This window comes from Schistocerca piceifrons, chromosome 3 (assembly GCF_021461385.2).
Source record: "Schistocerca piceifrons isolate TAMUIC-IGC-003096 chromosome 3, iqSchPice1.1, whole genome shotgun sequence".
NCBI classification, from domain to species: Eukaryota; Metazoa; Arthropoda; class Insecta; order Orthoptera; family Acrididae; genus Schistocerca; species Schistocerca piceifrons.
This window is the reverse complement of record NC_060140.1, coordinates 86,891,067-87,035,245: the sequence shown is the minus strand read 5'-3', so window position 1 is coordinate 87,035,245 and position 144,179 is coordinate 86,891,067. Positions and strand designations below refer to the sequence as shown.

The 144,179-nt window shown below is 40.6% G+C and overlaps 1 protein-coding gene across 1 annotated transcript; it reads left to right on the top strand.

Annotated features, from left to right (window-relative positions):
• Nucleotides 1-43,346: 43,346 nt before the first annotated feature.
• LOC124789421 (UDP-glucosyltransferase 2-like) lies at nucleotides 43,347-107,757 on the top strand. Its single transcript, XM_047256766.1, has 7 exons — nucleotides 43,347-43,444; nucleotides 83,983-84,168; nucleotides 88,096-88,286; nucleotides 96,151-96,610; nucleotides 98,933-99,152; nucleotides 101,870-102,089; nucleotides 107,363-107,757. The coding sequence occupies exons 2-7, from the start codon at nucleotides 83,992-83,994 to the stop codon at nucleotides 107,637-107,639; spliced, it is 1,545 nt and encodes a 514-aa protein (XP_047112722.1). The 5' UTR covers nucleotides 43,347-43,444; nucleotides 83,983-83,991; the 3' UTR covers nucleotides 107,640-107,757.
• The last annotated feature ends 36,422 nt before the right edge of the window (nucleotides 107,758-144,179 follow it).

Here is a 144,179-nt window from a genome sequence, read left to right as displayed (position 1 = left end):
GGAATATTTGTAACCGTAGCGTTGTTGCTGAGATTTTAGGATAGACAACTTCTGGGCTGGTAGTATGGGCCAAAACGAGGAAAAAATGTCCAGATAATATGAGCCTGAAGACCCTTACCTTAAAAATTATGACGACTTGTTCACATTCTCTTCTGTGAAACACATCTCCTCTCTTGAACAAGTGTTCATAGTACTTAAGGTATCCATTTTAGAGCCCATGTTTGCTACACTCTTTTCATTGTCTTGGTGCAGACTACCACCTCTGAAAGTTGCCTGTACTAAAATCTTAGCAGCAACAGTACCGGTATATGTATTCCACTGTCAGAGGTATCAAAACGATTTTCATTTATAATTTTAGACTCGTTCGTTTCTGGAACAGTGTTGATTAACTCAAACTGATACCTTTACCCTTCTCCATCATACCTGAAAGTCTCTAACATCATCACGGAATCACTTTGTATACACGTACGCATTCAGTTGCCAATGCCTGTAACTTCGACGCTTTGTAGCATCGTTGGGTGACGTTTACGAACACGGGTTCCTATCCTCATTCAGTTCCTCAAGACTCCTCCTACATCCCTTCGAAGTTTGTCGATATAATTTTGAAAAACCCTGTGTGTGTGTGTGTGTGTGTGTGTGTGTGTGTGTGTGTGTGTGTGTGTGTGTGTGTACGGTTATTCAACACTGACGTGCAAAGATTAACTGAAGGAGTAATTTAATATTACAAGTGATTGGTGGACTTAACGGATCAATCCCGCAAGCTCAAATAACTCTAAGCACTATGGGACTTAAACATCTCGGGTCATCAGTCCCCTAGACTTAGAACTACTTAAACCTAACTAACCTAAGGACGTTACACACATCCATGCCCGAGACAGGATTTGAACCTGCGACTGTAGCAGCCGCGTGGTTCCGGACTGAAGCGCCCAGAACCGCTCGGTCACAGCGGCCAGCTAATCCCGCAAGCATCCTGCACGGGCCTGTGGGAAAGAGTAAGAAAGCCCGGGTGGAGTCTTTGACTATCTACCATGCCGGCAACGTTTGTAATCTACAGATGCTTTGCTCAGGAAACGACAGTACTAGTCTATGACCATTCTTCCGGCTGGCAACTCGAGTGCCCTGCATGTGATTGTTTCGTTTAACTAAAAATAAGTTGATGTTTTTCCCTCGTGAAATTTTTATATGCAGTCTCGTACTACCATCAGAGTTTTGAATGCATATGAATCGCGAGTGCTAATTCACGCTTAAGAAATTAACCTGAAGTTTTATACTGTCTAGTCAACTATTAAAACTGACGAAAAACGGAAACAGATACTGTGTATTGCTTTGTAAATATCATGGTGCTCGAAAGGCTATAATCTTATTCCGCGAGCGTTATTTCAGTGAATGATTTCAGACTGATTTTCGGGTAGGGTTGACTGTGAAAACTCATTTTCCACATTTTGGTTTGAATTAGTAAATGAGGTAGCATCTCATGTTTCGAGACTTTATTGTAGAATCGTATCAGAATTCCCAAAAGCCACTCCAAAATTCACCGTCTATTAATGGTATGTCAGGAGCAGCGTACTATGGAGAAAATATCTAGTGGATACATCGAGACAGCTGTAGAAGAATTAAGGAATCCACTCTACCTTCTGATCATCTGGGAAGAGTCAGAACCTTACATCGCAGTTAGTTCAATGCAGCCCTCCACATGCAACCTTTCACAGACTACAACTTGCGTGGTTAATATGTGTAGCACAGTAATGTGTCACGGCAGGAAAGTTTCTTTTATTTTCAGTTTCCCAGTCTATCAGTTAGAAGGCGTTCCGCTACAGCTTCTACCTTTTCCGTAATGTAACATTTAAGAAGGGTGCATTCAGTCGATGTTTGATGTTCATTGATATTGCGTTGTCGTTGGTTGGCTGATTCGTGGGAAGGGACCAAAGAGTGATGCCATTGGTCCCACTGGATTAGGGAAGGGTGGGGAAGGGAGTCGTCCGAGCCCTACCAAAGGACCCATCCTGGAATTTGCCTGAAGCGATTTAAGGAAATCAAGAAAAACTTAAATCATGAGGTCTGGAAGCGGGTTTGAACAGCCGTCCTCTCGAATGCAACTCCACTGTTCTAACCAATGCGCCACCTTGCTCGATGCGTCAATGCCACCTGAGTAGCTGTACATTTTTGTGTTCCAATTTAAGGCATACAGTTTGGTTGAAGTTGATGTTTTGCCCATGGCCACATTTAATTTTTATATCTGTAACATTAAACAATTCTCAAAAAATTTAATAATTGCTATACCTTAAACTTTAGAAGTTAGACCAATGGAAACAAATTGCGAAGTGACACAGTATCTTTAACATCTGGTGTATTCCCTGCTTCGTAATTAGGATCTGCATGACTACCATCAATAAATGGGTCACTGTTGCTATTAAATTCTCGTGAAACATCCATCTCTTTACTCCATCGCAATAATGAGACGTCATTGCTATGTTGACACCATCGTATGGCACTGTTTTCTTGGGAATATGAGAACGTTAATATGATAAGGCAAAACAATATTCACAGCCGGTAAATTCTTTCTTCCTTGGCAGCATGAAGTGCAGTTAAAACCACGACAAAAAGCGAAACCAAACTAATTTTCATTAAATTGATGGCTTGCACTTTCTTCCACCCACCTCTCCATTTCTGCTTCAGTATTTTCCGCATCGTTTTCCAAACGATATAATATCTACTATATTGGCTATAAACTGTGCTTTATCATTGCCTCATAGATGGTGCTCGGTGCATCTTTGTGAAATCTCGTACTCTAACGTTCTGTTGCTGTTGTAACAAACTCGTGTGGTGAAATTCGAGGACGACACAAACCGTCCAAGACATTCAGCTAGATAACCTTTCATAAAGAATGCATATAGAATCATATTGTTGTAACGGGGTGATGAGGACTTGTAGAATGTGATGGCATGCAAGCGAATGCGAAACAATCTGTCGTGGTACATATCGTGAAACCGGCTGTGCTTTAAGGCGTAGTTGCAAATAGTACGATAATTTGTCTTATAGGCACAGGAAAAACAAACATCCAGTGCACTGACTTGCTCAGTGGTTCCCGGTGGTATGAATTTCAATGTTACACAATTCTCAGGCAGGGGTAGTTTGCTTTAACTGAGTACGATTTTAACATGCAGACCAGGAATCAAACAAAGGCAAGTTATTTTGCTTACTATTGACCAAAAGCAGTGCTCATACCACAGTTGTAGTTCTCATAAGCCTTTTTCCCACTCTTGCTTGCTGTAACGTAAATATTCCCTACTGCCCTTGCAAGAGCATACACGAGAAAGAATCGTAGGGGCAGAGTACCTCCAACTTCTCGCAGCACAATAAATAATTATCCAGCCAATTTACCATCCAGATTAACAGTCGGCATAATTGTGTACAAATCCGTTAGGGCATTGATCTAGATAGAAATCTCTTGCTGCCTATAATTTCAAGGTTTCTTTTCATAAGCATTTCCTTTTCAAATCCCTATTGGTCAGAGTTGAAAACAAATTCCTTAGTGAATGAGGCGATTAGTTTGTTTATGTCTACAAATTTTCGGGCCGATACCGCAGTCTGCCGTGCATCGTCAAGTTGACGTTTTGTTTCATATTTCGTTATTTTATGTCTTCCAATTCTGTAGCACTGCTTGAAGTTATGCATCATCCAATCTTCCTTTGAGATCACTATAATATATGCCACACGCAGTTTGATGGGCATAACGTAGTAGGTCCCTATTATACACATCCTGTGAACTGAATGAAGCATACTTGAAATGGGCGAGCACTAGTTTTTGTAACAGGTGTGCCTTGTCCTTCCTGGAATATCGGTAGGTTTTCTTATGTACTACATGGTCATTCCCTCCCCCGTCTTTTCCCTCCCATGAACTATGGACCTTGCCCTTGCTGGAGAGGCTTGCATGCTTCACCAATTCAGATAGCTGTACCACAGGTGCAGCAGCAATGGAAGGGTATCTGTTCAGAGGGCAAACAAACATGTGGTTCCTGAAGAGGGGCAGCAGCCTTTTCAGTTGAGTCAGGGGAAACAGTCTGGATGATTGACTTATCTGGCCTTGTAATGTGAACCGAAACTGCCTTGTTTTTTGGTACTGCAAATGGCTGAAAGCAAGGGGAAAGTATACCTATAATTTCTCCCAAGGGCCAGCAGCTCTACTGTATGGTTAAATGATGGTGCTATCCTCTTGGGTAAAATGTTCTGGAGGTAAAATAGTCCCTCATTCTGTTCTCTGGGTGGCAACAACAAAAAAGACATAATCTAGCAATGGAAAAGAAAGGCACTGGAATTTAAAAAATGTAAAAAATTATGGCTTTCTATACCCACTCATTAAGAAATTTTGATATAGGAAATTAGTTAAACAATTAAAAACCATATATTTTCATGGCGCTTTTATGACAGAATATTTGTTTTTGATTCATTTGGAACTAATATACCAATGAAACTAGTTAGCTGTTTTAGGTACAAACAGTCTATACTACAATGCTGAAAGAAAAATAATTTTAATGAGGTACTTTGTCGCCATTTATGTCTATTTGTTTTAAAACTGTTAACAGACAATTATGAGTTTAATGAAATTTTTACTTTAATAAATGGACAATTTGTAAATAAGCTCAATCACGATTTTTAATCATTAGAACCAAAAACTAGCAATGAATTAATTTCAAAAATCAAAAATATTTAATCATCAGTAGACTCAATAATTAATCTAATTAAACAATTTCAGAAAGAATTAAATACCATTTTTAAAGTAAGTAGAGGTTGATTTGATTTGAAAGGCAGAAGAATTGCGAATATAAGTTATCCAATAGATTTAAAAGGTGTAGTGAACAAACAATATTTACAGAATGGTTTATCAAATCTTGTTATAAAACCTGAATACACAGGTATTCTACCACAACCCATTAATTATGTCAATAAAGAAGAATTTAAAAATCTTCTTGTAAAATCTGTATACAGCAAGATTTAAAGCAAAGAAATTGTATGTATGAAGGTATCATGAAACATCGTAATAAAGAAATAAATAACATGGAAGCAACTCTTCATCATGCATTAGATGAAACAGATTTACTGTCTGGTAAACTTAAGTTATTAGATTTGAAAATTGGTAAAGGTCTAGAAGTACTGAAGTCTTTAAAATAAAGTTAAAAATTTAATAAATTTTTACTCTATACAACTGGATAAACATAATCACATCTATTGTTTGAAGTGTAATAAATTACTGAAACACATAACCCTCAAAGAGGTACCACTAAAGGTGGAAGACAGATGACTGAAGGCCTTTGTACAGTAAGTAAAAGAAAAAAGAGTACATTTGTTAAAAGAATTCTGTAGGTAATGGTCTGAATATTCTTGAAGAAAGTGTTAATGAATTACATAAACCAATGAGAAAAATTTTTAAAAGAAGAAATGTAATTTTTCTCAGTGTAGATGAATTATTGCAAGCAGACTTAGTCAAAATGGACTCAGGAAAATTAAAAAGAATTTCTAAAATAAATCAAGGATATAGATACTCATTAACTGTTGTAGACATTTTTGTCAAAATATTTTTAAACTATTCCAGTTAAAGGTAAAACAGGTAAGAATGTAGTTGACACTTTTGAAAAACTATTTAGAAAACGTTGCAATCCAAAATATTTACAAACAGATAATGGTAAAGAATTTTATAATAAAGGTTTTTAAGCACTGAAAAAGCATTAATTATTATTCAACTTTCACAGAATTAAATGCAACTGTTGTTGAACAATTTTATAGAACATTGAATGGAAATGTGGAAAAATATTCCCTTCAAGGAAATGGATTGAACTAGTTTCTAATTTAGTTGACCAATATAATAATACAAAACATTCAACTATGAAAATGAAACTGATAGAAGTTAATGAAAAGAATTATAAACCAACCGTTGTCTTAGCTAAAGATAAAAATAAATTTAAAAAAGGGACAAACTTAGAATCAGTGAACATAAAGGTCTTTTTGAAAAACGATATACAGCCAATTAGTCCACAGAAATTTTTGTAATTGAAAATGTTATTCGTTATAATACTATCACATACAAATTGAAAAACGTTAAAGGAAAGTTTTACTAAGAAGCATTACAGCACACAAAATACAGTGATGTATATCTTGTTGAAAAATTTTGAAAAAGAAGGAGATAAAGTAGATGTTTCATGGTTAGGATTTGATCATTAACAACAGTTGGGTATATAAAAGTAATGTAATTTTTTTAAATATTAATAAAAACTTTTCCTTATAAATAACTGCATTAAGAATGAAAAACTTACACTTTTATTTTTTCTAGCTCATGTTATCCAAATGACAATGAAGAAGACATAGCCCTTAATTCATAAATCAATTAAGTAATGAAAATATTAATTATTTACAGATTCTTAATCAAGAAGAAGTTTGTATTGTTTATGAATGCTTTAAAAAATGGATTATAAATACTTGAATTTTTCTGATCGATGGCTTTCCTTATAGTTACAAAAGTTGAATTTTGGTAAAGGTAGCGAATAGCTACACTTATATTTTTTATTAAGAAATTAAATTTTTAAAAGGGATACGAATAGGCACGGTTTATAACTGATGAAGAAAAGTCATTAAATCATTAATCGGTTGTTCTTGTGAATAATTATCTGAAATATTAGAATAATTTCGATGATAAATAATTGTTAAGGTTTCTTTGATTTGGTGATAAATTTACTGAATTTGGTACATAATTAATTCTTAAAAATTCTTCACATCTATTTCTGATAATATCTATTTGATTTTGTGCATTTCTAAATTGTATCAAATTACATAATATTCATAATTAAAATCATATAATCTTAAAATAACGAAAGTTGATCTTCAGTTTTCTTCACTTAATTGAGGAACAATTTATCGTAACAAACTATTTATTTCTTCATTGCTTTCACCTAAAATTTCTATTGGTCTATTAAATTATTCACTTGATTTTTGTATGAATGTCTTATTTCACCCGCATAAACTCGTTTTACATTAATATTTGTTTTATATTCTCCATGTCTTCAAATACATGCTAAAGCTTTTTCCAGAATCCCATCTTGAAGAATTTCTGTTAAAGTCATTTTTGTCTTCATAATTAAAGAATATAATCCATGTTCATTAATAAAATTTGTTTCAGAATGCAAGAAGAATGTATCAGTTCAACTTAAATTTTTATATTTAATATGATGCTTTTATCTAACTTGATCTCTAGTTGCCTTTTAAGTTTGTAAATCCTAAAAGTTTAGCAACATCTTTTACTTTAAACCATCGATTATTATTTTCATCAATAGTTACATACACTTGCTTACCATTGTATGCAAGCTTGCCAATAACAAGACCAATGACTGACTCCATTTATATAGAATAAAAATATATTAGATAAATTAAAATTCTATAGTGGACACATTCAAAATTTCGTCATAAATATGTTTCCTCTTCTCATTTATTTCATTAACAGTATCATTGAATAGGTAACATAATTTGCCAATGCAATATGATAAGACTGTTGAAATGAATATTGTAAATTTCTTTACTTCCATCTACTGTGTGTACACCAAAATAAATATTAAGCATATGTTCTACTAATTTATAATATATATATTCATTTCTTGAGGCGTAAAATATTTTATCTTGTTCATGTCTACCCACTATTATAACTGGATTATCTTCCTGAAAGATGATTTTTGGACAGTACAACACCAACTTTAAAATAATTTTTCTTGGAATATTCCCTAGATCTGGCAACGTCAATGATTAGCTCTTTCTTCATCTCTACTACATCAGAAATTATATTTCTTAGTTGTAGACTATCTTGACCTTTTGCTTATGTTTCGGTCACTTATCATTCAATAATTTTTTGAGATTTATCTTTTGAAACAGATGCTGTATAGTTTAGATAATTAACTAATATATCCTCAATTGTTGTGCAATGATCTTTAATTTCAATAGCAGCCTTACTTATTAAACTCATTATAAATTTTTTGAAATTTCTAATAGATACTAAAAGCCAAGTTCTTTAACTAAATTGTTGGGTGTTACTTGTTTAATTTCATTATGAATATATTCATATTCTAAAGTACGAGGAAATCGTCTTTGACTTCTATACATTCTTAATTATAGTTTTTTAAAGAATCTAATAAATGTCATTTTATTTTATTGAGTTATACAGGTACTGACGTCAGGGAACCTGTAATTCCTTGCTTAGTAAAATATAAATATAATTTGTAATTATAATATTTTTTGACTAAATAAAGGAACCTGAACATCTTTAAACCAACTTCCCAAATTTAACTGATAATTCTTTTTCTGTTAAATTCAAAAATATTCGTCATAGGTGTTTCTGAACTACGGAATTAGATGTACTAAAGACTGATTCAGTCATCATTGGAATTGACTACATTTACACAGAGTGATTATATATTAGGTAAAAATATTTAGCCAGATTTCAGTGATTTCCTTAAGAGTGTGTCACAACTTCTTTGTATGGTATTTCATTGTCTTTCAGAAACTGAACATAATTTTTCTTATTTTGTTTCATATTTGTTGAGGACAAATATTTATCCTCAGGAATTCAATACATAAAAGACAAAATATTATTAGTAATTAACATATTCTTCTCTTCAAATAAAGGAACCCAAATATCTTTTGATGTACCTAAATATAATTGATAATTATTCTTCCATGTAAATTCATTGAATTGTAAACAGCACTAGATATCACTGGAATCGACTACATTTATATAGAATAATAATATATTACCCAGGTTGCAGTAATTTTCTTAAGTGTGTATCACTATAGATCTCAATTTCTTTTTCATGAAATGTGTATTGTACTGAAAATCATAAATGAAATGTTAAATACACAGTAGAAATGCTAGTGACAGTAAACAAAATTGAGATTTTAAATATTTTGTCTGTACAGCTATCTAAGCCACAGCAATATGAAAATGGATTCATTTAGTAAGGAATAATTTTTATTTCGAATAGAAAAAGATTCCAATAGGTTGACCATAAAAATTAAATTCTTTTTCTAAACATCTAATTTTTCTTGAATGGTAAACATTTTTCATCCAGTTATAAAACAATGAAGATTATTGAAGTGTTCTTTTGCCCAATATTGAATATGTTCTTTGTATCACTTGATGTTATCTTCATGATTAATAAATATGTATCCATGTCACATACATTCATCTTAATTTTTTCAAATTTTTCCTTAGAACATCTCAAATTTTTGTTTCTTCAGTAATATAGTGATGCTTTCTTAATTTATATCTTCTTGGATTTTTTGTTAGCAATTATAGCAACTTTAGAGTTTCCATTGTATTTATTAAATAAAATTATTATTTAAAGAAATGAAAATTTTTCTAAATAAATTGAGGTATTCAAGAAGCGTAAAATTTGTGAAGTGCAGATGTCGATCGATAACTTTTGCTCACACAATTATGCAAATTATAAACATTCTTTGTGTATGTGAAAAATCTATTTCATCTAACTATTAAAGAAGCCATTAAAAATAGTTTTCACAAATGAATATGCTAAACTATTGTTATCTATGAAAAGTGATATATGTGATAATTCTGCCAAGAAATACATAAACTGTCAACAATTTAAAAATTTGATTGTTTCTGCTTAAATCCCACATGGTTTGTATTTGGAAATATGTGAAACAACGAAATAATATTAACAGACTTTCAAGTGGTGATGATGAAGCTGATGAACACAAACAGACTGTTAAAACTGCATAGGCTGTAAATAAATTAGAGATTTTAGTTATTTTTCTTTAAGCATTCAACTAGGAACAAGCTCTCAAATAAATGTAAGATCTGTCAACTAGAAGTTAGCTAAAAAGAAAAATTGTGGAAAAGAAATAATGAGTGACCTCAAAAGACATTTATGGTCAGCCAAACATATAAAAGTAATTGCAGATAATATTTAATTAATTAATTTAGGCCTCTCATTTTTTCACTTCCCTTTTTTTGTAAATCTAATGGATTTTTTCTCTATTAAATAAGGACTAAAAATGAAAGATTCGCTGAGAAAGTTTACAGTCGCTCATCTTTCTTGAATGTTGAAGAAGGAATAATTTAAGAGTATATATCAGATGTAGAAAAGATGATTTAAGTATTTTAATCGTTTCAAATAAGTTACGTTTACCCATTTTCAAAAGTCGAATCAAACAATTTTCCTAATAAAAGAGAACAAAATTGAAACAGGTAAGAGTGTTTACAGTTGCTCGATTTCTTGATTATTGCAGAATTAATAATTTAAGCATGTATATACGATTTAGAAAATATTTTTTAATTAATTTAATTATTTTGCATATTTTACCTACATCTACAAGGACTCTCACTAATTTGAAAGCAAAGAAACTCAAAGCTAGTGCTAAAAATCTTGGCATTAGAGGATACAGTAAATTAAAGAAATCAGAGATAATTAATACTGTTGGGTTACAGGAAATTAATTTCATCCAGAATTATTCGGAAAGACTAGATAAATACCAAATACTCAATATTATTGTGTTACATTATGAATCCGAAAGACAGAGAAGTATTTCTGAAATGGCATGGCTCCAGAGTTAAAGAAAATTATATGTCCAATACGAAAAAAGATATTAATGAGTACTGTACTTCTGATGTAGATATATTGAGAAGAGGTTGTTTGGAATCATGAAAACAATTTCTAGAGATAGCTAATATTGATCCATTCTGTGATTTAACAAATGCAGGTATTTTTATGGCTATTTGCTGATCTAAAAATTTAGCTGAAAATACAATTGCAGTATTGGATAAAGAACAATTTCAGGTGTTTGTATGGCTATTTGTGGATCTAAAAATTTAGCTGAAACTACAATCGCTATATTGGATAAAGAACAAAACGAAAATGATAGTAAAGAATCCATAGGTAGGTTGACCAGTTTAAACAATCACAATATCTTGCATGTTCGTAATGGAAGAAAGGTAAAAATAGCCATTGCTGAAGCAATACTGTTTATCAGTACCATTGTTGGTTTTGACATGGTTGTAAAAAATGTTTTAAAAGTGAGACGATTAACAAGTAAAAATAAAGAAATAATGGATGACCTTCAACAAAAGACTTTAACAAGAAGTGCAGAAATATGAAATGCGGTATATAATTTAGTGGAAATGTGAGAATGTGATTGGCGCAACTCAGCAGATTATAAGAAGCTTAAGAAAATAAAACAGATACCTGAAATTGTTGAACCAATTAATCCTAGGGATGCTTTGTATGGTGGTCAAACAAATGTGACAAAATTGAGAGCTAAAGCAGATAGTGTTAGTACGAAAAAAATAATTAATGATGTGTGCACTGTTTATTCTAATGTAAAATATTATGATTATTAATCTGTTTGACATGAAACAAAAATATATAGACCAAAATATTTGTCTAAAAATGGTACAGATATGTGAAATGCAAAGTAGTAGCACCTAGAACTTTGTATCATCCTGTTTTACCTGTAAGAATAAATGAAAAACTGTTGTTTCCTTTGTCTTTCAAATGTGCAGGCAAAAAGGTAAGTAAGTGCAACCACAATTATGAAGAAAGACGTTTTATTGGAACTTGGGTAACTGGTGAGGTAAAGTTGGCTGTAGAAACAGGATGTAACACTTCAGATGTCTATGAAATATTTGATTTTAGAAGCAAAAGCCACATCTTGTTTAAAAATTATGTGAAAGATTTTATGAAAATAAAATTAGAAACCCATCCACTTTATGCTTTATGATGACGAGTATATCAAAGTAGTTAAAGAGAAATTAGATATTGATTGTATCCTGATAGAATAATACAAAATCCAGGGAAACAAGCTGTTGCTAAGAATGCCTTAATTCATTATGGGTGAAATTTGGGCAAAGGCAAATTATGAATCAAAATTTACAGCGATTTTGTGAGACACTATTGGATGATTGATTAGATAATATAGATATCAAGTTTATTACTGATAATATAGTTCATATGAAGTACAATTTCAAGGAGTGTTATGTGGAATATAACAAATATTTTTATAGCTCCATTCACTACATGGAATGTTAGGTTTAAATTGTGTGATAGACGAGATAAACTAAGAAAGAATGTTATATATTTTGATACTGATTCTGTAGTGTAGATTGATAATGTCCAAGTTAATTTGTATGTTGGGTGACTGAATTGACGAATTACGAGATAATAAATGGGTATCAACTGGACCGAAAAGTTATTATTATGAGAAATATGATAAAAGCAAAGGGATGCAGTTTAATCCACAAAAATATTAAAAAACTGAATAGCGAATCTATGATAAGATTAATTGAGAGTGAAGTGAAGGAATAGATACAATCAGAATGCTGTAAAATCAATAGATATGTTGATATTAAAAATCTTATCAACAATCAGGCTAAGGAAGAATACTCATTTCAGTATGATAAAAGATTAGTTCTAGAAAATTATGATACAGAGCCTAATGGATATTATACATTAGTTAATATTTAATAAATTTTAATAATGTTAAAATAATTTTTCTATATCTTCTAGTGTAAGAATAAAATTCATACCCCTTTTGTTGTACCAGTGATAAAAATTTATTAGTTTAGTTTTATAGTATTCTCTATCTTCTAAATTTCTAATTATTCAGTGAGAAACTATTAAAGTTAATGAATAGTCTTTAATATAATTTTCTATTATTTTTGGTAAAATTTGGATTGGTAAATTATAAGTCGCTACCTTTTTTATAGTCCTAAAAAAGAGAGAATCTGTGTGTTATGTTTCCTCCCATAATTCTATACCTGTTTCTCATGACTATTAAATTTCATTTGATATTCTTCTCTATAAATTTGCTCTAATAAATCAATATTCTCAGTATGGTACTGATTTCTCAAATGTTCTATTGTTAAAAATGGTTTAAAATATTCTTTGCAAATGTTACATTCACCTTGCTCCTCTCTTGGTTCCTTATTTCTGTCAACAAAAATGTCAAATTTAAGTCATACCACATGTTAGTCATATTTATAGATTAAAGATTTAATGTGGTTTTAAAAATAGCAATTTAAATTTGCTACCTTCTAATATACATAACTTTTTATTTTTATGTTTATTGATTTAATTTTTATATTTTATTTTTTCTTGTGGGAGGGTTTCATCATTAAATAAGCCTTTAGTCGCTGAACATACCCGTTTACAACTCAAGTCGCATCCTAGCCAACAGAAACATGGGAAATGTTTCGTACAATATTTTTTATGAATGTAGTGCTCATTATCTTACCTGAACAAGGTGCCTCAAGGCGTTAAAGAAGACTGACGAGTCACATCTAATCTAGTCCAGCGCCATCTACCGAGTGTACTGTATACCTGAAGAACCAGCCAACCAGGAAGCTGCCACCATCACAGACAAGCTAATCTGCGGCTTCCTGTTGCCTGACTTTCTTGTAATCGCTCCCACCATTCCCTGCCATGCACTGTGACTCAAGCACCAGTGGCTAGGATATATAGAGTAGTTCTAATCAATTTCATCCTGACATAGACTGCTCAGTTTAAAAAATCCGAGCCAAAGATGTTGCTGACCATACACCTCGAATTCCTGACGTGAAATGTAGATTTCTCTCTTTTATATGAGTCATTTTCTAAGACAGAAGAAATGGGACCATGCACACATCTTCACATCACTTAAGTATCGCTGCTGGTTGTGAAAATCCGGTACAACACTATGGCATAGGCTATATTTATTCTAAGTATTCTCTCATCACGTAGAAAAATGTCTTTTCTTATCTGCCACGTGCTGCACTATAGGACTAGAATGTTAAACTCATTTCTGGTCCATGATGGAGCGCTAAGAGCATGTTATATTTCTGCTACAGAATGCCTCCTCGCTTTCGAGCTCTCTCTTGAAGTAAACAAAAGTCTCTCATGGTAACAACACAGGGAAATTGTAAATATCAGGTTCATACTACTTATCACGTTATAAATTTGGTAATATAGCTGATTTTATTACAATGATCATCTCTCCTGATCGCCACTACAGCTCTCGAATCATGATTGTGATACTCTCGTCCACATTTCCACCCTCCCAGCGGCACATCATTGATATCAAATTGATGGGCTGATTAATTAATTAGACCATGAGAGTCCCTCTGCATGGTGAGTAATTTTTTGCTGCAGTCGGATTACACTCGACAGGTAGCTGTTACAGGATCTTCCATGAGATCTCTGGAGGCTTCCTGCAAGCTAGGTACTCACTTCTTCTGATGCCAAAATGCGTGGTAACCATAGTCAAATAACTGAAGACATTCACTGCTAGTTGCGTTTTGTCTCTCGGTTGTCTTGTCATACTTATGGAAGCAAGTCACTTAGAATTCAGATATATTTCTTCCCAAACTAATCATGCTCAGACCTGCCAATCCGTGGGGGCAGTAGGATGCTTCACTCTCTTCTTCACCACCAGGACGTCTCTGCCGCCGCATCGTATGTGAACAGCCGTCACCAGATCACGAACATCCAGCCGTGCATGAGTGTTGTACTGCTCCCAGCCAATAACCCACTGCTTGCCGTGCCGGACACCTGTTACCGATTCCAGACTCGCGAAAGTTGTCCTAACCTTCTCAGAAGGAGTGAGCGCTTAAATGTTGGAATACTAGGATGTTGAACAATATGATTCCCCACGTCCCTCCTGGAAAACGAAACATTCTGAGATGTATTTTCGAAATATCCCGGAAAGGCTGCCACATCCCAAACGTGTACGAGTCTGGAGACCTAGGTGGTCAAGCTGTCTCTTGGCCACAATTTGGTAATGGTGGTTCATGCAAACAGACAGCTTGTTGGTTGTGAAACCTTTGTAGAAAACAGCACAGTGGCTGCAGCTTAGTTCGTAGATAACATAACTTCTTTCATAGGTAGGCCTGGCTTCGATGGGATAGGTCATGCCTCTGACTGACTCGAGTAAGGGGTGGTGAGATGATGTATGGGACAGATCTTGCGTCTAGGTCTATTGCAGGGGTGGAGTGGGAAAAGACAATGATATCGCATAGGTTTGATGTGTGGCAGAATACCACTGTGGGAGAGATGGGAAGGATAGTGAGCAGGATATTCCTTATTTGAGGTCAGGCCAACAGGTTGTTGAAATTCTGGCAGAGAAAGTGATTCAGTTGTTGCAGTCCTGGATCATATTGAGTCACGATGGGGTGCTCCTTTATGGCCAGATGAAAGGAATGTCTACCTTAGATTTGTTTGCAGGTGATGTCTTCAAAGGTGAAGTAATTGTGGGTGAGGATGTAGTTGGTCATGATGACCAGAGAGTGGGTTATAGGTTTGGAATCAGTCAGGTACTAGGAAAGGTAGTGGTGAATAGTGGCAAGGGCATTAGTGATGCTAGTGTAGAGGGAGGTGGCATCAACAATGACGAACTGAGTGCTGTGTGGTAAAGTAACAGGAACTGTGGAGAGCTGATGCGATGAAATGGTTGGTGTCCTTTATATATGAGGATAGGTTATGGGTAATAGGATGAAAGTGTTGGTCCATGTGAGCAGTGATTCTCTCACTGGGGGCACAGTAACGCCTGCCCACTGACTCTAAGTAATATCCTTGTCCATCCCTACTCCAACCCTGCTCCCAACACCTTGCCTCATGGCTCATACCCCTGCAATAGACCTAGATGCAATCTCTACCCCATACATCCTCCCACCACCACTTACTCCAGTCTGGTCACAGGCATCACCTAGCCAATTAAGGCAGGGTTATCTGTGAAAGCAGTTGTGATCTACAAACTGTATTCATATAACGGAATTTGGGCTCAGTAAAGGTTGGCTTCTCAAACTTGTAGTGAAATCAATGCATGTGGAGAGATCCAGAATACACATACTGACACAGAAAGGCTTTGTTAAGTATGCCCACAATTTTGCCAACTCCAGTCCTTGTCTCAAGATTGAGGACTGCTTAAAATTTGGTTTCTTGATATAATCTCTTGTGTCACAATGCCTCTCCCAACGAAAATATAAATGAATTTTGTGATAGTTAGAAACTTCATATGGGTGACCTAATCAATAGGTAATTAATGTCAGGATAATTACCATAATTTATGGGCATGATGACCATCTTTGTTTCGCCTTGTACCTAGTTGTTCAATGCCTTTATCATAAAGTGATAACTGTCATTTTTAATTATAGTAATTTATGATCCAAAAAAATTATGTCTTCCTGCCCTCACTATGCTTTTATTGGTTGCACCTCTACCACCAGCACCCCCCCCCCCCCCCCCTTCACTGCTCCATAGCTTCATACGAAGATTGGCATTTTTACAGTGGACCTTAATGGATTAGCAGCAACAGCATCAGTAAATACAGATAATATTGCAAATCTACATCTACATCTATACTCCGCGAGCCACCTTACGGTGTGTGGCGGAGGGTACTTATTGTACCACTATCTGATCCCCCCTTCCCTGTTCCATTCACGAATTGTGCGTGGGAAGAACGACTGCTTGTAAGTCTCCGTATTTGCTCTAATTTCTCGGATCTTTTCGTTGTGATCATTACGCGAGATATATGTGGGCGGTAGTAATATGTTGCCCATCTCTTCCCGGAATGTGCTCTCTCGTAATTTCGATAATAAACCTCTCCGTATTGCGTAACGCCTTTCTTGAAGTGTCCGCCACTGGAGCTTGTTCAGCATCTCCGTAACGCTCTCGCGCTGACTAAATGTCCCCATGACGAATCGCGCTGCTTTTCGCTGGATCATGTCTATCTCTTCTATTAATCCAACCTGGTAAGGGTCCCATACTGATGAGCAATACTCAAGAATCGGACGAACAAGCGTTTTGTAAGCTACTTCTTTCGTCGATGAGTCACATTTTCTTAGAATTCTTCCTATGAATCTCAACCTGGCGCCTGCTTTTCCCACTATTTGTTTTATGTGATCATTCCACTTCAGATCGCTCCGGATAGTAACTCCTAAGTATTTTACGGTCTTTACCGCTTCCAATGATTTACCACCTATGGCATAATCGTACTGGAATGGATTTCTGCCCCTACGTAGGAAAGCAGTCACTGGTATTGGCTTAGTTTTCATGACTGTTTGGGTCCCAACGCTGTTTTCTGGAACGTATGGCACTATTTGTGGCTTTGTGACCAATATTTATCACTTTATTTTATGAAGAAACACACATCATTGTCATTTTTACTGATTTCCCCACACTTTTTAAGAAAATGTATATAAATGTACGTGATGCTGCTATTTTCTCCAAGTTTTGAAGAACATACATGAAAATAGGGGTTTCATTACTAATTTGGCTAATTTTTAAGACAACACACAAAAGTATGGGCCTTTAACTACAGTTTTATAGATTTTCTCCACAAATAGCTCCTTTTTCTGGAAGACTGATGTAAAAATATTGGTCAACCAATGACCACATCTCGATAATCTAACAAATTACACAGTCAAACAATGGAAACTCCAGGTAGGAATTTCAACAATGTAGGAAAAGACAGAATTCTAAATACTGTAAGGAAGACATGTCAAGTTGCGGACAGGCACAATTGAGACACTCACACAAAGCTTTCAGCCACAGTGTTCATCAGTAAAGAACACACACACACACACACACACACACACACACACACACACACACACACACACACAAAGGCAAGCACACATCATGTAAACATGATCGCCATCTCCAGCACTCTGGCAAGAGATACTTGAGTTGACAGTCGTGTGTTTGTGTGCGTGCGTGTGTGTGTGTATGTGTGTGTGTGTGTGTGTGTGTGTGCGTGTGTGTGTGTGTGTGTGTGTGTGTGTCATTTGCTGATGAAGCCTTATGTGAGTGTCTTTTAATTGTGCCTGTCTGCAACTTGACAAGTCTTCTTCACTGTAAGCAGCAATCTGTCTTTTCCTACATTGTTAATAAATTACACAGATATTCAGCGTTTAACAATTTTTATTTAATGACAAAATATGCACTAAACCCACATTTCAGTTAAAACAAACTTACCATCTACACTTCTGTGATGTACCTATCAGCTCTCCTGACACTATATGATTACAGTGGACTTATAAAGAAAATAATGCCTGGAAAATATATACTTCATTAATATGCTCCGCACATGCACCACTACCACCAGGGTAAGAAAAGGAGAGCTATAAACTGTACAAATAAACAATAAATTTCTGTATTTCTCACAGTGTTTCCTATCTCCCCACAGACCAGGCCCCAGAGTGCTTTTCTTGATACCACCAAGGCTATGGAAAGAGAGCTACCATCACTTCTTTATTTAAAACTGGAAGAAACAATGTAACAGTCCTGTCCTGGTCCAATCTGTCTGTATGCTACCATTATGTAACCGTAAACTGGAGCGCTGCCACTGCAGCGAGTCTTGAAGGCAGCTTGCCTCCACAACATGGACAAACAAAATCTTATGAATACAGAGCTTGACTTGTCTTGACCAGTGGCTGTGCTGTCCGCCCCACCCCTCCCACATCCTGCTCACCTGCCTAGCACCAAGGGGGAGATTAGTGAACGCAATTGTATGGCGTGTCTGTGCTGCACTACAGCCAGCCTCTACGAACAACACCCATCCATACATATTTCAATTAAAGAAAACTGAGTAACCATGTTAGCCCTGTGTACTGGAACAGACTGCATTCCTTCTAGTCGTTTGTAGTGTTGAAAAAGAAAAACATTGGACACATCCCCTGTGCAACTCCTGGCCCAATGCACGTGCACATCCTGAGTCATTGCGTGCCCCACCTACCTCTGCTCGCATAGTTCACTGCTGCACTGCAGTATGACATGACCAGTCGGCCAACCACAGTCACACTGCTTAGATACATGCACATACTCTAAGATTATTTTAATATAATGTCTGCCCTAGCTCCATAAGTGAATAACTGATTATGCTGACAAATTTGTTCTCTGTAGCGAGACACGTACAGTATGCTTCATGTCATATGTTTCCACAATGCCTTTGTGTTAGTGCACAGCATGCACCTGAACAGCATGTTGGTATGCCATTGACGCTGAATACAATATCGGTTCTACATAACACATTGTAGACGTTTCCAGAGTTATGACTCCACGTGTTTTACGAAATTCCTGTTCAGTAGCGGTTTCCAGTATTTATTTTCCCTCATTCTAACAGAACATGGTCAAATTATGCTCCAGTTACAGCAGGTGCCTCTCTCCTTGTTTCATGTTTCACTATCGTACCCATAAGATATCTTTGTCACTCCTAGGCACTATCAAGCATAATTGTTTTTCATCTGCAGTTAATATTATTTGTGCATTGCGCATGGAAAGAATGTCCGACTGTTGGTCAGAGTTCTTAAGCTGGATTTATTGGATTTCATCTACAAGTCAAAAAAATAAATTTAGTCTCCCTGATAAGATGTCAGTCTGTCCATTTGTAGACAGACAGAACTCACAGAAGAATGTACCAAGAAAACAAAAGATGGAACTTCTACTGCTGATTGTCTCTAGACAAAAACCTTTATATTAGCTACTAATTTTATCAATGTAGTCACTTCATGAAACACATGGAACATACATAGCAGAAAGTAGTATGCTTGCTCACAACACTTAGAAGATGTGATATAGAGCTCACCTGTCAGGTCCCTTTTTCTCTGAGCATCACTCATCATTCATGAATCTTCCAGTCTTCACTATATAGCATTTGAATCGACCTGATTTTGATGATTGAGGCTGGTTTGAAATGCCCCCAGCCAATTCACAGACCCTTGTTAATTCTCTAAATCCCATCACATTGCAAAAGCAATGTTCCATTAGTTAGAAGGCTGTCGATCCCGCTAACCATTTCTGGGTAAGTAGAGAGCTATTGGAATGAGAAAAATAGCACACTAACGCGCAGGAAGAAATTCACAACCATACAGATGCTTACGTTCAACGATTTTGTGATTGGTACTTCTTCTAGTGACTGTGGTCAAAAGCATACTGGAACAGTACCAGTTATCTTCGGCTGATTAAGAGTCAATAGCTACATTTATTTACACGCAGCTTCAACTTCCACCAACTGTCAATCCTTTCAGCTTCCACCAACTGTCAATTCTCTGCAGAGTACTATATCTTGCCAGCGTTGGAGCCCTCCAATAGATAAGAGTCTACGTTCAAATATGTATTCTCCAAACCACTGCAAGGTGCAGACTATGTCGCAGCTGTATTAATGATATTTTCATTCCTCTTCCATTCACATATGTAATAACTGGGTAACACTGATTGTTTGTATCTCTCTGTACACACTCTAATCTCCTCTGCGATTGCTATGCAAGATATAGATTTTTAATGGCCAAGGAAGTCTTACCACTGCAAGGTGCAGACTATGTCGTAGCTGTATTAACGATATTTTCATTCCTCTTCCATTCACATATGTAATAATTGAGTAACACTGATTGTTTGTATGCCTCTGTACACATTCTAATCTCCTCTGCGATTTCCATGCAAGATATAGGTTTTTAATGGCCAACGAAGTCTTACTGCTGCACATTTAGTATATGAGGAATCCACAAATAAATTCAGAGGCATAAGACCTGCAATTCATCAGTATTCAATTATCATCTATATATGTGTTTCTCTCCTGATCTCCTTTATCATATTGCTATGATCGTTATGCTAGATATATGATGGCATAATAGTATCATATTCTTCATTGAAGGTATATCTTCTTGCAAGAAATATATTGCCTTTTTTTGTCAAATGGGAGTATACCAACGTAACGCGATTCTGACAGTGTTGCAGAACTTCCAACACACACTATCTGGAGAATATTTCACATTGGTGCAGCTGCTTCACACTACCAAGAACAGTTTAAAGCTACTGTAAGAGTAGGAAAAACACTTAGAGTTTAGTTACAGCATTGTTCGTTTTCCCTTCATGCGCTATTTGAGAGTAAGCTGACCATGATATTATATTCCAATTAGAGCAGTGGGCAGTGTGCATACCTGTAATGGTAATTAATTTTTTTTGTTTTTTGTAGAAACAAACTCACCAGTACTTGCATGTAGGTCTCAGTTGTAATGTTAGGTGACATGCAAACTAGATTTCTGGCTGCTCGCACACCATACATAATTCAAAGTGTCAGTTCTTCCCCTAAGATTCTAGCAAATCAATCTGAGCCAAACGTATCCATTCTGCTTCAGTTTGTTCCAGGTGCTTACTGCTATGCATCTTAATCCAGTTAATGCTTCTGATGACAGTGTATAGAATTCCTAGTCCTATTAATGTGCAAAAGATTTAGTTACATTCATATCAACTACCAGTCCCCATCACAGGTCTTCCCACCTACTTGTAAACAACTCCATCACCAGCAAAATCCTATGTCTAAAACAAATGTGCCGCCTGAATAGTGCATAGTGGAGGGTACATCACAACAATTCTGTAGATTACTCTTCCGTCCCAGACTCACACAATGACTGAGTAAAAAATGATTGCCTATATACCTCCATTATAGTAGACAACATTGCGTTAGAACTATTGATAGCCTTGAGAGAGTCAGCCATGAAAAACTCTTCCATCTGGTGAGCAAAATGTATCAGAGAGGCAAAATACCCTCAGACTTCAAGAAGAATATAATAATTCCAGTTCCAAAGAAGTTACAAGGAAATGTATGATGATGGATGTGTGGTTGGTAATATTTGGGCAGTGGAATTTGAAACACGTATGTAACATAGCAGCGATGGTGAGGCACGTTAAAAATCTTTGACCAGAGAGCCTATTATCGTGGTTAGTATGCGCTTGACCACGCGAGTGTTGCGAGCAGTCTGTTAGTAGTAGTCATGCAGTACGGTTGCGAGCGGTACGCTGGTAGTCGTCATGCAGAGCGGTCGGTCAGTAGTAGCAGCTCAGTGCGGTTGTGTGATGTAGTCTGTCGGCAACACTGGTCAAGATGCTGAATGAGGTATACTGTTACTTAAGATAATCATCGGATAATGTAAAGTTTATTTATTGTAATTAATTTTCAACAAGTGCCCCCAATAATAATTTTGATTTCAAAAGCAATTTTACATAAAAATTTTATTTAATTGAAGTAACTATTTCGTTCCACTTCCCTTAAAGAAAGGTTTCAGTTTTCAGTTAAATAATTAAAAAAAAAGGGGGAAATTATTATTTGCAATGCAGTTCCTCCAAGCCGTGCGCAAGAATAAGAGCAGAAATTTGACTAGCAGTTACAATGAGGTAAGAATTTAATTCTGATTTTTGCACAGGGCCAAAGACCGATATTTCGGTTTAGTTGAATTATCATTATTACTGAGATTGTTTTATCACTGAATTGACTTTCATTTTTTTTGTGTGAAGAATTTATATTTGAGTCAGATCGCGATTCTCACTTTTATTGTCATTAAATTTAATTGCTAGGGAGGTTACACTTGGCTCCCATTCATTTATTATTTCTGTCATTTAAATTTTGCTAGGGAGGTTATACTTAGAGCAATGTCCATTACCATTCTTAAATAATATTCTGTCTTTTTAAAATTTTTGTGGGGAGGTTACACTTGGCGACACCCAGTCCAGGATCGTATTTCGTTGAGAATCTTTTGAACAACAGTTAGATATCTGCTCTTATTTGCTTAGATATAATTAGGATTTGGCGCTACGCTTTTATTAACTTGTGACTTTCTTTCTACAGGTCAACGGCAATTCGTTGCTCTGTTGTATTTGTGTGTTGCTTTTGTATTGTGCTTATTTATTTTCTGAAAAATTGTGACTATTGTAAAAATGCCGCGAAAGACTGTGAATAGTGTATCGCGAGGTATTACGAACGAAATTACCGGCTCAAACGACTTTACCGATAGGACATATGACACGCAGTGTAATGATGACAATCCTGCATTCACTAACAATCAGTGCATTCCAACCACTAGTGATGACTTTTACCCTGATAATGAACAAACGAACTCAATTGCCTCGTCTGTTAATTTGACGACAATTGATGACGCAGAACGCTCTATTGTAATGAGCGCTGCCGAGCTTAACACACCCGATTTGGAAAATTCAAGTAACGTACAGACAAATTTGTCTAGTGAAAATGAACAGTGTACTGAAAGTAGGACGGATTTATTTAATTCCGAAATAATGTCTGACAGTGTACATCCGACTGACAAACCTTTTTCTAAATCTCAGAATAACCAAATGGTTACAGTAAGCGAGAAAGTTCCAGATCCACCACGAAACAGCACAGAGAGTATAAACGCCAACTTTGGCTTTGAACAAATTATGGCAAGATTGCTACAACAACAATTTAGTGAACAGAACGAAAATTTTAGACAACTTAATGAACAGGTCAAACAACAGAGTGTAGATAACAAACAAGATAATGAAAATCTCAAACAGCACTTAAATGAAAAACTTGACAATAATGACGAAAATCTCAAACAACTTAGTGAACAGGTCAAACAAGATAACGAAAAACTCAAACAACACTTAAATGAAAAATTAGAAGACAATTCCAGACAGCTTAGTGAACAAATTAGAGCCGTTGCCGCGCAGTGTCATGACACTAAGGAACAGTTGCGCGTGGAAATTGAGGCTTGTTCACAAAAAAATAGCGAAGAAATTAAGTCTGTTGCGCAAGATTTAAAGGAAATGCAAACAGCCGCAACAGAAACACTCAGAGACGAAATTAGCGGAGTCGCTAAACAATGCTCTGAAAAGGCTACACAATTACGCGACGAGTTTAAAGCAATGACAGCAGAACTTTCGCGCACAATGGATGAAAAGATAGACGCGAAATTCGAACAGCAGAACACTGAGATTAACGAGCGCTTTAATCAGCACATACAAAACAGTGATACGCGTTTACGCAAATTTATTCAGGATCAAAACAAAGTAAAACGACAAGTCATGGAAACAATCACTGCACAAAGACAAGAAGACAAACGTAAAATGTTCGCGAAAGCGAAGACGTATGTAGACAATAATATTACTACAGTGTCCGACAAAATTAATACCATAGAACAGTTGAACGCGGAATTACGGGATGAAATTTCTGATCTTAAATCAAAAACAGATACACACACAGTAAATATTCAAACAGTGACAGACAGATTCGAACAATTAGATCTAACACAGGATTGCGATGTCATCAAAGCTGATGTTAAAAAACTGAGCGAAACTACGCGTAAGTTGCAAAAACAGATTAATGCGTCTGATTCTAAAACCGATGATCAGGTAAAAATACTGACTGAAAAATGTGATGAATTGACCAGTCGTATTGATGTTATTGAAAGTAATAATGATAATAAATCAGACGATACTGCACCGATTTCATTTAACCAAACACCTGAATTTCAAAATTTACAGCAGACAATTAATGAGATCGATTCGTCTAATAACACGTTGCATAGAAAACTGTCGAGTTTACAACAAGAAGTAACAGAGATGAAAAACATTTCAGTTAAGAATAACATACAACAGACGCCACTTTATGAACATTTGTCAGACTCACGCAGCGCGTATAATTTGGGTAATCTACAGAGAGTACGGGACTTAGATTCCGATCAACCACAGTTCAATAGATTCTCTTACGATCCTGAACATGTTCCATCACACAGAGATGATAATTTCGACTACAAACACTTTCTGTCAGTGAGAAAGTTTAAGGTTTTCAAAAACGATAGAACGCAGATTCACCCACTGGATTGGATTCAACAATTTAGCTTTGCTCTTCCACCGACTTGGCCTGTAACACACAAACTTGAATTTATTTGCAGTTTTTTGGAAGGCGAACCGGCAACTCGTATGAGACCGATCGCGAGACAGTGTTACTCGGTAGAGGAATTTCAGAATGCTTTTCTGTCAGCGTATTGGTCGAAGACGACACAGCGCGGGATTAAAGACCAGTTAATTAGCTTACCAAATTATGAGAACACAAATTTTCACAGTGTCACGCAATTTTTTGAGCACATGGTGCAACAAAACCAGTACCTAAGTGAACCGTACAGTGAATCCGCACTTATACAATTATGCATCTCTAAATTACCACGGTCATTACGAGTGTCACTTCTAACGGGGCAGCAAAAGGAAAACATTTCAGCATTCAGAGATCTTTTACAGCTCTTGGAAGTACAACAATCTGATTATTCTTTTGTAAACAAAAATTTTTCTTACAATAACCAAGGTCAACAAAAGTACAGCAATTATGATCAGACACGTAATTTCAATAGGAAAGATAACAGACGCTTTAGGAACGACAACTACCAAAACTCTAATAACAGCCAAAATTCTAATTATCAATATCGTCAAAATTTTCAGCAACAGGAACCACACTTTAGTAACAATAGAGGTGTTTCACAACAACAACATCAAAACCAGCCGGTTAGCATACCTAACCAACAATGGAATGCACAAGGTCAACCAGGCTTTAATGTTCCGCCGCGTGCACGTATAGTCCCAGATGCAAGAAATAGTAACGTACGGCAGCAAGGAAACAACTACGTACAAAGAAGGCAGTATTTCAATTCCTATCGTAATGCACCGTATAGGAATGACTATTACGACAGACGTAAAAATAATGAGGACAATTTTCAGCGTACATCTAACAACAGTCGGTCATACCAACAGCAAAATTATGCACGAGAACCTATTCTCATGAATGAACCCGACAGTAGGTACCATCCAGAGCGTAACACGTCTGGAAGAAGTAATAGGACAGTTCAAATAGTAGAAATGCCACAGAATCCTCCTAATAATAATAACACGTCAGATAGAATCTGACTAAATACTGCACAGGGCGCATCTTCCAATAACACAAGCACTACCTTTGACAAGCAAAATGTTGTTCACGAAAATGTAATTACTTTTGACGATATCAGAGACACTCTCTTGCAGGAAAGACCAGTTATTCAGAAAACCATTTCTCATCCTGTTATCGAAATTAAAATTAGTTCATCGAAATTCTCAGCAGTAATCGATTCCGGCTCACCTATATCAGTAATAAATGAGGAGACTTTCAACGAGTGCAACAAAGAGAATACTTATCCGACATTACCTTTAGGCAAAACAAAAGTGAAAGGAGCAGTACCGAGTAAAGGAGTAGACGTTAAATTACAGACGCATTTATCATTTTGTATTGGAGGTCATACTTTCCACTCTAATTTTTGGATTGTTCCTTTATTGACAACAGACATAATTTTAGGTACGAATTTTCTGGTACAACACGACGCAGTCATTGATTTTCAGAATTCTTATTTAATGTTAAAGGATGAAAATATACAATTTGCTATAGAATTTCAGCACTCACTATCTGCGGAAGAGCAAACAATTAACCGCACAGAGGTCATTTCCGCAACACGTAACATAGCCTGTAATCCCACATTGTTCATAGATACGTACGTACACAACTATAATACTCCAGACGAAGTTGACTACGACGTAATGCAAATGATTTCTGATAAGGTTAAAGAGAGCAGTGCAACTACAGACGACGAACAAACGCAATTATACAAAATTCTTTTACAACAAGCTCCAGTCTTTGACAATGTTCCTGGTACTATGTCCGGATTTATGTATGAATTTCAAGTCAAGCAGCACGACACATTTAAAGCAAAGCATTATCCCATTCCATATATTCACAGAGAACAAGTTAAAAAGAATTGCAGGATATGCTTGATCAAGGAATTATAGAACCAGCAGTTAGTCCATACATAAACCCGCTACATATTGTTAAGAAAAAAGATGGCTCACTTCGCCTTGTACTTGATTCACGTCACATTAATGACATTATTATTAATGAAACAGATCGACCACAGACATTAGAGGAACTTCTACAGAAATTTCATGGTACAGCTATTTATTCCACATTAGATTTGAAATCGGGATTTTGGCAAATTCAACTTCATCCAAATTGTAGAAAATATACAGCTTTTCTCTGTTTTGGCGACTGTTATCAATTTCGCAAATTACCGTTCGGCTTAACTATTTCTTCTGCAGCTTTTATCCGCGGTTTGAACACTATACTTCCGACAGAGCTTAAAGACAGAATTACGACGTACGTAGACGATATTCTTATTGCAGAAGCTAACTGGTCGGAACACAATATGATTCTTGAACAACTGTTACAAACTTTTCATGCACAAGGACTTACAGTTAATCTTAGTAAATCGCACTTTGGCAAAACTTCTATAAAATTTCTTGGACACGTAATTTCAGCAGAAGGCATTGCGCCTGATCCAGAAAAACTTCAAGCTCTACGTGACATTACTGTTCCTACGACAAAGAAGCAATTACGCAGTTTTTTGGGTTTAATTAACTTTTTTCGTAAATTTATTCATCATTCCGCTTTAGACACGCCTAGACTATGCCAATTAACACGTAAAAACAGTATTTGGTCTTGGGATAAGCAAGCACATTCTGAGTTCATGAACCTGAAGCATGCTTTGTTGAATGCTCCACTGTTATCGCACCCAGACCTTACTAGAAATTTTTCCATTGCCACCGACAGTTCTAACACCGCTTTAGGCGTACATATTTTCCAGGAAATTGAAGAAGATGGTTCAATAGTAATTAAAAACATCGCATTTGCAAGCCGCATTCTGTCACCTGCTGAGCGAAATTATTCCGTCACAGAACTTGAAACATTATGCGTTGTATGGGCTTTTACGAGATTTCGGCACTTTCTTTATGGCAGACATACCACCGTTTACACAGATCACAGAGCGATACAATTTTTACTTTCGGCTAAATTTACTCACGACAGGTTAAGTAGATGGAAACTTTATTTACAAGAATTTAATTTTACAATAGTTCACATTCCCGGCACACAAAATGTTATAGCAGACGCACTATCGCGTTCTCTGAGCAACAATCAGCAAGACGTAGCAACCAACTTCTGCAAAACAAATTTCAGTGTCATGTACATTCAGCAAGTTGCATTTGAAAACTTTATTTCATCGTCATTACAGGACATAGCAAAGGAGCAAAATAAAGACAATGTGTGGAAAGAAATTAAACACCTTTGGCAAGATAGGAAAAATGTTACGATTAGGAACCACTACACTGTACGCAATGACATTCTGTTTCGCCGCTCTCATCCTGACAGCAACAATTGGTTATTATGCATTCCTGACGAACTGGTTAACAAATTAATCTGGTACACTCATTTAAGTTACGCACATTACGGAGCACGAAAATGTTTTCTTATACTGAGACAGAACTGTTATTTTGCCAGCATGGAGAAACGTATACGACGAGTATTAGCGTCTTGTAAAATTTGCCAGAAAGCTAAATCAGACACCACTTCACACATTCCTCCATTATATCCCATTATACCTGTTAAATTAAGACATATGGCCGCAGTAGATATTTTTGGTCCGATTCCGAGAACTAACAGAGGTTTTTGCTACATCTTTGTCGCTGTTGAGCTCACTTCAAAATTTGTTACTTTCACTCCATTACGCAAAGCTACTGCTAAAACTGTTTCGAAAGCATTTGTAAAACATTTTCTATTTCATGTAGGGCATGTGATGAAAGTAATTTCTGACAATGGATCTCAATTTCGTGTTAGCGTATGGACACGCATGTTACGAGCCAGAAACATTTCTCCGATTTATATATCCAAGTACCATGCTTCTTCGAACCCGTGTGAAAGATTAATGAAAGAAATTGGTAAGCTGTGCCGAATATACTGCCACAAAAGACATATTGATTGGGATACACACATACTCTCATTCCAAGATGTAATTAATTCCATTCCAAATGAATCCACTATGCTATCTCCGTCTGTTATACTGAAAAACGTTGAACCACCGAACAAAATTAAAGAATTAGTAAACTTCCCTAAATGTCGTCGACTAAGACACCACGAAATAATTGACATTGCGCTGAACAACATCAAACGTGCCGCAGAGCGCCGGAGAAGACAGCAAAAACAGGTTTGTAGACGCCGAGACTTTCACATTGGACAAGAAGATATTAGTACGTACACACTATTTATCCAGCAAATTAAAAGGTAAGTGCAGTAAATTTGAACTTCTATACGCAGGTCCATATCGGATTCGCAGCATCCCTCACCCCAATGTTGTACACGTCGAAACTTTGAGAACCAGAAAATCAAAAGGCAACCACCATATCTCAAACATTAAACCGTTTATTGAATGAAGACACTTTATGATTCAACACACTATGATGTCATTTACTAATGCAATTATTTCACCTGACTAATTACTGATGATTATCGCATTTTTTCTTGGCAAGTGCCCGGCAAGGTAAGGTTAGCAGGTCGCTTTTCTTGTCGTTACACATCAGACCGTGCACATTTTCCATTTTTTTGTGTATATGATTGTACTCCAGTTTTGTTTGTATGTACTGTGAAATAGTTAAGATATAACACACACCAGTCGACTTTGACATTTTTTTTGCATTATGACATCTCAACATCGTGACTGTTTTACATTTCTGCTGCTGCATTGTATTATTCTGTGTACATTTTTGCATCTGAACACTGTCAATGTTTTTGACATATTACGTTTTCTGTCATGTTATGCTGTATGGTTAATTGTGTCACGATAAACTAGTCATTATTTAGTGGGTATATGATTTAAATGCAGGACATTAATCTTTGTTCATCAATTTCAGAAGGAAATGATGCGTGTAAGAAATAAATTCAACAGAAATGGGAATTTCACCTATGGAATAAACGAAAGAAGATGCAATAACTTTATGAGGAAGAGTAAATGGATCAGGATTAACAAGCATTAACAAGAATATACTATACTCACCGTAGAATAGCAGTCTTAACTAATTTTTTCTTTCAGAATACAAGGTGATTGATGCAGGCTGTCAGACAGAACTACACATCTTAGTTTTAGTGATGAAATATGCTAGAGATAAGGAATAGTTGTATAATGAGTAATGAAGTGATTTTTTTTTGCAGATGATAATGAATGCTGATGAATAATGATGAAGAATATGCTGTTATGAATAATGAAGTTTTTCTCTACAGGTGATGATAATAATGAAGTTTTGATGATATGGATAATGAAGTTTTCTTTATAGATGAGGATAATGTTGAAGTTATTTATTTATGCTATGTAGTTATTTAAGTATTTGTTGCAGTTTGCTTTGACAGCAGGTGTTATATTGCATAGTAGGATGACGGAAAGTTTTGGAAAGGACAGCTATGGAACACATTTTTATACACATTTCACTACCTGTTAATTCGAAGTTCACTACTTTTCAGCATAGTGTGCGTTTCTTCTTTCAGGTCAATAATCCATTTTGTATTTTTTCCAGGAGAAGCTTTTCATGATACTTACTAAACCTGTTACTTATTATACCTGTTCTAGTACTTGCATTTATATTTTTTTACCCATTTTTGTTTATCATTTATAAATGTGATCACATATACTGCCTTGTTACATAACCTTGCTACAGCTGACTCATGACGAATGACGTTACCTATCCTCATTTGCAGCAATAGGTCAAAAGCAAATAGTGTTATGCCTCACCAATTAATTATCGATCCCAACGCAATGCATTGCTAAAAGAGGTATTACCAGTCCCACATAATGTCACTAGTTTATGATAATTCTGAATAATACTGATCAACTCTGAATAGTATGTCACTTCAGTAATGACTTCTTAATGATACAAAAAAATATATATATATAAAATAATGCTTTGTAACTGGCTAATAACTGCCACTGTTTATTGTAATGAGACTACTTAAAATGCCCATGATTATTAATGCTATGACTCTAATTAACTATTTTTAATAATGGCTTCGTAATGATCTGAATAATACTGAATGAGGAACAATGTTTTATACTATTCGATACTTGATGGCCACTGAGTGTCAATAATTAATGTCACTCAATGAATTGTTATTAATTATGCCATTAATTAGCTCTTGTTTTCAATGTTGATACTTTGTAACTGGAAAAGAATGTGATTGTTTAATAATGCTTTGTAATTAGGAAAAGCTAATGATTCTTACTATATTGAAATGACAAATGATTAATTAACTATGCCATACTTTGTAACTGGAAATGAATGCGATTGTTTAATAATGCTTTGTAACTAGAAGAAGGCTAATGATTCTTAATTATGCTTTGTAACTGGAAAAGAATGTGACTGTTTAATTATGCTTTGTAATTAGGAGAAGGCTAATGATTCTTACTATATTGAAATGACAAATGATTAATTAACTATGCCAGACTTTGTAACTGGAAAGGAATGCGACTGTTTAATAATGCTTTGTAATTAGGAGAAGAAGGCTACTGATTCTATGTAAAACAATTAATGAACATTTTTCTGTAATACTACATACATGGTACAGAAATGTTCAATAACTGGGCTATGAATGCCGCAAACTACTACTATAATTGTCAATATTATGTGACTTAATGTCCTTCACCTTATGAGCTAACTACCCTGAATTACTGCAATGTCCATTTGTCCTGTCTATCCTAGTGATCATGGAGCACTATCTTTGGTTTTGCACTAATTCTACGTTGGTGTGCCTTGTAAGAGCGTGGTGTTGACACAACATGCTGTCCACCACCGTGAGCGATGAAGACGTTATTATGGTCCCACTGTTTGGTGTACCTAATGTACTGCCAAAATGAAAACATGGAACATTACTACGACAGTTCAGTGTCTTGGCTACACTGATAAATTCTGATTGGAAAAGAACTTCAAGTTGTGTCACTTGGTGTTGTACTTCTGTGGAAAGATATGGACTTTCAGAGCAGCTGTGTGCAATCTAAAGTTGTACAACCATGATGCAATCCTTCCCTTTCCTATCCTAATTCTTGTCACATAGTGAAAATCATTTTTTGCTAACATTATTTATGTTTGATGGGTTATACATTTTTTTGTCGATTCGCTGAACTCCAGTGCGAGTACACCTTTCTCATTTTTCAATATGATGATTTTTTTGCCATTATGTTTATTTATTGCGAAAATGCTAAAGACATTTTTTCGATTTGTTCTGAAGTACAGTATATGTACACTCTTGTCTTTTATATTGTATATACATTTTTTATTTTGATGATATGTTCTGAACTACAGTGCATGTGCACTTATGTTAGGTGTTAATATGTTTTCTACTGAACTTCAGTGCCTGTGCATTTTTCTCATTTTTCAATATGATTTGTACTCATTCTGTATATTCAATACTTCAGTGTATGATTTTTTTGCCATTCTGTTTATGCTAAAGAATTTTTTTAGTGCCTGTGCACTTCGTTTTGTGTCAAATAATTTGTATATACAGTTTTCTGATTTACTACTATGTTTTGTACTCACATTTTGTCTTTGTCTGATATATTTTGTACTCGGTGCGTGTGCACAACATTTAATTTATGTACGAAATTTGAATATTCTGTAAAGTGTAAAAATTTCTTGCGATGGCAAGTCCAAATGACTCACCATCGCTGCCAAATTTTTGCCCCCCCAGTGGAGGGTTATGAAACACGTATGTAACATAGCAGCGATGGTGAGGCACGTTAAAAATCTTTGACCAGAGAGCCTATTATCGTGGTTAGTATGCGCTTGACCGCGCGAGTGTTGCGAGCAGTCTGTTAGTAGTAGTCGTGCAGTACGGTTGCGAGCGGTACGCTGGTAGTCGTCATGCAGAGCGGTCGGTCAGTAGTAGCAGCTCAGTGCGGTTGTGTGATGTAGTCTGTCGGCAACACTGGTCAAGATGCTGAATGAGGTATACTGTTACTTAAGATAATCATAGGATAATGTAAAGTTTATTTATTGTAATTAATTTTCAACAAGTGCCCCCAATAATAATTTTGATTTCAAAAGCAATTTTACATAAAAATTTTATTTAATTGAAGTAACTATTTCGTTCCACTTCCCTTAAAGAAAGGTTTCAGTTTTCAGTTAAATAATTAAAAAAAAAGGGAATATTATTATTTGCAATGCAGTTCTTCCAAGCCGTGCGCAAGAATAAGAGCAGAAATTTGACTAGCGGTTACAATGAGGTAAGAATTTAATTCTGATTTTTGCACAGGGCCAAAGACCGATATTTCGGTTTAGTTGAATTATCATTATTACTGAGATTGTTTTATCACTGAATTGACTTTCATTTTTTTTGTGTGAAGAATTTATATTTGAGTCAGATCGCGATTCTCACTTTTATTGTCATTAAATTTAATTGCTAGGGAGGTTACACTTGGCTCCCATTCGTTTATTATTTCTGTCATTTAAATTTTGCTAGGGAGGTTATACTTAGAGCAATGTCCATTACCATTCTTAAATAATATTCTGTCTTTTTAAAATTTTTGTGGGGAGGTTACAAATTATTGACAACTATATAATTTTTGTAACTGGATATCACATGAATCAGATAAAATTTTCTAAATACAGTGTTTGTTCTACAACCAAATCTTTCTTTTGGTGAACAATGCCTCCTAGTAGTCAGACTCTTTTTATTTAGCTGGCCGTTGTTGATACTTGCTGTAGTTCGTGTTATGAAGATTTCAGGATTGGTGATTGAAATGAGTTTAGGCAGTAAACAGAGTTGAAGATGGTTTCATATTTCTTTAATTTCATCCTTTTCGGGTTGGTATTGTTGTTAGGATTTCTTTCAATTCAGGGCCATTCTTTTTTGTTAATTACTGGAAGTCATGTTGTCAATGTATAGCAGTCAGTTTGTGTTGGGCTTATATATTGTGGGTAATAAATTAAAATGTTAAGTTTGAGTCGTCTTAGTCAGCCAAAATTCTGTTGGTCAGTGCTTAATAAAAAAAGTAATTAAAGAGTTAATTTCACATGCCACTACAATGTGTTAATGAAAAACAGAGGTCTGTTAATATATTCATATCTTCCGTCTGGGATTGTAAACATCTGATGTGCTAAAGTAATATCAAAAGGCAAAATGTCAGGTACGCTGAAGGCATTTGCGATTTCAAAATATGTATTTCTTCTTGTCTCCGTTGACGCACTTAAGCTGGTCATCGGTGTTGCTGGAGTGGAATATGGGTGCAAGTGGATTTGTTGATGAGGCAGTAGTAACCTCCTATGTGCGGCAGTAGTAACCTCCTATGTGCAGAACAAAGTTCTATAATTAGTGATACGAAATTTTTGGAATATTATTTGGGTCGATAACTTTAAAAAGAAATTTGGCCAAAGTATACCGAATACAGCTTCCAATCCCTCACTGTTTTGTTTTATTGTTATCTGGTATACAATTTCCAATGCCTCACTGTTTTGTTGTATTGTTATTTGGTGTCTCTTTCTTGCTACTTTCTTTCTCGTATATGGCGATGCCAAAAATGCATTGGTATTGCTATCACCTGCAAGAGAAAATTGTTTATGAAGTGGAGTTAGATGAGACAGTTTTCCTGCACATCTGTTTAACGAGAAAGTTACCAGCGGAAAATATTTAAGTAGAGAATTAAACTGGGTTCCGTAAACAGGCTGCGTCTGACTTGATTTTCCTATCACTTCAAAGAGCGCCATAAATTCCCAATTTCTCCCTGTGGCGAAAGTCTTTGCACAATAATTTCTTGCGTTTGTGGAACGTGATGTAAATTCGTTTGAGATTTTCCATATGTATATGAAGATGGTATCTGTTCTTTCGGACATGTTGCCAGGTCGGACATGTCCGAAAGAACAGATACCATGCAGCTCGTCAGAATGAAATTCTTCTGTGCGGATGCACAAACAGTGCCCGAACTCTTACGGGAATCGGCAGTTAAGCAGCGAGTAATGTGTATAATGGGCAGGGGCACTATGAATATAATGCTGGCCGCCCGCGGTGGCCGAACGCTTCTAGCCGCTTCAGTCCGGAACCGTGCGACTGCTAACGTCGCAGGTTCGAATCCTGCCTCCGGCATAGATGTGTGTGATGTCCTTATGTTAGTTAGGTTTAAGTAGTTTTAAGTTCTAGGGGACTGAAGACCTCAGATGTTAAGTCCCATAGTGCTCAGAGCCATTTGAACCATTTTTGAATATATTGCTGGACAATAAGTTGCCGATGTGGGTCTCACGGGAGGCGTGCCATAGATTAAGTCCCTGCAGTCGCATTATCCTCTGTGTCCTCGATGGCTCAGATGAATAGAGCGTCTGCCATGTAAGCAGGAGATCCCAGGGTCGAGTCCTGTTTGGAGTACACATTTTCCACTGCCCCATTGTCTTATATCAAGGTCTGTATGCAGCTAGGGGTGTTAATTGCACTTTAATTTCACCCCTTAACTAGTTGTGAAGTTGTGTGCATCATTATCTTTCAAGATAACAACCGGAAACTTTATGATCGACTGTGTTAACGTTTACATTGGTACACAGTTGTTCAATTAGTCTATGGTAAATAACGAAATTGTGGATCACATCTATTTTTCCGATTGTCCATCACCCCTCGCCTCCCACCGATTGTGATAATGTACGTAATATGTATCATGTAAAACCTCCTCATGCACACTTACAGCTGAGTAGAATATAAAAACTCCACATGGGAGTCCACTGCTTATAAGTGCTCATTTTTTTGATTTCTAGTAGTGTGTAGTGTACTGATAGTTGATTAAAAACGCTATTTGCATGAGTAATCCATTGGGAAACGTTGTTGTTGTTGTGGTCTTCAGTCCAGAGACTGGTTTGATGCAGCTCTCCATGCTACTCTATCCTGTGCAAGCTTCTTCATCTCCCAGTACCTATTGCAACCTACATCCTTCTGAATCTGTTTAGTGTATTCCTCTCTTGTTCTCCCTCTACGATTTTTACCATCCACGCTGCCCTCCAGTACTAAACTGGTTATCCCTTGATGCCTCAAAATATGCTCTACCAACCGATCCTTCCTTCTAGTCAAGTTGTGCAACAAACTTCTCTTCTCCCCACTTCTATTCAATACCTCCTCATTAGTTATGCGATCTACCCATCTAATCTTCAGTATTCTTCTGTAGCACCATATTTCGAAAGCTTCTATTCTCTTCTTGTCTAAACTATTTATCGTCCACATTTCACTTCCATACAGGGCTACACTCCACACAAATAATTTCAGAAAAGATTTCCTGACACTTAAATCTTTACTCGATGTTAACAAATTTCTCTTCTTCAGAAACGCTTTCCTTGCCATTGCCAGTCTACATTTTATATCCTGGGAAATGTTAGTACGCTTTATATACACTGAGGCACAAAAGAATCTAGTACAGGCATGCATATTCAAATACAGAGATATGTAAACAGGCAGAATATGGCGCTGCCGTCGCCAATGCCTGGGTAAGACAACAAGTGTCTGGTGCAGTTGTCAGATCGGTTACTGCTGCTACAATGGCAGGTTATCAAGATTTAAGTGAGTCTGAACGTGGTGTTATAGTCGGTACACGAGCGTTGGGACACAGCATCTCCGGGGTAGCGACAAAGTGGGGATTTTCCCGTAGGACCATTTCATGAGTGTACCGTGAAAATCGGGAATCTGGAAAAAAATTAAATCTCCGACATCGCTGCTGTCGGAAAAAGACCCTCCAAGACTGTGACCAACGACTACTGAAGAGAACTGCTCACCGTGACAGAAGTGCAACCCTTCCGCGAATTGCTGCAGATTTCAGTACAGGGCCATTAACAAGTATCAGCGTGCGAACCATTCAACGAAACAACATCGATATGGGATTTCGGAGCCGAACCCTACTCGTGTAATCGTGTACCCTTGATGAATGCACGACACAAAGCTTTACGCCTCGCCTGGGCCCGTCGACACCGAGATTGGACTGTTCATGACTGGAAACATGTTGCCAGGTCGGACGAATCTCGTTTCAAATTGTAACGAGCGGATGGACGTGTACGGGTACGGAGACAACCTCATGAGTCGATGGATCCTGCATGTGAGGAGGAGGTTGTTCAAGCTGGCAGGAGCTCTGTAATGGTGTGGGGCGTGTGCAGTTGGAGTGATGTGGGACTGCCGATACTTCTAGATTCGACTCTGACAGGTGACACGTACGTAAGTATCCTGTCTGATCACCTGCATCCATTCATGTCAGTTGTGCAGTCCGACGGACATGAGCAACTCCAGCAGGACAAGGCGACACCCCATACGTCCACAATTGCAACAGAGTGGCCCCAGGAACACTCTTCTGAGTTTAAACACTTCCGCTGGCCACCAAACTCGCCAGACATGAACATTATTGAGTATCCTGGGATCCCTGCAACATACTGTTCAGAAGAGATCCCACCCCCCCGTACTCTTAGGGATTTGTAGACAGCTGTGCAGGATTCATGGTGTCGCTTCCCTCGAGCACTATTAGAGACATTAGTCGAGTCCATGCCACGTCATGTTGTGGCACTTTGGCGTGCTCGCGGGGACCCTACACGATATTAGGCAGGTGTACCAGTTACTTTGGCTCTTCAGTGTACTAATTTTGTTCAACAGGCACACATATCATCGTGTTGAGAACTGCTGGACGGATTTTCAGGTTTTATACTTAGTAACACCAATGGCTAAATATTTGTTTCATGGGTACATCTGGGCATCGTAGACTGTACAGCAGTCAGTCTCCAGCTACAAATGTCTCACCTTTGTGAAGTGCTGACTGTCATGGTGTGAAACACGTACTTCGACCAGTACCAGTGCGTTTCCGATTTCAGAAAACGACCTGATACCGCTCATTACGACACTAACGTGACAAGCCTCTTTCAATATGATTGTTCCATGCCGGCTTCATCATTATAAAAGCGATCAAAAAGTTTTCCTTAGAGGGTCTTGCTGCGAGATACTCATCGAGGGCGACTCTGATGCGGGTGTATAAGCACCGACATGTAAGTAAGCAATTAGTGTGCCATTTGTGTCTTTCCGACGTGCGAGCAGTGAATGCGATAATGTGAACTATGGGGACGTTGAAGTTAAAATCTTCTGGATTATTAGGCCGCGTCATATTTCCTCTAAAATAATCGACGTTTCGACCCCTCTGCTGGGATCTTCCGGTGCCCACTACTGCTAGAACACTGTCAGAGACCAGTGTCACGTTCTCTTATAAAGGGGAGTTTTCCCGTGTTCTTGCTGGAGAAGTGGTAGTATTGTTTAAATTCTTATGGCTTCCATTGGTGAGCCATCGTCATAGGGTAGTATTCCCGCACTGATGGAGAGGAAGGGACGTTATTGGCTAAACTCTTGTGGATACTATTGAACGCTCATCGTCATTGGATAGAAGAAGGGTTGTTGGTTGAAATTCCTCCTACTGCTGTTGGTTGGCCGTCATCATTGGCTAGATGCGAAAGGAACAGAACAAGAGGTTGGGGGGTGGGGGGATGTTTACCCAAATTATTATTGTCCTCCGAGGTGACTTGCAGCGCGTTGTCTTTGTTACTCGCACACCGCTGCCGCATATTCACTTCCTTCATGGCGGAAACCCCTAGCCGTCCTCTCTATTGAAATCAAATGCATTCTTGGAACTTTCGACCGCTTCTCAGACCTTTCTTCTATAAATGTTTGTTTCCTTAGCAAGCATACGTACGTTATTGAAATCGCTGTGAAACCCACAGTTCTCATGATGTTCCAGTACTGCTGATTTTAACACTTGTTTTCGCCGTGTGTGCCGTTCATGTTCCTTATTGTGTTCTGTAACAGTTCTTCCTGTTTCTCCCATATAGACTCTGCCGCAGCCACGTGTCACTTGATGGACGCCTGCATTGCTTTTTTTTATGTCTTTGCTAGGTATGGATATGACTGACAAGGTCAACAGTTTTCGGTTGTCGACTATGATGGGGGACAGTGCGTTGTCTCTAATAAAATTTCTTCAACTATTCGGATTTTTGGATTAAGTCGTGAAGTGTTCAGTATGTCGTGAAGAAATGAGGCTTACTTAAAGTTCCGTTGTCTCAGAGTAGGGACGGCTGGATATGGAGATGTCGTAAGGATAACAGGTCAAGGGAAGTGTTCGATCCCAGTGTGTGACTGTGAATGTTGGTATCGGGAGATGTTTTTGAGCTATATAGGTCAAGGGAAGTGTTAGGTCCTAATTTATGGGATTGGGAGCTGCTGTTGAGCTATATAGGTCAAGGGAAGTGTCCGATTCCAGATGATATTGTGCTTAGTGGTATTTGGGGAGTTTTGTGATGTCGGTTTTTTCGTCGTTTTGCGTGGTTTTGTATGAGGGTGGGTGTCTAAATTTGTTTATATTTAGTTTGTCCCCACCCAAAAACCCCCTATTTCCCGCGCTTGTCCCGTTAGTGTCATTAGGCTTTTTGTGGAACGTGTGTGTGTGTGTGTGTGTGTGTGTGTGTGTGTGTGTGTGTGTGTGTGTGTGTGTGTGTTTTTCGATGCATTTTCGTCCTCATAATGTGTACGTAACGACTTTATATGCGCCATATTGCAATCGTGGTTTATGGTCGATTCCGCCATATTTGTGACGTTTGGGTCAAAGCAGACGGGCGGGATCGGACGCTTCCGTATTTCCGGGGACTGAGTACCAGGTCACCAGCATTGTGAAGCCTAGTGCAGGGTTAACTCAGGTGACTGACAGCATAGGGGAGTTACGTAGGAATTTTATGGAGGAGGATCAGGTAGTGATAGTGGGTATAGCAGGGAACAGTCTTGATAGGGGTGGGGAATATGACGTAGGTGGTGACCTGGTAAAGATAGCTACTCAAACTGGTGGCACTAATGTGCATTTCGTGCAACTGTTTCACCATCATGATCGGCCTCACCTTAATGCGGCTGTTAGGCGCGTTAACATGGGGCTGGGGAGAGGCTGAGGGCAGAGGGCATGGGTCACATCTCAGTGGTGCCAGTTTGGTCTATCAGTAGGTCGGGTTTCACTAGGCATGGCCTGCACCTCAATAAGTATGGGAAGGGGAGGCTGGCTAAGCTTACAGGTGACAGTGTAGTGGGTGGTGGTGGGGTCACTAATGGAAAAATTCCTCTAGTATTTGGCGTTAGAGCTGCACCTTTTTAGATTGAAGTCAGCTGATAGGTATACCTGCTGAAAGGAAGTCCCTGTAACTAAGGGCTCACCTTCTGAGGATGAAATGTTTCCAAGTAGAGAAGGAATTAGCATATTTCATCAAAATGTAAGAGGTATTAAAGATAAACTCAGTGAACTGCTTATAGATGTTGACTCTGGAATTATTGGTATATCAGAGCATCACTTAAATAATTTGACAATTCAGAGGCTTCCTTTACCAGGACACAGATTAGTTGGCTGTTTTTCGAGGCGTTCCTTGCGGACTGGGAGAGTGGCTATGTATGTAAAAAAAAACAGTATTCATTTTGAGTCCATAGGTGTATCATGGCACCGCACTGAACATACATTTGAATGTTGTACAGGGGCAGTTGAATTTAGTGAAATTAAACTTCTAATTGTTGTTGTTTATAGGTCCCCTAACTCCGACTTCAGAGCATTTCTGCGTAAGTTAGAGAGGGTTCTTGAGTCTCTTTGTAGGAAGTACCAGAAATTAGTTATATGTGGTGACTTCAATACTAATTTTGTATATGATTCTGCAAGAAAAAGGATGTTGGTAGATCTCCTAAATTCATATGATCTGAAGCAGACTGTATTTTTTCAAACTAGGGTGCAGGGGAACAGTTACACAGGCAGAGACAATATTTTTATTTATTCTTCATTATTAGATGGGCATTCTGTTAGTAAAAGTGCGAATGACCCTTCAGACTACAATGCACAATTTTTTAACACTAAAAGGCTTTTGTACTCAAACAAATGTCATATTTAATTACAAACTATGTAGGAAAGTTAATCCAACAGCAATAGAGTTTTTTAAACCTTTTCAAGGAACAAGAGTGGCAGGACGTTTATAGTGCCGATAACATAGATGATAAATACAATGCTTTCCTTGACATATTTCTCATGCTCTTTGAGAGTTGCTTTCCATTGGGTTACTGGCAGTAATAGGCAGCCCGAGTGGCTGTCTAGTGGGATAAGGATATCTTATAGAACAAAGTGGAAATTACATCAAATGTTTGTAGTCACAATCAAGCTACAGTAGCCCATTACAAACAGTATCGTAAGGTGCTTAAAAATATTAGGAAGGCAAAGGGTATGTGGTATGCAAATAGAATAGCTAATCCACAGGATAAAATTAAAACCATATGGTTAGTTGTGAAGAAAGTGTCTGGCCAACGATATAAAGTTAGTTCGCATTAAAAGTATTTCTGTTACTCATAAATCGGATATATGCACAGTATTTCACGATCATTTTCTGAACATTGCTGGTGAATTAAATAAAAATTTAGTTTCTACCGGGAATCATATAATATTCTTGGCAAATGCCTTTCCGAGATTGATGTTGGAAATACTCCTCTGTGATACAGACAAAGGGGAAATTGAATCAATAATTAAATCACTGAAGACTAAGAAGTCTCCATGGATATGATGGAGTGCCTAGCAGAATATTAAAGTACTGTGCTGCACATGTTAGCCCTGTATTTAGCCATGTTTGTAATTTTTCCTTTAGGAAAGGTCAGTTTCCTGAGCGATGAAAGTACTCAGTAGTAAAGCCGCTTTACAAAAAGGGAGAAAGGGATAATGTAGATAATTTTAGATCTATTTCTATGCCATCAGTGTTTGCAAAAGTTATTGAAAAGGCTGTGTATGTAAGAATAATTGATCATTTTATATCACACGATTTGCTATCAAAAGTACAGTTCGGCTGTATACGTCGTTTAACAACTGAAAATTGTAAATTCTCTGTTCTCTCTGAGATAATGGATGGGTTAAACAAAAGGTTTCGAACGATTGACTATTTTTTTATTTAACTAAGGTATTTGATAATGTTGATCACAAAACATTGCTCCACAAATTGGACCATTGCGGAATACGGGGTGTAGCTCACGATTGGTTCACCTCTTACTTTAGCAACAGGCAGCAAAAGGTCATTATTCGCAATGTTGATAAGGGCTGTGATGTGGAGTCTGAGTGGGGTACTGTCAAGTTGGGCGGGGGGGGGGGGGGGGGGGTCCCAGGGACCACTCCTGTTCCTTATTTATATTAATGGCCCTCTAGTACTATAGGTAAATCTAAAATATTTGTTTGATGATGACACTAGCCTGGTAGTAAATGATGTGTGCAACATTGCCTCGATTTCAAATAGAGCAGTACATGACCTAAGTTCACGGCCTGTACAAAATAAACTAGCGTTAAATCACAGTAAGACTCTGTTTTTACGGTTTCTAACACACAACTAAACCTGACGTTTTAATTTCACAGAACGGGCATATGATTAGTGAAACTGAACAGTTCAAATTTCTAGGTGTTCAGGTAGATAGTAAGCTGTCGTGAGACATCCACGTTCAGGATCTTGTTCAAAGACTTAATACTGCCATTTTTGCTATTAGAACGGTATCTGAAGTGAGTGATCCTTCGACACGAAAATTAGTCTACTTTGCTTATTTTCATTAGCTTATGTTTTATGGTGTATTTTGGGGTAACTCTTCCCATTCTAAAAAGATATTTTTGTCTCAGAAGCAGGTAAGTTCTCGAAACTCTCGTCGACCCCTGTTCACTAGTCTGGGTATTTTGACATTGCCCTCTCAATATATAATTCCTTACTGTCATTTCTTGTTAACAATATTACTTTATTCCCAAGAATAATCAGCTTTCACTCGTTTAATACTCGGCAGATGTCAAGCCTGCATTTGGATCGGACTTCCTTTACTCTTGTGCAAAAAAGTGTGCAGTATACTGCTGCATCCATTTTCAATAAGCTACCACCCGAATTCAAAAATTTTAGTAGTAGTTCACTCGTTTTCAAATCGAAACTGAAGAGTTTCCTCATGGGGAGGAGGAGTTCCTTAAAAAATTAAGCTGATTCTTGTTGTATTGTTGAATGCGTTTACTTAAACTTATTGACTGAATTTTTCGGGCTCATAAGCATTTTTTTGTATTATATTGATACGTTCCATGACCTTGGAGATTTGCGCTTCAATTTGGTCCTACGGAACTTGACGCGTAAATAAAATAAAAAAATTCTGCCGAACATATCCTGTGAATATGAATGAGTCGTTCAGTTTCTTTCTGAACTTGAGTGTATAAACAATAATGTGTCGAAATGACTTTCTAACACTAGAACTTCAGCTTGCGTTATTTACTTCTGCTACGCAGATAGCTTAGAAGCTGCAAAATTTCGTCAAATTTCCATAGGATGGCATTTATGAGAGTTGTATTTTGTCTGTTCAGTACGTTCGTATTCACTCGAGAATGCGATTTGTTACACAACTGCGTGTATTATTTAATCACCACGTTTCGAGACACACTTATCGTAGCATCCAATCATCGACAATACCACGTGCACCGCGACGTGAGCTTTATCTTAACGGTCTAGTATCTCTGCCGCGTCGTGTTGGTGCAAGTTAGCAGCAATGATGCAACGCTGCGCACGTCAAGGTCGCACCTGTTACAAAACGTTGGCGAAGACTCAGCAGCCGGCAGTCAGTGGCCGGGACACTAGCAGTGCGAGGATTGAGCAACTGTACCCGACCTACACGTGCTCACACCTCGTACGTAGCCAACGCCCACGGAAAAGCTTCCTTAGTTACTGAGGTCAGTGAACGCCTTACATAACGCGTATTGCTTTATAGGAACAAATAACAAGCAAAGAGCTAAGGCTTAAATGGTTAGAAGCCCTTGAAGATACTCAACATTTACCACACTACTAGTACGTGAATTCATTTCGATCAAACTCTGCTTGGCACCGCCTCTCTTCTAAGTTTCGACTTATTAGTCACCTTGTAAAAACAGTACCACCAACCTGTTCCATTTATACATTCACAGCTGTTTTGCATTTTTTGCGTATTTGTACCGAACTGTCTTGTTTTAATCTATATTCATACTACTATATAAAGATAAGACGCTCTTTAAATTTTTATTCCAAATCTTTTTCTTTATGAATATTCTGCAGATCACACGTGTCTCGTAGATGGTTCATTGAACCACCTTCAGAATAATTCTCTATTACTCCATCCTCGAACAGCGTGCAGAAAACGCGCTATATCTTTCCGTGCGAGCATAGAGTAAATATCTCTGGAGTGAGCATTGTGTTCTGCGCATGTTGTCAACATTGAACCAGGATTGTCACGTGTTTTCGGGACTTCACTGTGCGTGTGTGCTTTCTGCAGCGTTTGAAGTTTATAATATCAAGAGCTTTTGTTGTATTTCACCGTTTGTTGATAGTGTAATAGCGATGGTAAATTACTGTTGTTGCTACGGATGCAAAGAAAAATATGTGAAAGGAGGGATAGTAAATTTTCATGGGTACATACAATGTAGCTCTAATTGTAGTTATCATATTAGTAAGAGACACTGTATATATTTAAAAATTTCGAGACACATTATAATTAAGGCTTGATTCTGTAGACCTATTTTCCTACGATTTTATGACTATATAATCGATATTACGGCTCGTACGAAAGATTACAAACAATCACTTCCTCTCGTAAATTTGCTAGTGGAACAGGAAAGGGAATGGTTAGTTGTTTCCGCAAATACTATCCTTCATACATTTTTCAGTGACTTGGCGATTATGTGTATAGATTACTCAGTCTACTATTTATTTAATAAACTGGGAGCAAGTACGTAAAATGCGTTAAACAATTACTTCAAAGTGTCACCAGTAAGAAAAATTGTGCTTTAATTCGCAAAAACGAGAAAATAAAGAAATAGCAGAAAGAAAGCCGAATTAGCAGGGATATAATCGCTAATGTGTGGCAAATTCGGTGTTTTTCGGAGACTTGCAAAAATACTAGCGTACTGTCAAGTCGTTTTGCAAGACCATCACCGCAAAAATGTACGTCAGGCTCCGCAATACTATAAAGTGCCGTATCATACCGAAAACTACAAAAAATCGAGTGTATCTGAACTGTGACACCTTCCGCAAGGAAGCAGAATGTAATATCACTTGCCCTTAAAAGTTACGTAGCTGGTTTATTCCCGGTATCAAATGGATACTGTTAAAATGTCTGCGCAACATATATAAATAATCCACGGCACGTACGAAAAGAATCCGTCTGTACTAGGGATGTAGTGACATTCGAAATATACAGAGCGCTATACGGACACACACACGACGTCCCGAGAACACGTGACCAGGCCGGCGATGTATGTTGACAACACAAAATTGTTCTGCGCATGTGAATGCTCACTCCAGAGATATTTACTCTATGCGTGCGAGCTCTGTTTTCCCGTATTTTATTATGATGATCTTTTCTCCCTACGTAGGTCGGCGTCAAAATATTTTCACATTCGGGGGAGAAAGTTAGTGATCGGAATTTCGTGAGAAGATTCCGCCCCAACGAGATACGCCTTTGTTTTAGTTGTGTTCATCGTATACCATGTCCGTGACACTGTCTCCCATATTTCGCGATAATGCAAAACGTGCTGCTCTTTGTTGAACTTTCCCGATTTACTCTGTTAATCCTATGTGGTAAGGATCTCGGAACGCCCATCAGTACTCCAAAAGAGGACGCACAAGCGTAGTGTAGGCAGTCTCCTTAGTAGATGTGTTACACTTTCAGAAGTGTCCTGCCAGTAAAACAAGTCTTTGGTTTGCCTTCTCCTCAACATTTTCTACGTGTTCCTTCCAATTTAAATTGTTCGTAATTAAAATTCTTAGGTGTTTAGTTCAATTTACGGCCTTTGGATTATACTGATTTTTCGTGTAACCGAAGTTTAAAGGATTCCTTTTAGCACTGTTGTGGATGACCTCACACTTTTCATTATTCATGGTCAACTGCCATTTTTCGCACCATTCAGATAACTTTTCTAAATCGTTTAGCAATTTGCTTTGATCTTCTGATTTTACTAGACGATAAACCACAGCATCATCAGCAAACAACATAAGACGGCTGCCCAGATTGTCTTCTCAATCGCTTACATAGAAAAGGAACAACAGAATAACTCGAAAAGTTCTTGACCGACTTACTTTATATATTTACATGATGCTCTCATAAACATTCGAATCTACATAGGCTGTAAATTTTATATTTATGAGGTGAAAATGTTGTCAAAACTCTCGAAATGTTCTTGACCGCCGGCCAATGTGGTCGAGCGGTTCTAGGCGCTTCAGTCTGAAACCGCGCGACCGCTACGGTCGCAGGTTCGAATCCTGCCTCTGGCATGGATGTGTATGATGTCCTTAGGTTAGTTAGGTTTAAGTAGTTCTAAGTTCTAGGGGACTGATGACCTCAGATGTTAAGTCCCATAGCGCTCAGAGCCATTTTTGTTTTTTGTTTTTTTTTGTTCTTGACTGATTTACATCAAATTTTTATACGATACTCTAATACACGTTTCGAAGGACATAGGCTACATACTTTTTAAATATGTATAAATTATAAATACAATAACTAAAGGGGAAAGGTTGTTTCCAGGTGTCTCGGGAAGTTCTTGACGTATTTACTTCAAATTTTTATCCGATACTCCCTGAACGTTCAGGAAGATATATACGAAATTTCTTCTTACTATATACACACTCGAAATATATACACATAATATACAAAGGGGACGCACTGTTAGCAAAAAATTTCCAAAAGTTCTTGGACAGACAAAGGCCACGTATTTTTAATGTGTGTGGTAAGAGTATTAATAGCTACAGTAATCTGTAAAGGGTAAACTGTTAGCAGACATTTCGAGAAGCTCTTGACTCTTTTAGTTCAGCTTTTTACACAATACCCTAGTAAAAATTTCCACGGACTAGGGATATGTATTTTCTGTAAACAACAATGTTCCGGTTTTGTGTTAGTACTGTTTGCAACAAAGAAAATGCTGTGCTGCAAAATATGACGTTTCGCTCTCTTTTTTGCAGTCAGTGTTAACTACGATAGCAAGGCATATAAACCAGTAGACAAATTGTTTCCCCCATAAATGTTTTTTCTCCTTACTTAAAATTTTAAACAAAAATTGTACGCGTAACCATGTGCGGTTTTGTTTTCTACTTTGGGATCGGTTTTAATAAAAAGAAGTCATAAGTCTGTAAACTCTTCTTCCCTACGTACGACCTTGCAGTTTTAATTGTAAACCTCTCTGTGTCTGGCAAAGCCTTTCTTGCAGCATCTGACACTGCAGTTGGGTGCACCCATCTGCAGGTGGTCGCTCATGTCGGCACCAATGATGTGTGTCGCTATGGATCGGAGGAACATCCCCGCTATTCTCTCGAGTTTACTGAACAAACGCCTGTGAAAGGTGTCTCCCGTCTTTGGATGTTTACTATCTTCCTTATTAGTTCTCCCTGGTAACTAAGTGTCCCAGACTATCAACACTAAAGAACCTCGGAAACGAGTGTTTTTTGAGCTACTTATTTCTTATTTTGCTTGTGAATTACTTTTGCGTATGATTTTTGCAATCTGTCAGCTGCCTTTCCTGCAACAACTTTTATACGATCGTCTGTCTTCTCTCTGGATGCATGCACCTAAGAAATAGACTTTTGGCACGTGATAGTGCTAAAAAGTGAGGAATGCTTTTGCTGTACTACTGTTACTTGTCACCTTTGTACCTACCAAAATACTAAGTGAATTTCATCCTCTTTCTATCACATTCGGAAGTCCTTGGACTGAGCAGAATTATAATGACTGACACTTGTTGCGATTAAGTGTTTTGTATGTGTACATAAATGGCTGGGAATTGTGAAAAAATGAAAGGCCAAAGTTGGCCAGCATATTGTAAAGCCACCTCGAGCTGAAACAGAAATCCAAGGTGAGTTTTTAAAGGTGGCGTTAGTGTGTTTGTCCTGCTCTTTCACCTTGTACCAAGGATATTTCGTATGTAAGAGCTAACTGTTGCACAATGGTTGCCCGGGATACTGCCCGCATTGAGGCTGATCCCTCACCTGTGGTAGAGTGGGAGGTCGTCTCAAGGTGTGGCAGGGGGCGAAAGACATTGCGGAGGGCTGAACGGAAGGCCTCTCCAGTTTGTCTGACGAACCGGTTTCAGGCTCTGTCTCAGGCTGATACCGATCTTCGGCCTGACATGGCTGCTTGCCCTGTTCCAGAGGTTGCCCCTCAGTCTGCAAGATCTGGGCGGTCGCAGAGGGTGGGCTTACTGGTAGTTGGGAGCTCCAACGTCAGGCGCGTAATGGGGCCCCTTAGGGATATGGCTGTAAGAGTGGGGAAGAAAACCAATGTGCACTCCGTGTGCATACCGGGGGTAGTCATTCCAGATGTGGAAAGGGTACTTCCGGATGCCATGAAGGGTACAGGGTGCACCCATCTGCAGGTGGTCGCTCATGTCGGCACCAATGATGTGTGTCGCTATGGATCGGAGGAAATCCTCTCTGGCTTCCGGCGGCTATCTGATTTGGTGAAGACTGCCAGTCTCGCTAGAGGGATGAAAGCAGAGCTCACCATCTGCAGCATCGTCGACAGGACTGACTGCGGACCTTTGGTACAGAGCCGAGTGGAGGGTCTGAATCAGAGGCGAGACGGTTCTGCGACCGTGTGGGCTCCAGATTCCTCGACTTGCGCCATAGGGTGGTGGGGTTTCGGGTTCCGCTGGATAGGTCAGGAGTCCACTACACGCAACAAGCGGCTACACGGGTAGCAGGGGCTGTGTGGCGTGAGCTGGGCGGTTTTTTAGGTTAGATGGCCTTGGGCAAGTACAGAAAGGGCAACAGCCTCAACGGGTGCGCGGCAAAGTCAAGACATGCGGGGACCAAGCAGCAATCGGTATTGTAATTGTAAACTGTCGAAGCTGCGTTGGTAAAGTACCGGAACTTCAAGCACTGATAGAAAGCACCGAAGCTGAAATCGTTATAGGTACAGAAAGCTGGCTGAAGCCAGAGATAACTTCTGCCGAAATTTTTACAAAGGTACAGACGGTGTTTAGAAAGGATAGATTGCATGCAACCGGTGGTGGAGTGTTCGTCGCTGTTAGTAGTAGTTTATCCTGTAGTGAAATAGAAGTGGATAGTTCCTGTGAATTATTATGGGTGGAAGTTACACTCAACAACCGAGCTAGGTTAATAATTGGCTCCTTTTACCGACCCCCCGACTCAGCAGCATTAGTGGCAGAACAACTGAGAGAAAATTTGGAATATATTTCACATAAATTTTCTCAGCATGTTATAGTCTTAGGTGGAGATTTCAATTTACCAGATATAGACTGGGACACTCAGATGTTTAGGACGGGTGGTAAGGACAGAGCATCGAGTGACATTATACTGAGTGCAATATCCGAAAATTACCTCGAGCAATTAAACAGAGAACCGACTCTTGGAGATAACATCTTGGACCTACTGATAACAAACAGACCTGAACTTTTCGACTCTGTAAGTGCAGAACAGGGAATCAGTGATCATAAGGCCGTTGCAGCATCCCTGAATATGGAAGTTAATAGAAATATAAAAAAAGGGAGGAAGGTTTATCTGTTTAGCAAGAGTAATAGAAGGCAGATTTCAGACTACCTAACAGATCAAAACGAAAATTTCTGTTCCGACACTGACAATGTTGAGTGTTTATGGAAAAAGTTCAGGGCAATCGTAAAATGCGTTTTAGACAGGTACGTGCCAAGTAAAACTGTGAGGGACGGGAAAAACCCACCGTGGTACAACAACAAAGTTGGGAAACTACTGCGAAAGCAAAGAGTGCTTCACTCGAAGTTTAAACGCAGCCAAAACCTCTCAGACAAACAGAAGCTAAACGATGTCAAAGTTAGCGTAAGGAGGGCTATGCGTGAAGCGTTCAGTGAATTCGAAAGTAAAATTCTATGTACCGACTTGACAGAAAATCCTAGGAAGTTCTGGTCTTACGTTAAATCAGTAAGTGGCTCGAAACAACGTATCCAGACACTCCGGGATGATGATGGCATTGAAACAGAGGATGACACGCGTAAAGCTGAAATACTAAACACCTTTTTCCAAAGCTGTTTCACAGAGGAAGACCGCACTGCAGTTCCTTCTCTAAATCCTCGCACAAACGAAAAAAAGGCTGACATCGAAACAACTGTCCAAGGAATAGAAAAGCAACTGGAATCACTCAACAGAGGAAAGTCCACTGGACCTGACAGGATACCAATTCGATTCCACACAGAGTACGCGAAAGAACTTGCCCCCCTTCTAACAGCCGTGTACCGCAAGTCTCTAGAGGAAGGTTCCAAATGATTGGAAAAGAGCACAGGTAGTCCCAGTCTTCAAGAAGGGTCGTCGAGCAGATGCGCAAAACTATAGACCTATATCTCTGACGTCGATCTGTTGTAGAATTTTAGAACATGTTTTTTGCTCGAGTATCATGTCGTTTTTGGAAACACAGAATCTACTATGTAGGAATCAACATGGATTCCGGAAACAGCGATCGTGTGGGACCCAACTCGCTTTATTTAAACAAAGTAAGAGCCTACGGAATATCAGACCAGCTGTGCGGCTGGATTGAAGAGTTTTTAGCAAACAGAACACAGCACGTTGTTATCAATGGAGAGACGTCTACAGACGTTAAAGTAACCTCTGGCGTGCCACAGGGGAGTGTTATGGGACCATTGCTTTTCACTATATATATAAATTACCTAGTAGATAGTGTCGGAAGTTCCATGCGGCTTTTCGCGGATGATGCTGTAGTATACAGAGAAGTTGCAGCATTAGAAAATTGTAGCGAAATGCAGGAAGATCTGCAGTGGATAGGCACTTGGTGCAGGGAGTGGCAACTGACCCTTAACATAGACAAATGTAATGTATTGCGAATACATAGAAAGAAGGATCCTTTATTGTATGATTATATGATAGCAGAACAAACACTGGTAGCAGTTACTTCTGTAAAATATCTGGGAGTATGCGTGCGGAACGATTTGAAGTGGAATGATCATATAAAATTAATTGTTGGTAAGGCAGGTCCAGGTTGAGATTCATTGGGAGAGTCCTTGGAAAATGTAGTCCATCAACAAAGGAGGTGGCTTACAAAACACTCGTTCGACCTATACTTGAGTATTGCTCATCAGTGTGGGATCAGTATCAGATCGGGTTGACGGAGGAGATAGAAATGATCCAAAGAAGAGCGGCGCGTTTCGTCACAGGGTTATTTGGTAACGTGATAGCGTTACGGAGATGTTTAACAAACTCAAGTGGAAGACTCTGCAAAAGAGGCGCTCTGCACCGCGGTGTAGCTTGCTCGCCAGGTTTCGAGAGGGTGCGTTTCTGGATGAGGTATCGAATATATTGCTTCCCCCTACTTATACCTCCCGAGGAGATCACGAATGTAAAATTAGAGAGATTAGAGCGCGCACGGAGGCTTTCAGACAGTCGTTCTTCCCGCGAACCATACGCGACTGGAACAGGAAAGGGAGGTAATGACAGTGGCACGTAAAGTGTCCTCCGCCACACACCGTTGGATGGCTTGCGGAGTATAAATGTAGATGTAGATGTAGAATAACAGTGCTTAATCATAACTGAGCCGCTGAATGCCAAATCGTTTGAAGGTCCATGAATTTTCATTTAATATTACGCTAGTTTCTATCGTCAGTTTGAAATTGCTATCGAATTAGTGAACATGCAGCGACCAATGAAAGTTTGCCCTTTATTAAACGTTCCAAATAGTTTTCTGGAACAGATTATTGAGGCTTAAGACTGCAGCAGTAGTGGGTGGGGGGAGATGGGGGGGGGGGGGGGTGGCCGTCTGTACATTGTGGTGAAGTTCAACGATCTAAGTAGCTGTATAATGCTCATTTATTTAACAGATGGAGCTTACTCCTGGAACTGCACTTACATGGATGACATATAAACAGTAATATGGTATGCTTCCACACAACCAAACGGTGATGACGTACAATTTGTCCCAAAGTATTGGGTGAATTAAGGGCCGTATCATGGACGCGAAATTGCCCACACACAAAGATTCAAACTCCCCGAGTAATCGAGAGTAAATTTCGCCACTTTGCATTAACAACTGGTCAATCTTCAAAGGCGGTTCGTCACTCACAGCAAAAATAATCTTGAAAGTTAACTGGGCACACGATACATAAAGTGAATTAAGGCCAATTAAGGACCAAGTTCGCTACCATCTGAATCTACGTTAAATGGAACTGCGATCCAAGTCGTCCGTGCCCCGGTAGCGCCCGGTCAAAATCCTAACTTCCTCTCTTGCGCGTACAGAGGACGAAAAAACTTGGTAGGGATGCACTGACCAATCAGCAAGACGATTTGGCCCGAGGTTCCATGCGTTTCCTGCTATCAGAGAAAAACTGAATGTTGCGACAGACTTTTGTCACAGGAGAGGACTTCAAATATTACGTTCAACTGTCTTTCCAGTATGCTACAGCAAAATTAAACTAAGAATTCCACCTGAATTAACCCAGTTGCAGGCGTTTGTAATTACACCCACATTCATTCAAAACGATCGACCATCCATGTTTAGGACAGATGGGGTACATGTTGTGCTGACTAGTAATATCAATAAAATGAGTATTAAACACACTCAAATTAGGTACCCAGCGTGATCTTCCACCTTACATGAGAAATAGGAACAAACGCAGACACAGAGAATATACCCCGCGAACATGTTAAAGCAAAACCGCAATATTATATGAGAAGTGAACTGATTGACGACTTTCAGTATCAATCCTAGTACAGGGTGTTAAAAAGTCTTTCCGCAGTGCCGTATGATTGTTAGCCGCGCGTGCCGTATGCCCCATTCAACATACCGAAATGAAACTCAGTGCAATACAAGTTACTAATTTATTGAATATTCATTTTTACTTACAGATTTTCACATTAAATGTTGAAAGTGTCCCTACTGTTGTTGAATACACAATTCAATACGTCTAATCATGTTTCCAAACACAAGCTGCAAAATTTCTTCTGTAACAGAAGCAGTGAAAGTGGATATTGCAGTTTTCAATTCATCGATGGATTTTGGACGTTTTTATAGACAGTTGCTTTTGCAGCACCCCAGAAGAAAAAGTCAGGTGGTGTTAGGTCAGGCGATCGTGGAGGCCGAAGTCCCTTTGAAATTATGCGATCACCAAAAACATCAGCAAGCAGTGACATTGAAACGCGAGCTGTATGCGCGGTTACACCATCTTGACGAAAATAACCATTCAGTATTTCACTTAACCCAAGTTCTCCGATGAATGGGTACAGAAAATCACTGCTTATCGTTGTGCGTTTATTGTTTCGTTGGAAAAACCCAGGCAGGCGAATAATCATACGGCACTGCGGAGAGACTTTTTGAACACCCCGTATGTATGTCACGACCTCTGGTTCAAGTAGTTGCGAGTTTACCTCGTGTTGGCGGACTTCGGCTTCACTTTTATCGCCTTTCCCATTGATTTTATGAAATGTTAAAGCAACGTATGTTAAGAGTCATTATATCATATTTCCCTTCAAGAGCCATCGAATGTAATTCAAAAAATACTTATGTGATGAGTGTGTTCTCGGCTGATTGGATGGGATCGTTGGGTTAATGCCCGTTAACCGTGTCGAGAAAGTAGCCAATTATGTCTGCAACAGGAAAAGAATTCACATCCAGCGCTATGTAAATATAGTCTGCCAGATTTGTAACTGCTCTTCACAGGAGAAGTTCACCCGCACATTTACCACATTCATTTGTTAAACGTTTATCTGTGAATGTAGACAAGTTTTACTTCAATAGTTGTCAAGCGCTGTTAAAAACAAATTAGTTACGCAAGTAACTCAAAAAGATAATGTGACTAATAATAATACAGCAAAATAATGTCAAATTCTGTTGAGAATAACATATGAAAGCAATCAACAAAAATATTTGTTTACAGAATGAAATTTTCACTTTTTGTTCCTTTCCCCATTACCACTCATCCAAAACCTCATATCGATATTTCGAACATTTTATGAAGCGTTGCAGGCTTTCAAGGTACGTGTATCAGTCTATCCCAATATAGATAACTAATAACATTCCTCTTTACCTTACCAATAAATTTTAATAAAGTTTTACAATTTTTAATCCTAGGCATACTTTGGTTCCCCATGTCCTATAGATAAATTTGTTTTTCAACACTGTCATGATTGTACTCTTAAAGTTAACATGTAGTCTGAAGTTCCTCCACACCAATAGTCTGTTATTAATTTCTTCAAAATTAATCTCCGGCATGCTATTATCTTTCACGACAATATTGAGCTGCTGTCAGCTGTTACATATGGCATCCACATTAATAACGTAGCAGTAACACTGTGGAGGATGGTGCGTTTATTGTTTCGTTGAAACTTTCACGCTCGTATCATAGTTAGATGTATACAGTATGACACACCAAGCTGAAAACAGAACTGATAATCAGCACTGCTGGATTTTCGCTTCACTGGGCTGTGACATTCGATGCGCCGCAGCAACAAATCAACCCTCTCCAAAGCCTGATGTTCTGATCAGATCAATGATAAATTTCAGAACTGCACCATCCTGTGATAATAGCGAAACACATGCACAATTTTCTACAAAAACACTATACGTCCACAGACAGAAGCCTGGCAAACACCAGTGACCTAACCGAAAAATAAAGTCTATGAATATACGCAACACAGCAATACTACTGTCATTTGACATCACATCAATGTACATTCACCTATCAAACGAAGGAACAATCGCAATAATTGAAAGGCAACTGAGAGAAACATTATCCCAGAAACACAGGCTCAAAGTGTCTCAACTATATTCGAAGTAATTGCAGAGCTAAATTATTTGAAATTTAAAGATGAATTCTGCATCCTACAGAAAGGACTCGCGAAGAGATTAGTCCTGCGTGGCTCGATGGCCAGCATCTTCCTCAACCACCTTGAAAACAAAATTCTTGATGAAATAATAAAACCTAAATAGTACAAAGTACTGTACACGTGCCACTACGTTAGTGACATAATTAGCATGATAGATGAAACACATGGCGCTGTGGTACAGTTACATAAAGATATCAGTACTGTCCACTTCATCCTTGAAAGCGAAGCAGAGAAAACAAAACATTTCCTCGACATCACATAAAAAATAAAAAGCCGTATTTTTAAAAAAACCTCCACAATAATTCACAACATGTCAGACCACTCAACAGCCCACAAATAGGCCAGACTCAGATACTTCCTTGACAGCTGAACAGAATTCCAGTGGACATACATAGCTACACACAAGAACTAAACATAATCACACAGTTCACCATAGAAAATGGGTACAAGGTAAACACAGTAAAACAAAGCAAAACAGAACATACGCAAGAGGAAGAAACGCAAAGAATAGGAACAGTAAGAAATTGTAAGGCGAGGAACAACTTTTTTCTGATTTGATCGGGATGCACTTAAAAGGAAAATCGCGTTGTTCAAATCTCTAAGCTCACCAACGTTAAAGAAAATGCGAGGTTTCAAGGATTCACTGTAGCCTCTTAAGTATTACAACAATAGTATCGTAACGTTTTGAGGACACTGCCAATGTAACATTTGCCTTTCAGTTGTTTGCGAGACAGTTTGGCGTTTCAGTTGAAAGCGCCCCTGGGCACGTGCTGAAGTAACTAATTGATGTGCGAGGTAAGTCCATCTTTGAAGACAAATCCCGTTAACATAAAAACTGAACAGGACGTCTACATTGCTTTCCTCGGGCAGAATTTGCACGTCTCCGTAATGAGGTTACAAAAGTGTTGCTATTGTGTATTTCGACCAACATACGCGCGCTTGTGTGTGTGTGTGGGGGGGGGGGGGGGAGACGTTTTTTTCGATTATGAAACTAAATGAGAGATGATTATGTGGCAGCTGAGTGCGGAAATCTGTGAAATTGTCCGCGCCTGTCCGCATGCCGACAGTTTGTACAAGATAAAAATTATATATCTTCAACTACATATATACTCCGTAAGTCACGGTACACTGCATGGCAGAGGGTACCATGTACCTACCACTCCCAGCCATTTCCTATCTTGTCCCACTCACAAATAGAGCGAGGGAAAAACGACTATTTATACGCCGCGTGAGCCCTAATTTGTCGTGCCTTACCTTCGTAGTCCTTACGCGCGATTTGTGATGACGGCAGTAGAATCGTTCGGCAGTCATCCTCAAATGCTGGTTCCCTAAATTTTTTTCAATCCCTCCAGGGATTCCCATTTGAGTTCCCGCAGTATCTCCGTAACAGTTCCGTGTTGTTCGAACCTACCGGTAACAAATCTAGCAGCCCGCCTCTGAATTGCTTCGATATCTTCCATCAATCTGACCAGTTACGGATTTCAAGCACTCGAGTAGCTCTCAAGAATAGGTCGCACCGCCATCCTATATGCGGCCTCCTTTACTGGTGAACCACTTTCCTAAAATTCCCCTTCTCTACCACAGCTTTCACATACAAATTCCACCTCATATCGCTTTGGAATGTTACGCCCAGATATTTAAACGACATGACTGCGTTAAGCAGCGCACTAGAAATTAGAAATACTGTACCCGAACATCATAAGTTTGATCTTCCTACTCATCCGCATTAACTTACGTTCATCCACATTTAGTGTTAGCTGCCATTCATCACACCAACAGAAAATTTTGTCTAAGTCGTCTTATCTTCCTACAGTCACCAACTTTGACACTTTACTGTACACCACAGTACCATCAGCGAACAACTGCAGATTGCTGCCCATCTCGTCCGCCAAATCATTGATGTATGTAGAAAACAACAGCGTTGCTATCTCACTTCCCTGGGGCACTCCTGACGATATCCCTGTCTTTGATGAACACTCGCCGTCAAGGATAACATACTTTGTTCTATTATTTAAGAAGTCTTCGTACCCCTGACATATCTGTGAACTTATTCCATATGCTTGTACCTACGTTAACAGCCAGCAATGCAGCACTGTGTCAAATGCTTTCTGGAAACCTAGAAATGTCGAATCTGCCTGTTTCCCTTAATTCATAGTTAGCAGTATAGCCGGCCGGAGTGGCCGAGCGGTTCTAGGCGCTTCAGTCTGAAACCGCGCGATCGCTACGGTCGCAGGTTCGAATCCTGCCTCAGGCATGGATGTGTGTGTAATGTCCTTAGGTCAGTTACGTTTAAGTAGTTAAAGTTCTACGGGACTGATGATCTCAGCTGTTAAGTCCCATAGTGCTCAGAGCCATTTGAGCCAAGTTAGCAGTATATCATGTGAGAAGAGGACAAGCTGAGTTTCACAAGAGCGATGCTTCGTGCACATAAGCTTCTCAGTCTCAAGAAAGTTTAGTGTGTTCGAACTGAGCGTATGTTCGAACTTTCTGCACCAAACGGAAGTTTGCAGGTGCGTTCTTCTACCCTTCTTGTTTACTGGAGTCACCTGCGCCTTTTTTCATTTCCTTGGGACTTTGTGCTCGGCGAGAGTTTCACTATAAATGCAAGCGACATAAGGATCCAATGCCGTAGAGTACTCTTCGTAAAATCAAACTGGGATTCCATCTTCAGTGCGCCAAAAATAATTGAGTAGTAGTGAAAACTTGTTCTTTTCAATATATGTTGTTGAGAAATGTGAAACATGAAACGTTGTCAAACGAAGGGAGATTGCACCACCATTTAAAGTCGGCGCGTTCGCCTGTTCGCAATTTACCCCTCTTCACGCTCAGATAATGTGACTTGGCAGTGCGGGAAAAGTGCCAGAACGGCTGAGCGCTACGGCACACGTGCCAGGGAAAGGTCTGCGAGCCGAATTCTTGGCCATCCGTACATTTTCCCACTTTTAAAATAGTTTATATCAGCGAGAGAAAGTATAGACGACGGTAGGAAGAAAATTGTGGCAGTCGCTGGCTGTTTGAGCCTTTGTTGAGTGTAGTAACTCTTAACAACTGTTAAATAATGGATGTAACATAGCTATGGGCCGGGTAATAGCCAACAATAATGAACGTAGTACAAGCAACAATTTATTGGTGGGCAACTCATCCGCCCTTCGTTTACGCTTCTTTCAAGCGGTCTTACACCTTATTGAGATTATTTGAGAAATTATTAAAAGTATTTTAATTTCGTCTTTGCAACAACAAGAAAATGTGCATTTTTTCAGCACATGCGTTTCGTTTTATTGAAGTAAAGCATCATCAGTGGTCCGTAATGAAACGCATTTCCAATCTGGCTTGCTTTCAGCATCTAAAAACAGGTCGTTAGAAAATATGTTGATGTCACGTACGAAATGTTATGTCCGATTTTCACTCACATCTGGAAATGCTGTCTGTGCACGTGTGTGTGTTATTCTCTCGTTTGACATTGTTGTTAATGTAGTAACAATTTTGTCCACAATTGGAATACTGTCCAGAAATGCTTCAGCCATCTCTTTGTACTACATACTTTTTTACATTGTTGTGTGTTAATTCAGACAAACAACGTACTTCGTGGTACAATTGTACAAGTTTTTCGATGTGGCCATTGGTCCACCCCCTTTCTACACTCTTATCAACTAGAGCTTGCTGTAACCTGAAAACCAGTCTTTCATCAGTGGTGAATTTCGAATATCACCTACATTTCTCTTGTTTCCATGTCAAAATTTGCATCTTCTGTCAGAACAATGCGGTGTTTACGCAATGCCACCTTCCCAACAATCCAATCAAGTTGCAGATGCGACAGCATCCTGGAACAGTGGTTTATTTAACGAGGAACTCAGAACAAATCGGTTCAAAAGCTTATGAAAAAGCAGATTCTCGGTGTAAATATAAACGTGTAATTTCTTCATTTACAGTATCTTGCTGCAAGGCCACACCAATTTCTCATTTCACCAACTATCGATGACTTACATAATTACGTAATTTTATCGCAAAAGTCTGCAGTTACTCACATTTTGCGATAAGTAACGAAGTTTGACCTGTTCGCCATGTGGAAAAACACTCTTCTCTTTCTGCGCTGTCGTTTGACAAAATCTCGTTTCGACATTTCAAACCGTTCCTGAGATACAGGTGGTGTTAAGAGTATATCATTCCCGCTTTATTGCTGGCACGCGCGATCGCAAATGAGTGCGATGCATACAAATCAATTTGCTCGATATCAGCGATAGACAGACTCCTCCTCTCAAGTCTAAATAAAAGTTCAATACGTTAGCTAAATTTCATGTGCAGCAATGTGTGGTCTAACATGCACCCAACGCAAATTCAAGTGACGTCTATTTTTCATTGCAAACTTTATGAATTTTACCCAGTATGTTTCTTGTATACAAAGTATCATAATAACTATGATCATTAGCGAAATGATACGCCCTTAATTATGAAGCTAACATATAAAGCTATAACTAATGAAAAAAAATATTTTTTTACCAAATATTTTCTTTATTCTTTGGGAAAGATTACGGGGTAGCCAACGTGATACGACAGTATATAGCCAGCTATACTGCCTTCCTTCCACCATTCCTGTCCCCCCGGCAATGCGGGAGCAAATCATGACTCCTGCCTTTCCCGACAGCCATTGCGAGGATTGTCCAATTGTTGTGGACAAACACTACACAGCCGAGTCCTTCATACTACAGAGCGCATATACAGGGTATTTCAGAAGTGATAGTCAATAATTCACACATGGAAAGTGCAGGCCAACAGTAACCAAGCGGCTCCAGTAAACATGGGTCCGAAAATCAAACGTTGCCGACGTATCGCATTAATTCGAGTTGGGAACCGCTGTAAACGCATCTGGATACCGCTGTAGTTACGTTCGTGTCTCAAGGTTTAGGATCGACTATCTGTGCTTGGCAACTACTTCGCTTTCCCCCTCTGTGCACTGTGCCGTCCTCGCAATTAGTTACGAACATGAAGGCACCTTGTCAGAGGTACACCAGTTAAGAGTACGCTGACATGCACGTTGTTGTTGTGGTCTTCAGTCCTGAGACTGGTTTGATGCAGCTCTCCATGCTACTATATGCTGTGCAAGCTTCTTCATCTCCCAGTACCTACTGCAGCCTACATCCTTCTGAATTTGCTTAGTGTATTCATCTCTTGGTCTCCCTCTACGATTTTTACCCTCCACGCTGCCCTCCAATGCTAAATTTGTGATCCCTTCATGCCTCAGAACATGTCCTACCAACCGATCCCTTCTTTTTGTCAAGTTGTGTCACAAACTCCTCTTCTCCCCAATTCTATTCAATACCTCCTCATTAGTTATGTGATCTACCCATCTAATCTTCAGTATTCTTCTGTAGCACCACATTTCAAAAGCTTCTATTCTCTTCTTGTCCAAACTATTTATCATCCATGTTTCACTTCCATACATGGCTACACTCCATACAAATACTTTCAGAAATGACTTACTGACATTTAAATCTATACTCGATGTTGACAAATTTCTCTTCTTCAGAAACGCTTTCCTTGCCATTGCCAGTCTACATTTTATATCCTCTCTACTTCGACCATCATCAGTTATTTTGCTCCCCAAATAGCAAAACTCCTTTACTGCACGTAAAGTGTGGCAAAGCGAACGGCAGTGGCCTTGAGGCTGCACGATTGTATGAAGGAGCTTTACCTCTCTGCAGGCAGCCCGACAGGCGTACATTTAGCCAGTTACATCAGCGCCTTAGAGAAACCGTTAGTTTGGCACACCATGTACGAGAAGACCGAGCCAGATCCGTAACTCCAGATGTTGAGGAAAGGGTGTCACGCATTGTACACGATCTTCCGAGTACATCAAAGAGGAGGATTGCTACTCAAGAGCGTGTTTTGAGTCATAGCAGTGTGTGGCAGATTTTACATCGGCAGTACTCTACCCACATCATCTCCAGCGAGTGCAATCCCTCAACAATGCGGACTTCCCTCCTAGAGAGACTTTCAGCCAATGGGTGCAACAACAGTGCACCCTGAATCCCCTGTTTGTAAGCAGTACACTGTCCACTGATGAGTCTGGATTAACTCGTGACTGTATTTGTAACTACCGTAATTGTGACATTTGGCTCGATGTCAATCCTAATGCAACATAAGTATCACGATATCAACAGCGTTATTCGTTGGACGTCTGGGTAGAACTGTTCGGAGACCGCATAACTGGACCACACTTCCTACCACAGAGACTAACCGGACAGCAGTTCATGCGGTTTGTGGCACTGTACTTCCAGATGTACGTGATGATGTCCCATTGAACCAGCGCCTGAACATGTGGTTCATGCATGACGGTGCTCCAGCACATGTTCATTTACGAGTGCGCCGGCTTTTAACTCGGACGTATGGTCAACACTGGATACATAGAGGACGGTCTCCAAGCTCTCCGGATTTAAATCCCACGGATATCTGCTTGTGGGGTCATGTCAAAAGCATGGTCTACGCTAGCGAAGCCAACTCTCTTGAGGAATTACGCTTGCGGATTGAAGCAGCCTTCCAGCATTCACAGAATTCTCCATGACTGCCTGAGAGGATTCGCATTTCAGAGACGAGTTCAGTGTTGCATTCAGACGCATGGACAACATTTCGAACACTTCAAAGTTTAGAGATGTCATGTTTTCCTAGACACATGAGCCTCAACAGAAAATGTGGTGTACCTCAACAAAGGTTGATCTGTGGGCCCATGTTGGAGATTTTTTGCTGCTTTTGGCCTGTTTTTTCCGTGTGTGAATTATTGACGATCACTTGTGAAACACCCTGTATAGACACTATGGTGGCTGCGCGCCTCTGCAGGTGAGCACGGGCAGTCGAGTGAGCTGTGTCCACCCCTCCACCCCGTCAGATATATGTTGGTGCTACATACGTACAAGCAGGTAACGCCGTAGCGTATTACCTGCAGCACTTGCGTTTACACTATGACACAGATTTCAACTGCAGCATTCGGAGCATAGTTCATTGTCGCTTGTGCACTGTAATCTTCCAGTTCTCGTTTAAGTGGGTAATAAATTCCACATCTTTTAACTTTCTTCACGTTTTATATTATACTAAACAGGGCGCAGGGCCTACACTGATCGAGGAAAACATCGTGATTATGCTCCACTGTGGGAGCAACGGTGTCTACTCTTTAGGAGTATTGTTGCACGCTTTGAGACTCTTACCAGAAACGATTGATGGAGGACGCTGAAGAAAAATTCAAAGAAAGGCAGTTAATTTAGTATTATCCCAAAATAATGGAGGGAATGTCATGGATACCATGCGCGACTTGGGACTGCAAATATTCTCGCACATAGACACGAATACCGGCAGTGGATTTTTAACTGAACATAAATACAAGCTCCGGAACGCTAATATTTGGACCTAATCGTCAGATGTAGCCGTAATTTTCGAGTCAATGAGTTGTTATAATGTCGTTACATCTTACAGTAAATAACACCAGAGTGTTTCGTAGTGTGTGGCAGAGACTGCATTATCCTGCGTCCCTGCCCGAATCATGTGGAAAGAATGATTGCTGGTAAAGCTCAGTATTAGTTTGTGTAGCTTATGTGCAACTTTCTCGCATCCACTATACGAACCCTTGACAAAACGCACCCCCCTCCTGCATCTTCTGGTAATTTAACACGGTTCCAGATGATTACTTCCAGGTATTCTTTTTGCGATTACTCCAATTTCCAGCGATAATGTAACCGTACAGTTCTGGATTTTTCGACACACTAATATACATTAAATGCAGCTTACTTACATCCATTGTCAAGCCTCAGGCTCCAACCAACCATCAATCCTGCATAGGTTTTCCTGCAGTTACCAAGTCTAACTACAAAGCGGCCTCCTCCCACACAGGGAACGTGGACTAATAGCTGAAATGTCCCCAGACCAGGAAGTCATTACAAAACGCATTCTGTGTAGTGATTTTGCCATTCTATCCCAACAATTCTGAACCTAGTGACTCCAAATCATTATCCCACCTAACATCTAACGTGAAGGGTTCAACTACTTTTTTTTACCCAAGAGATAAAACTCGCCTTGACATGTGTACCCTGTGTCTAGTAAAAATTTAGGTTTCTTACCGTTTGTAACAGCTGCTAAACAACACTCCGCCTCTCTACACGTTCTTGCAGAATTGAAACTTACTGGGAACCTCCTATTGCGATACCTGACAAATGCCTTTGTTTCCTGTGCCAAATGCAACTTTGTTATCTGCAATAATTGGCCATGCACCCAGGAACCCTGTCTTGGGTAAGCCACTACATCAGCTATAAATGACAGTACATCCCTTGTTTACTTTCCCAAAGAGGGTGTAGCCACACTGGTGGCAGCTGAAGACAACAAAGGAGCAGGCAACCTGGATAAGGCCCTCTCCCCTCTCATAACCCATTTTATTCCTCTCCCGTAGCTGCCAATCAACTCTGTGACCCGTCTTTAACTGTGTTTTCTGCTGCTCGATGGCTATGTCACAAGTAATCGGTGACGTAATGCCATTGTATCAGTAGTGCCAACATGTGATGCATGCATGTGATATTACTGTGTTTGTACTCGAAATATTACACATTTTGGCAAATAACGACGTAAACAATTTTATATTGACACAAGACCGAATTACTGGCTGGAAAAATAATATTACACAAATTTCTATACAAATAAAGTGGCTCCACATGTGTACTATTCTATAACATAACCCCAAGGTGTTCGAACCAATGTTTTCTACTGCAGGCGGAGTATTTCGGTACAACTGTTTTGCTGCAGCATAGCTATGTATGGTGTAAACTGCCAAAGGTCTATCTGCTTATCTGTAACGAAGAATACTATAGGAAATCCTGCAAGAATCTTTTATACAAATTGATTTTTACACAAAATCTGAACGAGCAAGGTGGCGCAGTGGTTAGAACACTGGAGTCTCCTTCGCTAGGACGAAGGTTCAGTCCCGTGTCCGGTCATCCTGGTTCAGGTTTTCCGTGATTTCCCTAAATCGCTTCAGGCAAATGCCGGGATGGTTCCTTTGAAAGGGCACGACCGATTACCTTCCCTAATCCGATGAGACCGATGACTTCGCTGTTTGGTCTCCTCCCCCAAATCAACACAACCCAACCAACACAAAATCTTTGCTGCAACCAACTTGGTTGGCCTTAGTCTCTGGCTTAAGGTACACATAACTTATGCAAATATTTTATCCTGTGAAGTCTATTACAATTTTATGTTGACGAGAACCTGTACCTGTGGGCATTTACGAGAGAACATTCATTCTGATGTACGATATATGTAACCTGGCTGCTATCTAAAGCCATCGCTTGCGATAATTCTTGTTTTGTCAGTTTTGTTTGACAAGAGCCGCTCGGCTTCATTTAATCTAATGAACCATAATGTGATGTAACAAGGCCTACTGCTTCTGAAGATATTTTATCATATATCTAAAACTAGGTCAAGGGCTACTAACTTTTATTTGCAACTAGTTGCCTAAATTTTCAGCCTCTTTTTCTCTAGTTCTAAATTAAGAGCCGTCATTTCAAGAGCTAAATTTTTCTTCCATTTTTTTCTATAGCTTTAAATTAGTAGCAGCCATTTCATTTCTCATCTTTAAAGCTTGAGTTGCTAACCTTTCTCTCCCGTTTCGTGTCCATTCCGCAGACGAAACTGTTGCTTATATTTCTGCTAACTGTTTAAATTAACGGCTGTCACAACTAACAGTTACTATACAGGGCAGTGTGACTATTAAGTGTACACCGTGTGATGTTACAAAATAAAAGTGATGTTGTTATTCGATGGAAAGTTGGAAATTGAGATTTAGCTTACTGTTTTATCAATCACAATTGGCGTAAGAATCATGGATTGACCATTGTCATAAAATATTGCATTATGAGATGTGATAAGTTTTTACTTGCAGTTTCGCGTGGCTTGAGGCAGTCACAACTAGCGTGCCATGGATTAAGAAATCGCATTATCGTCTGTCTAATTACTTCATGATCGTAGATACGATCATACCCGGTTATGAAGTTATTGTTATGACAAAACAATTTCCTAAGGGACCAGAAAGTTCTTAAGGGCGCAAAAACAACTGTAACATCACACAAAAGGAAATTCAATATTAAAGCTGATGCAAGAAGACGATAAAACAGTTTTCTTTTTATCAATGTAACACACACATTGGACTGCTGATCTCCGTGTCTGTAATCTTAGCAAAATGTATAATTAAAATGAAAATAATACTGAGGAGATGGTAGGAATGAGCACTGCTAAATGATTCAGTATTCCCAGAACAAATATTTATTATAAACTAAAACATATATCGTATCTTAAGCTTAGTACTACAATGACGGTAGATTTTTATGTCCGTATCATGTCCACTGAGCACTCTTTTATATGGCCATTGTCTTCTTTGAGTCGCTCGTGCGTCGTCACGGTAAGTTATAACAGTTCTTTACACTTCACTCAAACTTAGACATAACACATTTTTATACATTTAGTTAAAAAAATTAGATCAGACTGCCACAAATCTGCGTCCGTCTTACTTGAGAAAAACAGTACAAGTCTTTTTTAGCGCTCAAGGCTTCATTTGTTCTCCAGCGAACAAAATAGTGAAGGATCGCATATCTATCCGTATTTTTCTGTTTGCCGCCCAAAGACGACGAATTACATTATTTAGAAAATTCCACCGTCGCCATGCAACGCCTCATTATACATTAATCATTATTTACAAACAAGTATTTGCCTTCTGGCTGAAAGTATTAACTACTCGTATTTGCTGTTTTAATGAAGTCAAAAATAGCGAATATCACATTGCCTCCCATGAGGAGAGAGGGAATGCCGAAGGATTACCTCGATCTGCATGTCCTCATGAGATATTCGTGATTTTTGGTGTGACATTTACATAATGTTACTGGCGTACTATGTACATAAATTGAAATTACATTTATAAACATATATCAGATATTTATCATTTTTCAAAATACAGTTTTTCATTCTTTGTTCATCAGTCACTTCATTCCGTAATACCAAGATTAACATTTATGTGCATATTTAAGTTTGGTCCATATTTGCTTATAACAATAAGTGAACGTTAATTTCGCACTTCAGGGGATAGAATTCAGAAATTACTTTCTCTTACAGTGAGTGCTTATTTTCACTAAACTAGAGTGGACAATGTTCGAGCATCCGTTGACTCATTGTAGTTCAATTACAGTTTAATAACGTAGCACTACACTTCGTGATGCTTTCACTTTCTGTGTTAGCTGTCTACGGCGTTCATCATGCCGTACATCTGTCCTTTCCACTGTGGTGCCAGGAATTCAAGTGGCTTCCCGGGTTTTTATTTACAATATGAAACAGAAGAAGTGGAAAATTATTAGTATAACTTACAACCTATTGGATACATTTGTTAAGGATCGGGACTGGTCTGGAGTTTCGGGTCTTCCTATAGTGCACATTCATGTTCTTTGTCCATCAAGAGACAGGATTATAATTCATTTTAGCAGTGTTCAGGAGTGCTGGTATTAATGGCTTTAAGGTCTGAGTAATCGAACAATCTACTTCTTACTCATCTTAACTTCAACTCAAGAAAATTGCTTAATTTACGTATGAAAATGTAGTCACACAAGTAGTATGTACGATGGAAGTCATGGCGGTTAGCAGTTTAAAGTTTGGATTGTTTCGTCACCCACACGTCAGCCACTCACAGCGGCTGCACAGTGTTGCGTGAGCTCCAATACTCAGTATCCGTTCGCGCTCAGGCTGTAACAGAGCTGCTGGTCGTCGATTGCTCCTTTTTTTTTTTGAACTTAGTAACACGCGAGTGCATCGATACACACACCTCGCGCGCGTATATCAACGATCATGAAGTAATTAGAAAGGCGATAATGCGATTTTTTAATCCATGGCACGCTAGTTGTGACTGCTTCAAGCCACGCGAAACTGCAAGTAAAAACTAATCACGTCTCATAATGCAATATTTTATGACAATGGTCAATCCATGATTCTTAGGCCAATTGTGATTGATAAAACAGAAAGCTAAATCTCAATTTCCAACTTTCCATTGAATAACAACATCACTTTTATTTTGTAACATCACACTTGGCGCCCGAACAGGGACATGACCAAAAATTAGTTCAAATTCTTGGAAAATTTTCTGTGTGCTTGTGTTAATAAATGTTCTGTCGTTTCATGTACACATCATCTCTCTGTGAGTAAGACAGAAAATACGCTGGTCGATAACGCCGTTTAATTATCGAGAGAAAGGAAAAGAAAAGAGACGCGAATTTGCTGAGACAACCTACTGCAAACCAAGCCATCAAAAAGTAAGTCAGAATTTTGCATACGCAGTGTAGTGCTTCAGTAGCAACGTTGCTTTTTCAAGTCGATCCACATCCTTTCTATCTCCTTCCCGCTATAGAAAATCTGCTTTATTTTATCTTTCAAAGTAAAATTCTTCGTAGTCTGATAATAGAAATTATTTCTCCCCATTGTTAGTATAGCTGTATTATATTTTCAACATGGTGGATAGTGTGTGCAATTTGCAGTGAAGAGCATCTTCATTCATTTGTCTGAAACGTTTAGGTTCCATCTTGTCTTCTCGCCAGATAGAATTTCATTTGTTGCTCACGCGAGAGCGGCGCTCTTAGCGGACTCACCACGTCACTGACAAACGACGAAAGCCTTGCGTAGCACGTGGTTTACTGACGAAAATGGCAGATAGTAAACAGAGACAGGTGACAACAGGAGACGGGAGTGAAGACGTTAATAGTATTCCATACCCTTTACGATCGCGAACGGTAGGTTCCCGTGTGGAAACTGAACTAACCATGTCTGTAACAGGGGAAAGTGACCCTAAAGTCCGAATTCTTCCCGCTGCAGCTACAAATGACCTCGGTGCGTTAATGGAAATGCTGAAACAACAGTTTGACGCAGTAAATGAGACTATAAAAACACAAAATGAGACTATTAACGCCCGATTAGATGCTGTAAGCGAATCAGTAAAAACAGAAAATGAGACTATAAAAACACAAAATGAGACTGTTAACGCCCGATTAGATGCTGTAAGCGAATCATTAAAAACACAGCTAGGCACAATTAAAACGGATCTGCATAAAGAAATAACGGCTGAATTAAATACCCATTTGGGTGAGGTGCAAACTAAGATCAGTGATCAAATTCAGAAAATGCAGAAACAGGTGAAAAGTGAAATAGCTGAAGTATCTGGAACATTAAACACAAAAATTCAGGCAGGTACCAAAGAAATAAACTCAGTTAGAAATGCAGTATCTGACATTGAAGGTGTAGTGGACCCTCCAACGTTAGGCGGGTGATGGAGCCCCTTAGGGAAATAGCGGGAAGGTCGGGGAAGAAGGCCAGTGTTCACTCTGTCTGCTTGCCGGGGGGCCTCATCCGAGATGTGGAGGAGGCCCTACCGGCGGCGATAGAGAGCACTGGGTGCACCCGACTGCAAATTGTTGCTCATGTCGGCACCAATGACTCCTGCCGTCTGGGTTCAGAGGTCATCCTCAGTTCGTACAGGCGGTTGGCGGAATTGGTGAAGGCGGAAAGCCTCGCTCGCGGGGTGGAATCAGAGCTAACAATTTGTAGTATCGTTCCCAGAACCGATCGCGGTCCTCTGGTTTGGAGCCGAGTGGAAGGCTTAAACCAGAGACTCAGACGATTCTGCGGAGATCTGGGGTGCAAATTTCTCGACCTCCGCTATCGGGTGGAGAAATGTAGGGTCCCCCTGAATAGGTCAGGCGTGCACTACACGCCGGAAGCGGCTACAAGGGTAGCGGAGTACGTGTGGAGTGCACATGGGGGTTTTTTAGGTTAGAGAATCCCCTCCCTAGGCCCGACAAGACGCCTCCTGAGACGCGGCAAGGTAGGAGTAGGCAAAATGCAACAGGGAATAACAATATTAATGTGCTAATAGTAAACTGCAGGAGCGTCTATAGAAAGGTCCCAGAACTGCTCTCATTAATAAACGGTCACAATGCCCATATAGTACTAGGGACAGAAAGTTGGCTGAAACCAGACGTAAACAGTAATGAAATCCTAAACTCAGATTGGAATGTATACCGTAGAGTCAGGCTGAACAGTGAAGGGGGAGGCGTGTTTATAGCGATAAGGAGTGCAATAGTATCGAAGGAAATTGACGGAGATCCGAAATGTGAAATGATTTGGGTGAAGGTCACGGTTAAAGAAGGCTCAGACATGGTAATTGGATGTCTCTATAGGCCCCCTGGCTCAACAGCTGTTGTGGCTGAGCACCTGAAGGATAATTTGGAAAATATTTCGAGTAGATTTCCCCACCATGTTATAGTTCTGGGTGGAGATTTTAATTTGCCAGATATAGACTGGGAGACTCAAACGTTCATAACGGGTGGCAGGGACAAAGAATCCTGTGAAATTTTTTTAAGTGCTTTATCTGAAAACTACCTTGAGCAGTTAAACAGAGAACCGACTCGTGGGGATAACATATTAGACCTTCTGGTGACAAACAGACCCGAACTATTTGAAAAAGTTAACGCAGAACAGGGAATCAGCGATCATAAAGCGGTTACGGCATCGATGATTTCAGCCGTAAATAGGAATATTAAAAAGGGTAGGAAGATTTTTCTGTTTAGAAAAAGTGACAAAAAGCAGATTTCAGAGTACCTGTTGGCTCAACACAAAAGTTTTGTCTCAAGTACAGATAGTGTTGAGGATCAGTGGACGAAGTTCAAAACCGTCGTACATTATGCGTTAGATGAGTATGTGCCAAGCAAGATCGTAAGAGATGGGAAAGAGCCACCGTGGTACAACAACCGAGTTAGAAAACTGCTGCGGAAGCAAAGGGAACTTCACAGCAAACATAAACATAGCCAAAGCCTTGCAGACAAACAAAAATTACACGAAGCGAAATGTAGTGTGAGGAGGGCTATGCGAGAGGCGTTCAATGAATTCTAAAGTAAAGTTCTATGTACTGACTTGGCAGAAAATCCTAAGAAATTTTGGTCTTATGTCAGAGCGGTAGGTGGATCAAAACAAAATGTCCAGACACTCTGTGACCAAAATGGTACTGAAACAGAGGATGACAGACTAAAGGCCGAAATACTAAATGTCTTTTTCCAAAGTTGTTTCACAGAGGAAGATTGCACTGTAGTTCCTTCTCTAGATTGTCGCACAGATGACAAAATGGTAGATATCGAAATAGACGACAGAGGGATAGAGAAACAATTAAAATCGCTCAAAAGAGGAAAGGCCTCTGGACCTGATGGGATACCAGTTCAATTTTACACAGAGTACGCGAAGGAACTTGCCCCCCCTCTTGCAGCGGTGTACCGTAGGTCTCTAGAAGAGCGTAGCGTTCCAAAGGATTGGAAAAGGGCACAGGTCATCCCCGTTTTCAAGAAGGGACGTCGAACAGATGTGCAGAACTATAGACCTATATCTCTAACGTCGATCAGTTGCAGAATTTTGGAACACGTATTGTGTTCGAGTATAATGACTTTTCTGGAGACTAGAAATCTACTCTGTAGGAATCAGCATGGGTTTCGAAAAAGACGGTCATGTGAAACCCAGCTCGCGCTATTCGTCCACGAGACTCAGAGGGCCATAGACACGGGTTCACAGGTAGATGCCGTGTTTCTTGACTTCCGCAAGGCGTTCGATACAGTTCCCCACAGTCGTTTAATGAACAAAGTAAGAGCATATGGACTATCAGACCAATTGTGTGATTGGATTGAGGAGTTCCTAGATAACAGGACGCAGCATGTTATTCTCAATGGAGAGAAGTCTTCCGAAGTAAGAGTGATTTCAGGTGTGCCGCAGGGGAGTGTCATAGGACCGTTGCTATTCACAATATACATAAATGACCTGGTGGATGACATCGGAAGTTCACTGAGGCTTTTTGCAGATGATGCTGTGGTGTACCGAGAGGTTGTAACAATGGAAAATTGTATTGAAATGCAGGAGGATCTGCAGCGAATTGACGCATGGTGCAGGGAATGGCAATTGAATCTCAATGTAGACAAGTGTAATGTGCTGCGAATATACAGAAAGATAGATCCTTTATCATTTAGCTACAAAATAGCAGGTCAGCAACTGGAAGCAGTTAATACCATAAATTATCTGGGAGTACGCATTAGGAGTGATTTAAAATGGAATGATCATATAATGTTGATCGTCGGTAAAGCAGATGCCAGACTGAGATTCATTGGAAGAATCCTAAGGAAATGCAATCCGAAAACAAAGGAAGTAGGTTACAGTACGCTTGTTCGCCCACTGCTTGAATACTGCTCATCAGTGTGGGATCCGTACCAGATAGGGTTGATAGAAGAGATAGAGAAGATCCAACGGAGAGCAGCGCGCTTCGTTACAGGATCATTTAGTAATCGCGAAAGCGTTACGGAGATGATAGATAAACTCCAGTGGAAGACTCTGCAGGAGAGACGCTCAGTAGCTCGGTACGGGCTTTTATTGAAGTTTCGAGAACATACCTTCACCGAAGAGTCAAGCAGTATATTGCTCCCTCCTACGTATATCTCGCGAAGAGACCATGAGGATAAAACCAGAGAGATTAGAGCCCACACAGAGGCATACCGAGAGTCCTTCTTTCCACGAACAATACGAGACTGGAATAGAAGGGAGAACCGATAGAGGTACTGAAGGTACCCTCCGCCACACACCGTCAGGTGGCTTGCGGAGTATGGACGTAGATGTAGATGTAGACGTAGATGTAGATCTGTCGAGGCAGATAGACTCAATCAATATTGAAGAACAGGTTAAGAGCACCGTGAAAGCACACGCGGAGGCATTGTCGGAACACTACGGTGAATGGATAAAGGGTAAAGATATTTTTATCGAAAAGAAGGTCAGGGAGGAGCTGTCAAGGATGTAACTTATGAAATCTTAGCTGCTCCTGGTAAGTCGGGAGACACAGTGGTTTCTGAATTGGGACAGATTCGAAGGACACTTACACGGGATCTTCCCGAGTGGAAGCAGCAAGTAGTGGACGAAGTCAGAATGCTGAGAAACTGGGTAGAAAATCCGCACACGCATACGCAAACTATAGGGAACAACTCTTTAGACGGTGACGGATGTCAGTCAACTCCTTATCGTTCACCGCCTGATTACATGCAAAACAACAGTCCTGTTGAGTCCCGAGTAGGGAAAATAAATGATCCGCCCACAATCGTGAGTTTAATGCAAGAGGAAAGTGTGATTAAGCATCGCACTTTTCCTGTTTTTCATCCGCAGAAGCGAGAAATACACCCCATCGTGTTCCTAAAGAATTTTTCCGGCATATTTCCCAGGAGCTGGACAGACAGACAGACAGCGTATTCAGTTCGTCACTGGCTTTATTTCTGGTGATGCAGCATTATGGGGAACGGAAATGGTAGACACGTGTAGGAATTATGAAGAGTTTGAGAAAATGTTCTTGGCAAAATTTTAGAGTAATGGGGTACAGCAAAGATTAAGGAAGGAGGTGTATGGTGCGGAAATTTTCAATGAGAAGCATGGAAGTCTCCTGCGATACTTCGAGAAGTATCTAGCAAAAATTAAATTCTTGGATTCTCCGATTTCTTCCAAGGACGTAATTATGATTCTCAAAAGCAAACTCCCTGTGTCTATTAGAGAGAAACTAGTAAATGTGTCCGAAGAAGACACGGATGTATTCCTTTCTGTGCTGGATTCCTTAGATTTAATTAGCGAGGATGTGCGCTCCAAGGTTGGCAGCGGCAAATTCTTCCCTGGCAGCCAGCAGAATGCATCGCACGCGGACAACAATGCGCCGAAGGAGAGAGCGAGCTACTGCGACCGCTGTTGCCAACCTGACAGCCGTTATGAAAACGCAAACGGCAATAACTTTAAACGGAAGCAGAAAACCAATTACAGTAATCAGCAGAGATACCACCCAATTTACAACCACCAGGTACAACATCAGTACGGAAACCCACCCTTTAATTCTGCGCCTGAGCAACATGGAAATTCTCCACAAACTAGTGGTAATTTTTCAAATGGGCCAGTGTACAATCAAAGTTATAGGTCGAAAAATAGCAAGTGGCATGGGCAAGGCGGAGGCCACCCAGCACATCAGAACAACTTTTCACAGAATAGAGGACCGCGGAACGCGAACTTTCCTTCACAAGGAAATGGTTCTGCCGGCAACCAAAAGATCGGGCGACAGCAGCCGTCTCAAGTATTTTATTCACAAGTGAATGCACCCAGTGGATTTTACCCCTCTACACCGGCATTTGTACCACATAACCAGCACCAATATGAAACGGAACAAACACTTAAGGCCATGAATGACAAACAGGTTAAACATCCTGCGGAAAATTAGAGGCAGTGCCTTTCAGCCTCCTAGAGGTCGCTGCCGGTTCCAGTGGGGGTACTAACGAATACTCTGATTCTGAGTATGTTAATGCGATACGGTACGACGATGAGACCGACTTACGAGATGACCTTGCACCTGACCTAGAAGCTCAAGACATTAATGACATTTATGATGAACAGGTCCAGGCTTCGATTAAGATTTCTATTGCCAACATTCTTGTCACAGCCATTGTTGATACAGGAGCAAACATCAATGTGATGTCATCATGTCTCTTCAGACAGGTGTCTTCTGTTTCAAAAGTTTTATCTTTGCCGATTCAAGGTTGCTCCATATCGGGAGCGACTGGTCCATTGAAACAAAGAGTTAGTTTACAGACACAGCTCCAACTGCAGATAGAATCTGTTTTGGTTTCTTACCTCTTGCGTACTGGAAATTTCCTTGTGTGAACTGTTAATGATAAGTATTGTGTTGAACAGCGCACGGACTTCATGGTAACGGCTACTACATGTAAACTTTAAGTATTAAATGCTATGTATGGAAAAATTGTTTATAGTGATGGACATTGAACTGATATTTCTTCAACAAGCTGAAGCAGGAAATTGAGGTTGCACGAAGAATTTCAATTTAACAATTTAATTTTAAGTTAGTATTAAGAAAAAAAAATGCTTGCGAGGCGATTGCCCGGAGCTATATAAATATGTAAAGGTGAGAAATGGAGAAGGATGCGTAAATAAGCACTTCTCTCAAGGTACAAGAAGATTTATAGATTTATTTTTAGTAGTGTAAGTACTTGAAGTTCTGTTGTAAAAGCCCAAATTACCTGCTTAAAAAAAAGTACATGTTCAAACAGTCCAGACAGTGGACAGGAGTAGAAGAAATAGCTTAAAGTTCAGTTAAAGTATGCTGTTAAATGGAAAAACAAGTGGTAGCCCACATGTGTTCACGCAAGGAGACAATAAGCTGTAGTAAACTAAGTTAGGTGAAATACAGTACAAAGAGAGGCAAACCATGAAGTATCAATAATGTAGTGTAAGTACTCCACGAGGCCATTAATTGCTATGAAAGTAAACTATTTCCCTGTGATCTGAGCCCAATGTAAAGAGTATATGAGGAATGTTAGCTGACGAATTGATTTCAGTAGAATCAAGGTACTAAATAACCACACAGCAAGCCCCCTGTATCATAAATAAGTCCAAGTAAAGATCTTCAGAAGATTTGTAATGTAATCTAGCGACCATTCAATACCCTAATTGAAGGCTAATCTAAAAAACAAGCAATGCAGTGATATTTAAACTTAATACTGACTATAACCAGAGTAAGACGTAGAAGTAGCAAAGCATGCTATAATGAAAGAGGTTGAAATTTATATATGTGCCTATGTTTATTATGATAATTTTATTTACATGCAGATTTTATTGCAAAAATGTCTCCTAAGACACTCCTCTTATGAAATCCATTTTCCTTGTGCCCGTTCCTTTTGATCCTGGTTCATTAACCCAGACCAAGGGTCGACTTGTAAAAGGCACGTGTGCTTCGAGGCAAAGCAGTGCTTATGAGAAATGAGACACGTAGCGTGGTGAACTTCGCTAGCTTTGGTAATGTTTGTTATGGACCGGTTGCGTAAACCCAGTGAACTGTCGGTAATTCCATTCATGCGAAAAATAGTAGACACGCGTTACCCTATTTTTTTTTTAACAGAGAACGATTGCTGAGTACATGAAGCGAAGAGGGAGACCTATTGTTATCCAGTCTGCCCTCAAATATAAAAAAAAAATTTGGCAAGCACAAAGGAAAGCACAAAAAAAAAAGATTCAGAGTTAAATGCGTACTCGTTAAGTAGTAGATATGCTGCGTGGCACTAGAAAATGATCTTGGTTGCACTAAAGAATAAATGCAACGAGTGTTGCGAAACCTGTAGTTTTCATAATGAGGAGATGAGCCCTTAAAAGAAAGTTTGAAAGAATATTTTTAGGTTCACTAGTGAAAGTAAACCTTGAGATATAAAGAGTCCATTCATAAAGCAGTTGTTCACTGGACTTAACAAAAGGAGTGACCATTAATTGTAAATATTAGCTCGTAAGTGATCTTTTGTATATAGTAGAATATAAGTCTTTCTGTACCAATGGAGGAAACCTGCAAAATTGGTTGTTTTGTAAATGAACTCTATCGGCGAAGGAACTAAGCACGAATGCTGTGTGAAGATGCACACTAAAGTGCGACGTGCATAATAAAAATAACTGTTCACTGTATATTAGTGGTAGTGTTGTACTGCAAGTGTAAAAAGAAGTCAAGGCTACGACAGCAGGTGCAACGCAAAGTTCAGTGTTGTTCTAAGTGCAGCGACAGCTAAAACATTCGTCGTCACTTACCTGTGAGCCTCATGGGAGGCAGTTGACAGAGAAATATGGAGACAGCTTCAGTGTCCGGCTCCTCCGATGGAAAACGCGCGCGAGGTGTTTGTATCGATGCACTCGCGTGTTCTAAGTTCAAAAAAAAAGGAGCAATCGACGACCAGCAGCTCTGTTACAGCCTGAGCGCGAACGGATACTGAGTATTGGAGCTCACGCAACACTGTGCAGCCGCTGTGAGTGGCTGACGTGTGGGTGACGAAACAATCCAAACTTTAAACTGCTAACCGCCATGACTTCCATCGTACATACTACTTGTGTGACTACATTTTCATACGTAAATTAAGCAATTTTCTTGAGTTGAAGTTAAGATGAGTAAGAAGTAGATTGTTAGATTACTCAGACCTTAAAGCCATTAATACCAGCACTCCTGAACACTGCTAAAATGAATTATAATCCTGTCTCTTGATGGACAAAGAAAATGAATGTGCACTATAGGAAGACCCTAAACTCCAGACCAGTCCCGATCCTTAACAAATGTATCCAATAGGTTGTAAGTTATACTAATAATTTTCCACTTCTTCTGTTTCATATTGTAAATAAAAACCCGGGAAGCCACTTGAATTCCTGGCACCACAGTGGAAAGGACAGATGTACGGCATGATGAACGCCGTAGACAGCTAACACAGAAAGTGAAAGCATCACGAAGTGTAGTGCTACGTTATTAAACTGTAATTGAACTACAATGAGTCAACGGATGCTCGAACATTGTCCACTCTAGTTTAGTGAAAATAAGCACTCACTGTACTCATGTATTAGTTGTTAAGCTCAAGAGAAAGTAATTTCTGAATTCTATACCCTGAAGTGCGAAATTAACGTTCACTTATTGTTATAAGCAAATATGGACCAAACTTAAATATGCACATAAATGTTAATCTTGGTATTATGGAATGAAGTGACTGATGAACAAAGAATGAAAAACTTTATTTTGAAAAATGATAAATATCTGATATATGTTTATAAATGTAATTTCAATTTATGTACACAGTACGCCAGTAACATTATGTAAATGTCACACCAAAAATCACGAATATCTCATGAGGACATGAGGATCGAGGTAATCCTTCGGCATTCCCTCTCTCCTCATGGGAGGCAATGTGATATTCGCTATTTTTGACTTCATTAAAACAGCAAATACGAGAAGTTAATACTTTCAGCCAGAACGCAAATACTTGTTTGTAAATAATGATTAATGTATAATGAGGCGTCGCATGGCGACGGTGGAATTTTCTAAATAATGTAATTCGTCGTCTTTGGGCGGCAAACAGAAAAATACGGATAGATATGCGATCCTTCACTATTTTGTTCGCTGGAGAACAAATGAAGCCTTGAGCGCTAAAAACGACTTGTACTGTTTTTCTCAAGTAAGACGGACGCAGATTTGTGGCAGTCTGATCTAATTTTTTTTTTTACTAAATGTATAAAAACGTGTTATGTCTAAGTTTGAGTGAAGTGTAAAGAACTGTTACAACTTACCGTGACGACGCACGAGCGACTCAAAGAAGACAATGGCCATATAAAAGAGTGCTCAGTGGACATGATACGGACATAAAAATCTACCGTCATTGTAGTACTAAGCTTAAGGTACGATATATGTTTTAGTTTATAATAAATATTTGTTCTGGGAATACTGAATCATTTAGCAGTGCTCATTCCTATTATCTCCTCAGTATTATTTTCATTTTAATTATGCATTTTGCTAATATTACGGACACCAAGATCAGCAGTCCAATGTGCGTGTTACATTGATAAAAAGAAAACTGTTTTATCGTCTTCTTGCATCAGCTTTAATATTGAATTTCCTTTTGTGTGATGTTACAGTTGTTTTTGCGCCCTTAAGAACTTTCTGGTCCCTTAGGAAATTGTTTTGTCATAACAATAACTTCACAACCGGGTATGATCGTATCTACGATCATGAAGTAATTACAAAGACGATAATGCGATTTCTTAATCCTTGGCACGCTAGTTGTGACTGCCTCAAGCCACGCGAAACTGCAAGTAAAAACTAATCACATCTCATAATGCAATATTTTATGACAATGGTCAATCCATTATTCTTACGCCAATTGTGATTGATAAAACAGTAAGCTAAATCTCAATTTTCAACTTTCCATTGAATAACAACATCACTTTTATTTTGTAACATCACAACCCATGGCAGTCTTACTTTAATACGACTTGTACTTTCTGAATCACCTACTGTTCTCTGAGTCTATTCAGTCCTATCTTAACGGTCCCTTCACTTTACGGGCGCGCGGTTTGAGGCGTCACGTCACGAATTGCGCGGCCTGTCCCGTCGGAGGTTAGTCCTCCCTCGGGCGTGGGTGTGTGTGTTGTTAGCATAAGTTAGTTTAAGTAGTGCGTAAGTCTAGGGACCGATGACCTCAGTAGTTTGGTCCCTTATAAATTCACTCACATTTGAACGTTTTTCACTTTACACTCGCAGTACAGGACACGAACTGTTATCGATCTGATACTGTTATCAATCGTTCTGATACTGTTATCAATCGATTTGATTCACCGAGCTTCTAATCTTGTTGCTGGACTCGTTGCTGCGAGAGGTGATGGAGGCAGGCGGACTGCGTCCTCTGCATATACCTGGGCCGCGTGTAGGCGGCGTGACTATGCAGCAGGCGCTAACTGCTCGTCGTGGCGTGTTGGTAGCTGCCAGCCGGCCTGAACACTCAACACTCGCACCACCTGCACAAAAAGAAATCACTCTTCCCAGAGGACTACTTCTTCTGCTTTACTTCATCTTCTTATTCGAAGTTGATCTTGAGTCTTCGTCTTCTCAATCGAGTCTGGATGGTTGTCCCATGTTTTCTGTCTCCCGGCAGTATGATGATTTGATTCTATTTCTTTCTTGATTTATTCTCTTTTGTGCCCGCTACCCGCATCCCGTATTTCGCTCGACATCTGCGCTAGGATCGCAGATTGTGTGTCAATCACACAGAATACGATAGGATTGCGCACTATCTTTGGTCACGTCAATAATACACATACAACTCGTTAATAACGAGATGCAGTTACACTGACGAGATTATTCAACAATATTTGTACCCCTTCAATCCGAGCAGCCTCCCACGGCCGTTCTGTATCAGTTACGTCTTCGAGGGGTAATAGTGAATTCGTTAACTCGTGGTAGATTTTCCATAAAATGGCTCTGAGCACTATGGGACTTAACGTCTGAGATCATTAGTCCCCTAGAATTTAGAACTACTTAAACCTAACAAACCTAAGGACATCACACACATCCATGCCCGAGGCAGGATTCGAACCTGCAACCGAAGCGGGCGCGCGGTTTCAGACTGAAGCGCCTAGAACCGCTCGGCCACACCGTCCAGCGTAGATTTTTCATACTTCGTACTCCCGGACGCAATATCTGCTGTCTCTCCGGAGACATTTTCTAAGGTTGCAGGTCATAACTTCTACGGATCAGGGGTAAAAACTCTTCTAACATTCTAGAATGAAATTTTCACCCTACAGTGGAGTGTGCGCTGATATGAAAGTTCCCGGCAGATTAAAACTGTGTGCCGGACCGAGGCTCGAACTCGGGACCTTTGCCTTTCGCGGGCGAGTGCTCTACCATCTGACCTACCCAAACACAACTCAAGCTCCGTCCTCACAGCTCTAACATTATTGGTGAGCAATATTTAAGTCAATTCTCGTGAAATTATCGTAATCTAGATTCAGTGTTTCTTCCGTTGCTATGGTTCCCATAGATCACAAACTCTCTTCCAGATCGGTAAAGACGTGAAGGTTAAAATAAGAAAGAACGTACCATTGTAGACGTACGTTGTTTTTAACCCACAGTGGGCGCCGTTTTAAGTAGCCCAAAAACTTTAGCATACTGACGTTGACAAGTGCTTCTTGTTAATTATTTCTGCCGTGTGCGATCAAGAACTGTTTTAAATACTACAAATTATAGAACTTACGTGAAAAACCTGGTGTCAAGAAAGCAATCTCTAACGTTTTTCTCTTCTTGAATGCGTATTTGCTCTAGTAATACGACACAGAGTGATGTCACGGGGCAGTATCACTGAGGTGAACTATGTGGGTATGAATGCGGTGAACCTAATGTTTTGGGCTAATTAAGATGGCGGACATTGGCTTCAAGCCTGTGGCGTAATGTGACCTCCACTCTTTTTTTGCCTCCATGGGTAAAGAGAGTAACTATCACAGTAATGTCTCTGCTTTAAAGTAAAGTCAGATTGTTAAAAGAACTTGCCCTCTTCATTCTGACAATATTTTAGACCAGTGTGACGTGTTCTTTCACTATAACTTCCAGAAAATATTCCCACTTCGCAAAAATCACTCTGTCCAACATAAATTTTCGGTTGTCGTAGGTAGTACTTTTCAAACATATTAAACATCATGGTAGTTTCCTGTAGTCAGAATATGTCAGTCCTTCAGGTTACATCCTCTTGTTATAGTTGGTTAGGTTAGTACTTTCTTCAAAGTAAATACGTTGGGAACGAAATTCATAATTCGGGTGTATACATCTCCCAAATAATTCTGTCTCGATGTTTTATTTTACGACATTTATATATTGTTACAGAAGACGACATATACCGAACCTTCACATTTACATGCAGTGCTTTCCGCTGAATACTAACGGAGACTCACTTCATTTTACAAATAGAACATTTTTCATTTGAATACTTACAGGCCGGCCGAAGTGGCCGTGCGGTTAAAGGCGCTGCAGTCTGGAACCGCAAGACCGCTACGGTCGCAGGTTCGAATCCTGCCTCGGGCATGGATGTTTGTGATGTCCTTAGGTTAGTTAGGTTTAACTAGTTCTAAGTTCTAGGGGACTAATGACCTCAGCAGTTGGGTCCCACAGTGCTCAGAGCCAATACTTACAACTCAATTTCATATTTTAATAATAGGCACAGGAAATGGTCACAATAACGACGGCTTCCTCTCCTAGTGCTTGACAATCGGTTGATTGACAGTGATGTCCAGCTCCTTAGCTTGCAGCACCCACCTCAGGAACCCCATTACCCTTGTCTCCGCTTCCCCATGACAGTGTAGCAAACAATCACAAACAAACCACATGGTATATTGTGTGTAATTCTTTGTGTGTTATGCCAGTTATTGTTAGTGTCATTTACTGTATATAGTAGTGTGCTTGAGAGTCAGGACATGCTGATAATTTGTATAAATATCACACCACCACCTAACAAAGGCTTCACACATTCTCACTTTACTGTATGCTATTAACACAGAATACCGATCACTGCAGCTGTCGAAGATTGGTATATACTCTAAAGATCCAGGTTGTGTGTTACAGATGGAAATAATGTTTGAGTAACTGACTTCATTAAATTACAAGCAGATAGTCCAACTGTACAAACCCTACCCACACCTAATACAGGTCGATATCATCCGAACCATACCTGATCTGATGTGAGTAGATCCACCACTGAACACCACACTGGATGCAGCAGGGGTGGATCCACCTCCAAACTGTACCCAGATGTGGCACAAGTGGATCCCCATCTGAACGACACCCTGGACGCATGGGGCACTTGCGACGCATACACACACACAATCGTGATGCTGGGCAATGTGTTATGTCTTTATAATTGGATAAACTCTGTTCCTCGAACATTATTTCCCTCTGCCACATACATCTTGCATCGTTAAGAGTACGAATATACAAAGCTTTGACAGTAGCAGTTGATCAATATTCTATGTCAATAATATATGATGAAGTAAGAACGGATGTCGGCTTTGTTAGGTGGTGTGGAGAGAGATTTTGTAAGAAGCAGGAGATGTAGAGATGTATTATAAATAGCTTAAGTTAGCAATCCACCTCCACCACAGTCCATGTGTTTTAGTGTACATATGGGGTTTCTTTGCAGGTAGCACTGTGTTTATGGTATTTTTTCTGTGTATACATTTAGAGGAGGAGGAGGAGGAAAAGATGCTCCTGCAAGCACTTTGTAGATAGTATGGCTGGGTTGTTCATTTGTATCTCGGTTCGATGCTAAAAAACCAAGTCATGCCTGGTAGGGTAGTGAATAAGAATACATGTGTTCTTGTACAAAAAACTTTTTTCATTTGCATATACATTTACACATAGATTATGGAAAATTCTGTATGTAGATTTGGAATACACTGTAAATACTAATGCTGTGATCAAATGGTCGACTATTGAAAATGATGGGATGGAAGGAATTTACTACATTAGGTTATACCATATCTCTAAGATCAATGTAAAAGTCTCTCTTCGCATCTGGGTCTGCTTAAAAAAAGATGTTATTTGTATCAACATGTGGTGGACTGGATGATGTGCTTGGTGCTATTCCATAGGTCTTAAGAAAAAGTACCATAAATTGTTGCTGTTATTATAAATAATGTGGCTCCAAAAGTCTTCAGAAAAAGAATCCATGTATCAAACAGACTTAAGGCAAGCCTTATTGAAGAAATTAGTCCTTTAAGGGTAGTTAATGTTGAAACAGGAAAAGGAGATCCATTTCATAAAAAGGAAACTGTTGTATGTGACACAGGAAAAGTATAAAGTGCTACTCAAACAAGAATAAGCTATTACTAAAGTGCAAGTAGGGCCTCCAAATTACTTCACACAATATGTGGGAAAAAAATCTTAATACGAATGGGGAGAACAAAATATCTGTATTTACTGGGAGTACTAATGGGGAGTGATCACACTCTGGTGTACTTGTCAAAAATGATGGGTTCGACGTCGTTTACTACATTAGGATATATATGAAAGATCTGTTTATAAGCCACCATTCCCATCAGCTGTAGGACATGATTCCTCTTAGGGAGAGAAGGAGGGGGTGGGCACACTCTCTGTTGTATCATGTTATAAATCATAGTGTCAGGTGCAGAATGTGATTCCTCTTGGGGAGAGGAGGAGCAGGGAAGTGGGAACTATCAATGGCAAGTGACGTCATAGTGATTCATATGACACTTTATGAATACATCTCTCTGACCCTTTGATCGTCAGCCATCTCACTCGCCATATTTGATTGTGACATAATATAGGCAAACATCTTCGGACTGGCTGTGACATTTCAAAGTTCTACCATCTTGCTCGATATCTTTGACCTTCAGATATCCACTAAGATAACTGCCCTTGAATTCCCCTTGGCCAAGAGGTGTGAGGGAGCAGGTCATATTCAAGAGAAGGTGTGATTGGGTAAAAAATTATGCTAGCTGAATCGTAAATTTGGGTCATAAATTAAGATACTTTCAGAGATTATTGCCAAACTATGCTAACTGGTTAGTAAATTCCGCTAATAATGTCATAAATTGTCCGATTAGAATCAAATCATACTAATAAGGTCATAAATCTCCTTGAACCCTTATGACACAGATGTAGATATGGTGAAAAATGCACCAGAAAGTACACAGCTCCTTTACTGCCGTATCTCTAAAGATACCTATTACATGGCTAATATTGGAACTCCCATCTACCTCGTTTTCTGTGAACTCCCGTATCTTGAAGGCCAATATGCTTTTTCTGAAACAGAGCAAATAATTGCATGTGACTCAATATGTTTAACAGACACTGACACTTGGTTGTAAGACGACGCAGGACGGCCTTTCAAGCGGCTTCTACTCGTCCATGGGTGTAACCAGGGCAGCCACAATAGTGAAATGATTGGGGGACACATGGGACATGCTGGATGTCTCTTAGATACCCATGTCTGGCCCTCAAATTGACGCCCATTGGCAACAGCCTCAAGATGTGTGATCAAACCCAGCAGCACCTTGAGCTGTGAGCGAAGGGTCATAACTTAGCTATCATCCAGACTCAACTACTGTCGTCCCTATCCATACCAAAGACGACGGAACTCTACACTCAGTTGTTATTAAAATGTGGGACTGTGCCCAGTAAATACAGAAATAGGCAAGAAACTTAAGAATGTAAACTATAAAGCGCACAGTTAAATGAAAACAAGTCACCTTTGGCGCGGAAACCATTAAAAAACGAAGTTTTTCAGCGAGATTTCTGAGAGACAAGTCAAACGTTACTGGTAGAGACATGAGAACGAATAATTCCTTGGGAGATAGGCGATAAGAACACTTAACTATGAGCGTCATTAAAGTCAAACGGACGTGTAGCCAGACGAATGGAGGGTAGGTAGCACAAGTAAGTTTATTGCTGGCTTCCAAGAGATAAGAAAATAGATAGCCCAAGGAAGTTCCTTGCTGGCTTCCAACAGACAAGAAAAGACCATGATGTATTGGAAACGGTGTAGACGAAACTGGACCTTAATAAATGGAGAAATCTGAAAGGAGCCTGTTGTATGTCGAATGGCTGATGGTGGCGAACCTATCTCCTATCAAGTGCTTTCATGTCCTCTTGAGTTCCCATTGCATCTAATCAATTAATTTGCTGCGTTTTTGCTATACACAAATTTTACATGTTACCTGTTCTGTCTTTGACGTTTCCACATTCAACATTTTTTCAATCTACAATTCTGTCTCTAATCCCAAGCCTTCGCCTCTCTTTTATACTAGCTGCCCTAACGATCTACTTCTTGCTTCAACAGTGTCATGTTACGTTGCTGTATGATACGTATATCGTTTCACTGCTTCTACTGCACTTGTAATGTGGTGAAGATTATATACTGGGATTTGTTGGATCATTTATAACAGCCGCATAAGTTGTCATCAAGACGTGAGCGTGTGTAACGAGTGCAGTACAGCTATTGGTTGTCGGCAGGCGACCGCCATGATGACCGGTCTGTTGCTGGTGATGCTGTCGGTGCTGGGAGCCTCGGATGCGGCCAAGATCCTGTCCGTCGTGGCGTTCCCGACCGTCAGTCACCAACTACCCCTCAGGATGATAAGTCTGGAGCTGGCCAAGAGAGGCCACCAGGTCACCTTCATCACCACCGACCCGTCCAAGGTACCTCATTTCTCGTCTGTTCAAAAACTGCGGTGGGCAAACTGTCGTTAAACTTAAATTGTGGACGCAACACCAGTAATAATTTAGAACTAGCAGAACAAGTGTAACAGCTGAAAATATGTGATGAAAAGAACCTCCGCGTCCTATCTAGCATCTACACTGAAGCGCGAAAGAAACTGGTATAGCCATGCGTATTCAAATGCAGAGATACGTGAACAGGAAGAATATGGCACTGAGGTCGGCAACGCCTGTATAAAACAAGTGTCTGACGCAGTTGTTAGGTCGTTTACTGCTGCTACAATGGCAGGTTAACACATTTAAGTGAGTTTGAACGTGGTGTTATAGTCGGCGCACGAGCGATGGGACACAGCATCTCCAAGGTAGCGACGAGGTGGGGATTTTCCCGTACGACACTTTTCACGAGTGTACCGTGAATACCAAAAATCTGGTAAAACATCAAGGCTCGGACATCGGTGCGGCCGGTAAAGATCATGCAAGAATGGGACCAACTACGACGGAAGAGAATCGTTCAAGTGCAACCCTTCCGCAAATTTCTGCATCCCAGAAGGTAATATCGAGAATTGGATTTTGAGGGAATATTTTTGAAACTGTGAAACACAAAAATGTTTCGTATAAAAACTGAAAGGTAGTTAACATTCTTGGAAACCGAACAATCAACTTCTGTACTAATTTGAAATTTCACAAAATATCTCACCACTATTAATTTATTTTAAAAAATGAAAATGCTTGTTATAACACAAATTAAGGAAGCTTTCACACCACACCCAACCATGAGTAATATAGCTGGTCTCTGAAATACGAACTTTGTAAAAAGCTGTACACAGTGTGCCATCAAAATGTTTTCAGCATAGCTAATTAAAATACCTAAATGTTCATTATTATTGTAATTATTTGTTTTATTTATTTTTTAATGTTTTAAATTTTGTGTTTTCAATTAATTTTTTGTTTTTTAGTTTACTGTTTCACACCCCTGTATTTTGCTAACTGAAAATTATAAGTAGCTCATTGTTATGATACAAAATCATTTAAATTACGACAATATGTGAAGAAAAAGTTAAAATGTAAGTTTTTCACATCTGCATAAAATGAACTAAATTTCTTCACATAATGCACACGATAGACAACAGAATAGAACATAAAATTCAGCAGGATCCTCAGATTCTGACAGGCTAGCGTCTAAATGTGCCTGACACAAATCAGGATATTCATAAAATTCAGCAGGATTCTCAGATTCTGACAGGCTAGCGTCTAAATATCCTGATTTGTGTCAGGCATATTTCAGGACACTGGAAAACCTTGGCGGAGAGAACTGATTATGTACTGGTGGCTTCAGCGTCATTATATCGTACCTCAATTGGAAATTGATATCATAATCAGTCAGCAGAACTAGATCTGAAAACCTTCTCACGATGTTTTTCCAACATCAAATGCAATTTATAGCCAACGGATGCACACGTCACATCCCGCCTTTTGGGATCACCAGATGAACAAAATCCTCATCAAGTACGAGGTTCAAAACGGTTCTTTTACACTGACGAGCTCAAGAATCTTACAATAGTATCGATTTGTCTCCCAGACTGGGAGAGAAAACTTCTGTCAAATAGTCAGACGGGAGTTCACCATTTGTCGATGCTGACACAAGAACATTTAGGACTTCAAAATGAGATTCTCAAATTCTAGGTCCAAACTCTCCATTAGTTTCCTTGAAAACTGTAAGAAAAGGGCGGGGTCCTGTGAAAAACTTTCATTTGAAACACATTTTTATATATCATAGGTTCGAAGATATTCAAACTAAACGTAATGTGTCGAATTACCTTATGGCATGTGTTTTATCCATTCAAAGTGAAATTAAACAAAAACCAAAAAGTATGTATCGCAGTATTTTAATATTCCACATACTCGCTAAGTTTCATTAATCTCGTTTATAAACATGTGCGAATGTTGCCTTGTAAGACCATCCTCCTCCATAAGATCCTAAAGACTCAGTAGTCGAGTGTTAAAATTTGTAGTAATTGCAAGCAGTAACATTTCTGCTTCGATATTTCCCGTATGGCTTTCCAAACGGTCGGTTATAGGGAACAATGAACTTTTCCCCTTGATGGCGGCAACGTACTTGCTAAAGATTATCGTTATCCATCTTGTCGATGGGGACTGGAAGTTCATTCGATTTTTAAGGCGGTGACATTTCTCATAGGTAACTGCTTCATCTTTGTAAAGCTTTCTCACAAGTCGACAGTAGCACAATACACGAGAAGCTTTTCTTATTGCATATACATTAAATTAGTGTAAATTACACTGGTCTCCAAAATTAAAGCAACAAACGGAAATTTTGCAAGGTTGCGTTTAGTTTGCCACAAAACAGTGTAAACCACTGATAATAAAGTAGAAACAATGTAGTAACACAAAACGTAAACGACTGCAATATGCATAACGGCAGACAGAAACGTTCTTCGTTTATTCCAACTTACCGGATTTGCACACAAGTTCCGCCAGCTGGTTAATGTTCTCAGCATGTGGTGTTACCATGTCTGGCTGCAGTACAGGCCTGACAACAATGGGGCATGCTGTGAGTGACGTCAGCAGTCTCATACTGAGGCAATAACGCCCATTCTCCCTGGAGAGCTGCTGGCAAGTTTTGCAGAGTGGTTGATGGATGCTGAAATGATGCAGTCCCTCTTTCTAGTTCACCCCAGACATGCCCTATGTGACTGAAATCGAAAGAGCGAACAGATCACGCCATGCGCGCAACATCTCCCGTTTCCAAGAAAACAGCTCTTGCTCTTTGAGATCCATCATTATTGTGCATCAATAGGAAGTCTGTGGCCACAGCACCTCTAAACAATCGCACATGAGGTCCCAAAATCTCGTCACGATACCTGGCTCCTGTTAAACCTTGCCGATTCACCCACATAATTTCATGAAGAAGTGTCCATGCTGTCAATATAATCCTTGCCCACAACATTAGAGATCCTCCTCGATATCGGTCTGTTTCCATAATGTTTGGGTCCCAAAATCGTGTTCCACGTCCCTCCAGATGCGAATGCGACGAGAATCACTCTCCATACCAAATCGGGACTCACCTATGAAAAGAACATTGGCGCACTGTTCGACTGCACAGGTGGTATGTTGACGACTCCAGACGTTGCCTTCTGTGAAGACGTATGAGAGGTACACATACAGGAAGTCTCCAACAATGAAGGCCACTTTGCCGAAGCCTTCTGTGTACCGTTTGTCTCGATACAACACGTCCAGCGGATGCTGCGAGGTCTGATTCCAGTTGCCGTGCAGTACTAAGGCAGTACCGTCTTGCCCTTATGGCCAAATAACTGTCCTCTCCTTTCTCGTTATTATCACACGTGGTCGGCCGTGCCCTGGTCTTCGGAATACTGTTTCGGTCTCTATAAGTTGTCGCCACATCAGAGAAACAACAGAACGATTTACATTAAGCACACGGATCACGTCAGTTTGCGACTGTCCTGCTCCCATTTTTCTTATGGCCCTCCACGGCAGAGGGTCTGGTAGGCGTCTTCTTTGTGCCATACTGCACCATAAGTGACTGTATACAGAGCCATTGTGGATATGGGACTACCCAGCAAACACTACCCCGTTTGATAAGTGCACTTAGGTCATAATTGACGTGGTTGTCCATTGACCAGAATGCCATCTTCCATGCGGAACACGATCGTACGGAAATCCGTTGACATTTTGCCTGATTATACCGTGAATTAGACACAAGACAGAGAAATAGCGGTTTGTTGCTTTAATTTTGGATAGCAGGATAGTATAGAGACCTACATTGGCTGTTACTATACTTATATAGCTTATATAACTGTAAGAAATTAAATACTTTGTCTCTGAACGTCTCATCAAATACCCGTTATACATTATGATTATTTCTACTTCCAGAAAAGCATCGCCAACTTTACAGAAGTTGACATATCTGCGTCGTACAAGTTTCTGAGAACAAGTGCAACCACCTGGGACTGGATGACGATGGTTCATTTGACAGCAACCGATAACATATATTCGTGGAAGGAACAGTTCCGTGGTATTTGTGAGAGCGAACTGAGTGCTCCAGATATGGTGGAATTCATAAAGTACGTAGCTGCTCTGTCAGTCCTACTACTTCTTAGTCTTCTATTCTTCCTCTTTCCATCTTCCTCTTCCCTCTTTCCACCTTCCTCTTTCCTCTCTCCACCTTCCTCTTTCCTCTCTCCACCTTCCTCTTTCCTCTCTCCACCTTCCTCTTCCCTCTCTCCACCTTCCCTCTCTCCACCTTCCTCTTCCCTCTCTCCACCTTCCTCTTCCCTCTCTCCACCTTCCTCTTCCCTCTCTCCACCTTCCTCTTTCCTCTCTCCACATTCCTCTTTCCTCTCTCCACCTTACTCTTTCCTCTCTCCACCATCCTCTTCCCTCTCTCCACCTTCCTCTTCCCTCTCTCCACCTTCCTCTTTCCTCTCTCCACCTTCCTCTTTCCTCTCTCCACCTTCCTCTTTCCTCTCTCCACCTTCCTCTTTCCTCTCTCCACCTTCTTCTTTCCTCTCTCCACCTCCCTGTTTCCTCTCTCCACCTTCCTCGTTACTCTCTCCACCTTCCTCATTACTCTCTCCACCTTCCTCGTTACTCTCTCCACCTTCCTCTTTCTCTTTCCACCTTCCTTGTTAGGCTGTCCACCTTCCTCGTTACTCTGTCCACCTTCCTCGTTACTCTGTGCACCTTCCTCATTACTCTCTCCACCTTCCTCTCCACCTTCAGCTTCTACATCTAATTCTGCTGCCAACAGTAGCACACGCATGCTTTGGGTGTTTAACTTTCAGCTATGCTTATGACATCCAGTTTTTAATAGCATATTGAAATATCACAGAGCACACAATTATAGTTTTTAACATACCGGTCGTTGTGGCCGATCGGTTCTAGGCGCTTCAGTCTGGAACCGCGCAACCACTACAGTCGGAGGCTCGAATCCTGTTACGGGCATGAATGTGTGTGATGTCCTTAGGTTAGTTACGTGTAAGTAGTTCTAAGTTCTACGCGACTGGTTACCTCAGATGTTATGTCCCATAGTGTTCAGAACCATTTTAACATGAAAACAAAAAAGTCAAAAGTTTTTAAAATTGTTAAAAACTATTTGTTGCATTTTGAAACACGAAATTAATGGTTTTTATTACGATGAGAACGAACCACGTTAGTTCGCTGCACTAAGTTGAATGTTGTGAGGTCACCGTTGCTGCATCTCGACCGATACGAGAGCAAGTGCAACCTCTGGGAGGTGCGACGCCTCGCGCTTAAACATCTCTACGGGCTTAGCCACGAGTTTCAAGGTTGCTAGCCCTTGCCCTTGAGCGCACGCGCTAGCGCGGCAGTCGTTAATGCTGGGTCATCAGGTGTAGTAGCTCGAGAGCTTCCGTTCGCATGTAGCAAGGCTAATGTTAGCGCACACGGAATGTTGTCCAAGGTTCATGAAGGTTGAAGTTTAATTCTAATCTCGTGGTAATGGTTTTCTTATTTTGATTCAATAATATTTTTTGACAAATGATATAAGCAGTAGTAGAATCTTAATCCATTGTGGACTATGACGTTCCCCCCAACCGATCACTAAATAATACTAGTGACGAAACACAATGACGAGGAGAGGGGTAATTATCAACGCGATGCCTACTGAGAAAGGGTAAACTGGGAATAGAAGGGTTAAATGTTGTGAGGGGTTCGCCGGTAACGTAATTTCTGGGTTGATATGCGGGAGATGTGTGGTGTGGGACAGTGAATAGTAGCACTCCTTGGATTTCGGTTAGACGTGACTGCGATGGAGACTGGACCATGGATAAGGAAGGAGAGAAAAGGATAGGACGGGAAAGGAGGAGGGAATCAAAGATCAGAAATGATGGGAAGGTGTGAGTTATCTCTAACAGGAACGATAAGTGTTAGGTCGGATTTCGCCGTATAGGAAAGAGAGACTATGGAAGGTGCGTTGGGAGAGGTCATTAAGAATGTGTGGAGGTGGGATAAGTCGGACGTGAATTTGCTGGTATTGTGGCATGTCATGATTGGTAACTAGGAGGAAAATGACAGGATATTTAACACATCTGGAGAGATACCGTTTATATTCCGGCCTCTATTTTTTATCTTCTTACCTTTAACCACGAACGCAGCGATCCCAACCAGTTTATTATACCCAAAACGATGCAGTCAGAAAATAAATGGTACGATGGTTTGAAACATCATATTTTCATATCAAGAAAACTATAGCAAAAAGCTACCAAATTCGGTACTTTTGATTTAGAAAGCTGAATTTCAATATTGTGAATCACGCAGAAACTAATCTTGCATCGCGTTGGTTGGCATTCCATAGCTTGTTGCGAAGATCAAATATGAATTGTTCTTTTGGCCTTTGGGAATATTCCTAAGCGTGAAAATCTAGCTTCATTCGGATTTACGTGCAAAAACGCGTTTATTATGAGACTTTATACACGCGCCACATTTACGTGCAAAAAACACGTTTTTCTGGAAGGTTTTTGAAGCGCTCCACTCCATACTTTAAACTCGTACGAATCCGCTCAAACGTTGCACGAAGATAGATCAGTGGATAAAGTCAAAACGAAATTTTTGGTACCCGATAGTCTTCTACCGATGTCAAGACTCAATTAACTTGGGGCTAAATATAGTATATAAAATTCGTTCTAACGTGAACTGAATGAGTGGAGACGGTTTAAAGTGAATCAAATAAATAAAAAATGCGTTCTTTTGATAAAATTGAAAACTCGCTTTCAAAAATTTAGCTTCATTCGGATTTTACGTGCAACACACAAGTTTTTTGAGTGTTTTTACATGCACCAATTCTGAGTTCCAGACGTGTGCGAATCAGTTCAACTTTAAAAGTAGACAAACAACATGTTATTAACGGTCGTCTTGTTTTGTGAAAGCTTCATTCGGTAACCTGCACCGGATCAGTCGTCGCCCGGATCAACAAAAATCTACCTCCATTGCCAAGCAGTGGTGGTCTAATGTTAGGATTATGATAGAGTAAAAGTTGGGAACCAGAATGAAAAATTCTCCTATCATAGCGCAAAAAAAGGCGAATACGTTCTGGGCAGAGTTAGGGATGTAAAAGGAGGGAACCAGCTTTTAGAAGTTTCTCGCTTTTTTAAAGACATCTAAATCAAAACACTTCCACATATTCGGGCTTTTTATGGAGTTAAACCTAATTCCCAGACCTGCGAGCTCTCATAGCTGCAAGGTGTTGGCACACCTCCATCTTCCAATTTTTGGCTGAGGTTCCTGATACAGTACAGCACTCCGTCTTGAGGCCACAAGTGGCCCAGCGGGACCATCCGACCGCCGTGTCATCATCAGATGAGGATGCAGATAGAAGGGGCATGTGGTCAGCACACCGCTCTCCCGGTCGTTGTGATGGTTTTCTTTGACTGCAGCCGCTATTATTCGGTCTCGTAGCTCCTTAATTGGCATCACGAGGCTAAGTGCACCCCGAAAAATGGCAACAGCTCATGGCGGCTTGGTTGGTCATCCATCCAATTGCCGGCCACGCCCGACAGCGCTTAACTTCGTTGATCTGACGGGAACCGGTGTATCCACTGCGGCAAGGCCGTTACCAAAGTCCCTGATACTCTGCCCAAATTCTAGCCATGATAAATAATCTATAATATCATATGGCTGAAGAGCAGACATGTAATAGCTAAAATAGTTTTCCAGGCATGATAAAATTTCTGGGGGTGGACTTAATGCTTGATAGGACGCTAAAACAATTTTCTAATTTTTGTGTGGGGGGGGGGGGCGCTTTTTTTTCCCCAGGGGACCGTCCCCCTCCCAAACCCACACCCTGTTACATGTATGGTAAGGGGTGTAAGAACAAATACACACAACGCACCTACAAAAGGAAGTATACGAAAGCATGGGGGCTTATCTATAGTAGGAAGCATCGCAGAGTTGGAATGTGTGCGACCTAAACTTCAATGACATGTTGTGTCATCGGAATGAAATTTTCTCCCTGCAGCGGAGTGAGCGCTGATGAAATTTCCTGGCTGATTAAAACCATATGGCGGACCGATACACGAACTCGGTATCGTTGCTTCTCATAGGCAAGTGCTCTTCCAGTTGCGCTCCGCATGTTTTACAGGAGAACTTCTGTGAGGTTTGGAAGGTAGGAGACGAGGTACTGGGAGAAGCAAAATTGTGATGACGGATCGTGAGACGAGCTTGGTTAGCTCAGTTGGCCCTCCCACCGAAATTCATAGAAGGCTTGCTTATGTCGGCCACCAAGCCGTCGCGAGGTCGTGGGGTTGGACATGATCAGGCGTTGAACATGTTAAATTGTGACTTCAAGATTTTTTAGCCTGATTCTTGCTGCTCGCCTTAGGCGCTCTGGTGGTGACAGTAACATTCAGACGGCACTCGCCGATTACCGTGACGTCATAGCTCTGGCTACGACCTGCCGCAGTCGTGGTGCCTTAGTGACGGTGGACTTCGACCGCGCCTTTGATAGTGAGTCATGACTTACTAGGAAACGTACTCCGACGGATAGCCTTCCACCACAGATTCATACACATCGTCTTGCGACTCCTCCGAGGCGCCACGTCGCGAGTACTGGTCAATGGCCGTGTGGTGGACCCTATTACTATCATGGGCTCTGTCCGCCAAGGATGTCCGCTATCGATGCTCCTTTTCGCCACCGCTCTTGAGCCACTGTTACACGGTTTGAGGAGCCGGTTGATGAGGATAACAATGAGAGGGCATTCTTTCATCTGCCGCCCGTATGCAGATGACGTGGTGTTCTTGGTTCTGTCGGAGGATGAAGTAAGAGGGCTTGGATTAGTCAGCAGGCTATTAATCACTGAAAACTTACAATGTAAATGTTATCATGTGTACTTCGTTTTCTAACAAATGCTGCAGCGATACTCGTGTATCTGTTTTATATGGGTAGTTATGCTCACTTTAATAAATTGTTCAATTCAGAGACTTCTCATTACCTAATTAAGTATTTAAATAAACATGTATCTAGCTCATTCGTTCTGTGTCGATAAGCGATTTCATATGGTAGGCCGATCAGTTAGTGCAAAAACCGTTGCAGATTCCTGTAATTAAATACTTAACTTTCAAAGACTGTCTGTACATCAGAATAACTGTCTCCTTTAGCCTTCAAATTTGATGTATCGAGCTGTGATGTTCGTTTAGTGGTTTACGTCCCACGTGTACGAATGTGTGATGCGACGACTGTCTTTGTCAGACTGGTCGTGTTACTAGGGCCGCACGTCGGGTAGACAGTTCGCCCCGTGCAAGCCTTTAGATATGACGCCACTTTGGCGACTTGCGCGTCGATGGGGGTCGGACTGGTGGCGACTCGAGACCCACGAGAAAGCGGTGGCGCGTTACGTCACAGCACGTGACACAGCAGGTCTTACGTGCCTACAGCCATCTCCGGTGGGGAGCGAGTAAATATTTCAGACGAGTTTAAGAATTCTTGACTGTGCTACCGATAGCTAGTATGCATTTAAACGCAAACGACAAAGACAAGACCTTTCGTGAGTACCTTTTCAATTAAATATTGATTTCTCTGTGGCCCTGTACGGAGACGAGCTTTCGCGAAATGTGGCGGCCAAGCCGACTAGCACGACGCCATAAATTCGTTGTGATGCCTGTCTTTCTCGTGGATCGCGGGAGCAACTTGCGTGACGTCACTTCCAGACGATGGGAAGCACATGGGTCCGCTGCTGCCTACCTCCTTGAACTGGCAGCACGTGCGAGCATACACAAACTAGCGACCACGCGCTCAAAGCAAAACGTGCAGCCCCGCAGCTCTTTCCACTCTCGTGTCACAAGGGCGAGAAACAGTGGAAGATACTCTCCCCTTCCTTAGACAAACCTTCTGACTACTGTACAGTTACTAAATCCCTTTTAATTTTTACGAACGCACACTCAACCGTATTATTCGTTCTCCACATGCTAATTATACGCTACTGGCCATTAAAATTGCTACACCAAGAAGAAATGCAGATGATAAACGGGTATTCGTTGGACAAACACACTAAACTGACACGTGATTACATTTTCACGCAATTTGGGTGCATAGATCCTGAGAAATCAGTACCCAGAACAACCACCTCTGGCCGTAATAACGGCCTTGATGCGCCTGGGCATTGAGTCAAACAGAGCTTGGAAGGCGAGTGCAGGTACAGCTGCCCCTGCAGCTTCAACACGATACCACAGTTCATCAAGAGTAGTGACTGGCGCATTGCGACGAGCCAGTTGCTCGGCCACCATGACCAGACGGTTTCGATTGGTGAGAGATTTGGAGAATGTGCTGGTCAGGGCAGCAGTCGAACATTTTCTGTATCCAGAAAAGCCCGTACAGGACCTGCAACATGTGGTAGTGCATTATCCTGCCGAAATGTAGGGTTTCGCAGGAATCGAATGAAGGGTAGAGCCACGGGTCGTAACACATCTCAAATGTAACGTCCACTGTTCAAAGTGCCGTCAGTGCGAACAAGAGGTGACCGAGATGTGTAATCAATGACACCCCATACCATCACACCGGATGATACACCAGTATGGCGATGACGAATACACGCTTCCAATGTGTGTTCACCGCGATGTCGCCAAACACGGATGCGAGATGCGACCATCATCATGCTGTAAACTGAACCTGGATTAATCCGAAAAAATGACCTTTTGCCATTCTTGCACCCAGGTTCGTCGTTGAGTACACCATCGCTGGCGCTCCTGTCTGTGATGCAGCGTCTAGCCAGCCTTGGTCTCCGAGCTGTTAGTCCATGCTGCTGCAAACGTCGTCGAACTGTTCGTGCAGATGGTTGTTGTGTTGCAAACGCCGCCATCTGTTGACTCAGGGATCGAGACGTGGCTGCACGATCCTTACAGCAATGCGGATAAGATGCCTGTCATCTCGACTGCTAGTGATACGAGGCCGTTGGGATCCAGCACGGCGTTCCGTGTTACCGTCTTTAACCCAACGATTCCATACCCTAACAGTCACTGGATGTCGACCAACGCGAGCAGCAATGTAGCGATATGATAAACTGCAATCTCGATAGGCTATAATCCGACCTTGATCAAAGTCGGAAACTGATGGTACGCATATCTCCTCCTTACACGAGGCATCACAACGACGTTTCACCAGGCAACGCCGGTCAAGTGCTATTTCTGTATGAGAAATTGGCTGGAAACTTTCCTCATATCAGCACGTTGTAGGTGTCTCCACCGGCGCAAACCTTGTGTGAATGGTCTGAAAAGCTAATCATTTGCATATCACAGCATCTTCTTCCTGTCGGTTAAATTTCGCGTGTGTAGCACGTCATCTTCGTGGAGTAGCAATTTTAATGTCCGGTAGTGTACTACCACAACACGTAAATCACAGGTTAAAAGATTCAAATAAACATCTGCAACAGGGTAATTATAAATGAAAGCCCTTTCCATTATTAGTTTTCTATTGACGCAATAGCAAATCAGCAATAGCCAGACGTGTCATTTCAAAAGTGACGAGTGAGGAGGATTATACTAACACTCTTTTGTAACAGTTAATCGAGATGTCGCAGCTAAAGTGTGGGCTTTAAGCGAGATCCCTAGTCGACCAATGAATGGAATAAAAGCCATCTATCATACTTATCTGAAATTCAATACCCCAGACAACTTAGTGGTTGGAGGGGGGGTGGGGAATGGACTTCAATGAAACCGTCAATGCGTTGCAGAAGAGTTAGAAAACAAGCATTAGAAATGGATACCATGGTATTCATTTTATTCTGTCCAGTGTCCTATAATTTATGAAGTCTCTTTTTGTACAATGTAAAAATGAGGTCAAAGTCATCATTTTTCTTCTTTTTTTTTTGGAAGTTTTGCTATTTGTCGTAAGCCGCATGTTGTACTAGTTGGATTAATCTAGTATTTCTTCAACGTGTTCAGGTAGCAATAGCGCACTAACACGCAAATTTTTTGCAGGTCACCTCCAAAATTCGACTTGGTCATTTTGGAACGGTTGCTGTCGCCGTGCTTCTACGGTTTGGTTCATAAAGTGGGCTCCCCGCCTCTCGTCGGGTACATCAGCATAAACGCAGGCGTACCCAGCCTCTGGACCGATGGAAACCCCAGCAATCCCGCTTACATTCCAAGCTTTATGGTGCCCTTTTCACACCACATGTCATTCTGGGAGAGGCTTTACATGACATGGGTATGGCTCTACACGAACTATCGCTACTTCTACGTAATGATGCCGCACCAAGAAGAAATCAAGAGGAAATATTTCGGGCCTGACGTTCCATCAGTTTATGAAACTGAAAAAAATTTCAGTTTGATGCTTATGGGTAACCATTTCAGTATAAACTACCCTCGACCGTACCTGCCGCACATGATAGAACTGACTGGACTACATGTGGAACCAAACCCAGCACCTCTTCCTAAGGTAACTACGCTTTCTTCTGTCGTTACATTAGTACAAATCACTTTGACACCACCTGACTTATAAAAATAACAAAATTATCACTAGTTTTAAAGTGCAGTATATAATTTTAAGACTACCATAATAACATTACATACATACCCAGAAACATAACACCATCAACAAATGAATTCCTCAAAAGTGTATCGAAATGCAGAACAACAAGGTACAACTTTCTCCAGGACATGTAGTTACAGAAAACCTCGAAACAAGATACATAACAAAATTTGATAACGAAACTAAAAAGGTGGGAAGGTGGGTATCTAATGTGCAGTCGACATCGAGCTTGTTACAGATGGAATGAATGCGAGCTCGAATTGTGGAGGGAAGGGAAAGGATGTCGGCAGTGTACTTTTGAAAGTAAACATCCTGATAATCGCGTAAAGCGATTTATGGAACTCACAGCATCTTGACGCTAATTTGAATCTCCATCAACGAGAATGGGAGCCCAGTGTCTTAACCACAGCACCACCCCGCTCAGTAGCTGGGAAAATCACTTTCGAGAAAAGAAAATTGTTCATTAGGAATATGCTTACTATGATCACATGTGCATGATAGCAGGTGTGTCATGCTTTGTACGGGGAGTTTCAAGAGCTCTATTGGTAGTCCATTCCAGTTCTCAACAAGGACTGTGTACAGGTCCTTGAATGGTCCTCAGTGACAGGCTAAGGACGAAATGTCCACTCCCAGGCTTCCTCTGCAGCATTCATATTAAGTGACCTCACTGACGAACTTTACAAGAACTTCACCCACCGGAGCAGCTACATGCAGATAGGCGCTATCGGTACCAAAGAGGGAGTCTTGGACCTTTACCACGTCAGAAAATATGGACGTCGTTACATTACTTTGTCAGTACCTCTCAACCCTCTCTGACCACCACAAGGCCCTCTAAGTTCATCAGATGTGGTGCCTCCCTAACCACTGGATCCCATCACCACCAAACAGATTCATTCTCAGTCTTTTCTTGTTACTATATCGAGAACTTATGCCGATAATTATTTTGAAAACTGAAGTAGGGCTCAACTAAAATGAGCGTACTTCCTCATATAAGCGTACTCCATAATAAATGGGACCTTCCCTGTACTTGTCCACCCCAATAGCTGAATAGTCAGCGCAGTGGTCTGTCACGCCAAGGGGCGCGGGTTCGATTCCCGGCTGCGTCGATTGCCTCCGCTCAGGGAGTGGGTGTTGTGTTGTCCTCATTATCATATCATCATCAGTGGAAGACAACGGGAAACCACCACTGGAATCCCTTCCCTAGACGCTCGTGCTGTGGACCTCTTTGACGAGGCAGAACACAAAAGTTTAAGTTCCTGTACTTCGGCATGCAGAACACGCACTACTGGACACCTGGCACACTGATCAGCTGCTCTGAACTTCTGGCGCATAGTTTCCTGGGAAACTGAAACACCTGAGACAGCTGTACGTCCTACATTCGTCGTTGGACTTCGTTGTTTACCTCAACCCAGATGTAGATGACGGTTGAGTTGTGTTACTCTCTCCGACATTCTACCGACTTATGATGAACATTTCCTGTGCCTACAAGCCATCTCTAAAGGCCGTGATAAGACACTTGGTGATACAGTGAACGCTGTGGAGTCTGCAGTCTGTACCTAATGAGATACAAGGATTTTACCCTCCCGAAATGGTCCAAATGACCACTTTTTGTCATTCCTTTCCAAACAGTGACAGGACACTAAGCTTTGCTCACGACTAAATTGAGACATGACAGAGACTTTATGGGTCATAGCGAGGCAGCGCAGTGGTAAAGACACTGGTACCCTATTCAGGGCGAACATAGTTCAGCGCCTTATCCAGCCATCCAGATTTGGAAGTGATGTGACGTGATATGACGTGAATCGTCAAAGTGAATGCTAGGAGGATTGCCCTGAAAAAGAAACTGCCAACATCCTTTCTGACCCATATCAAATCAGAGTTTGTTCTGCGTATCGAATGGCCTGAAGGTTTACTGGATGTTAGGACCTAATCTTTTGTTGTGTGCATAGCCAAAGTAGAGACTACACTATTACTATACCAATGCCACATTTCCATTTCGTGGAGGAATCTGGACTGTTAATTACAGTGAATATTTCTTTTTCATTCGTTCTTTACAATTGGTTACTGGTGGAGTGGTATATTTGCATGATTGTATTTGCATATGGGAAAGAGTGATGCGGACGTACGTTTAGTTGCGGCTTACGGCACATCTGCCTTGAAATTCCCTTGATGAACTTGAAGACCAGCTATTATAGGTGCTTACAACTCAGAGTTTGCTTCCACGAACAGGACCTACAGGAGTGGCTGGATGGAGCAGAACATGGCGCCGTATACTTCAGTATGGGTTCCACTGTCATAGGGAGTTCGATGCCTGAAGATAAAAGACTGGCATTTCTCGAGGGTTTCAGAAAAATTCCACAGAGGGTGCTGTGGAAGTGGGAGGCCGACATGGACGACCTGCCGCCCAACGTCAAAGTCTCAAAGTGGCTGCCTCAGCAGTCTGTACTGGGTACGTCACCAACATCGCAAGTACCAAACTTAATTTGTATTTCTCTTTCTAGCATTTGTCTGTCTCATTTCCTGAAAATTAATCGATTTTTCAAGAATCACATGGGAACTTCCTGCAGATCTAGGCAGCAGAAACTCCCTTCTCTATTGTTCGCAATGGGTTACTACTGTCTGGTTGTATGGCTCTATTTTTGGAAATAACTGCCTCGCGTGCCTATCATGGAAAAAAGAATCATCAGCTATATTTGGTCATCTGATCGGTAGGATATCTGACCACCAATGTGCAAGCCATGACTTCCATCAAATTACAGATGTCACCATATTGGTTAGCCACGCGGTGTAGGGCGCCTTGCCACGGTTCGCGCTGCTCCCCCCGTCGGAGGTTCGATTCCTCCCTCAGGCATGGATGTGTGTGTTGTCCTTAGCGTTACTTTCATTAAGTTAGATTAAGTAGTGCGCAAGCCTAGGGACCGATTACCACAGTAGTTTGGTCCCATAGGAACTTACCACTATGTCATTATAACCATTCCGATGAAGATCTTTCCACGATAACAGTGTTGATTCCTTCGTTTCCTGTTGATGTAAACTGAACCTGAACGGAACGTCTAATTATTTGAGTCGCTGCAAGACACTGGCGAGGTAGCAACTTAGTTTGCCACACTTAGACGTTGCAAGCGGCTCTCTGGTGACTAGATTCAAAATGTACACCCCGTGACATACAGTAATAGGCTGGGGCAATGAGGTGCACGCAGGGATAGTCTGAGGTGCCAAGCCATCAATTTTTTGGGTTCAGTAGCGACCGAGAACCCGTCAGAGCCATAGCAGAGCGCCTTTGCGCCAGTGAAGTTAGCTATGGACTACCCAGTCCTCTGTCCAAGCGTTCATTAGCTGGAGAAACTTACGGTACTGCTAGCAAGAGAGATAGAGTCATAAGAGCACTAAAAAGAGCATAGGAGGTTCCGTGGGGTAGGGCAGTGGAAATGATTGACAACCTGGGGTAATCTATATTTGACAACGGTTATGCATTCGTTTCTCGTAGTCTGTGCCCATATCCGATGTAATGCGCTTCTGGGACACTAGCTACATGTTCCTCAAGGATAATGGTCGGTCTGTTAGGGCGAGTTCACATCTGTGCGACAAACAGTAGATTGCGCTGTATCATAGGAGGCACAGCTCACTGACGCAATTTTTACGAGCCCTCAAGACGGAGCGCCAATGCACTACTGTGCTGCAATCCGCAACCAAGCGTCGCGCGGTCCTTCCTATAAACACGTGTTTAACTCGGAAAGCATTGATTCATTTTAGTGCCCAAATACGGCTAACGTAGCTTAACACTATGAACAGATTCTTCAAATTACGAGGGCACTTGCCATAAGGCGATTCAAAAAATACCGAACGTCCTTGCTTCTACCAATATCTCGCGTAGTGATATTGCATGCATTCAGCGTTGTACAAAGGTTTAACTACTGTAGTTCTCTTGCGCCATTCACTAATGGAGTTGGAAAGGGCAGCGAAGAGTGGCAATGATACTGGTCCGTGTGATGTTACAAAATAAAAGTGATGTTGTTATTCAATGGAAAGTTGGTAATTGAGATTTATCTTACTGTTTTATCAATCACAATTGGCGTCAGAATCATGGATTGATCATTGTCATAAAATATTGCATTATGAGATGTGAATAGTTTTTACTTGCAGTTTCGCGTGGATTGAGGCAGTCACAACTAGCGTGCTATTGATTAAGAAATTGCGTTATCGTCTTTCTAATTACTTCATGATCGTAGATACGATCATACCCGGTTATGAAGTTATTGTTATGACAAAACAATTTCCTAAGGGACCAGAAAGTTCTTAAGGGCGCAAAAACAACTGTACCATCACACAAAAGGGAAATTCAATATTAAAGCTGATGCAAGAAGACGATAAAACAGTTTTCTTTTTATCAATGTAACACGCACATTGGACGGCTGATCTTGGTGTCTGTAATCGAGCAAAATGCATAATTAAAATGAAAATAATACAGAGGAGATAATAGGAATGAGCACTGCTGAATGATTCAGTATTCCCAGAACAAATATTTATTATAACTAAAACATATATCGTACCTTAAGCTTAGTACTACAATGACGGTAGATTTTTATGTCCGTATCATGTCCATTGAGCGCTCTTTTATATAGCCATTGTCTTCTTTGAGTCCCTCGTGCGTCGTCACGCCAAGTTATAACAGTTCTTTACACTTCACTCAAACTTAGACATAACACGTTTTTATGCATTTAGTAAAAATTAGATCAGACTGCCACAAATCTGCGTCCATCTTACTTGAGAAAAACAGTACAAGTCTTTAGCTCTCAAGGCTTCATTCATTTGTTCTCCAGCGAACAAAATAGTGAAGGATCGCATATCTATCCGTAATTTTCTGTTTATATTGCCGCCCAAAGACGACGAATTACATTATTTAGAAAATTCCACCGTCGCCATGCGACGCCTTATTGTACATTAATCATTATTTATAAACAAGTATTTGCCTTCTGACTGAAAGTATTAACTACTCGTATTTACTGTTTTAATGAAGTCAAAACTAGCGAATATCACATCCGCTATGTACACTGTTCTGTCTTACATATTATTGATACATGTATACATATAGGAATTTTTAGGCAAGTTAGAAAAGTTTGATTGTTTGTGCAACTTTTATCAACTTTTTTGATTTTTTCTTTCCAGCACACCCCAATGTCCGTGTGTTCATCACTCAGGGCGGTCTGCAGAGCTTTAACGAGGCAGCCTATCACGGAGTTCCTCTACTGGGGATTCCCTTCTTCGGCGACCAGCAACATAATGTAGCGAAAATGGTCGACGCCGGTGTTGGCATAGAGCTCAAATTGTGGGACGTCACAAAAGACACGATTTCGGACGGTATTCGAACGATTATTGAGGATAAAAGGTACAAAATACTATGTGTGAATGAATCAGTGTTAATGCTAATCGATATTTTATTATTTATACAAAAATCAGGGTGTATACGACCCGGACAAACGGGAGATCCGGTAAAAACCCGGGAATTTTTTCATCCGGGAGAAAACCGGGAAAAACCCGGGATATTTGTAGGATTCCGGGAATTTTTCATTGTTTTAATTTTCAGTTAAGTTTTTGTAATTTTGACTGGGAAGAACCGACACTCCAACAAAGCATATTACTGTATCCCGCTACTGCAGAATAGTACTTCAACAATAAAACATAAACGAGAGAAAAAAACGAAAATAAATTGCAAAGGAAATATGCCATACACAACAACGACACATGCAAGCGTCTGCCAATTGAAAATGCGTCAAAGGCTTTAGGAAGACTATGCAGTGCTTCATAACAACAAATTGCCTCCAATGAGCGTGAAGTCGCAACTGTTTATATTCAATTTGTTTTAGCAGTTACGCGCGGGCTCATGCGCGCGCGCAGTTGAGTTGAGTGACGTTTGAGTAGTAGATTCTCCCGCTTCAGGCTACAGGAATGTGGCTATTGGCTGTGCAAGCAGTCGCAGCAAGCAGCTAGATGCTACCGCGAAATGGTGGCGCCAAATTCATATTCTTGAGGAAAAAAACTTGTTTCACAAAGCGCCTAGCATCCAGCGCACGTTTGTCTATCGTGATTCTGAAACGCTTCCCTGTTGGTTTTTGAACACATTTAAAGTTGATTTCTGAATGAATCATAAGTTGACTTTTGAATGGATGCATAGTGTACGTGATGTCTCTGTCAGGAGAATCCTCGTCGCATCTAGAAATAAACTTTCCACAGACAAAAGGGGAACGGGGATATACCAGCTGAGGGAGTAAAGCCAAACGGATGAATGTCAGTCGTTGTCTGATTATGTGGTTGATTGGCTTTGCGAATGATCAGCATTGTTATAATTACTAGCAAAATCCATAGATTCAGACTACCAGATGGAAATAAACGACTGACAGGAATAACATTTGAGAAAGATTACGTATTATCTTCTCGGTGTATCCAAGAAAATGAAATTTTGACAGAAAATCTTTGGCCAGATCGCTACACTAGCAAGGACCAGTAGTACAGTCCCCGGCTAGCAGCCGCGTAAATTCTATTCTGGAAGTGACACGGAAAACATGTTGTTAGAACACGTATTAACGCCTAACCGGGAAATAATCGCGGGATAACTAAACCTGTGATTCTGGCAGGGTTATTGAAGTTAATCGGGAAACAAATTTTGACAGTGGCAGCAATAGCTACAGAATTGGTGATGACACAATTGTTTGTTAGAACGAGGAAGGAGAAGAAACTGAAACATCACACAAATTAAGGAAGAATAAGACGATTCCAAATGTATATAAAAATTTCGTAATTCTACTTTTCGATCTCATGGTTGAGAGACTGGTGCGTCTGAATGAAATGTGAAACTATTTCCTAGCATAAAACTTTTTGCTTGTAGTAGGCCTAATAGGCATTTGATATTGGTACTTCGTGGATTATATTCTATCGTGTTATAAAAATGGCCATTTGTGGCAAAACAGTCTCGCTTATTTGGTGTGTTACAAAATATTAGGAAGGTCTATTTTGTTTTATCTAGCAGACAGTGACAAAATAGACGTAATCAGTTCGAGAAACCACACCAGTCTTGGGTATTATTCGTGTTAACAGCATTTTCAGTATTAGATAACGACATTTCGATTTTTCATGTAGCAATAAGTTTGACGAACTTTGATGAGGTAATAGAGTCTTTCGCAGAAAGGAAAGCACGCCATGTAAAGATGTAGCAAAATAGAGAGAAAAAAAATACTAGGAGCTAAGGTTTGAATAAATGTGTAATTTCTTGCGTATGTCTTGTCAGTATTGGTTTTATATATCCTATACTTATTTTATGTCACACAAAACAGCAAGTTATTAACTAATAGGCAATAAAGAGTTCAGATTTTCTGAAGAATTCTTGTTCTCTCGATTACAAATAATCCCATCCGCTATTCATTGCGAGGTTTTTTTTAAGAGGGGCAGGCTGTCAAACCGGCCGACTGGGAGCAGGACGGCTGGTCCCGGCGGAGGTTCGAATCCTCCCTCGGGCATGGGTGTGTGTGTTTGTCCTTAGGATAATTTAGGTTAAGTAGTGTGTAAGCTTAGGGGCTGATGACCTTAGCAGTTAAGTTCCATGAGATTTCACACACATTTTCCGCGCGACCACTACGGCCGCAGATTTGAATCCTGCCTCGGGCATGGATGTGTGTGATGTCCTTAGGTTAGTTAGGTTTAAGTAGTTCTAAGTTCTAGGGGACTGATGACCTCAGATGTTAAGTCCCATAGTGATCAGAGCCATTTGAACCATTTTGGGAACAGGAGGGGCACCACAGGACATTTCAGTTTCCACTCTCCTGAATATAGTTTGGACGTGCGGTAGAAAAATGCTTTGTGAAGAGGCGTGGCACTGCATTTTGGGATACTTAAAACCAAATAATATGTCTTACATTTCCTGGAATACATTTGTTTTATGTTTCAGACTTTTCAGAAAGCTGTGAGCTACAAGATGAACATATTTTGAAAATTCGATTTTTTTTTAGTATTAACTCTGTTTGCAAATGTCGCAGATCCGGGGCTGACGCACAGAGCAGTCTGAATTATAGTGGGTAGTCTCCACGTGACGTGTGTTTACATTAAATGATTTTGCTGTTTCCCCTTCGTTTACTCTCACGTCAAATGAAAACAAAACGGATATCTGTGGCTTGGAGCTATCAAGTGAATTAAAACACATTCACATAGTTACGGAAGGCTGAAATATGTCATTAGTTTCAGATTTTATTTTATTTACACCTTTCTGACAGTGAAGCACTAATCGCCTTGCGGAACAATGAAGTTATTTTTGTATGTTTGCTAAAGAACTCTGACTTCGTTAACCTTTTCCGCAGAGTCAGTCAATGTATTTGAAACAAAATGTTTAATTCCACAGTACTGGCTAGTTTCAAAAAGTGCCGTTTTCATTTTCTAGCACGTATGGCATTATGCCATAATAAAGAACCAAAGATGATATAAAACAGTACTGGTCCTCCAAGAAAATTTACATCCCGAAAACTACACTGAAAAGCTTAATATGAAGTCGAGGTCTATTTCATTGGGAATCTGGACATACGAATGTGCCCTTTAAGTATGCACTTTAAATGTGCACATTTTAATATGGTTCACGAAATTACGATGCTCTTGCAATATCCTCTGATGTCTTGTTTCTTTTATGACATAATGTATGATCTTTTAATGTTTTACACGTACGTACATACGAGCTTCCTATGCCATTGTAGCTGCGCAAGCGTGATGTCGCCTGTTATCTGTGCTCTCTGGCAACTGCTGAAACAAACCTGTTTCTAACAGGTCATGGGAAAATATTGTGAATGGTAGTTTGAAAAGCGTTACTTTCAAAGTAAATATCGTTTTACGTAAGTTGAACTATGTGCAAGAGTGTACGATGAATTTCTTAAATAACAGAGCGTTTGACTTTAATTTAAAAATCAACTGATGACGAGCCATTTAGAATAATTTCGAACCCTGAAGATCAGACATTTACGTCACTATTAAAAATTTTACCGGCACATTTCTGTGATATATCTTAAAGTAACATGCGCAAAAAAGATCAACAATATATGCAAAAGCTTAGCTTCTCTTGCAGCTTGAGACCAATATTATACGTGAAAACATTGCTTTTCTTGTAGCAACACTATGTATATTAATTTAAACTATTAACTTTCCCTGTTTGTGTGTTCGTGCTACGTAACAGTGATGTTGCTGTTGGCTGACTACATCACGTGTCCTATGCTCTGAATATCCGCTGTCACCGGCTGGCGAGATCACGTGACATGAGCTACGAAAGGCTTACAAAAGCACATCGAAATCTCGATTTCAATGATTCGGAAAGCAACATGCGGTGTTTAGTGGAATTCCAATGTATACTTTCATAATAAGAAAATACGCAGCGTACATGTTGCTGCAAATCATAGATATTTCCAAAACGTGTCTTTTTCCCTGAGTTTCGTTTTCTAAAGTGCCGAGAAATTGTACGCCCGCGTATAAAACCATAACCATTCAAAGGATTGATAATGGAAAATATACTGTCACCCGGGAGAAAGTGTATTGTTAACCGGGAAATCCGAGAATTTTTTTTCCTTGTCCATGTTTATACCCTGAAAAATGCTCCACTGAAATGGGCAGCACGAACAGGAGTTTGGACGATGCCGTTCTATACTGTACGATTTATGACTCTGACGTATGGGAAATTTTTGTGTAGAAACGACGTTACTGAACACTTTTAAATCTTCAGTAGTCTTAATGTACAGGAACTGAAGTGAAACTAACAGGCTTGATGCCTTTACATATTCTAATCGCAGTGTGGACAATCGACTAGTGAACCATTCTCAGCAGCCTATTCCTTTACTGTAGAAGAGAGGTGACTTAGGACAGTCTGCTTACAACTTCAGAACTCACCAAATAACACAGTATCTACACTGGCTAGTAGCATGACCAGATGGAATTTGTATACCACAGTATCCCCAACGTTTTCGGTTGAAACTGAGAAACAAAACTGTTTCATTGATTTTCTAACCAGTTAGCTACCATTTTGATAATTGCAGATTGGTGGATTGGGTAACAGGAGGGCTTCCATGTCACTCATGAGGTTGATTTTTTCTTAAGAGACATCATGCGTCAGGGATAATCTCCAGTTACTCGAACACCTATCTGTGTGATCTCTATCTACACATTATCTTACACATGAAACCGATTTATTCTGAACCATATCACGAGGGTTATGTTTGATGACGTCACCTCATTTTCACTAGAAATTATATTGTTCAGTAGGCTTGATAACACGAGAATTACGTGCTTTTAAGAATATTATTTGCTCCTCAGTTTCTAGAAAACTGTCTCCATCAATGCGTTGTTGATGGGAGGAACTCACTGTAAAACCTAATTACGTCTTCAATGGGTGTCCATCTTCTGTTACACAACTTTTTGATCCTAAGGTGAGCCCTCATAACATGACCAGATCCTTTCCCTGTTCCAATCATAAATACCTTCTGCACCCAAATTCCTCCCGGTCATCTTCGTTTTCATATTTACTTCCCAAAAATTAGCTATCTTGATTCTTCTAGTCACTGTTGCGCACTGAAGTATGGCCTGTTATCGCTTTCAGGCACTGCAGAAATGCATTGTCATCAACCTTCTTTCTTTCTACAGATTCAGCGAGAACATGAAGCGGTTGTCAGCTGTATACCGTGAGCATAAGGAAGAGAGCCTGCCTAAAGCTGTGAAGTGGATCGAGTATGTACTTCGCCACAATGGAGCCCCACATCTGCGTAGTGGTGGAAGAGACTTGGCCTGGTACCAATACCTGCTGCTAGATGTCGTTGCCTTCGTGCTGGCAGTTGTAATGGCCTTTTGTATAGCTCTCTACCACATTGCTAGCTTTCTAATCCACAAATTTTTTAAATCCAAGAAACTGAAAACGAACTGAGGACGTGTAATCTTCTGTTATACAGAAGTCTATTTGCCTACTAATTCACTGAGCATGAGCTTGAATGTCTCAAGTGGAATGTTGGAATACATACATTCACACAGATTTGTGAAATCTATGTCGTGTTTGTGTCGTATGAAATACAACATATAAAACTTTTAAATCTCATTTGTGTAATGTTACAAGTGGGAAAAGTCTATGTCTATTGTAACGTGCGCGTGGGGCACACGATGCTCATTAAAGGCTGTACTATGGTAAGTTACCGGCTTCACCTTATGAGAAAGGATTTTTGTATAGAAATTGACCGCGTGTACCTGAATGGAGGCAAATCAGACTTACACCCACTCTGTAATAACAATGATACGTCAAGCAAGTCCGAAATGCAACTACACGTCAGGACGGACAAGAAACAACACAGAAGATGCTACCAATTTGTTAACAATACGGTCGCCAGCCTAATTAGGCATTAACTGAGTTTCTTCCCTGTACAAATTGATGTACGTTCAAGCAAAACAACACGTAGTAACACAGCATCATATGGTAAATCTTAGAACCAGAAAATCTATTGAACTGATAATTTCACTTTCTGTACTAATATGGATAAACCATAAATACATAACATTACACTATAATGTTTACTACAAAACTTCGTACTGTCTATTGATCTGATGAAAATTGGGCATAGGTTACCCTAGAAATAGCACTTTCGAAACACACACACAATGTCAATTTCGATAAAGGTAAAACACTGATAAATTTTGTTTTCTATTTTGGCTTTGACTTTGCTGGTCAAATCAGTTTAGAACACTTCAGAATTCAAATGAATAAAAAAAGAGGGGGGGACCCTGAAACTGTTATGATCACTGTATTAAAACAATTAATTACTGAAATCATTATGCCCTCAAGATTTCCAATATATGATTTACTACTCTTTTTGTCTTATTTCCTACTCATTTAAATACCATTATATCAGTCTCGAAATAATTAAGCTTCATTACTAAATCAATATCAAAATTATCTTCCAACTTTGTCAGACCTTTGTTATTCGTCTATAAGTTCATTAACAAAAAAGTTCTTTAAACATCATTCTAACATAGCTAGGTCTGCAGGTAATTATTATTAACATAAACTTTAATTCTTCATTTCGGGACACTCGGATTGCACAACATTTGGAAAGGACCCTGGCTAGGTTAGTTGTGAGGATAACTAATGATAGGACAGTTCTGGTAAAATTTAAGTTGTTATTGAACAGTATGGAACAGAAGTAACACTGGTCCACACGAATACAGTACTAAAAGTTTCAACCTGTTCGTATCGATGCGGCAGTTGGCGGGCGGCGAGATGGCGAGGCACAGAGCACACATACAACCACAGCAATGGCTCTTGACGTATCGGCACTTTACTTCTTCTTAGCGTCGCAATACTTTTCCATTTAGTGCCTATGGAATTTTGCCATGCTGTATAGGCGTCGGAACGGCATATCCGAGGCTCAATGAAACTACGTCTTCCAGGAGAGCCTCCTCGATCCAGGACGTGTTGCTCAGACCAATGCCCAACTCCGACTACCACTGCTGAGCCCGTTATTCCGTGCAGCGCCCGTGTGCATTTTCCCGCGCTCACCTGCTATCCACCTTTTACCGCTCCCCTACAGACAGGGTATTCACTGGAGGTTTTGCATTCTACATATCCTAACACATTGCCTGCGTATGGTCCAGACGCACAATCACAATTTTAAACATGTTACAATAGATTCAACGTTTGTTACACTTCAATTCTATTACAATATTGCTTGAAACTTGACATAAACATCAATATTCACATTGAAAATTGTTTACAGTTTCTGTAACATAATGGCATGAAACAAAAAAAAGAAATGAAATCGGAACATCGATTACACTAATTTATCGAAAAATCAGAAAAAAATATTATTTGTATAATAGTACAGCGTTGGTGTTGTAACACATGCCCCTGTTTCCAGTAAATTTCACTAAGTGCAAATTTGATGGGAACACTGAACTTTATATTTATACAGGGGTTCTGAATCTTTGTGTGAATGTCCCATCACAAAAGTTTATACCACAAACTTCCTTTCACTCACATTATCTAGGTCTATACTTTTTAACATATCGAGAACATTTACCTATCGTTTGCTTAAGTACCTTTGGCACAGTCCAACCTCCTATCACAACATGATTTAAATAGCAAATTACTCATTTTTTATTAAATTTCTCGGAGAAATAATTTCAAATTCTGGAACACTAACACTTAACAATAAAGCAGATACAAACACCTATATACACTATAAAACAATTTGTTGCTGCTTGCATTGAATGGCAGTCCATTTCCTTATTTACTAATAAACACACAATAATATTTAGAAAATTACTACACATATTTGTTGCCTATTATTCAGATTTGGGCAGTCCGTTTCGCACCATTTTATCACATCTCCTGTACCACACTTACAATTCTCCTTTGACTATTTATCTGCCCTCTTTGATTTTTGGCAATCCTTTATATTATGACTCATATACTGCCCACTTTGGTTTTCGGCAGTCCCATCTTTTATCTGGCTTACAACATTTGCTTTTTCTTTTCAACCCTTTTCTCCATACATCTTTACATTTATAGGACATTTGGTAATCTGAAACTCACATAACTACACTAGCACACTGACATTGGTATGCATACATTTACAAAGATTTGTTACATTTAGAATAAAATGGTTTCAGCATAAGATACAGCGCATTTACTGTAAATTGCTCTCTGAGTGTACTTAGGTCACTCACTCCTAGGAACGTACAGTTTCAGGTCCACAACATTTCTTACACCTAAAGGTCTTTTGGATTTTGGGTAGATCAGGTAGTAAGCATTATCGTGTGGAATGTTCTGTATTACATACGGTCCATTATAAATATACACTCCTGGAAATTGAAATAAGAACACCGTGAATTCATTGTCCCAGGAAGGGGAAACTTTATTGGCACATTCCTGGGGTCAGATACATCACATGATCACACTGACAGAACCACAGGCACATAGACACAGGCAACAGAGCATGCACAATGTCGGCACTAGTACAGTGTATATCCACCTTTCGCAGCAATGCAGGCTGCTATTCTCCCATGGAGACGATCGTAGAGATGCTTGATGTAGTCCTGTGGAACGGCTTGCCATGCCATTTCCACCTGGCGCCTCAGTTGGACCAGCGTTCGTGCTGGACGTGCAAAACCGCGTGAGACGACGCTTCATCCAGTCCCAAACATGCTCAATGGGGGACAGATCCGGAGATCTTGCTGGCCAGGGTAATTGACTTACACCTTCTAGAGCACGTTGGGTGGCACGGGATACATGCGGACGTGCATTGTCCTGTTGGAACAGCAAGTTCCCTTGCCGGTCTAGGAATGGTAGAACGATGGGTTCAATGACGGTTTGGATGTACCGTGCACTATTCAGTGTCCCCTCGACGATCACCAGTGGTGTACCGCCAGTGTAGGAGATCGCTCCCCACACCATGATGCCGGATGTTGGCCCTGTGTGCCTCGGTCGTATGCAGTCCTGATTGTGGCGCTCACCTGCACGGCGCCAAACACGCATACGACCATCATTGGCACCAAGGCAGAAGCGACTCTCATCGCTGAAGACGACACGTCTCCATTCGTCCCTCCATTCACGCCTGTCGCGACACCACTGGAGGCGGGCTGCACGATGTTGGGGCGTGAGCGGAAGACGGCCTAACTGTGTGAGGTACCGTAGCCCAGCTTCATGGAGACGGTTGCGAATGGTCTTCGCCGATACCCCAGGAGCAACAGTGTCCCTAATTTGCTGGGAAGTGGCGGTGCGGTCTCCTACGGCACTGCGTAGGATCCTACGGTCTTGGCGTGCATCCGTGCGTCGCTGCGGTCCGGTCCCAGGTCGACGGGCACGTGCACCTTCCGCCGACCACTGGCGACAACATCGATGTACTGTGGAGACCTCACGCCCCACGTGTTGAGCAATTCGGCGGTACGTCCACCCAGCCTCCCGCATGCCCACTATACGCCCTCGCTCAAAGTCCGTCAACTGCACATACGGTTCACGTCCACGCTGTCGCGGCATGCTACCAGTGTTAAAGACTGCGATGGAGCTCCGTATGCCACGGCAAACTGGCTGACACTGACGGCGGCGGTGCACAAATGCTGCGCAGCTAGCGCCATTCGACGGCCAACACCACGGTTCCTGGTGTGTCCGCTGTGCCGTGCGTGTGATCATTGCTTGTACAGCCCTCTCGCAGTGTCCGGAGCAAGTATGGTGGTTCTGACACACCGGTGTCAATGTGTTCTTTTTTCCATTTCCAGGAGTGTATTTAAATTTGGAAATTTCATGGTTCAGTTCACTAGATTTTTCGTGGGTTTTTAAAAGAACATAATCCACAATTTTAAATTTTGAAACTTTCAGTTTTTTTATCATGTCTTTTAGATCTAGATTCAGCTTCTTGCTTTGCCCTTTTTCTGACCAATTCTTTCTTTTGACTCAACCCCAAGCTTGTACAAGGTGTAAACTCTAGTTTTTCCTCAATTAAACTTTTACTTCTGCTGCCTAACAAAATTTCTTCCGGTGGGAACCCAGTAGTTTCATGATGTACTGTGTTCATGACATTCTCAAAGTCCAATATAAATCTTCCCCAGACTCTAAATCATGCCCCTTCTTGTTTTTTCCGCAACGCACCTTGGTCGACTGTGACATCGTCCCAAGATACGTTCCTGACCTGTGAATCATTTATATCTGGTGGCTTTCTCGGTTTCTGGAGTTCAAAGTCTTTGCTTACTTGAACTCTTTGTAACAATAACACTGAGTCGTCTGGTGGCTCCTTTTTTTCTGTGTTCAGTCTCAACCTCTGGGTTTTGTTTTGACACTTCATCATCGGTAGGTACAATATCACAATTAGCTGTATTCCCATTATTTTCACTAGTACCGAAATATTCATTATCTGAACTATCGTCCGAATCCGACCATTCTGGATCGCTTTCAGGTTCTAACATAAAAGCTTTTCTGAGACAGGCACTAAGTTCTTCCTCTGCATTTTCATCAGGCTTTGATTTTAACTCAGTATCTTCTTTTGGCAAAACGGTCTCATTATCAGCTTTACTCACATCCTCTGTTACTTCATATTTAGTGTAATCCTCGTGGACTTTAATTACTCTTGCCCCTTTCCCACGGTGTCTTTCGGTAACAGCTTGTACTATTGGCTGATCATTAACAGAAGTTGCTACCTCGTCAATGCTTAGGATTTCATCCTCCAATTCCTTCCTATCTTTAACCATCGTCCTATCGGCAGCACGCGTACTTTACGCAGCGCTATTTACTCTGTCCTCTTTAAATTCGGGCCACGTCACCTTATCGACGTCCCTACTATCTCCTTTTTCACTAATTAACCTCCTTGCCTCATATTCCTTCTTAAAATCCTCCCACTCACATTGCTTGAGGCCCTTGTACAGATCGTTGATCTGCACACGCCAATCAGTTACTTCTGCTAATTCATTCTCGCCTTTTACTTTATTGCTAACACTGCTAACTGCATCTCTCTGTGTATCCACTGTTTTATCTACTATTTCCTTCACCACGGAATTACCACTCGTAATGTATTCACCAGCTCTTACGGCAATGTTCGTACCTAATGCTGCCGCCTTGCTAGCGGCTTCTCTCTGAACAGCTGTTCTGCTAGGCTGGGCCGTTGCCCTCTGAATCTCCATTCGCCTGTTAAAGTGTATTGCTCTGTGCGGCGAAGATGACTCACCAGCGCTCGCACCTGACGCTTGTTTCGCAACAACACGTTGCGTCGTTCCACGCCTGTCTCTAACCTGTCTCATAACTTCACTGTCAGTCCGGTAACATGTCTTAAATTGGGACCGGTATGTACTGTCCGCTTCCGTTTGGCCCGCAACGTTCGCGGAAATCAGTTTCCCGCGTCGTTATTATTTAGCGCGGTGTACCCTCTACCGCGACCTAGATAACTCCCTCTTCCTCTGCCCCTGCCTCTTCCTCTCTGTATCACGTTGACGCGAAACCCTTCGCCGTCATTTCTCTCGTCATTATTGCGAATATTTCTGTTACCAAAATTCTGATAATTGGCACGACTTTCGCACCAATGGTCTTCGTCTTCGACCCTCTCGAGAAACGCTTGGAAGCTACGATGATTGCTTCCCACATATCTCTTTGAATCTTCTGGAAGCTTTTTATATAGCTTCCATATGATTTCAGAATCGGATCTTCTCCCTCTTAAATGTGTGAATTTTCGGTACCAATATTCGCAGAAATCCTTCAAAGAATTCCTGCCCCTGTTATCATGAAGCTTGGCCATGATAAACTCGCGCCACAAATGATCCTGTTTTTGTTCGGACCAATATTCTTCTGTAAACTTTTGCTTAAATTCTTCGAACGTCATTTGTTCAGTATTCAAATTAATTCCCCAGCGCTTAGCGTCACCTGCTAAGGCGCTAATTACTACGTTTATCTTTTCCTGACCAGACAAGTGTTCAGGAAACATTCTCTCGCAATTTTTGATGAAATCTAATGGATGCCATCCGTTATGTTTCTTGGCGGGATCGAAGCGTTCTTCACCTTCCAACAGCTTCGTAAGTGGTGTGCCATTACAGACAACACCAGTCCTATCTTTGGTTTTACTCTCGAGATCGAAAATTTTGCCTTGAATTTTCGTTGTATTTTGTTCACACTTTTGTACACATCCGGTAACTTTCTCGTCTAAATCTCTTTCAGTGTCTGAAACTCCCTTTTTCAACTGTGAGATTCCGTGTTGACATTCGTTTACGATCTCAGTTTTAAGACCGAAAACTTTTCTGTCTACTTTTGTTTCAACCAGAGGCTCTACTTTCTCTTGGATGTTGAGAATTTCAACATCAAACCTACTGTTAATGTTGTCAATTTCCCCCTGCATAATATCCATATTTTTATTAATTGTGTCAATTTCAAACTTCATAGTATTTACTACAGAGCTTAAATTACCCACTTTTTGTTCTACCTGTTCTATTTGTTTACTAATTTTAATTCCTTGATCTTCGACCTGTGCTTTAAGCTGACCAACGTGTGTTTTAAGCTGATCATTCTGTGTTTTGAGTTGCTCACTCTGTCCGGATATTTGTTTGGTTAATTGTTCAAATAAATCGTTCATGCTTAAAATTTTCACGCTGTTTTGTTCTACGAAATCGGTGGGTTCCGATCCTACATTAAAACTTTCTTTCGGTTCTTTCTTTATCTGTGGTGAATCAAACATCTCAGTGGATTCGTTCACATACCCACTATCATCTACAAAGTCATCCTCTACTTCCTGTTTTATTCCTTGCTGTGTTCGAGGCAATCTCGACATTTCAATCTGCTCGTTAACATGTTCGTGATATTGTATGTACGCCAATTGTCTTCCGCTAACGCCATCTGTTATCTGGCCACGTACACTCCAGTCATTCCCAGCCGCATTTTCCATTACGCTCGACACATCTACTGTGGCTACGTTCTTGTCCATACTGAACGCAAATTACACCACACTACCATACTTGATGTTCACTGCTATTTACTTTACTGAATATTATTACAATTCGTGCCACTGAACATCCACTGCTCGGTATCCACATTAATTTGTGACCGATAACAACTGGATGTCCTGTCACGGTCGCCACTTGTAACGTGCGCATGGGGCACACGATACTCATTAAAGGCTGTACTGTGATAAGTTGACGGGCTTCACCTTATGAGAAAGGATTTTTGTATAGAAATTGACCGCGTATACCTGAATGGAGGCAGATCAGACTTACACCCACTCTGTAATAACAATGATACGTCAAGCAAGTCCGAAATGCAACTACACGTCAGGACGGACAAGAAACAACACAGAAGATGCTACCAATTTGTTAATAATACAGTCATCAGCCTAATTAGGCATTAACTGAGTTTCTTCCCTGTACAAGTTGATGTACGTTCAAGCTAAACAACACGTAATAACACAGCATAATATGGTAAATTTTAGAACCAGAAAATCTATTGAACTGATAATTTCACTTTCTGTACTAATATGGATAAACCATAAATACATAACATTACACTATAATGCTTACTACAAAACTTCGTACTGTCTATTGATCTGATGAAAATTGGGCATAGGTTACCCTAGAAATAGCACTTTCGAAACACACACACAATGTCAATTTTGATAAAGGTAAAACACTGATAAATTTTGTTTTCTATTTTGGCTTTGACTTTGCTGGTCAAATCAGTTTAGAACACTTCAGAATTCAAATGAATAAAAAAAGAGGGGGGGGGGACCCTGAAACTGTTATGATCACTGTATTAAAACAATTAATTACTGAAATCATTATGCCCTCAAGATTTCCAATATATGATTTACTACTCTTTTTGTCTTATTTCCTACTCATTTAAATACCATTATATCAGTCTCGAAATAATTAAGCTTCATTACTAAATCAATATCAAAATTATCTTCCAACTTTGTCAGACCTTTGTTATTCGTCTATAAGTTCATTAACAAAAAAGTTCTTTAAACATCATTCTAACATAGCTAGGTCTGCAGGTAATTATTATTAACATAAACTTTAATTCTTCATTTCGGGACACTCGGATTGCACAACATTTGGAAAGGACCCTGGCTAGGTTAGTTGTGAGGATAACTAATGATAGGACAGTTCTGGTAAAATTTAAGTTGTTATTGAACAGTATGGAACAGAAGTAACACTGGTCCACACGAATACAGTACTAAAAGTTTCAACCTGTTCGTATCGATGCGGCAGTTGGCGGGCGGCGAGATGGCGAGGCACAGAGCACACATACAACCACAGCAATGGCTCTTGACGTATCGGCACTTTACTTCTTCTTAGCGTCGCAATACTTTTCCATTTAGTGCCTATGGAATTTTGCCATGCTGTATAGGCGTCGGAACGGCATATCCGAGGCTCAATGAAACTACGTCTTCCAGGAGAGCCTCCTCGATCCAGGACGTGTTGCTCAGACCAATGCCCAACTCCGACTACCACTGCTGAGCCCGTTATTCCGTGCAGCGCCCGTGTGCATTTTCCCGCGCTCACCTGCTATCCACCTTTTACCGCTCCCCTACAGACAGGGTATTCACTGGAGGTTTTGCATTCTACATATCCTAACACATTGCCTACGTATGGACCAGACGCACAATCACAATTTTAAACATGTTACAATAGATTCAACGTTTGTTACACTTCAATTCTATTACAATATTGCTTGAAATTTGACATATACATCAATATTCACATTGAAAATTGTTTACAGTTTCTTTAACATAATGGCATGAAACAAAAAAAAAAAGAAATGAAATCGGAACATCGATTACACTAATTTATCGAAAAATCAGAAAAAAATATTATTTGTATAATAGTACAGAGTTGTTGCTGTTACAGTATGACTACATTGTTATTGTTGTTATTTGAAGTACAGTTTTCGTTTGAACGGCTGGCTATACAATTCAAAATACTGTTTTGAGTTCTGCGATTTGTACAAGTGAAGTTTAAAATTTTTGTACGTGGTATTTCATATGATACAACCACGATGAAAGTTTCATAGGTGTACATACCTATGCATATGTGGCTGGAGTTAGTCCAAAGAAACACTGCTCGTAACATCTTTCATGCGACACTCAGTGTCAATGGAAAGTGCTGGCTTACTTCCCGTTACAAACAAAATAATTTTTAAAGCGGACTTTTATATGCCTATTCAAAAGAGTGGTGTCACCTTAGTTTAGTGTGATACTTTTTTATCGATATGTATGTAAAGTAAAACACGAAGAATTACCTTAGCAATGTGAGAGCTGCTGTATACAAATACAGGATATAGAAACAGAGCCAAAATGTTGTAACTTACATATGGCATTAATAAACTGTTATACAGTTTCTTCATAATTAAATAAATCAGCAAACACGTGCCGCTCTGGTACACACTGGTTGCTGCCGCCATGTTGCAACACTGCTCAGTTGTTGCCTGGGGTACGGGTTATTCTGCGTGTCTTAATGGTCTTGTTAGTAAATATCGATGCAACGAATACCGTATTAGACCCATTTGGGACCGCTTTATCGAACGGGCACAGAAAATCCAGCTTTAAAATAATTTTTGTGGTAATGGGAAACAAACCGACGCTTTCCGTTGACTCTGGGGCACCGTACGAAATGTGTGATGAGCAATATTTGTTTGGACTGATTCCAGCTGCACATTGTAAAAACGAAAATCCAAATATCTACCGAAAAACCAGACAAAATGCGCCTGACGGCTCTTAAAAGGGGCACCGCACATACATTCTTCTATGTGGAGCACTATTTGTAAATAATATTTCATCCTCTTCAGGACACTTCATTAAATAAAAAAATTGAGAACATTTTGAAATGTGTAATTTTTTCGTGTTTTCTGAAGCTGAGTGAAATAGCTTCCCTACAAAAAAAGCAGTCAGCTTATTACTTGAATAACTTCTTAGTCTACAAACTAAGCATTTGTAAAGTACTTGAAATCATATAACCTAAGAATGAGAGCAAAAAACAACTGTAGAGACCCATTCGTCATACAATTACATTAGCAATGTGAGAGCTGCTGTATACACATAGAGGGATTAAAAAAAGAGCCAAAATGTTGTAACTCATAAATGGCATTAATAAACTGTTACACTGTTTTTTCATAACTAAATAAATGATATTGTGTTTAACAAGTTAAGTTTCCGACTTATTTTCTTGTAGTCATGATCGGTTCACTTTGGTAAAAGTCCTTTTCTTCTCATCTGCATCCTAGAAATTTTGGACTACAGCTTACATCTGTCAACAGAATATTTTTTTTTCTTTATTGTAATTTCACACCCCCATCCCATATCAGCAGGGCGCTGGCTGTCAGCGAATACATTTGCCATTCTTCTGCCACATTAGAGGGAAATTTTGAAAAACATAGTATAAAGGTTGGATGTGGTGGTTGACAAGAGAAACAGTTTGTACAACAGAAAGACAGATCCTCAATTCCATACGTAAAATGTAAAAAGTTGGTTCAGTGACTAATTAAAATATATACACAGATGAGTGGAAGATTAGTGTCACAAAAGAAGATATAAAAACAGATGTAGTGGCAGTTGAGCTGTGACTCCTCCTCCTCCATCATAGTGTCCACGTCGATCCGCCTGATGACGGTGGTTGGTGGATGGTGAGAAGGTTGTGGTTGCTTGGTCCTGGAGTTTATGGGAAAGGATGAAAGGTTTGCATAGGGACCAAAAATGGCACAGGGATCATCTGGAGGAGTTTGGTCTGAAATTTCGATCAGGGGATTTGATGAGGACGGAGTCATTTCTAGGGATTATCTAAGTAATGGGTATGTAAGGGATATATTTTCTGGTTTTAAGGAGGAGGGTTTTGAATTTTAGGAAGTTGAAGTCAGGACAGGAGGAAGGTATGAAGTTCTGTGGACTTAGTGGCAGATGGGTTCATGTGGCGGTCCGTGAAGTCTGGGCTTTCCGTTACTTTAGATGCTTTTTTTTTTTATCAGGGGTAGGGGTAGTGTCAGTGCTGAGACATGTGGCGGTCATTTGTATGTTCTTATGTAAGGAAGATGTGGTGGGCACAACTGAAGGTAACAGGTGATGGGATTGTTTGGAAAGGGGTGCCACAGTCCAGGAACCTATTGCAGAAACGATCTGGCTGAGTCTATGGTGATGTATGGTGGTGACAGTTCTGGTGTTGGTGCTGTACTTGGTGATGCTGGTCCTCGTGCTGGATCAGAAGAGGGTGCCGCTGAGGAAGGCATGTCTGGAGAGGTGAGGACTGAGAGATGGGTTAGGCCTGATGAAAGGTGGAAGACTTTCAGGTGAAGATAGCAGGTGATGGGAGGGGCTTGTGTAAACATTAGTAGTGGTTTGAGAATGTCTGGTGGCGGTGAAGTTACTAGTTGATGGTTGGCTGACGAAGTCGGCGGCGAAGGTGACGGCAGGGGTAGCAACATCGGCAGCTGTGAAACTGCGACAAGACTGCGGCGAGATGGAGACGGCGATAGTGACGATGATGCACCGAAAAGAGTAAAGACAAACAGGTGCGTGCATACACAGTAGTAGTCTAGAAGGCAGAATAAACTGACCATAAACACGCACATACACGGGTGAAGTCTCAAAGGCACAACGAACTACACGGATAAACATAAGTAAAATATAGGGGGGTATACTCCGTCCACCATAAGAATAAACCTGATGTAAACAATCACAAACGCGTTGATTGGTCGGAGGCCAGTCGTATCACACGTACACTGGTGTTGTTGCACTCTTGGAAGTAGGTCCTACTTATGCATGGGATACGTCATTACTAAGTTAAGTTAAAAGAATAAGATATTCAAACGTATTACCAATAATCGACGTATTTCTCAATCACGTTTTAGCTATGTAGCGTTCATTTAAAAAATCGTGTACAGTCACTGTCTCTGCGCTGTTGTGGTCTGATTGTCGCGCTATTAATACGCAGTATAAAAATGGCTGACGCTGCTTACTGTTCTGCAGTAGAACACGGTTAAAAAGCGTCGAGAAATAGGTTGTTCTTTTTGTTTTCCATGAATTCACAGAGATAATCAGCTTTGAAGTTTTTCGAGGGACTGTATTTCATATAGTTGAGACAACCATCTACATTGTTTGTATAGCGGTATCGGTAGTGTCGTAGATTTTTAATTTACTGCAGTTCCTGGTTCGCTGGTTCAAGTTTTATCTGAGTAATTGTTTTTCTTTGAAATATCTACATCTCACAGTTGTAAAATTCATCAGTTTTTATTAATGATGGACGTCTTCTTGTTTCTGATTACATACTGCACTCGAAATTTGTTTTCATTTCAAATATAAATTCTTAATTATCAATACTTTATGAAAGGCTGTTAATAGAAGTTACTTAAATTAAGAAAACATAAGTTTAATTTTTGAAGGCAAAAATGGAAAACCTAATGTTTTTTATTCTATGTAGGTGGGTGGCAACAATGTTTTCGCAGTCGGAAGAGAAAAATGGTGATTGAAATTTCATGAGAAGATCCCGTCGCAACGAAAAACGCCTTTGTTTTAATGATTGCCAGTCCAATTCACGTATCATGTCAGTGACACTATCTCCCTTATTTCGCGATAATACAAAACGAGTTGCCCTTCTTTGTACTTTTTCGATATCATCCGTCAGTCCTACCTGATGCGGATCCCACACCGCTCAGCAATACTCCAGAATTGGGCGGACAATCGTGGTGTAAGCAGTCTCTTCAGTAGACCTGTTGCACCTTCTAAGTGTTGTGCCAATGAATCACAGTCTTTGGTTTGCTCTACCCACAATCTTATCTGTGTGATCGTTCCAATTTGGGTTATTTGTAATTGTAATCCCTAAGTATTTATCTGAACTTACAGCCTCCAGATTTGTGTGACTTATCACGAAATTGAAATTTAGCTGATTTCTTTTAGTACTCATGTGAATAACTTCACACTTTTCTTTATTCAGGGTCAATTGCCACTTTCCGCACCATACAGATATCTTATCTAAATCATTTTGCAAGTCGTTTTGATCATCTGATGACTTTACAAGACGGTAAATGACAGCATCATCTGCAAACAATCTAAGATGGCTACTCAGATTGTCTCCTATGTCGTTAATATAGATCAGGAACAATAGATGGCCTATAACACTTCCTTGGGGAACGCCGGATATCACTTCCGTTTTACTCGATGACTTTCCGTCTGTTACTACGAACTGTGACCTTTCTGACAGAAAATCACGAATCCAGTCGCACAACTGAGGCGATACTCCGTAGGCACGCAGTTTGGTTAGAAGACGCTTGTGAGGAACAGTGTCGACGGTCTTCTGGAAATTTAAAAATATGGAATCAATTTGACATGCCCTGTCAATAGCACTTGTTACTTCATGAGTATAAAGAGCTAGTTGTTTCACAAGAATGATATTTTCTGAATCCGTGCTGACTATGTGTCAATAAATCGTTTCCTTCGAGGTACTTCATAATGTTCAAATACAGTACATGTTCCAAAACCCTAGTGCAAATCGAGGTTAGTGATATAGGCCTGTAATTCAGCTGATTACTCCTACTTGAAACATGGAAAAGAATCATTTTCACAGCATCGAGCACACCATACAAATGCTGCATTTCTTCATTTGCCACTGTACAACTACAACATGAACCCAACAGAACTCATCTGGAGAAGGGATTTGGCCCGAGAAATAACAAAACTGTTAAGCTGCCAGACTAGTGGAACTAACGCACGCAGCTTTTTCACGTGATACTGCCGAATGCCTGGCGGGATATAGAACAGCACCTCACAAAAGGAGAAAATGCGGCGCCTGGTTGGCTTCGTGGATTCTGTTGTTGATAGACTCGTTATCAACGTAGCATATAACAGTTCCATAACTGAAACGTATTTCTCAGATTGGGATAAGGAAGGAGCTAAGACATTACCTGACGACTGACTGTAATTAATACCTTCGGTGGCTTCAGTGTTCAACAGTACGGTGAAATCCCTGCAGTACGCTTTTGCATCACACACAACTCGCTCAGAAAAATTACCCCGTGTTTAAGTTAGGAATTTTCTTCACTCTTGTTTGTAATTAGAACACTGTTAGGTGAGAACGAAAGCATTTTATGCTTTCCGTCTGCTCGTCTAAGAAGCGTGCGGTAGTTCTGGAGTTTTGCCAAATATTATTTCATTTTTTTTAAAAATTAAACGGCTTTCGAAGAAATATTGTTTCTCTGCTCGTCTCTTTACGTCTGAACTGCAGCTGCTCGCTTCATTGCAAGTTAGTTGGACCAGCTGACTGGCCAGTGCTGTCCAGGTTAAGCTGTTGTTCCCCATTGTCGCTATGTGTGTACGTGTAACACAGCGTAAAACGTATCCTTATGATCATATTCACTGTACTGGTCACAGCTCGGCTTCCGTTCCACGTGAAACGAAATCCAATGAGATTCAAGCACACGCGATAGAATACATGGCGTAACATTTACATCAGGTTTATTCTTATGATGAACAGAGTATAGCTCCTGCTGGTCCATGCTATCAGGAGAGTAGCAGCAAACGAACTAGTGGTAGTATGTACACTAGCGAATTGATATTAGTCGAACGATGGGCGCCAGCAGAATAGAAACAGAGAAGAAACATTCTTTACAGACCCGAATGTTGATAAGTTCTTTTGTGCTGATGATTTGTTTCCTCACTCCTGATGTTTACCCTGTGGTCATAACATTTTCTCGCTGTGATAAGTTTCTTTCACTTTCATATTTCACTTATTTTTCAATTTTAGACATAAACTATCCGATCAGTTCCATCGGTGACCCCTGTGTAACGCGTAATTGACGACTACATGTCGAGTGAGGCGGACCTGCCAGTATGTAGGAGGAGAGAGTATTGTGTTGCCGGTAGAGAAGCACTAACAAGGGAACCTCCCCATCGCACCCCCCTCAGATTTAGTTATAAGTTGGCACAGTGAATAGGCCTTGAAGAACTGAACACAGATCAATCGAGAAAACAGGAAGAAGTTGTGTGGAACTATGAAAAAAATAAGCAAAATATACAAACTGAGTAGTCCATGCGCAAGATAGGCAACATCACAGGAGATTGTGCGCGCAGGAGAACCGTGGTCCCGTGGTTAGCGTGAGCAGCTGCGGAACGGGAGGTCCTAGGTCCAAGTCCTCCCTCGAGTGAAGAGTTTAATTTTTTATTTTCAGACAACTATCAAAGTTCAGGCACTCACACATAATCAACTTCGCTCTCCAAAATTCCAGGACATGTTCAGATTTGCTTGGACATATGCAGGATTTGACGGTCTTCGCACGGAAAAATTAGAAACGTTAAAAACATATGTTTTGACAGAGCACAGGGAAAACTGTGCGACTGTAAACTGTTGCATTCATTTGTTGCAGTTTATGTGACAAACTGTTATGTTTTCATCACTATTTTGGGAGTGATTATCACATCCACAAGAAAACCTAAATTGGGCAAGGTAGAAGAATCTTTTTACCCAATCGCCAAGTGTACAAGTTAGGTGGGTCGACAACATATTGCCGTCATGTGACGCACATGCCGTCACCAGTGTCGTATAGAATATATCAGACGTGTTTTCCTGTGGAGGAATCGGTTGACCTACGACCCTGCAATCAAATGTTTTCGATTCCCATTGGAGAGGCACGTCCTTTCGTCTACTAATCGCACGGTTTTGCGGTGCGGTCGCAAAACACAGACACTAAACTTATTACAGTGAACAGAGACATCAATAAACGAACGGACAGATCATAACTTTGCAAAAATAAAGATAGAAAAATTGTTCACTGAAGGGAAGACTTGAACCAAGGACCTCTCGTATAGCAGTTACTCACGCTATCCAAGGGACCACGGCGCTTCTGAGCTCACAATGTTCTGTGATGTTGCCTATCATGGTTATGGACTACTCAGTTTGTATATTTTGCTTATTTTTTTCATAGTTCCACACAACTTCTTCCTGGTTTCTCGATTGATCTGTGTTCAATTTTCCACGGCCTACCCACTGTGCCAACTTATAACTAAATCTGAGGGGGATGCGATGGGGAGGTTCCCTTGTAAGAGCCTAGTGGGTCGGTCGACAGACCTCAGTGACTTCAATCCTGGACTATACTGCGTTCATCATAAGAATAAACCTCATGTAAACATTACATGATGTATTCTTCCCCGTTTGCTGTAACGTCATTGGATTTCGTTTCACGTGGAGCGGAAGACAAGGTCTGTAAAGAGCAGTCAAGTACGATAACGAGGATACGTTTTATCCTGTGCGTTACACAAACATCGACTCAGCAATGATACAGGGCAACAGCCTTCCCGGCACATTTAACTTGGACAACACTGGGCAGGCAACTAACCTGCAGTCATGTGAACAGTTGCAGTAAAGACATGAAAAGAGACGAGCAAAGAACAATATAGCTATGAATGTCAGTTTTTAAACAGAAGGAAATTATATACATCAAAACTCAGGCGATAGGCTTCTTAGATCACCTCACGGAAAACATAATATATGCTCGATCTTAGTTAAAATAGTATTGTAATTAAAAACAAGAGTGATGAAAATTTCTGACTTTAACAAAGCTGATTTTTCTGCATGAGCTGTGCGTGACGTAACAGCACACAGCTGATTTCCTGTGTAGTTAAATACTGAAGCTACTGGAGGTATTACAGTCAGTCGTCTGGTAATCTCTGAACTCCTTCCCTGCCGGACTCCGAGAAATACATTTCAGTACTGCTACGTTGATACCGAGGCGATCAGCAACAGAATCCCAAGACACCAAAAAGTCCACATTTCCTCCTCCTCTTTCAATGACGTGTTGTTCTGCATCTCGCCATCGTTCGGCAACAACGTGTCACAAATCTTCGTTTATTAGATCCAGTACGTTTGGCAGCTTAAATGTCTTGTTATTTCTCGCAACAAATCCCTTAACCTGGCTCTGCATCAGCTCTACTGGAGTTCGATTGCAGTGGTACGGTGACAAGTATAAAAATGCAACTTTTGGACAGTTGCTCGGCGCCGTGAAAATTATTTTCCGTGTTTCTACCATGCTTATCACTCTGATTCATGGAGACCACATCTGTTCTAGAGAACAATGGGCATATTTAATAAAGAGTATTTTACTTCATTTATCTCCAAAAAAAATTTGATTGCGTGATGTTTTCTTAACTTCAGCAATATGTAACAACCTGTTACAAAATATCGATACGTAATAACTTACATTTGCAAAGAAAACTATAATTTTGCTTGCATTATGTGATTAGAGAGTAGAAGACGTGAATTTTCTAGAAAAATGATGGTTAAGTACGAGTTAATTAACATATATTTGACGAATTCCATATTTAAATGATCTAGGTATTCAAAGCGAAAAAAGAAGTTATAGACCCCAGCGAGATTCGAACAGTCCTCCCGCAACATATACGATAATCCCTCTGCAACGCTACACATCACGTCACGCACATAATTCAAATACAATATTACAAATTCACTATTACGTAGTGTTTCTTGAAACACCTCAGAACTGATTATTTTCTGTAAGCTTGTGAAAAATCATTAAGAACAACTTGTTTCTCGCGTTAACTGTGTTCCGCGTACGTGTTTCACCACGAAGCAGGAAGCAGTCATCCATTTTTACGGTACATATGAATAGCGAGACAGAGCACGAGTAGCGCTTACGGAGGCTGTGACTGTACACGTTGTTTGAAATAAAAATTATGTAGCTCAAGTACGATTAAGAAAAACGTTGATGGCTGTTAAATATCGGAATGTCTTAAAAGTTCTTTTACAGCGACATAGCAATAAGATATCCAGTACATAAATTGGACCTACTTTCAAGTACGGAACAACACCGCTGACCGCTCATCGTGGTTGTGTTTGTTTAAATCAAGAATATACTTACGGTGAACGAAGTATAGTAACTGGATGTCATCTGAGTAACATACGCTTCAGGAACATATCAAAGTCTCTAAGGCTGTCCAAGTCGGCTACTGGGAATGTGATTGTGAAGTGAAAACCACAGTTTAGTCAAGACCTGGGGAGTGTACACACAGAACTGATTTATTCTTCACCTTATTCTGAAGCATCTCACACAGCTTATGTTTGAAACAGTCACCTCATTTTCACTGGAATTTATATTGCCCAGTAGGATCGATAATAACATTACACAGAAATAAAACCCGAAATTATCTTGCTCTATATTACCTCAGACTCATATGGAACTGTCCACATGCTTGGTGAATCATAACGAGCACAACGAGCGATATACTTTCCATAACATGCTGCTATTATGCTGTGTTGATTATCTCGCTTTGGATTTGAATTTCGATTCGGATACAACTGTAACTATTTGTATGTTGCCTACACCGCACTTGGAATGGGTTCTGGAATTTATTGTCTTAGAACTTATCACAGTCTCCTGCTTTTTACCGTTTGTGAACGTGTTCCACAGTCGTTTGTACTACAGTCTGGGAACTGTATACTGGAAATCATCAACCATGCACGTAGAGAGGTTTTGCGTTTGTGTTTAGCGGGGTATAAAATTCTACAGGTACGTATTCGGTTTGAATCTTGATGGCAGAAAAAAGTTTTCATCACTGCTATATGGTCAGCAAGGCAAAGAAGTGTGGTGATATTAAGTTCCGAGACCCTAGTCACAGAGCCAATGTGCTGACTTAAATTTCAACGCCCTTTGCAGAGTCTCGTTGAAGTGAGGGCACTTGATGTTGGTGATGGGCGTTAAGCTTTCTGGCAGATTTGGTGCTATTCCAGGAAATCCCTCCTTGCAGCTACATAGTCACCACAATATCACACTACACTGTACACTGAGATCACGCAAGTCATGGGACAGCGATATGCGCACATACAGATGACGGTAGTACACAGCGTACGAAAGGACAGTGCATTGGCGTAGCTGTCATTTGTTCTCAGTTGATTCATGTGAAAAGGTTTCCAACCTGATTATGACCTCACGATGAGAATTAACAGACTTTGAAAGCGGAATCAACAGAGATTTAAATATTCTGAGAGCCAAAGTGTCAAGAGTGTGTAGAGAATATCACATTCCAGGCATTAACTCTCACCACTGACAATGCAGTGGCCGACGGCCGGCAGTTAACGCGCAGAACAGTGGTGGTTGTTTTTAGTTGTCAGTGCTAACAGACAAGCGACACCATGTGAAATAACCGTAGACATTAATTTGGGGTGTACGACGAATGTGTCCGCTAGACACTGCGGCGAAATTTGTTTCATATGGCTCTGAGCACTATGGGACTTAACTGCTGAGGTTATCAGTCTCCTGGAACTTAGCACTACTTAAACCTAACTAACGTAAGGACATCACACACATCCATGCCCGAGGCAGGATTCGAACATGCGACCGTAGCGCTCGCTCGGTTCCAGACTGTAGCGCCTAGAACCGCTCGGCCACCCAGGCCGGTGCGAAATTTGGGATTAATGAGCTATGGCAGCAGACGACCGACGTGAGTGCCTTTACTAACAGCACAAAATCGCCTGCAGCGGTTCTCCTGGGCCCGTGACCATATCGATTGGACTCTACACAACTGAAAAACGTGGTCTGGTCAGATGAGTCCCGATTTAAAGTGGTAAGAGCTGATGGTAGGGTTCGAGTGTACCGCAGACCCCACGATGCCATTTGTACTGTGCAAGCTGGTGGTAGCTGCAAGATGAGGTGGGCTGTCCAACAGAACCGACCATTGACCGAAAATTGTTATGATCGGCTACTTAAACTAACTTACGCTAAGGACTACACAAACACACCCATGTTCAAGGGAGGACTCGAATCTCCGGCGGGAGGGCTGTGCGATTCGTGACGTGGCGCCTCTAACCGCGCGGCTCGGCTACTTGGAGGCCATTTGCAGCTGTTCTACATCTACATCCATATCCATACTCCGCAAGCCACCTGACGGTGTGTGGCGGAGGGTACCTTGAATACCTCTATCGGTTCTCCCTTCTATTCCAGTCTCGTATTGTTCGTGGAGAGAAAGACTGCCGGTATGCCTCTGTCTGGGCTCTAATCTCTCTGATTTTATCCTCATGGTCTCTTCGCGAGATATACGTAGGTGGGAGCAATATACTGCCTGACTCCTCGGTGAAGGTATGTTCTCGAAACTTCAACAAAAGCCCGTACCGAGCGTCTCTCCTGCAGAGTCTTCTACTGGAGTTTATCTGTCATGTCCGTAACGCTTTCGCGATTACTAAATGATCTTGTAACGAAGCGCGCTGCTCTCCGTTGGATCTTCTCTATCTCTTCTATCAACTCTATCTGGTACGGATCCCACACTGGTGAGCAATATTCAAGCAGTGGGCGAACAAGTGTACTGTAACCCACTTCCTTTGTTTTCGGAATGCATTTCCTTAGGATTCTTCCAATTAATCTCAGTCTGGCATCTGCTTTACCGACGATCAACTTTATATGGTCATTTCATTTTAAATCACTACTAATGCCTACTCCCAGATAATTTATGGAATTACCTGCTTCCAGTTGCTGACCTGCTACACTGTAGCTAAATGATAAAGAATCTTCCTTTCTATGCATTCGCAGCACATTACACTTGTCTACATTGAGATTTAATTACCATTCCCTGCACCATGCGTCAATTCGTTGTATATCCTCCTGCATTTCAGTACAACTTTGCATTTTTACAACCTCTGGATATGCTACAGCATCATCCGAAAAAAGCCTCAGTGAACTTCCGATGTTATCCACAAGGTCATTTATATATATTGTGAGTAGCAACGGTCCTACGACACTCCCCTGCGGCACACCTGAAATCACTCTTACTGCAGAAGACTTCTCTCCATTGAGAATGACATGCTGCGTTCTGTTATCTAGGAACTCATCAATCCAATCACACAATTGGTCTGATAGTCCATATGCTCTTACTTTGTTCATTAAACGACTGTGGGGAACTGTATCGAACGCCTTGCGGAAGTCAAGAAACACGGCATCTACCTGTGCACCTGTGTCTATGGCCCTCTGATTCTCGTGGACGAATAGCGCGCGCTGGGATCGTCTTTTTCGAAACCCATGCTGATTCCTACAGAGTAGATTTCTAGTCTCCAGAAAAGTCATTATACTCGAACATAAAACGTGTTCCAAAATTCTACAACTGATCGACGTTAGAGATATATGTCTATAGTTCTGCACATCTGTTCAACGTCCCTTCTTGAAAACGGGGATGACCTGTGCCCTTTTCCAATCTCTTGGAACGCTACGCTCTTCCAGAGACCTACGGTACACCACTTCAAGAAGGGGGGCAAGTTCCTTCGCGTACTCTGTGTGAAATCGAACTGGTATCCCATCAGGTCCGGCGGTCTTTCCTCTTTTGAGCGATTTGAATTGTTTTTCTATCCCTGTGTCATCTATTTCGATATCTACCATTTTCTCATCTGTGTGACAATCTAGAGAAGGAACTACAGTGCAGTCTTCCTCTGTGAAACAGCTTTGGAAAAAGACATTTAGTATTTCGGCCTTTAGTCTGTCTTCTCTGTTTCAGTACCATTTTGGTCGCACAGCGTCTGGACATTTTGATTTGATCCACCTACCGCTTTGACATAAGACCAAAATTTCTTAGGATTTTCTGCCAAGTCCGTACACAGAACTTTACTTTCGAATTCATTGAACGCCTCTCGCATAGCCCTCCTCACACTACATTTCGCTTCGCGTAATTTTTGTTTGTCTGCAAGGCTTTGGCTATGTTTATGTTTGCTGTAAAGTTCCCTTTGCTTCCGTAACCGTTGTTTTGCCATGGTGGCTCTTTTCCATCTCTTACGATCTTGGCACATACTCATCTAATGAATATTGTACGCTAGTTTTGAACGTTGTCCACTGATCCTCAACACTATCTGCAGAATGAGCCCGGACAGTTCCCAGCGTTTGGAGCAGCTACCATCAGCTACTCTGATAAAGCAAGACACAAATTTTCTCCTGCTGAGACGCTACTCATTACCACCGAGCGAGGTGGCGCAGTGGTTAGCACACTGGACTCGCATTCGGGAGGACGACGGTTCAATCCCGTCTCCGGCCATCCTGATTTAGGTTTTCCGTGATTTCTCTAAATCGTTTCAGGCAAATGGCGGGATGGTTCCTTTGAAAGGGCACGGCCGATTTCCTTCCCAATCCTTCCCTAACCCGAGCTTGCGCTCCGTCTCTAATGACCTCGTTGTCGACGGGACCTTAAACACTAACCACCACCACCACCACGCCACTCATTACCATAAGGTGACCTGGTGAAAGTGGTGGATGACGTTAAAAGTATCACCATGAAAACGTTATTGTTTGTAAAAACACCAAGTATGGTACTTTCAATGTGGGTCATACCTACAGGGTGTTTCAAAAATGACCGGTATATTTGAAACGGCAATAAAAACTAAACGAGCAGCGATAGAAATACACCGTTTGTTGCAATATGCTCGGGACAACAGTACATTTTCAGGCGGACAAACTTTCGAAATTACAGTAGTTACAATTTTCAACAACAGATGGCGCTGCATGTGATGTGAAAGATATAGAAGACAACGCAGTCTGTGGGTGCGCCATTCTCTACGTCGTCTTTCTGCTGTAAGCGTGTGCTGTTCACAACGCGCAAGTGTGCTGTAGACAACATGGTTTATTCCTTAGAACAGAGGATTTTTCTGGTGTTGGAATTCCACCGCCTAGAACACAGTGTTGTTGCAACAAGACGAAGTTTTCAACGGATGTTTAATGTAACCAAAGGACCGAACAGCGATACAATAAAGGATGTGTTTGAAAAACTTCAATGGACTGGGAACGTGACGGATGAACGTGCTGGAAAGGTAGGGCGACCGCGTATGACAACCACAGAGGGCAATGCGCAGCTAGTGCAGCAGGTGATCCAACAGCGGCCTCGGGTTTCCGTTCGCCGTGTTGCAGCTGCGGTCCAAATGACGCCAACGTTCACGTATCGTCTCATGCGCCAGAGTTTACACCTCTATCCATACAAACTTCAAACGCGGCAACCCCTCAGTGCCGCTACCATTGCTGCAAGAGACACATTCGCTAACGATATAGTGCACAGGATTGAAGACGGCGATATGCATGTAGGCAGAATTTGGCTTACTAACGAAGCTTATTTTTACCTGGAGGGCTTCGTCAATAAACAGAACTGGCGCATATGGGGAACCGAAAAGCCCCATGTTGCCGTCCCATCGTCCCTGCATCCTCAAAAAGTACTGGTCTGGGCCGCCATTTCTTCCAAAGGAATCATTGGCCCATTTTTCAGATCCGAAACGATTACTGCGTCACGCTATCTGGACATTCTTCGTGAATTTGTGGCGGTACAAACTGCCTTAGACAACACTGCGAACACCTCGTGGTTTATTCAAGATGGTGCCCGGCCACATCGTACGGCCGACGTCTTTAATTTCCTGAATGAATATTTCGATGATCGTGTGATTGCTTTGGGCTATCCGAAACATACAGGAGGCGGCGTGGATTGGCCTCCCTATTCGCCAGACATGAACCCCTGTGACTTCTTTCTGTGGGGACACTTGAAAGACCAGGTGTACCGCCAGAATCCAGAAACAATTGAACAGTTGAAGCAGTACATCTCATCTGCATGTGAAGCCATTCCGCCAGACACGTTGTCAAAGGTTTCGGGTAATTTCATTCAGAGACTACGCCATATTATTGCTACGCATGGTGGATATGTGGAAAATATCGTACTATAGAGTTTCCCAGACCGCAGCGCCATCTGTTGTTGAAAATTGTAACTACTGTAATTTCGAAAGTTTGTCCGCCTGAAAATGTACTGTTATCCCAAGCATATTGCAACAAACGGTGTATTTCTATCGCTGCTCGTTTAGTTTTTATTGCCGTTTCAAATATACCGGTCATTTTTGAAACACCCTGTGTATACAATGGATAGGCAAAATAATGTGAACACCTGTACTTACTGGGGAATGGTTTATTATTGAGGGGTTGGACCCCCATTTGCCCGTAATGAAGCTGCGATTCTTCTTGGAATACTGACGTGTAATTATTGCATAGTCTCCAGTGGAATGTTATGCCACTCTTCGATATAACTCCTGTAGTGACGAGAGAGGCAGAAATCTCCGGAGTCTGCGCCCCATCGCCGCCCACAAGGGACTGCGCTGGCCAGGGAAGACGCTGCAGTTCAGTTGCATGCTCCTCACACAACGATTGTACTCTTCTGACTGTGCGAATGGATGCATTGTCGTCCTGAAATATGGCATCATTGTTGGGAAACACTATTTGAATCATGGTGTGCACCTGATCACCTGAAATATTCACGTAATCGTTGGGTATAACACGGCATTTGAGAGTAATGATGGAACCAGCAGATACCATGATATGGCTGCCCAGTCACGCCTCCACTTTCATGCAACCGTCGGAATCAAGCAGTCAGGATTGTAGGCTTCCTTTGGCGTTATTCAGACGTAAACCCGGCCCGATGTTGGAAATAACGAAACGTTGACTCGTCGGACCATATGACGTGTTTCCACTGATCAGCCGTCCAGGATTTATGATCCTGACACCATGTTTTACGCTTCTTTTCGTTGGTTGTCGCCACTAATGGTTTAGGTGCAGCAGTTCGTCCATGAATATTCTCTTCATAGAATTCGCGGCTGACAGTGTCGATAGATACGGGGTCTCGAGGATGGCTATTGAGCTCTGCAGTCACTTCAGCCGCTACAGTTTTGTGTCGTTTTGACACAAGTCGTGTTAGCGTTCGACGAACTCTGTCTTTTATATTTCATTTGCCACCCACCATTACGTTTACACGATGATGTCTTTCCATGTTTTGTGTAGGCTGCCATGACTGTTGAAACAGTTGCTCCTGAAACATTGAAAAAGTTGGATGTCTTGGTTACTGACGCTTCAGCTAATCGGGTGCCCCCGCAGCGCGAGCTGGCCGTGTGGTTTGAGGCGACATGTCACGTATTGCGCGGTTCCTCCCGCCGGAGGTTCGAGTCTCTCTCTCGGGTATGGGTGTGTGTGTTGTTATTAGCATAAGTTAGTTTAAGTAGTGTGTAAGTCTAGGGAGCGAGGACCTCAGCAGTTCAGTCCCCTAGAACTTCACACGCACGTAATCGGACCCCCACAATCGGCCCTCTTTGGAACTCTGTTAGATCTTTCATTGCATGTTGACTTCGGCCTCTGAATGCAAATACGAAGTTTGCACTACTCGTGAACACGTACAGTCCAGAGCGACACATGCATTGTTGACTGTCAAACACAACCATCCCATTATTACCACTGTTCACATAATTTTGCCTATCCCTTGTAAATAATGGTTGCAGATTGATGAAACTAGGATAATATTTATACAACTGTTCAGTTTCGCAGAGTAGTATATGATTCAGTTTCAGGAGTATTCGGAAGAAACGTTGCTGGATTTGAAGTGAGATCACTCAGCATAAGAATGTAAAACTGGTTGGTGAACTGTATGTGGGGATTGGCAGTGTTGTTGAAGGAATGGAAGAAGTCCTCCTTGGCTTCGTCCAGCTGCTCGTTCAGAAGTAACAGGAATTTAGCTTTGTTCTCTTTTACGCCAGTCGCAAGGTTTACTGAAATCAGGAAACACAGATTGAAAAAACATCCAGTCAGCATCAGCTGACGTCTCCAAGTGTCTTTTCCTTTCAGAACATTTTCATGTCCTGTTTCGGCATGTGCAGCAAACGAAAATGAGGAACACGACGCAACTCCACACTCCGCATAGCAGGCAACAATAGCCTCGCGTGTGTTGCGTAACTCCGAACCTTATAACAGACAAGCAACCTGTTTACATTAGATAATCAATTAATTAATAGTGCATACGTAATATACATGAGTACTTGATATTTTTATGACGACAGTTTATCAAAATGCTTATGATACACACAATTAAATAAAAAATGAACGGCGAACGGGTAAAAAGGAACGGTTTCGCAAAACCGATTGATCACCAGTGAAGTAGTTCCCAACAATTGAAGAGTTTGACCATCTCTATTGTGAAGGCCACGGATATCCCACGTACTTGTGAGACAGCGTCATCGGCAAATGATGAAGTACTAAAGGGTCTCCATTTGTCCTGCTGGTCGAATCGTCCAATATTTGCTTTTTGGCGCATTCAGATGTGACGGTGGCCTGATGTTGAAGAACATGGAACTCGAGAACATGCATATTCATCGTCAAGATTGAAGTGGGGCAATACTATCAGTTTCACAAGTGCTAAATGTAATTCTCTCAGAGAGAGCGAAGGGTCTGAAAGAACAGTTGGACGGAATGGACAGTGTCTTGGAAGGACAAACAAGGATAATGAAATGTAGTTGAATTAAGTCAGGCAATGCTGAGCGAGTTAGATTACGAAACGAGACACTTAAAGTAGTAGATGATTTTTGCTATTTAGGAAGCAAAATAACTGATGATGGCCAAAGTAGAGAGAATATAAAAGTAGACTGGCAACGTCAAGAAAAGCCTTTCTGAAGTAGTGAAATTTGCTAACATCCAGTGTAGATTTAAGTGTCAGGATGGAAGTATTTGTATGGAGTGTAGCCTTGTACGGATGTGAAACATGGACGATAAACAGTTTACACAAGAAGAGAATGGAAGCTTTTGAAATGCGGTGCTGCAGAAAAATTCTGAAGATTAGATGTGTAGATCATGTAACTAATGAGGAAGTACTGAACAGAATTCGGGAGCAAAGAAATGTATGGCACAACCTGACTAGAAGAAAGGCTCGGTTGGTAGGACATATTCTGAGTCTTCAAGGGATCGCCAGTTTAGTGCGAAGGGAATTGTGGGGGCCCGAAATCGTAGAGGGATACGAAGAGATGAGTATGGTAAGCAGATTCAGAAGGATGTAGGTTGCGGTAGTTACTGGGAGATGAAGTGGCTTGCACAGGAGAGAGTATCATGGAGAGCTGTAAATCGCAAATTTGTGGCAAGGTCTTATGGGACCAAATTGCTGAGATCCTCGGTCCCTAAGCCTACAAACTGCTTAATCTAACTTACACTATGGACAAGACACACACCCATGCCCTAGGGGGGACTCGAACCTCCGACGAGGGGAGCCGCGCCGCCCATCACAAGGCGCCCTAAGCCGTGCGGCTACCCCAAGCGACACGGAGAGCTGCATCAAACCAGTCTTCGAACTGAAGACCACAACAGTAAATACGGATTTCGCCTCAGTATGCTGGCAGTGTCTCGTTCTTCCACTATTTCAACCTGCCGCAACAACACGGGGCCTCTGGAGAAGAGACGAGCATTGCCTTTCGCAGTCCTCTTTGCTTCCAACTTTCCTCTGTGCGAGTAAGTAAATGTGAGAACGCGGCTAGTTTCAACTTTACTCCAGCGTGGCCTGAATTTTCATTGAGTGGTGGTATCACAGTGCCATGTAGCAGATGGACAGTACTGAAACCTTAGTGGCTGTTGAATGCACTGCGGCAGAAGTCTGTTTTTGCACAGCTCAGTTGGACAGTTGTTCGTGGGAACATCCCTCTCTTTTTTACGTGAGGCAGACGGTCTTGGACAAGGGAACTGCAGGCTGTTCTTCAGGTGGGTCTGTTAAGTTATGAAACCTTCCTAAAAGCGCTTCACTGGTATTATTGACAATGGCACTTGATTAATCTAATTTAAATTGAGATTACAATTAACTCTTTTCATTTCTTTGCGAAGGTTAGAAAATATTGCACGACCGATTATTATTCTTAACTTTCTTACATAAACTGACGTGACCATCTTTGTCCTTTTGCCGTTAATTTCGTGGTCTTGTGTGTGTTATGTTTTAGTATCACGAGCAGCTATCTCTGAGGCGTGTTGCAATCTGGGTTTTGATTATTCGTGTGTAGGCTTCTCAGTGGGGCATTTTCGATTTTGAAGGAGATTTCTTTGTGACTGTCTAAACTTGGATCCTCTGCCTATCACTTGGTAGTCCCTGAAAGCTTACCGATCATTGGTATTGCTTGAACGACAGAACTCAATGCCCTGAATGCAACAAATGATTACGAATTCCTATTTATTGCATGGATTTTGAATTGATTGGAGAGAGGCTGAATATTGACCCTCAGCCGATCATACGGTCTAAGCTTGTCTGCCCATGTCGAATGAAAGTAGTGGTTGAGACATTAATTGTTAATACGATGCCTACCTTAGTTATTTGTTGTTGTGGTCTTCAGTCCAGAGACTGGTTTGATGCAGCTCTCCATGCTACTCTATCCTGTGCAAGCTTCTTCATCTCCCAGTACCTACTGCAACCTACATCCTTCTGAATCTGTTTTATGTATACATCTCTTGGTCTCCCTCTACGAATTTTACCCTCCACGCTGCCCTCCAATACTAAATTAGTGATCCCTTGATGCCTCAGAATATGTCCTACCAACCTATCCCTTCTTCTAGTCAAGTTGTGCCACAAATTTCCTTTCTCCCCAATTCTGTTCAATACCTCTACCCATCTAACCTTCAGCATTCTTCTGTAGCACCACATTTCGAAAGCTTCTATTCTCTTCTTGTCTAAACTATTTATTGTCCACGTTTCACTTCCATACATGGCTACATTCCATGTAAATACTTTCAGAAACGACTTCCTGGCACTTAAATCTACACTCGATGCTAACAAATTTCTCTTCTTCAGAAACGCTTTCCTTGCGATTGCAGTCTAAATTTTATATCCTCTCTACTTCGACCATCGTGAGTTATTTTGCTCCCCAAACAGCGTCTTAATTGCTAATCTAATTCTCGCAGCATCACCTGATTTAATTCGACTACATTCCATTATCCTCGTTTCGCTCTTGTTGATGTTCATCGTATATCCTCCTTTCAAGACACTGTCCATTTCGTTCAGCTGCTCTTCCAGGTCCTTTGCTGTCTCTGACAGAATTACAATGTCATCGGCGAACCTTAACGTTTTTATTTCTTCTCCATGGATTTTAATTCCTACTCCGAATTTTTCTTTTGTTTCCTTTACTGCTTGCTCAATATACAGATTGAATAACGTCGGGGATAGGCTACAAGCCTGTCTCACTCCCTTCCCGACCACTGATTCCCTTTCATGCCCCTCGACTCTTATAACTGCCATCTGGTTTCTGTACAATTGTAAATAGCCTTTCGCTCCCTGTATTTTACCCCTGCCACCTTCAGAATATGAAAGAAAGTATTCCAATCAACATTGTCAATAGGTTTCTCTAAGTCTACAAATGCTAGAAACGTAGGCTTGCCTTTCCTTAATCTATTTTCTAAGATAAGTCGTAGGATCAGTATTGTCTCACGTGTTCCAACATTTCTACGGAATCCAAACTGATCTTCCCCGAGGTCGGATTCTACCAGTTTATCCATTCGTCTGTAAAGAATTCGTGTTAGTATTTTGCAGCCGTGACTTATTAAACTGATAGTTCGGTAATTTTCACACCTGTCAGCACCTGCTTTCTTTGGGATTGGAATTATTATATTCTTCTTGAAGTCTAACTGTATTTCGCTTATCTCATACATCTTGCTCACCAGATGGTAGAGTTTTGTCAGGGCTGGCTCTCCCAAGGCTATCAGTAGTTCTAATGGAATGTTGTCTACTCCCGAGGCCTTGTTTCGACTTAGTTCTTTCAGTGTTCTGTCAAACTCTTCACGCAGTATCATATCTCCCATTTCATCTTCATCTACATTCTCTTCCATTTCCATAATATTGTCCTCAAGTACATCGCCCTTGTATAGACCCTCTATATACTCCTTCCACCTTTCTGCTTTCCCTTCTTTGCTTAGAACTGAGTTTCCATCTGAGCTCTTGATATTCATGCAAGTACTGGCGGAATTAAAGCTGTGAGGACGGGGCGTGAGTCGAGCTTGGGTAGCTCAGTTGGTAGAGCACTTGCCCGTGAAAGGCAAAGGTCCCGAGTTCGAGTCTCGGTCCGGCACACAGTTTTAATCTGCCAGAAAGTTTCAGGACTCAAACTTTTCGTATCCATTAATTACTCTCAATATACAACGGTAAAGCGATCTGACTGCTACCAATTTAACTCATAAGAATGGCCCTGACTAAAAAGAAATCCTAACAATAACCTATACATTTCATCAAGCGCTTACCTCATAAAAATTAACATCACTATGCGAAGAACTGCAATAAAGCGAGAGTCAATACTGCCAGCTAAATAAAAGATTCTAACTACTAAAGCCACTAACTACTAATAGGCATGTGGTTAGCAAAGGAAAGATTTTGTTGGAAATCAAATTATGTTTATTTTATATTAATAGTGTGACATCCAGTTCAAACACGAATATAAATCGTCATTGACATCTAGTACAAAGGTATATAATCATGATTAATATTCAATCTCCAAGTCGAACCTGTACAGATCGTTTGCCTGCGCTAACACTTAAGACCTCTACCCTCCATCAATGCTAACTTCTCACATCTAACATCCATCACTGCTGGCTGTTCACCTCCAACTGCCAAACAGTACTACCATCACTGCTGGCGACTAACTTCCAACTGCTCAACAGTACTTGCGATTAACTTGCAACAACGAGCCCGACCTGCTTTTCCATTTATAAAGGTAACCTGGATAGATTGAAAGAACCAGGGGTTGTAAAGAGTTTCAGGGAGAGCGTTAGGGAACGATTGACAAGAATGTGGGAAAGAAATACAGTAGAAGAAGAATGGGTAGCTTTGGGAGATGAAATAGTGAAGGCAGCAGAGGATAAAGTGGGTAAAAAGACGAGGGCTAATAGAAATCCTTGGGTAACAGAAGAGATATTGAATTTAACTGACGAAAGGAGAAAATACAAATATGCAGTAAATGAAGCAGGCAAAAAGGAATACAAACGTCTCAAAAATGAGATCGACAGTAAGTGCAAAATGGCTAAGCAGGGTTGGCTAGAGGACAAATGTAAGGATGTAGAAACATGTATCACTAGGGGTAAGATAGTTACTGTCTACAGAAAAATGAAAGAGACCTTTGGAGAAAAAAGAACTACTTGCATGAATATCAAGAGCTCAGATGGAAACTCAGTTCTAAGCAAAGAAGGCAAAGCAGAAAGGTGGAAGGAGTATATAGAGGGTCTATACAAGGGCGATGTTCTTGAGGACAATATTATGGAAATGGAAGAGGAGGTAGAAGAAGATGAAATGGGAGATATGATACTGCGTGAAGAGTTTGACAGAACACTGAAAGAGCTAAGTCGAAACAAGGCCTCGGGAGTAGACAACATTCCATTAGAACTACTGATAGCCTTGGGAGAGCCAGCCCTGACAAAACTCTACCATCTGGTGAGCAAGATGTATGAGATAAGCGAAATACAGTTAGACTTCAAGAAGAATATAATAATTCCAATCCCCAAGAAAGCAGGTGCTGACAGGTGTGAAAATTACCGAACTATCAGTTTAATAAGTCACGGCTGCAAAATACTAACACGAATTCTTTACAGACGAATGGAAAAACTGGTAGAATCCGACCTCGGGGAAGATCAGTTTGGATTCCGTAGAAATGTTGGAACACGTGAGACAATACTGATCCTACGACTTATCTTAGAAAATAGATTAAGGAAAGGCAAGCCTACGTTTCTAGCATTTGTAGACTTAGAGAAACCTATTGACAATGTTGATTGGAATACTTTCTTTCATATTCTGAAGGTGGCAGGGGTAAAATACAGGGAGCGAAAGGTTATTTAGAATTGTTCAGAAACCAGATGGCAGTTATAAGAGTCGAGGGGCATGAAAGGGAATCAGTGGTCGGGAAGGGAGTGAGACAGGCTTGTAGCCTATCCCCGACGTTATTCAATCTGTATATTGAGCAAGCAGGAAAGGAAACAAAAGAAAAATTCGGAGTAGGAATTAAAATCCATGGAGAAGAAATAAAAACGTTAAGGTTCGCCGATGACATTGTAATTCTGTCAGAGACAGCAAAGGACCTGGAAGAGCAGCTGAACGAAATGGACAGTGTCTTGAAAGGAGGATATACGATGAACATCAACAAGAGCGAAACGAGGATAATGGAATGTAGTCGAATTAAATCAGGTGATGCTGCGAGAATTAGATTAGCAATTAAGACGCTGTTTGGGGAGCAAAATAACTCACGATGGTCGAAGTAGAGAGGATATAAAATTTAGACTGCAATCGCAAGGAAAGCGTTTCTGAAGAAGAGAAATTTGTTAGCATCGAGTGTAGATTTAAGTGCCAGGAAGTCGTTTCTGAAAGTATTTACATGGAATGTAGCCATGTATGGAAGTGAAACGTGGACAATAAATAGTTTAGACAAGAAGAGAATAGAAGCTTTCGAAATGTGGTGCTACAGAAGAATGCTGAAGGTTAGATGGGTAGAGGTATTGAACAGAATTGGGGAGAAAGGAAATTTGTGGCACAACTTGACTAGAAGAAGGGATAGGTTGGTAGGACATATTCTGAGGCATCAAGGGATCACTAATTTAGTATTGGAGGGCAGCGTGGAGGGTAAAATTCGTAGAGGGAGACCAAGAGATGTATACATAAAACAGATTCAGAAGGATGTAGGTTGCAGTAGGTACTGGGAGATGAAGAAGCTTGCACAGGATAGAGTAGCATGGAGAGCTGCATCAAACCAGTCTCTGGACTGAAGACCACAACAACAAATAACTAAGGTAGGCATCGTATTAACAATTAATGTCTCAACCACTACTTGCATTCGACATGGGCAGACAAGCTTAGCCCGTATGATCGGCTGAGGGTCAAAATTCAGCCTCTCTCCAATCAATTCAAAATCCGTGTAGTAAATAGGAATTCGTGATCATTTGTTGCACTCAGGGCATTGAGTTCTGTCGTTCAAGTAATACCAATGATCAATAAACTTTCAGCGACGACCAAGTGATTGGCAGAGGATCCAAATTTTGACAGTCACAAAGAAACTCCTTCAAAATCTGCGAAAATGCTCCACTGAGAAGCCTACACGCGAATAATCAAAACCCAGATTGCAACACGCCTCAGAGATAGCTGCTCGTGATACTAAAACATTACACACACAAGACCACAAAATTAAGTGCAAAAGGACAAAGGTGGTCACGTCAATTTGTGTAAGGAAGTTAAGAATAATATACGGTGGTGCAATATTTTCTTACTGTCGCAAAGGAATGAAAAAATTAACTGTAATCTCAATTTGAACTAGATTAATCAAGCGTAAATTTCCATAATACCAGAGAAGTGCTTAGCAGGCCCAACTGATGAATAACCTGCAGTTCCCATATTCAAGACCGTCTGCCTCACGCGAAAAGAGAGGGATGTTCCCATGAACTGAGCTGTGCAAAAAAACAGACTTCAGCCGCAGTCCACTCGACAGCCACAACGGTATCAGTACTGCCCACCTGCTGCATGGCGCTGTAATGCCATTGCTCAATGAAAATTCAGGCCTCATTTACTTGCTCGCACAGAGGATAGTTGGAAACAAAGCGGACTGTGAAAGGCAAAATAAATAACACAGATGCTCGTCTCTTCTCCAGAGGTCACGTGTTGCTGCGGCAGGTTGAAATAGTGGAAGGACGAGACACCGCTAACATACTAAGACGGAATGCATGTTTATTGTTGTGGTCTTCAGTTCGAATACTGGTTAGATGCAGTTCTCCGTGCAAGCCTCTTCATCTCCGAGTAACTATCGCAACTAAAAATGGTTCAAATGGCTCTAAGCACTATGGGACTTAACATCTTAGGTCATCAGTCCCCTAGAACGTAAAACTACTTAAACGTAACTAAGCTAAGGGCATCACACACATCCATGCCCGAAGGAGGATTCGAACCTGCCACCGTAGCGGTCGCGCGGTTCCAGACTGTAGCGCCTAGAACCGCACGGCCACTTCGGCCGGCACTACCGCAACATACATCCTTCTGAATCTGCTTACTATACTCATCTCTTGGTATACCTCTACGATTTCTGGCCCCCACAATTCCCTTCGCACTAAACTGGTGATCCCTTGAAGAATCAGAATATGCCCTACCAACCGAACCCTTCTTCTAGTCAGGTTGTGCCATAAATTTCTTTGCTGCCCAATCTCTTCAGTACTTCCTCACTCGTTATATGATCTACACATCTAATATTCAGCATTTTTCTGCAGCACCGCATTTCAAAAGCTTCTATTCTCTTCTTATGTAAACTGTTTATCGTCCACGTTTCATATCCATACATGGCTATACTCCATAGAAATACTTCCAGAAAATACTTTCTGACACTTAAATCTACACTGGATGTTAGCAAATTTCACTTCTTCAGAAACGCTTTTCTTGCCGTTGGCAGTTCACTTTTATACCCTCTCTACTTCGGACATGATCAGTTATTATGCTGCCTAAATGGCAAAAATCATCATGTGGTTTCAAAAATAGCAATTTAAAATTGCTATCTTCAGATATATGTAAATTTTTATGTTTATTTTTATTGATTTAATTTTTATATTTTATTTTTACTGGTGGGTGGTTCTGATCATTAAATAATCCTTTAGTCGCTGACCATACTACTCAAGCCGCATCCTAGCCAACAGTAACATGGTAAATATTTCGTACAATATTTTTTATGAATGTAGTGCTCATTATCTTAACGGAACATGGTGCCTCAAGACGTTAAAGAAGACTGACCAGTCACCTCTAATCTAGTCCAGGGCCATCTACAGAGTGTACTGTATACCTGAAGAACCAGCCAGCCAGGGAGCTGCCACCATCACAGGCCAAGCTAATCTACGACCTCCTGTTGCCTGACTTTCTCATAACCGCTCCCACCATCACCTGCCGTGCACTGTGACTCAAGCACCAGTGGCTAGGATATATAGAGTAGTTCTAATCAATTTCATCCCGACACAGACTGCTAGGTTTAAAAAATCCGAGACAAAGTTTGACCATACACCTCGAATTTCTGACGCGAAATGTAGATTTTTATCTTTTGTACGAGTTATTTACGAAACCAGAAGAAATGGGACCATGCACGCATTTTCACATCATTGAAGTATCGCTGCTGGTTGTGAAAATCCTGTACAACACTGTGGCATAGGCTATATTTATTCTAAGTATTCTCCGATCACGTAGAAAAATGTCTTTTCTTATCTGCCACGTACTGCACTATAGGACTAGAATGGTAAACTCATTTCTGACCCATGATGGAGCGCTAAGACGGTGCTCTATTTCTGTTACAGAATGCCTCCTCGCTTTCGAGCTCTCTCTTAAACAACAGTCTCTCATGGTAACAACACAGGGAAATTGTAACTATCAGGTTCATACTACTTATCACGTTAAAAATTTGGTAATATAGCTGATTTTATTACAATGATCATCTCTCCTTCTGTAGGTGGGAGATTAAAATTCCATTAGAAGATCTCGCCGAAACAACAAATTTCTTGATCGCCACTACAGCTCTCGAATCATGACTGTGGTACTCTTGTCCTCGTTTCCACCCTCCCAGCGGCACGTCATTGATATCAAATTGATGGGCTGGTTAATTAATTTGACCATGAGAGTCCCTCTGCATGGTGAGTAATTTTTTACTGCAGTCCGATTACACTCGACAGGTAACTGTTACAGACGCTTCCATGATATCTCTGGAGGCTTCCTGCAAGATAGGTAGTCACTTCCTCCGATGCCAAAATGCGTGGTAACCATAGTCAAATAACTGAAGACATTCACCGCTAGTTGCGTTTTGTCTCTTGGTTGTCTTGTCATAGTTGTGGAAGCAAGTCACTTAGAATTCAGATATATTTCTTCCCAAACTAATCATGCTCAGACCTGCCAATCTGTGGGGGCAGTAGGATGTTTCTCTCTCTTCTTCACCACCAGGACGTCTCTGCCGCCGCGTCGTATGTGAACAGCCGTCACCGGATCACGAACCTCCAGCCGTGCATGAGTGTTGTACTGCTCCCAGCCAATAACCCACTGCTTGCCGTGCCGGACACCTGTTACCGATTCCAGAATCGCAAAAGTTGTCCTAACCTTCTCAGAAGGAGTGGGAGCTTAAATGTTGGAATACTAGGATGTTGAACAATATGACTCCCCACGTCTCTCCTGGAAACCGAAACATTCTGAGATGTATTTTC

Coding starts and splice junctions, on each gene's coding strand:
- LOC124789421 (XM_047256766.1), top strand. CDS start 83,992: ATGATGACCGGTCTGTTGCTGGTGATGCTGTCGGTGCTGGGAGCCTCG. Junction 84,169..88,095: donor TCACCACCGACCCGTCCAAG/GTACCTCATTTC, acceptor TTCTACTTCCAG/AAAAGCATCGCCAACTTTAC. Junction 99,153..101,869: donor GCCTCAGCAGTCTGTACTGG/GTACGTCACCAA, acceptor TTTTCTTTCCAG/CACACCCCAATGTCCGTGTG.